Here is a 121,896-nt window from a genome sequence, read left to right as displayed (position 1 = left end):
TTGTATATAAAAATAATATCCGCATTTTACCCCATGGATGGGTCAAGATGGTGCATTTACATATAATTTTAAAATATTAAATGTCATTGTCTTTAAAAACGTTTTTCAAAAGTTAAAATTTGTATTATATATTACCAAATGTCGTAGTTGCTGAGAATAAAAAAATTATTGTTCTCATTAAAGTGGTTGCGAGACGGCCGGATGGCCGAGCGGTCAAGGTGGCAGCCTACCGCTCTGGGGGACCCGGGATCGAATCCGAACGACTCGAAAATCCCCAGGTATTTTTCGGGGGTGGTCCGTTCGGATATGTCGGGCCCCGTCCCTCACCACCCGGTCGCCCCATTGTGGGCCTGGCCGAACCCATAATGGGCCTTCTAAAAGAGGCCCTCTTAGTGCCCACAGGCGGAAAGAGTTAAAAAAAAAGTGGTTGCCATCTTATGACTTTTCAAACCTTAACGTCCTCACCCTGTCCCACCTTCCCCTATATTTCAACTCTAACTTTGATGGCATTAAAAATGAATTTAAAACCCCAATTTAAAGATTCTTAATCCAATGAAAAATGTGACACCATTGGACTTCAATAAAGTCCTAGGCCCCGTAAACCTAGATCTGCCCTGACTGTACGTAAAACTTGGAAAATGAAAAAGCACGCGACCTTAACGAAAACTCCGGTAGTCCACACTAAAAGCGCACGGTTGTACCAAGTTGGGTGTTTTTCGTATTTATCTCTCCGGCCCGAGGACACCGAGACAATCTTTTACTCGTGGCGGGTTCGGCCGTGCCCGGGCCCCACCTTCGGCAAAAACCTCCCAGTCGCTGCACAATGTAAGATTTTGGCGCATCTAGCGGGACAAAAGCCACAAAAATAACGCATAATACATTCACTTATAATCTTCTGAAAACGAAACATATACGTCAAACGAGCCATTCTCAGAACACGGCAAAGCGTGTATCGTTAGTTGCCGTTCAAAAACCAGTTTCGACTCTATTAGTCGAAGCGTTGGAGTGGCCACTGTCGCTTTCTAATCTTCGGTGATGAAAATTACATGTTTTGTACGTATTTGTTGGTATTTCCTTAAAACCTTTACGTCCGGGTGTGTAATTTAAATTTGTAAATGGTTTGTCCAACTGTCAGATATGTAACAAAATACTACTTTTCTATATTGGTAAGTTAATAAAAAATTAATTACGATTAACGATAGGTAACGGACTGCTAAAAATTTTGTACGGCTTTCTACATGGAGTTTTTCTATTCTTTATAATCTTAAAGATCTATAGACCCCGTACGATGAAAGTTCCAATGCAGTAGAATGCGTTTTTCAAAATAATGTAGCTTTTACCCGTACCGTCACCAACGCGTCCAGGCAAGAATTATACCAAGTGTCAAAAAATGATGATATTAGCGGACGATAATTTCCCTTTACGCCCGAAAATGCACCTGTAAAATACCGGTGGATTATAGTACCCCTGTATATGAACAAATGAAACAGGCAATACATATATTATTTACCCAAGGACGACTGTATATCGATAAAGGGTCATTCGAAGTTAAATTATTAGTAGAACATTCATTAGTAGATTTAACCATAAAACGACTTTACACGTACAAAATTAAGTATTACGTTGCATTTTTAATGTTATAAAACATAAGAATGGTTTTTAAAGAAGGAAGCAACGGTAGTGCCGGACAAGCAAGAAGCAAACGAAAACGAATTTGAAGATGCCTATGTTCTAACAACTTCCTTAGTATTTAACGGCCGGATGGCCGAGCGGTCAAGGTGGCAGCCTACCGCTCTAGGGGACCGGGATCGAATCCGAGCGGAATTTTTCGGGGAGTGGTCCATTCGGATATGTCGGGCCCCGTCTTTCACCACCCGGTCGCCCCATTGTGGGCCTGGTCGAACCCACAATGGGCCTACTAAAAGAGGCCCTCTTAGTGCCTACAGGGCGGAAAGAGTTAAAAAAAAACACTTCCTTAGTACCATTGCAGATACACGGTTTTAATGAAGCCAACCAAAAAACTATTTTACTGCAAACTTATGTTTTAAGACTTATTCTAATTATTATAAATAAATTTTGACTTGGATTAAATTGTTCCGTTCTTAATGTGATTTTCTCCCGCTAGATTGGCAAAATCTTACAAGATGCACCGGCCCGGATTGGATCCCGCCGACACCTTAACCGTTTTAAAAGTGGACGAGGAGGAAATCCCATGGGCGGAGGCGCAGTCTTAAAACTTACGAAAGTTTCTTTTTATTAAGAAAATAAGCGTTTAATATTCGACGACTTCTGTCTGTCGGCGGCTTAATTAAAGCCACTGGTGGTTAAAATTATGTCCCTTTACCCAATCCGGTGGAAAGTTTGCCCCAAAAATTTGGTCATTTTTCCGAAAAGACTGTCTTTTATTCTCGGTGCATTCGGTTACGCCCCGTTTACCATCCAACTTTCCGAAAATGAATTTTTGCCCGCTAAATATTTCCCGCCAAGAATTTATTAAATAGTTAATTTCAGTTTACTTAAAAACTGTCGGACCTTTCCCTTCGGTAAGCATTCGACTTAGGCGAAAATATTATTTTCGGCATAAATTAATTTTAATAAATCGAAAATTGTACTGGATTTCGACACCAATTTTAATCCCGGGGGATTATTTCGGTCCATATTACCAGAACGTTTTTCTACGGACAAGAATTTGCCGATATTCGAACCCGGCCGTGGTTGGAATCGAAACGACGACGAAATAATCGATTAATCGATTGGAATGGGCGTCGGTCCCGCCTCGATTAGTAAAGCTTATCTTCATAGTAAACCAGCTTCGGGCCGTTTTCCGCCCGAACGGCCCTAGCGGCTAGGCAGTTAACTACGGTTTCTGATCCGAAATTCTTAAGAATCGTCGACTTTCCGCCGGCGAAAATAAATTATCTCCGCCGATTAATATTCAGAAAAATAAGTAATAAATTATAATTAATTTATTTTGATATATTCGCGCCTTCGATTAGACTCGATACTTCGATACGGACGAATAACCACGATTCGAACTTCGCGTAGACAAAGTATTTTTTAAAATTAATTCTAAGGCAAAATTATTTTAAAATTACTTTTTGGCCCGGCGGATTATTTAAATAATTTTTAAAACTTTTACGCGAAAACTTTTTTTTCGTCGTAACAAAGTTTAAAACGGAAAATCCCGGCTTAACCGCGAAGAACGACGGAAGAAATTGTTAAATTGGATTTAAAAAATAAAATTTAATTCCGGGTAAACCAACGTAATACGCGGGATTATAAACTGCAAAAATGAATATATTGTTAATTAAGAAGTAAGGTTTTAAAAAAATCTAATAATAAATAATATATTTTAACGGTAAACAAAACGGAAAAGCAAAATAAAAGAAAAAATGGAGATATTGTCTTAGATTATCCGACGAAATACTTGAGATTCCGTAAATAATTGGTCAAATTTTGTTTTGTATTTTTTAATTGTAAAATAAAATAATCTCATTTTTTAGTTTTGCACGGAGAAGCGAGTTTAGAAAAAGCAAGAAGGGGAAAAAAAGAGGGGAATTTTGATTGATCGAGCGAGAAAAATGTTTTTTGTTCCCGACAAAATCGGTGCAAAGTTAAAGAGAAAAAGTCGTTTTAGACCAGTTTGAGAAACGAGAGTAGAAGACGAGAAGGAAGAAGGTTCGAGTTCTCGGTTGGAGGTCAAGTCGGACATCTTTGAATACGGTTCAAGGTAAGGAGAAGAAACGAGTGATTGGAGGAATTTGAATCTGTTACGTCTCGTGCTCTTATAAACCCAACACTTATGAGTGTCTGTTTCCCGTAAGTTATGAATGATTGATTGAATCCAGTTTATCTCGTTGTATCGCTGACAGTTTCCAGACAAAAGTCGCCCATTACCGCTCCGAATTTTCCCGTCGTTCGCCCTTAAAATACTTTTTCACTACGTTCCAATACTTAACAAAAGATATGCAATTTTCTCTCGGCTTTGCCCGTATAATAAGCCCTTTACGTCTTTAACTAATTATTATTTTAACCTGTATTTTTCGTCCTCTTCCAGATAAAGATCGACAAACCTTAATTGCTCGCTGCCTTCTTTATTTTCCATTCCCGGAGATTCTTTATTCCCCAAATATATATTTATTTCCATTTTATTGTAATTGGCCAATGGTTGGCACTGGCCTGCTGCCCGCAGCGCTTTAAATATTATATTAAAAATATTTTTTTCTCATTAAAATTCATATTTAATATTCATAAATTGCCATACGCGCTTTACGCGTGCATAAAGTTAGTTTGGCCAAAGCAAATATAAATACTCGAATAAATATTTTACCTAATTTTATTTGTTTATTTAAAAATGTGTATCGGAAGTTGTTGTATCTCCGAGTATTTGTTCTCATCCGACTGTCGTAAAATAAAAATTGTAAAATTCCTCCCCTCCCGGTTTTAATAGGTTGGCATAATGCCAAAAGATTTCATTCATAATTTGACATTCATTTTGTTTATTCGTGTCGAGTTGTTAAATTTATTAATGTTACGTTCTCAAATATCTAACGTTATCTAAAGGTTAAATTCGTTGTTGTGAAAAGATTTATTGTTCTGGATTAGATTTTATGATAGATATTTAATCAGATTGACAGAGAAAAAAGAATGATTAAATGCTGAATACATAAATATATCTTATCTTTAATTTGCTATGACTTTTTCTTTCCTCTCGACTCCCTTATGATTATTTTAAAATGATGGGATTAAATGGATATTTAATGGAAATATAAATAAAATTGACGCTAGACTCTTGCCAGTTTCTTCCACCTCTTCCAATATTCCGTAAAACAAAAATAAATATAAAGTTTTGCAAAAGAAAAATGTAAGCGGAAGTTAGATATTGCATTTTGATATAAATCTAACAAACTGCCGGTCGTTCGTTGTCTTTTCGAAATGTCATTTTTATCTTTTTGCATTTTGAAATTTCTACTATTTCGCTTCGAACGATCGTTTGTCCTTTTACCGCGGTCCGGTCCGTTTATTTTATTCTCTTTACGAATGCGTTGAAGCCGTTTAAATATAAAAACTAATTATTCGAGTAGTGTTTCCGCCTTTCGAAATTGCCGACTCGGAGAATGGGTTTGTTCCGATCGAATCCTTGATTGGTTTGAATTTGAAACCGTACGAGGCGTGCACGATGTCGTTTTACGGCCGAGAATCGAATAATGCGCATGCCGGTTTTAAACCAGTTAGGGACTTGTGTTGGAACAGACCTAATATTTGCCAGAGATATTTGCAAATTAGAACTTTAAAGTACATTTTCTGTCACTTTTAGCCTAGGGATAAGATCTGGATAAGTTTAGGTTGGGGTGTGAAGTTAAAGTATTTAACCGTTACAATAAAATACTCGCAAATATTTTTATAAATTTATTTTGTTTTATCGTAATTTCACAATTTCTACGAAAACTGGACAAATTAATAATCGATCCGGACTGTGAATTTAAAAACTGGCTTGTCCGGGTGAAGACCTGCCCGGTGGCGACGCTATATTCGAGAGATCTCGACTTATTTTGTGCTCCGCTGCGGATCTTGGCGCCGTTTGGAAGTCTTTTGTGTTAAAATAAATGCTTCGAAAAACAATTTTCTCTGTTTCGAAGAAATTTATTTTTTTGTGTTATTGGCCCTCTTGCGAGAAATGTCTTTTGTGAGTGTTTTAATTATAATGTTCTACATCCGGTCGATCGTGTTAATTTATAAATTATCTATAAATGATTTTTGTATTTGCGTTGGCTTAAATCGAGACGATAAAAATAATGTTCCCATTTTACCGAATTGTACGTTTTAGTAATATGTGCGTAGCCTGTACACCCTGTAATTCCAAATGGCGTGCAAAGGATAAATATATGTGACCGTACGTTTCGTATGCACAAGTATTAATTATACAGATAATGTGCACGAAAAAGAATTTTATTAAATAAATAGGTTTGTGTTAAAAAAATATATACAGAATATGATATGATATCAAATAACGAATTGGTTTCGTAAAATATAAAAGTAAAATTATATGAGATAATTTATTGTGTGTTTACAATCTTTGATTTAGGAAATTGTCTCCTAATATTATGGGGTATGTTGTGTAATAGATCTTGAAAATGAATAAAACTTGGCACCGTATTGAAATCTAAAAAATAATTAAACTCTGTATTTAATTTTTTGATTATATGACAGATCAGTTAAAATTTTTGCTAAAATCATACTTTGTATCAGAAACTGAATTTTTATTGACATTTTAATGTAACTGCATTAAAATGTGTGTGTGTATATATATAATTTTTTTAATATTTTACGAATAAATGTACTATTTTATTATTAATTTTTTTAATGATCAAAACATAGAAATAATTTAATAAGATTACAAATATAACAAAATATTTAATTAGATTTGAAATATATTTTGATTGAATAATAATGAAATAAATTTGGATTTTTCAGGAATTACCAACAAAATATTTGAATGTTCTTACATTTTTTTTTCCTCTCTTTGGTTTTGTTCATATTTTATAGCAGTTTTCTGATTTTTGCATTTTTCCATAGCAAATTTTTATCCTTTAATGAGATTTATGATTTCTGCTTTTAATCCTCTAATTTTTAAATACTGTGTGTTAAAGGCATTATTCTGTTGAATTAGGTATAAGAGTGAAATTAGTTAACACAACTGTATGTGCATAATTGATTATAACTAGGCTAAAGGTAAATCATAACAAGTACAGAATTATTATTTATATATTAATAAAGCAACTTTTAATCACAAAATTCCAGTAGCTAAGAAAATATATTCTCAAAATTTCATACAGTCATAATGAAAATGTATGCATCATGATTTTTATTCATATTGATTATTAATTTTAAGTAATAAACAGATTTTTATGCAAAAAGAAAATTCTAATTTTAGAGAGAGAAATATTTGTTTTTTGCAGACTAAATTAAAATATGATCTAAATTACTTAAAATTTTTAACATACAGTTGCTTTAATTTTTTCAGTTATCGTCTGTAATAAAGAAATGTTTCAGTTACTGAATATTAGTAATCATCAATTTTTGAATTTTTAGTGTTTAACTGGTTTGGTGTACTAGTCTGATTTTAGATAATATTTACCAGTTCTTGAGGGTTTAATATTTGAATATTGATTCTAGGATGTTGATAAAAGGGTTAAAATTGCATGATATAGAATATATTTGAATTAAAAAATGAGATAAAATGATAATTGTTCTCAGCCAAAATTATAAAAGCAATAAATAAATAAAACCACTGTCTTTTTGACATTATACTACTTTAATTCATAAAAATAAAATTCATAAAATAGATAAATAAATTGTAAAAACTCAACTCATTTTATATATATAATGAGTTTTCTACACCTGGAAAGTCAGGGATTTTCATTAGCGTTTGGAAAAGGTCATGGAAATTCAGGAAATTTGTCAAAGATTTTCAAAAATCAGGGAATTTGTCTGCTTGGTTACATTGCTGATTTTGTTTCTTGACAATATGGTTAAGCAAGTATAGCCATCTGCAGGCAACAAGAAGTAATATGGTGCAATACAACTTATGAGCAAGGATGCAGAATATTTTCAGGACCCAATATTATAACACACAAAATAAAATCATAACAACATAAAAGGACACTTTAAGCATATTTTTAATCTAAAATGTCATCATTGTAGAATAGCATATACAATTATAAACTTGATGTAATATATTGATTATCAGAAGTAAAGTTGAAGTCAATACCATGAATTATTATTTTTAATTTTAGCACAAGCAGTAATTAACAGACTGACATCCAAAAATACAAAATTTATTTATGACAATGACATTAGTACAAACTTTTATAATACCCCAAATTTCAGTTAAAGATAAACTTCAAGTAATGAACACCAAAAAATACTTTAAAAAGAAAAATTTCAGATTTAGCAAGAAAATTTTCATATTGAAATTACTTTCCCAGAAAATAATTCCCACTTGAAATTTTAAAACAACAAAAGCTGGACCTATGTCTTGTTAATTAATACTGGCTTCCTTATGTGCTTAGCTTGTTAATGGTTTAGTGGATAAAACACTGGTAGTTGATCACTGGTTTGCATCTCAACAATGGGTTGGTCATATGGAGTTTTCTGGGTTTTATTCACATATCTAATGCATAAATAGGAATCTAATCTGTCAAGGATGGATGCCTCATCCATCCTTGACAGATTATTCAAGTGTTGCATTGCCTTCTCCCATCAGTCTATATATCCTGAGTTGTTTAACTAATTTCCTTATCTGATATTATTCAATGATATCAGATAAGGAAAGAATATGATATCAACTGCAAACACTGAATATTTTTGCACAGTGTGTAGTGCTCAACAGTAGAAATTTTCATATACAAATATATGAGATAATTTGCATAGCAGATTTCTCAATAATGTGTGTGTGTAAATCTGCTAACATGTTGACAGGAATCCTCGAGTTTGTATAATATGTTTCTTTTTCTATAAGAAAAAGAAACATATTATACATCGAGGATTCCGAACGTATTATAACTCGAGGATTCCTGTCAACATGTAAAAAAAAGAAACATATTGTGCAAATTAAAATAAATGTTTCTTTTAGCTCCATGTCATATACATCTTTACATGATCCGGTTAATAGTCTTATGTATATTAAAGGTCTAACTCTTGGTGCAATGGGATAGAAACAAAACAATCCACAATAGATCCCTTAAATGATGATAGCAACTAAGATCCTTCATAATTATTGTCGCGCCGGCTCCAGAAAAGACGAGCGCCATGGTGCGGAGAGTGGCAAAACAACAAAGAACGATTTTAAAAAGAAAAAAGAAGGATTTGAATAAAAAGAAAAGAACGTTTCCACATGCACTGGTCTCGTTTGGAGGTGCAAGCTGTGATTTGTTTCTTATGGGCATCTGATGCAAACACATTGGCATGTTGAGTGATGGTGTCATCCTCCTCATGACAACCCAGGCCCCATACTGCCTTCAAAACTCATCAATTGCTGCAAAAGTTCAAGTGGGAAGTCTGGAGCCACCCCCCATACAGCCCAGATTTGGCATCTAATGACAATCTCCTTTTTCCAAAAATGAAGAAACACTTATCTGGAACAAGCTTCTCTTCAGTGATGTGAAAACAGCTGCCAAGAACTGGCTCAATGGGCAGGGACATGATTTCTATCAAGCTGGGTTATACAAGTTGGGTCTTGCATTCAGATAAATGCCTAAATAGATTTGGTGATTATGTGGAAAAGTGATTGGCAAATATGCCTCTTAATTCCCTTTTGTATTTTCTGTCTATTATTAATAAATAATTTTTTATTACTCTTGTAACCGTTTTTTTGGATCCACCCTTGTAAAACAGGCTATGGTTGTTGTTGATTATATGTAATATGTCTGAACACAAGTTTGGAAAAATGTATGATCACAAGCTACACTAAGATGCTAGTAGAACAAGTGCTAAACACAGACTGACATAGCATGTGCACAATCCAGGACTTCCTCTCTCCTTGTCACATGTTATGTGAAATGTTCATTAAGCAAGTCATATTTTTACAATTTGGTTTGCTCATTATGCAAATTACTCATTATGAGAGGTGCTCGTTAAGGTAGGTTCCATTGTATATTACAAGATTTTTTTCCTTTGCTTTCATCGTTATAATGTTTCTGTTGCCAGTATTGCCAGTATTCACAGGTATTGTACAGTACAGTACATTGTCTGCATTTATTGCCACACACTTTGCCCAGTCTGTTTCATGCTTAAGAAATACAGAATTAAGGCATTGAAAATGCTCTCTACCAAACACATATCAAAGAATTTTGAAGGTACTTCAAAACTTTGTTCATTTACATTTCTAGAATCATGATGGTTAGGATTTTTTTTTCAAGTCTTGATACTTGCTGCCATGCATTGCAATACTGAAAGGCCGGTCCTTCATGGAAGACAAAAGAGTTTTATAGCAATTGGTGCAAGATATGCATTGATAATATAGGTGGTATTTCAGTACATTTCTGCCTCTTGCAGCTATTTTAATGTCATTGTTGCAGCGGCCGGATGGCCGAACGGTCAAGGTGGCAGCCTACCGCTCTGGGGGACCCGGGATCGAAGCTCTTTTTGTATGTACATAAGTACAGTCCCTTCAGCTATTTTCTTTGGTGTAGCATGCTTCTCTTTGTTATTTGTATTGGCTTCAAGTTTTTCATGGGATGCAGCAACAACAAACATTATGCATTCATTTCCTAAAGCAAGGTACCTATTTAAGATACATATTGCACAAATTAAACATACCACCCAAACTACCATAATATTTTGAATATGATCAGCCTACCAACATTTTATATGAATTTGCAATTACTCTACTTACCCTTGAGAGCATTCATATGATCAAAATGCAAAACCAAAGCTAAAACAGATAACTTGTAAAATTAGTTTCTTTCATAATTTCCCAGCAAATGGATTTAATGATGAATGTACAAATTTATAAACTGTGATGTTTCAAACTACAAAATTTCAAATTGGGATGTTTAAGCATTCAATATTGTTTAAAAAATTTTTTAATTATTCTAATTTTGTATACAAAGATATATTTGAAAACATATATATATATTAATGAAAAACTGAGCACACAAAATAAAATTAATAAAAATTAAAATAACAATAGAAATAAAGTGAACAATAACAATCCAAGTTCCATTCATAGGATCAAGTAGATAAATGAATACTCTTGAGCATTCAAACTTCCACAGATTCATTCCGAGCCCTCAATTGCAACAACACCAATATAGCACTACTTAAAAGAGAGGCATTTGTTAAATCTCAGAGAGTCACTGTCTTTGGGCATCTGGATATGACAACTTGTTTTTCAATTAACCTGTTTAAAAAGTTCTGGTTTCTTCACCAGGGTTGACATATCAACACTGGGGCATATGAGTGGACAGATACCCAAAAGGCAGATTGTGCACCTAAAAGGCTTATGGTTGAGATGTATGCCTATGCTACATATACTGTTTGACTCAAATTTGGACAGGTACAGTCATGAGCAATATTAAATAAAATTATTTATCTAACCACCCAAAAGGGGGTTTTTGGACTAATAAACAAATTTGTTAAGTCCTAATCCAACTGTTTACTGGAGTTCAAGAATTACTCAGAAGCAATTTTAATTTCCAGATGTTTTATTTATATGCATTTCAGATCTAGTGTTTTTGCCGATCCCTCCTCAGTATTTCCATAGATTTTACTGAGGAGGGATCAACAAAAATGTTGGATCCAAAATACATATAAATAAAGCAGCTGGAAATTAAAATTGCTTCTGAGTAATTCTTGAACTTATATTAACTTATTGTCATATTAGGACATAACAAATTTGTTTATCAGTCCAAAAACTTCCTTTTAGGTGGTTAGGTAAATAACTGATTAAGCTGGCTAATATTGCTAAATTTATTTAAAAAATTGTTAAATTCAAACATATAAGATTTGGACCATAAAAATCACCTTATGTTGCCAAGATAATTTATTAAAACCAAACTAACATTTTTAGCCCATTCAAATTATGCCTTAGTTTACAATTTCATGTTTTATAAATATCTCGGCAACATAAGGTATATTTTGATGGTCTAATAATTATTTGCTGAGTGTGTTCTGTTAATCATATATGGTTTGTTTTACATCTGTTGTTTTAATATGTTTATTTAATCTTATCATATTTTAATTTTATATTATTTTTATTTTTACTTATTTTATTTTTAATTTTTAAAAGCATTAACTAACTAAAATAATCAATATATAGTATATGGTTAGGTAAGTCTCTCTGATTTTTCAAATGTACAATGCTTGTTCCAGCCTGTATAATGTTGGAATCTGATGATAGGAGATAATATCCCAAAAAATGTTTATTTCAGAATTAAATAATCTGTTGGAACCCTTAAAAACTTTGTTTTAGTTGTAATGAACTTCAGTTTATAACATGGAGTTGATCATCATAAAGGATTGGAGAAGGCTGTTTCTAAATTTAAAAACAACAAATGAATTTTATTATTTATTTTAAATATTTGTATCAATTGGATTTTCATATCTTATACTAAGGATAAGTAGAAAAAGGATTAATTTCAAACATTGAGTTTCTAATGTTAAATGTTATACTGTCATTGTAATCATATTTACAGGAGCAGTGTTTTTTAATGTAATTAACTAGTTTTGCATAGTCATTTCATTGTCAAACAAAACTTATAGTTAGTGCAATGAGAGATTGCATTTGGTCAATAATAACTCAGTCTATTTTAGGGGTAGTGTTGCCACCAGGCCGGTTTTCACCCAGACAAGCCAGTTTTTAAATTCGTGGTCTGGATTAATTATTAATTTGTCCAGTTTTTGTATAAATTGTGAAATTATGATAAATCAAAATATTTATAAAAATATTTGCGAGTATTTTATTTTAATGGTTAAAGCCTTTAACTTCACGTCTCCACCCAAACTTATCCCTAGGCTAAGAGTGACAGAAAGTGTACTTTAAAAATTCTAACTTGCAAATATTAAGTTTGTTTCAACACAAGTCCCTAACTGGTTTAAAACTGGCATGCGCATTGTTCTGTTCTTGGCTGTAAAATGACATTGCTCATGCCTCATATGGTTTCAAATTCAAACTAGTCAGGGACTTGTGTTGGAACAAATCTATTGTCTGGGTCAGCAATTTTGAAAAGGTGGCAACACTATTTAGGGGAGATAGGGTAACTGGATGTGGTGGTACTCTCTGTGTCAAAACTTTTCTCTTCTCAAACATAGTACAGTGAAACCTCACTTAACGAGCATAATTTGTTCCACAGTCTTACTTGTAATGTGAAATACTTGTTAAGCGAAACAATTTTTCCCATAAATATTAATGTAAAATACGATAATGCGTTCCACACCGAAAAAATATTCAAATGTTTTATGTATAATGTTTATTAAAAAAAAAATTGTACAATATACACTGTTAAGGAGCGTGGATCATCATCATCCTTTCTTCCAGTGCGGAATGAACCATCCTGGAATGAGAATTTGAGTTGCAGAAACAAGAAAAAAAAACCACAGCTAATATGTTTGATAAACACTTCAAACGATATGCCAAATTCTTGGGTTATGTAAAGGCTATAATTAAATATTAGAAATTAATTAATTTGACTAGAGGTAGGCAGTTATGTTTCCATCTCGTATTAAATTTAATAATTATAAATAGTTAATTTTTAATTCAGACATTTCTAAAATTTAATTTGGAATCGGTCGTTAAATTTAATGACCCAAGAATTTGGCATATCGTTTGGCGTGTTTATTATGTAACGGGCTATGGTTGTTGATGTTTATAAGTAATATGTGTGAACACAAGTTTGGAAAAGTATGTGATCACGAGTGACACTAAGATGCTAGCGGAACGAGTGCTAAACACAGACTGATGGAGCATGCCGCATGTGCACAATTTGGGACTTCCCCTCTCCTCATCACTTGTTATGCAAAATATCACTCGTTAAGTGAAACAAATTTTTACAATTTGTTTTGCTTGTTATGCGAAATATTCGTTGTGTGAGATGTTCATTAAGCAAGGTTCCACTGTAATGTAGTACATTAGTATCCCAATAATTTTGGCAAAAATTGTATGGCTTTAATCAATTAAAAAACAGATTATGACTTCTTGTATTAAAGTGTTATTTCAGCAACCTGTTAGTGCTGTTTTGTCAAACATATCACAATGACTTTGGTATATTATAACACACTTTTATTCTTAAGTACCTTTTAAAAAAATTGTATTTTGGACTCATTGTCCCTCTTCAGTTGCTTTAGATTATGACTCATTGTTTGTATAAATACAGTAATCACTAAAATCCATCAAAAATTCACTTTACTAGAAGAAAATGAATGTAGACAATTTTAAAATGTCAGTAACAACACACCCAACAGCCATAAGCGAACGGGTTAATAATGTCATTGTCAGGCTTACTTGGAGTTTGATTAATATAACTTGAGATAAAATACAATTCGAAAGTAAAGAACATGACATTATTGGTTGGAATCTAATGCATCATACTTGGCATAATTGCATTTGGATGGTATATAAATGTGTTGGAGAAGGTTTCTTCTCTATGGTTTTTTAAAACTTCTTTTCAGAGCTCTATTAAACTTGCTTGGATCGTGAACTTTGAATCCCAAAATAATGCAGGAAACAGTCTCCATTGAAGTAAAAATATGTATGACTGACTATTAAATTCATATCATTCCTCCTGCTTTCCTTAATTTCTCAATAATCACCCAAGCTACAGAGAGTTCACTTTTGTTTACACAATTGCTCTTTTCAAGGAAAAACAATTTATTATAACTGATAAAACTCATTCAGCATAAGTACTTGCATGTATAGCAAAATAACCACAGAACTATCCCATTCAGGTTGCCCTATCTCTCCTAAAATAGGCACAGTTAGTATTGATAAAATGCAATCTTTCATTGTGCTGACTGTACTTTTATTTCCATCATACAAATATTGCAATGGCATACAAATTATCACACTAATAAGAAAAGACTTCAAGTTAAAATATACTAGTGACAAATGAATTGTCTAATAAAAAATGTACCCTCCGTAGCCAATATCCGGCGTGAAAATTCAAAAACATAGGTTGGCAAATGCTTTTGATGCCCCTCCTGGGCTCTTCTTCTTTTTTGTCTTCTACGACCTGGTGTAGGAGAAACATATGAATTGTCTAATAAAGAAAATACATCCATTGAGTTTGAAAAGACTTCTTTAGCTAAATTATATTTATTGTAAGCTAATCATTAGATTAAATAGGAAACAAACAGTTGTACAGTAGACCTTTATATTCCAACATATTTTGTACTAGAGGGTATCAAATTACTGGATTTGTACAGTACATACATACAAAATATATTGTACAGTAAAAAATGCTCTGATTTATAGGTTAGTTTATCGTGTTAATCACAGTTTTGACTGTTTTACCATTTGCATGTGCAACAAACTAAGTGAAGTCTACATTGACAAGTGGCAACACAGATATTTCATGTGTGCCATCCTGTAAAATGTTGGATTACTGGACATGATGGACTGTAGAGGGACTTCTGTATTTTGAGAAATTCCAAAAATCATTATTGAATAAAAAAAATTGTTTATATATAGACATGGAATTAGTTTGTTGTTCATTAAAAACAGTTTTACAATATTTAATTAGTTTTCCATTAACTATTGCAATACACTTCTTATATTTATGAAAATGTATGTTGTGGCCTTGTATGTATGGGTGTAATACTTAAGTTTATAAATAAAAATATGTATATAATAGTTAATGCTTGCATTTTTCATTTTTATAACTGTACAGTATGTATAAATTTTTAGAAATATAAAAGGAATCTCTGAATAAGATTAACATCATTATATATTTAATACAGTTAAATACTAATATACAGTACAAAAATTGGTATAAATCACAATATTTTTTATTTAGGAAATGGTTTATTAGAAAATGCCTAATGGAGCAACCACTACTAAATAAATACATGATGGTATGTGAATGCTTTATTATATCTCATATTTTTTTAAATGTAAATTCTTATTAGAATATTCTTTTTTAAAATGTAAATGTAGATTAGAAATAAAATTGGCACTAGAGGTAGGCGTTAGGCAGCATCTCTTATTAAAATTAATAATTATAATATTTAAATAATCTTAGATTAAACTGGAAGAAAAGAATCGGCCTGAAGCGGGACTCAAACGTGCAATCCCACTTACCATGCAGACGTGTTGCCAGTTACGCTACCTGGACCAAAGGTCCGGGTAGCGTAACTGGCAATGCGTCCACCAGAGTCCTTGACTGAGTGCCTTGAGTGGATGTTTCTGGCCGTGGGCACAGAGGTGTCCCCAGTCAGTGCTGTAATAGCTGTCGATAGTTATGTCTTAGTCTTGTGGCCGCCAGCGCCAGAGATCCCGAATACTGCCTGGCAACACTTGCCAACGAGATGTTGGCTGGCAACTTGTAAGAAAAAGAGGCGCGAAAAGTTTGCGGGTTTTTGCCTGGATGTTGGCCGAGAATGTCGATGACAGTTCTCACCTTTTTAATAAAGTTTTTTTGTTACTGTTCGTGTTTGTCTGCTTAGTTCTAAAGATCAGTAGGATCGAATGACAAAGTGGTGACCCGAACGTGATGCGATTAACGAACTACCTGGACTTTCGACTGAATTGGATAGTGAACAACTCTGTGCCTATGAAGGAACATTTTTAACAGGACATGCAGGTATGATCAGTTTCTGAATCGTAAATTCAATAAGACGACTAAGAGTGCGTGACTCGGGCTAAGCCTAATCAAAGACTATCCTGCTTTCCTTGTACCCGCATAGTTAGGCGCCCGAAATGGCGGAACAGAACGAGTTGGAAATCGGACGTGTACAGGCAAAAATGCCTATCTTCACTAAAACCAACATCAAATTATTTTTTGTGCAGCTAGACGCAGCTTTTGCCATTAATCGGATTACAAGTGAGAACACTAAGTACAACTATTTAATCAATTCCCTGGATGCAGAGATTCTATCTAACGTCAGTGACTTAGTATTTGACCGTCCAGCCGAGGCTCCGTTTACTAAACTCAAAGATCGACTCCTCGAAATTTTTCAGAACTCCGCTGCCAAAGAGGCTAAAATTCTGCTTGAAGATCTGGCGTTAGGGGATCAGAAACCCAGCGTTTTACTCCGTAAAATGAGGGAGCTTTCAGCGGGCAAGATTACCGAAGAATTTCTTAGAAACTTGTGGCTCCAACGTCTCCCCAAAAATATTCAGACAGTTCTGGCTGTTAGCGGTGATGAACTAGACAAGCTAGCCATCCTTGCTGACAAGGTTGCTGAACTTACAGAACCAACCCAACTGGCCAGCATCAACTTAGAAGCCGACAATCCCGTAATCAAAAATCTCGAAATGCAGATTTTAGAACTCACAACGAAGGTTGCAGAACTTAATGTATCGCGTACTGCTCGTCCCCGTTATCGTAGTAGGGAGAGAAACCGACATGACCCGAATTCGAGGTATCGCATTAGTTCACGCCCTCGAGGAAGAAGCCTCAATCGTCAGGGATATTGTTACTACCATGATAAGTTTGGATCAGCCGCTAGGAAATGTCGTTCGCCGTGTTCCTTCGACCGAACTGCGGATCAGGGAAACGAGCGCAGCCAGCCGCAGTAACGGCCTGTGGGTCCAGCCTGGCTCCTAAATATAGCCGTCTGTTTGTGTATGACAACAAAACTGGCCTAAATTTCTTAATTGATTCTGGAGCAGATTTATCGATCATTCCCAATCGCACTAAGAATCAGCCTACAAAGGTTGAATTGTATGCTGCCAACGACTCTAAAATCTCGACGTATGGAACAAAGGTGCTAGAACTTGACCTGAACTTAAGACGTTCTTTCAGATGGGAATTTACCATAGCTGATGTGCAGAAGCCTATAATCGGTGCAGACTTTTTGGCCAACTTTGGACTCATTCTCGACATCAGAAACAGATTACTGGTTGACCCCCTGACTTCCCTTACTACACGAGGAAGATATTATACAGGACCACTTACTTCGGTCAAAACTATAATCAGCAATTCCCCAATGCAGGATATTCTCAAGGACTTTCCATATCTCACTCGTCCTCGACCGTTTTCAGATGAAGTCAGGCACAACACAATGCATTATATCGAGACACACGGTCCACCCGTATTTGCCAAACCCCGTAGATTGCATCCGGCTCAGCTGCAAGTAGCAAAGCAAGAATTCCAGCACATGATGGAGTTAGGTATATGCAGACCATCAAAGTCCAACTGGGCTTCTCCCCTCCATATGGTGCCGAAGGGCCGTAACGATTGGAGACCTACTGGAGACTATCGTGCCCTGAATAGGATAACTGTTCCCGATCACTATCCAGTGCCACACATCCACGATTTTGGTCAAAGTCTACACGGAGCCCGAATATTTTCCAAGATCGATTTGGTTAGAGCCTTCCATCATAGACCAGTTAACCCAGATGATGTGCCAAAGACAGCCATTACAACGCCATTTGGGCTATTTGAATTCGTTTTCCTTCCTTTTGGTCTCTGCAACGCAGCCCAATCATTCCAACGATTCATGCACGAAGTTCTGAAAGGCTTAAACTTTTGTTTTTCATACCTAGATGACATCCTCATTGCTAGCACTTCGTGGGAGGAACATAAGATGCACATGCGGCAAGTGTTTCAACGCCTTGACAAGTACGGTCTGCAAATCAATGCATCCAAGTGTACTTTTGCTGCCCCACATGTATCATTCTTAGGATACATGGTGTCTCCCCACGGCGTTATGCCACTTCCAGAACGTGTATCTGCCATAACTCAACAGAAGCGACCACAGACCCTCAAACAACTGAGAAGGTTCTTAGGCATCTTGAACTTCTATCGTAGGTTCCTACCCCATGCGGCCCATCACCAAGCTCCTTTACACGATCTACTTAAAGGAGCAAAGAAAAACGACCAGCGCGAGATTAAATGGACTGACAATTCGATTCAGGCATTTGAGTCATGTAAGTCACAATTAGCAGATGCCACCTTACTGCATCATCCTTCACCAAGTGCTACCCTTGCACTTCACGTCGATGCATCCGATTCTGCTGTGGGCGCTGCCCTTCATCAAGTTACAGCACAAGGTCTCCAGCCACTGGCGTTCTTTTCCCGCAAACTGAGTAACTCTCAGCGTCAGTATTCTGCATACGACCGAGAACTTCTGGCTGTGTATTTGGCTGTGAAACATTTCCGGTTTATGCTGGAAGCACGACAGTTCACCATTTACACAGACCATAAACCATTAACGTTTGCCTTCCAGCAATGACACGATAAGTGTACACCCCGTCAGTTGAGACATCTTGACTTTATAGGACAATTCTCAACAGACATCAGACACATAAAGGGGATCGATAACGTTCCAGCTGATGCTCTTTCCCGTATTGAATCAATTAGTAGCCCATCTATAGATTATAGCAAAATTGCAAAAGACCAACAGCAAGATCCTGAGCTCCAGTCTCTCCTGACTTCAAGTGACTCATCACTTGTACTTAAAAAGTTTAAACTTCCTGATAGTGATGTCGAAATTTACTGTGATGTATCGACAGGTCGCATTCGTCCATACATTCCGCCTAGTTATCGTCGCACTGCTTTCAACACTGTCCATAACCTGTCCCATCCAGGTGTAAGGAGCTCAACCAGATTGGTAAAAGCAAAATTTGTTTGGCCATCCATCAGTAAAGACTGCCAGACATGGTCTCGCACCTGCATTTCTTGTCAACGGTCGAAGATCCAGAGACATGTCGCTAGCCCTTTGGGAACCTTTCCTATTCCAGACGCTAGATTTTTAAATATTCATATTGACATTGTTGGTCCATTGCCACCTTCCAACGGCTCAACATATTGCCTCACAATCATCGATAGATTTTCTCGTTGGCCTGAAGCAATCCCGTTGCCAGATATAGCAGCTGAAACAGTAGCTTCAGCCCTGTACTCAGGCTGGATATCTCGCTTTGGAGTGCCTGCCCAAATAACATCTGATCAAGGATGGCAATTCGAATCTGGCTTATTTAAATCCCTCACTCAACTTCTTGGTACCCAAAGAGTTAGGACAACAGCATACCATCCAATTGCAAATGGCATTGTTGAACGCTTTCATCGTTCACTTAAAACTGCCATCAAGTGTCACTCTACTGAAAGATGGACGGAAGTGCTACCTACAGTCTTGTTAGGATTACGAACTGCGCTCCGTGAAGACACCAATACTACCGCGGCTGAGATGCTCTATGGCACCAGCCTCCGACTGCCTGGAGAGTTTTTCGTCCCAGGTTCTCAGGACGTCAATCCATGTTCTTTCGTCGAAAAACTCAGGACGATGATGGCAAACTTAAAACCAGTGCCTGTGGTGCACCACTCCTACCGCAACCCATTTATCCACAAAGAACTGCAGTCATGTTCCCACGTATTTCTTCGCAATGATGCTGTACGGAAGCCCTTGCAGCCTCCATATGATGGACCCTACGAAGTCGTGTCGCGTGGTAGCAAGACATTCACTCTATGCATAAAGGGGAAAGAAACTGTAGTTTCTATTGATCGACTGAAACCGGCTTTTATTCTCGCAGCGAGTGAGTCGGACCAGTTACCCCCAACGTCTCCAATGCCAAGACCAGCGCCAACTAAACGTACCACAGACAATCCAGCCCCAACGCGACAAACTACCACACGTTCTGGCCGACATGTAACCTTTCCCGCTCGTTTCGTGTCGCAGACACTGGTGGGGGAGTAGCTGTGGCCGCCAGCGCCAGAGATCCCGAATACTGCCTGGCAACACTTGCCAACGAGATGTTGGCTGGCAACTTGTAAGAAAAAGAGGCGCGAAAAGTTCGCGGGTTTTTGCCTGGATGTTGGCCGAGAATGTCGATGACAGTTCTCACCTTTTTAATAAAGTTTTTTGTTACTGTTCGTGTTTGTCTGCTTAGTTCTAAAGATCAGTAGGATCGAATGACAAAGTCTTATATATGCTGGAAGAGGAGATCGGACCGAAGGTTCAGGTAGCGTAACTGGCAATGTGTCTGCACGGTAAGCGGATGTTGCAGGTTCGAGTCCCGCTTCGGGCCGATTCTTTTCTTCCAGTTTAATCTAAAATTATTTAAATGTTATAATTATTAATTTTAATAAGAGATGGCACCTAACGCCTACCTCTAGTGCCAATTTTATTTCTAACCTTCAATCATATATCCAAAATTTAGCGTGATTATTTATGGCAGATGTTGGTGTATTGGCTTAGGGTATCCGGTTTGGTTTGATGTTTATATATATATATAAAATAACTGACAATTATCCAGTATTACAAACTTTTTATATATGTTGTTCTTTAAATTTAAATGTTTTTAAAATATTTTCAGAAAACTTTATGCTTCAGTTATAGTAATTGACTACTAGAAGAAAATTAGATTTAAAATTAAATGTTTTACATAATATGACATTTTGCATATTCTCTATATGAATTTCAATATTATTTTTTAACATTTCAAGTATTGTTATATTATAATAATTTTAACAAATTTAATTGTATTCTTTGTATCTTTTATTCTTTCTTTTATTCTAAAAGCAATTCATGTGCTTATTTTATTTGAATATAATACTGGAATACCTTGCTCTGTGTCATGTTATTTAGTGTAGGACTTACTGTAATGCAGTTTATAATAAACACTAGAGAAGTGCTTCTCAGTTATTTGATCCACAGACCACTTACACTGAGTCACAGATGAACCATGGACCACGATCTGTCCTATAAATGTCACCTTAGATGTGTGAGAATATTTTCTCTCTTCGGTAATTCTGATGTGAGAGATATTTGATGTATAAAAATGTTCTTTCTTCTGACCAAACAGTTGCATTTTTGAAAAATGACTGAGAACATGTGTCAGAGATCAGTCTGTGGACCACCTGGCACATGCTTGGCCTGGTGTGGATCATACTTTGAGAACCATCTGCACTAGAGGATTCAATTAGTGCACAGTGATTCCCTATAATGCAATTCCTGCCAGTTTAATATGTATAAAAAGATTTATAATTAGCTTTAAAATTAAATTTTAATAAAGCATCATACAAGTGTGATTCAGTTTTTATTGCTAACTTACTTCATTTTAAATGCACTGTTAACTTAAATTGCATATCCTATTAGATATTCCAAATTTAAGACTTCCAAATATTTAAGATTTAAATATTTGGAAACACTCAAAATTTATAAGGCCATTAAGAAATAGACCACAATTAACTTGATTCTGCAGTCACGTCACATGCTTGGAGAGCATTATTTGAAGTTTTATAATTTTGTTTTATCAACATTTTTTTATATTTATGTTTTTACTCACAATATTTGTGTATATAGCTGTATTTATTTATTTATTTATTTTGTATTTTTTCTATTAATTATTTATTTCTATTTTCTATGTTTTGTTTAATATATTTATGCTCCTGCACATGAGACACACCATGTAAAATTTGAAGTTTCAAATGTTTTTAATTTCAAATGTGCTTCCCATTCTATTTATAAATTCCATTCTATAATCTGGCCATTGTACGTAATCAAAAACATTTATTTTCTTAATAAATTTTTTAGTTTTTTTTTTATTATTAATTTTAGCATCCTTCTGTTCTATCCTCTTGTAATGTTTACGGATTAATAGAGTTGACTTGTCTTAAAATAAACACTGATAAAGCAAATGTTTGCATTAAAGCAAATTATGCCATTGCCTCAGCAAAACACCATTGTCACATTGTTAATTTTCACACCATAAAGTGAACAAAAATTTTACCAGAATTCGTTAAATCAAATTAAATTACCTTCACAACCCCAAGAAATAACCATTTCTAATAATGATTTTATTATTCATGTTAAAGTATAAAAAGCAAAATAGTATTGTAATAAATATTATATTTTGAGTAGAATAATTTTCTTCTAGTAAGCAAAGATCTGATTGTAAAGCAATTCTAATATTTGGTTTTAGTGGACCACTCTACTCAGAAAATAGAGGTTAAAGTTTAGGGACGTCCATCCATTTAAATGGTGTGATCCCATGCAAACACTTACTAGTTTGTGTATTGAGGATTGCATATGGTGATTCCAGATTCAGCCATTTTTCACCAAATTTGGCTCCTTTTTTACTTTTTCAAACAATCTTTAACATAAAAAACTTATGGATTTTCTTTAGCTTTATTTTGTTTAATCACTTTCATATACTGTTCCACATTTGTTTAAGTGAATACCATCTCCTCCTCATTCTGTTTGATTTGAAAATCATTTAGATCATTAATTTATTTTTGTAAATAAATTTTATTATATCATCTTTATTTAGTAAATTAATTCAAAATATTAATCAAACTTAAATGTTGGATGTCACACCTATCTTTTTACTAAATTCAAAAAGAAACTTTCACAAAAAGAGGTTTAAAATTTTAAATGTATTTAACGTCTTTTTGTGAAAGTATTTAACGCCTTTTTAAATTTAATTCAAAATATTATAATTTAGAGATTTCAATTGCCTATTAATCCTTAACTCCATAAATTATACAATCTTGACCATGAAAATCGTTGATGCGAATTTTTGATAAAGCAAACTAACTACTGTTTTCCTAGTGATTTGTATTAACATGAGTTGACTGTATATTATTATAATTTATTATTGCCATAACTAGTTAAGATCTAATTGTATATGAAGATACCAAATTTTCAGTGTAATATTTTCAATGAATTATTTGTTCACATTTTTCTAAGATCAATTCAGTAGTTTTTATTGCATTTTTAAAGGAGTCTGTTTCAGACCACTTGGCCGTTAGGATACAAATTGTTTCCAGCAAAGTTGAATCTTGTAGTTTCACATAAATATATTTCTGGATGATATAATAAACTTGTCAGGTATACTAAATACTTAGCTTGGATGTCACGCCAGCAGTTGTATTAACACAGTTAAAAACTTCAGATGAGGAGGCATTAAATGAAATTAAAATAAATAAAATATTTTTTAAATTTCATTTAACGCCTCCTCATCTGAAGTTTTTAATTGTGTTAATAAATTTGTCAGTCTGTATTTGAAAGACAATGTATGGTAAAAACTTTCTGCCAAGTATGAATTCACAGAGGAATTCATTTAACAGTTGAATTTGTTTTGAATAAAAACTTGTTTAGTAATTCCTCCTCCCTTCCTGATGTAGCCCAAAGTTGGCTGATTGCACAGACTTAGCCCACCTTGTATATTAAGTAATGAAATGAAGTTGGAGGTATAAGTTCAAAAGTCTATGCCTTATTATATTGGAAATACATTTCAGATTCATAGTCCCTCATCAGTCCAAACAGCAAGTGTGGATGAGCAAATTATTAATATTACAGAAAATTAAAATTATTTTTCAGTTACATAATATTTTAAATTATTTATCAGGTCTTTAAACAGAACCTGGAAGCAGAATTTCTAGTGTGTGTGTATGTATAACATGATCATCTTGCTCTCTGCTCTCAGCTGAATCATTAACCAATGATTGTACTGTACATTTACCTGTTTGATTTATATATATAATTTATATTTGCATAGATTTTAGAAAATTAACTGACAGTTATGTAATCTCTTATTTTCTGAATAACAATTTAGATCACCAGTAAAGCACAAGTAAAAAATTAATTGTATACTATTAATTTTTTCTTTAGTAGTAAAAATATAGTTGATTAAAAAGTTGAGTAAAATATTTCCTTTCTTCAGTTATTTCTCCTTAGTTGTGCACAAAGATGTATAAATAATTTAAAAATAACAACACCTTTAGGAATTTACAAGAAATATTTGTTCAGTAATCCCTCAATTAATGCTGTTCATGCATTCCACAAAAATGGCATGCTAATAAAATAATATCAAGGTCAAGGAAGTGAACTTCTAGCTGTCGTGATCAAGGCAGAGGCCATAAGAGTTAGTGTTGATTTTATGCATGAAATACAATCAAACTGGTTATAACAAGCACCAGGGGACCAATAAGATTTTCTCATTATAACCGTTACTCACTATCTCCACGAAGACAGTGACGTAACTGGGGGAGAATGAGCAGCTGCTTCGGGTAATATGCCCTATCTCAAGTTAGTCTTTTAATATACAAAGCTTAAAATTGATGATTGCTTCAAAGATTTCACTTTTATATTTCTCAGATTTTTTCTTAAAGTACTTAATGCACTGAAATTTTCATTATTTCATTTTGTTCAAAAAACCTGACTTATCCATTGCCTCTTGAGCTTCAGAAATTGTCAGTATTGGTTTTGATTCAATTTCACTTACTATTATATTATCATCACATTCATTACACAGGTCTGCAATGGAAAAACTGTTTGACTTTTTTTGTGTGATCCTTATATGCTTTTTTATGCTGAATTCAAAAATGTTATTAGTTTTTCTCTGTCATGTAAGATTTTTCTACAAAACCATTTTTATTGGATAAATAGATGTTTTCTTTGCATATTTCATGCCCATATTAGTGACATGTTTCACTAGCCATAATTTATTTAATTATGTTGTTAAAAAAGCAATGGCCACCTAGCAAACAATTACAACCTGACATAAAGAATATTGTGAGGAGCAGCTTGGTGAACTCAGAGAAAGGGCTGCTTCCACCCTGCATAGTTAAGCTGGGATTAATGAATCAGTTCATAAAGGCCTAAGGATGGAGACTGCTTTTTGTATTTATGCAAAAAGTTTCCAGTCTTGTCTGAAGCAAAATTAAAAGAAAGTGTATTTACAGGATCTGATATAAGGAAATCAATATCAGACACAGAACTTCTGCAATGAATGGGAATGTCTGGATTGCATTTAAGGCAATAGTTTCAAAGTTTCTAGGGAATAATAAAGATTCCAATTATAAAGAAATAGTAGAGAACTTATTAATTAAGTACCATGAACTGAGCTGCAATATGAGCCTAAAGGTACACTTTCTGAACTTGTGCTTGGATTACTTTCCTGAAAATCTACAGGCTGTAAGTGAAGAACAAGACAAAAGATTCCATCAGGACATTAAAGAGATGGAAAGAAGATAGCAGGGATTGTAAGATGTCAGTATGATGGCAGATTATTGTTGGATGATGCATAGGGACATTCTAGATGCAGAACATAAGAGAAGGTCCACAAAACACAGTTTTAGGGAAAACTGATAAGCACCAAAGCTAATTAGTGGCTTATGTTGTATTTTTGTACCCATACATGTTAATAATAAACTGAAATTTGTAATTTTTCTGCATTAAAATAAATTAAAGCACTATTATTTATATGTATATAATATGCTTTTATAAATTTTTGACAAAACTTTGTAAAGCCTTTGTATCAAAACATTATGTGATGGAAACATTTAAGAGATCGTTTTTAATTGTATCGATAGTTGTTAGTAAAAATTACATCTCAAAGTCCAAACAGTTTTTATTAGTTTGAAATTTGCAGACCTGTGTTATCATCGTCATCATCGTTACCATTGTCTTTATTCAGCAAAGCTTCCATGATGTCATTCTCAGTAGGAATATCACTAAGTTAATGAATTGTCATTGACTCATAAAAATTCATTGATATTATTAAAATTATTAATAATGTTGCATTGCAACCATTCAGATAAAGGTATGTTGCTTTCCTCATTTTCATCAATATCATCTGACATTGAAATTTCATTTGTATTTAATTAATTTCAATTTTTTTGAAACAATTTAATATAGTTGTTGAGATAACATTGTTTCATGCATTTGCTTAACAAATTTATGGCATCCAATATCAACTTATTAAACTTCTATTTTCTTTGATGGATTAAATGCAAAAATATAAATCTTTTATAAAATCCTTTCAAACTTTTGTTTACACCCATGTTCATCAGTTGTAAAAGTGATATGACGTTGGAAAGGAGTAACACTAGCTTCATGTTACACAAATTTTCAATCTGGGGATGTGCTGGACAGTTATCACTAACAATAAAATGTTTTCTTTTTCTTTTTGGATATTCCTTATTCCAATCATTTAGGTACTGCCAAAAAACATCAGAAGTCATTCAGGCTTTTCTCTTCACAGTATAATCCACAGGAAGATTCCTTATGTTTTTAAAACACTGTGGTTTAATTATTTTCAGATAATTAACAGTTTTTTCTTATCAGTTCCGCCATATTTTCGCATGTAAGTACTGTACGTCAACTAATTCTTTGATTTTTTCCATCAATTCATTTTTCCCTTTGAATTTAAACATGTAGTTGGGTGTCAGATTATAATAAAAAGTCCCACTTTATCAGCTTTGTAGATATCTTTGTCATTAAAATCTTTCCTCATTTCTACCCAAACACTGTCAATCCATTCATTTGCAGTTACTGATTTGTCATCAGCAGATCAATATTCTCCACTAATTTTTGAATAAATGATGTTATGTCACTTTTTGAATCAATCCAGCAAACTGTTGTTGCATACAAGGTGGGTTATATTTTTCTCTAGTGCCAATAGGTAAACATGTTTATTTTTCCATAATGTCCATACTGTCAAAGAAAACAAAGAAAACTTTCTACACACTTTGACATTATTAGCACCATGTTCTAACTCTGCTTTTTCATAAAATGAGAGACATTTTATTTTCTTTATAGATGTATTTCTTGTGGAAGGGTTTGTTTTTAACTAGGGTATATGGTAATTTTACAGTTGGTAGTGAGCAGGGCTAAGGTAAATTGGCAGAGCAGGGCTGGAAGCTAGTCAACAAAGAGAGGGACAGTCTCTAAAAATAAAGTTTTGGAGACTGTCCCTTTCTTTGACTATATTTAACAGCACAAAGCTTGTATTTAAGATTTCATGCATAAAATCAACACCAACCCGTATGGCCTCTACTTTTACCTAGAACGGGACAGCAAACAAAAAATAATATCAATTTGAATTACTCTAACCTTGAGAATTTCAAAATGTTTGTTTATTTTCAATAAAAGTTTGCAACTTTTTCCTGCTGAAATTAAATCATTTATGCTATCACTGGTTATTTGTTGTCATGAGATATGACAATCAGTGACTGGTGGCATAAATGACTTAATTTCACAATTTAGGGTTGCCAGATTCCAATGCTTTTTATTTGACGATATTAATAATTAAATAACTAAGAATCCAAATTTGCTAAAACTGTTCAAGAAGGCATATTTATTTGGGACAAAATGTTTTTGAGATGGCACTATCTTATCAGATCCAACTTGTAAATGGGATTTGAACATCACTAGAGCACTCTAAAAGTCATTTCAACATTTAAAACAATTGGAATCAAATCAAATACATTTGACACTAAAAGTAAAGTAAAACAAAAGGAAAATTGGATATAGATTAGGCAAACCAAAATTTTTAGGTGGAGATATTACAAATGTACATTGGTATAGATCAGGGATGTCCAGCCTGCGGGCTGCACTGCGGCCCACTGCACCCTAAATTTTTTAGATACCTTTTCATTTATTTTGGTCGTAATGACATAATTGATGCTAGAAAACTGTTAAGCATGTGGGATAGTACATACCATTGTGAACAATTCTTTTCGTGCATGAAAAACATCAAAACTGCTGAAAGAAATAGGTTGAGAGATTCCCATTTAACTAACATTCTTACAATTAAGACTAGTATCATAAAAGCAGATATTGATAACATTATAAAAGGAAGGCAATACCAAAAATTGCATTGAATTTATTTTTATTTTGTGTGAGTATAATTTCTTTTTTTACTGTCAATAAATAATACAGTATTTTTTGTAATTATATATATTTGTTATTTTTAAAAGTTGATATTCACATTTTGAACTTTTTAAAAAAAATATATTTATATAAGTTACCTCTGTTGCCTGCTGAATATATATAAATTTCTAATTTGGCCCATTAGCAAAAAGGTTGGACAACCCTGGTGTAGACAGTCTGGTTAACAAAGTTAATTAGGTTTTTAGTGATGATGTAGCAGGACATACAGGTTAAGGTCACTACTTTCTCTTCTCTTGTTTGGGACTGTAAAAAAGTCAAATTATTTGAAATATACAAAATTAAGTGCTGACTTAGTGCATTGAGTATAGGCAAAAATCTTGCTACATGAATTATGAATTTGTCGGAGCTACACAACATACATACATCATTTATTAATGCTAAACAATTGCCAAATTACATTAGGCTGTAATAATGCTACTAATTAATAATTAAATATCAAGTAATTTTGGCCTAGAGGTAGGTGTTAGATGCCATCCCTTAATAAATTTAATAATTAGGAAGATTCTGGAAGAAAGGATAGGATTCAAACCCAAAACTTCCACTTGTCATGTGGATGCATTGCCAATTACACTACCCAGATCTCAGTCCAATCTTTACTTTCACAACTGTTAGTTTAGATTTAATCAAACTGGCAAACTGGTTACTCATGGAGTTGACTGGGGAGAACTTCAGCACCCATGGCCTGTAATCTGACAATTACTTGGCATTAATCTAAAAATTAGATTGTTTGTTTATATATTTGTATGTGTATATATATATATATATATATATATATATATTACACTCCATGTCAGATTTAAGCAATAGATGGTTGAGTGCCTTGATGGGAGTTATAGGCCTTGGGCACTGATGTTGTTCCCAGTTGGTGCTGTGAGTAACCAGTATGGTTATAACTAAATCAATAACTGTGGAAGCAAAGATTGGATGAAGATCTAGGTAGTTTAATTGGCAACATGTCCATGGCAAATGGGAGTTGAGGGTTTGAGACATACTTTTGAGACAATTGTTTTCTTCCAGAACCTTCTAAATTAATGATTAAATATTAATTTAATTACAATTATTAAATTTATCAACAGATGACACCTAATACGTTCAAGTTAAATTACTTGACACTTAGTTGGTAATTAGAAGCATTATTATAGCCTGATGTAATCTGGCAATTATTTGGCATTAATATAAAAATTGGGTTAATGGATATTTTTATTTGTATATTTTATTTATAATAGATAAAGAAAAGAAAAGAAATAATAAATTCTTTTTATTTGAAAATATTCATAAAAGTGCTGCTAATCATTACAAAATTCTATTTTTTTATTTTTATCATTTTTAATATGATCATTAAAAATGAAACTTTTAATATTAATTATTAAAACAATATTTTCTGGGATATCAACAATGGTAATACACATAAATTTTTTTCAGGCTGTTCAGAGCTTCTATAGGGTAATTACAATTAAACTGATCCTACCCAGAGCCTTTTGAGATGGTTCTAATGGACATTTGTTGATGAAACTTAGTTATATATACCAGAATTGGCCAACAGGTTGATTATGATTGACTGGTCAATTGCAGAAAATATGACCCTTTAAAATGTGGAAAACATTTATAATTTTAATAGGAATATTAAATCTATATTTTTCACAGAGAAATCTTTTAACTATTAGCTATGGGTTAGTAACTGTCCATAAGATAACATGTAATGGATAACAAAGAAGCATTCTTTTCATTGGTGGTCACTGCTAGGTTATGTTGTTATTTTAGTAATTATTTTGTTGCTCCTTAAGCAAGTATAAAATGAGTGAGTCAAATAAGCAAAATTTATGATTTTCAGAACAGAGAGAAAGAGAAAATTATATTTTGTTATGGTAAAAAATAAATGGTGGTGTTTAATTTATGTTTTAGTATATTTACCAGACAGAAATAATCTGGAACATTAAGTACTGTGCAATAAATTAATATAATTAAATTTTGCAGCATAATTCTATTAGGGTGGATTGTTAAGCTATTACAGAACAGAGAATGTGAAGTAGACATTGGTGCTTTTAATTCATGAAAGTCAATCATACTCCACTATAAATTGGCCATGCCTGATGTACATTATTCACACTATGAGGAATTTATGGAAAACAAAACCTAGTTCAAGTTTTTGCCACTAGGCAAAAATATGGTGCTTCAAGAACAAAACTTATAAGTTGGTAAAGCAAAACATTATTTTACATCATGTTATCAATATGCAAACCACTCTGTGTTGATTATATGTTGGAAGTGTAATACAGCATGATCAGTTCTTGCACAAAACATTTTATTGGGAATCTTAGAACCATGCTGGTCTTTAACTGTGGCAGAGACTGTTATAGTGTGGACACATTGTTTTTTTACAATTATTTGCATAGCATTACAACTGTACTTGTTCTTCTGTGGTGTGACTAGCGTATATTACTAAGCTTTAATGACATATGTTCATTAGAACTAACCCTGCTGTTTCTGAATAGGATCAGTTTAACTGTAAACACCTTGTAAATATGATTCTCTCTTTGTCATTTTAATTAAGCTAATACCAAATTCTCTTTCAATGTTGCTTTTCTTCATTACATCTTTTTTTCCAAAATTGCCAATTTTTAAAAAGAAACACAACATAGAACCAGAATATCCTGCAAAAAGAATATAAGATAAAATTTTACTTTTCCATTTTTTTATTTTTTCAAATTTGCTGTGTTACTTTAAGATCACATTGGGACAATTTTGTTCCAAGTTCCAATTACATTTATAGTTTATTATTTTTCTTTTGCAAGATGATAATATGCATTTTGCTTACAGTCACTGTATAAGGATTTAAAAAAGAGTGGCATAATATATTTAATTAATTTGACAAACTTGTAAATATAGTGTATACAAATTAAAATTATTAAGTACTGACATTTTTTGTTATTTTCCTACTTTGATATAATCTGCCACCCTAAAACTAATTAGTATGAAATTCAACAAAACATTTTTAATTGGCTATAAAATCTTTCCACTTACTCTAATACCTGGTAAGAAGATATCATATACTGCTTTTTCTGAGTACAGTTTCAATTTATATGCAATTCCTGATAAATTACCTAACACAAATGCCTTATAACACTATTTCTTTGATTTGTTTTGACATCATTTTTGAATGGAATAATATGTTTGTTTGACAGACAACTTCTTACTCATTGGAAGTATTTTGAAATTCTCATTCAATTGTTGCAAAATTGGTCTTATTTTATACAACTTGTCATTAGGATCCAAATTGTTATTGCCATTGAAATAAACTCCTAATTTTATTTATTCTCACCTATAATGGCTCATAATTTCAGCTGTAGCAGAAACACAAGTTGTCTTTCCAGTACATTCTAAAGGGAGTCCATAAATAGACATGTACTGGACATACATCGTTCAAAAATGTTCAATTTCATTTTTTATCAATTTTTGATTGATTTAGAAGTATTTTTTCTTTCTTTTGTTGTGTTTATTATTAATTTCTATTTTATTTTATGATGAAGTGATGATTTAAAACCTCAGATTCATGACACATCCACTTTGTTTGGAACAATTTTCTGGGCATTTTTCTGAACTGAATGTAGATTAGTTTGATACAATGCTTTCTAGAGTGTCCTCATCCAACAACTGTCTAAAATAATTTATGGTTGAATGGAGACTTTCTGGTTTAGGAGGCAGATTTCCCTTCCATTTCTTCATTCTATGTCTAGCAATAGATTTATTGCCATCATTCTCATCTCCACACTTGTCATAATTTTCAGTAATAATAGTATTTCTATGAGTGTTACCAATTATTTCAAGATTATTCTAACTATCTTCAACTAAAAGAGAATTTTCTGATTTGTATTCACATAGAGTTTTTATTTTAGTGTTTTAGTTTTTTTCATAAAACATTTTCATTTTAATTGCTATGTCTCCACATAAAGGAAGGTCATAGTTCATCTAATTTTATTTATAACAGTTACATTTAACAATTTTATAAGGTAATTTTGCTTTAATAATAAAAAATTATTCTTACAATTGTGTTAAATATTTTTCCATTATCAAAATAACATTAAAAACATGAAAATACAACAGCAAAAACAGCTAACTACAGATAACACAATGTGATTAGAGTCTGAAATGTACAGATAGTGGTGTAAATATGATCTTATCATTGTTGCCAACACACAAAAATAGAGGAGTCATATTGGTCAAGAGAAGTATAAAATGTATATAACAGTTAAATGATGGTAGAAGTTGATTGCATCTAAGTTACATATGACAATAGAGGGTTAATTTTTTCATTTTGATTTAAACTGTTTTTAATTTTTGATTTTTAAATTAAATTTATCTGTTTTATTTTAAATAATGAAAATAAATATCATTTTATTTCTGGCTCTTTCCACTCTGTGACCACTAAGAGGGACTTTTTCCATATTTACCATGAGTTTGACCAGACCCACAATGAAGACAACCAGATGGTGAAGGATGGATAGGACCCAACATATCTGGGACTTACTGCTTGTAAAAATTCCTGGAATTGAATCCAGGCAAACCACTCAGTCCCCAGAGTGGCAAACTGATGCATTAATTGCATCAGTCTTTCAGCCAAATCTTTATCTTAATATTTACAAAAGCTGTTCCACATGTCTGTAATATATGTTGATGATTTAAATAAACATTAAAAGTAATTGTGTAGGTGCTAAGGTGGCAACATGGGTTAAGAGGAGGGTGTGGCAAAAACGGATAGCGATGTTATAGCTCAAGGAAACCAACTGGATGTACAAGTGTTTGGTTATATTAATAAAGAGTTATTTGTATTATATTATCTGGTCAGTTGAGTCATTTATAATACATGGTGGCAGCGTAGAGAACATGGATAGGGTATTTCGAACGATTTCGTACAGTGTTTGGACTCCATAGTAAAGAAGAAACTGACCAGGTAAATTCTTTCATATATTTAATGGGACAGAAAGCCGAGGAAATTTTGGCATCATTTAGTCTCCCAGAAGAGGATAAAAATGACTATTCGAAAGTTAAGGCGGCATTTGAAAAATACTTTGTCCCAACTAAAAATGTTATATACGAAAGATATAAATTCTATTCTCAGTTTCAAGAAGGAGAAACAGTGGAGAATTTTGTGACTTCCTTATATAGTCTGGTTAAAATGTGTGATTTCCCTGCTTCGTTTCAGCGAGACAGGCTGAAACAGTGAAAAAGCAGCAAGAAGCTTTTAAGAACAATTCCAGGAATAACATATGTGCATTAGGCAAAACTGCACGTAGGAAGAACATATTTTCGAAGCCGGAAGTTACCGACAATTCATTTACCGGAAACAAAACTTCAAATTCCTGTTATTGGTGTGGAAAACGTGTGAAACATACTAAATTAAATTGCCCTGCTTGTAAGGTGATCTGTAATAAGTGCAAAAAAGTAGGTCATTATGCAAAGGTCTGTAAAGCTAAAGTGAGTATAAATGAAATAGGAGAACCTAATCAAAGTTCATTTCTAGGACATGTAAAAGGGTCAAGTAATATAAACAGTAGTGTTAAGAGACAGCTTAACCAGTGGAATGCAAACATTTTTGTGGGAGACATTCCTTTAAACTTCAAGATCAACACAGGGGCAGATGTCACAGTTATACCACACGAGACATATCTAACAGAGTGCTATCTCATGTTAAATTACAAGAAATGAATAGATCTATACACGACCCTGGAAAGAAAAGACTGGATGTTGTGGGAGTGTTTACGGAGATTCCGCATCCAAGAAGACATATATGTTATAGATAAACTAGAATTCTCCTTGTTGAGTGGTAAAGCAAGTGAACAGTTAAGTCTTGTGAAAAGAGTACAGGAACTAAACTCTACTTTCGATCCATTTAAAGAATTTCCCAATCTATTTCAAGAGATTGGAAAAGTACAGAAACCCCATCACATTAAGCTTAAACCGGAAGCAAAGCCTTACGCCCTGGCAGTTCTTTGAAAGGTACCATTACCCTTGAGAGATAAGCTTAAGAAAACTTTGGACGATATGGTAGATAAGGGAATAATCAAGGCAGTAGATGAACCTGCAGAATGGTGTGTTCCAATGGTTTTAGTTTTGAAGAAATCAGGCGAAATAAGAATTTGTGTCGATCTATCTAAATTGAATGAGAACATTGAGAGAGAATACTTTCAAATGGCATCAGTCAACTATACACTCAGCCAATTTCATAACGCAAAAATCTTTAGTATTATTTATGTTAATGCAGGGTTTTGGCAGATTGCGTTGGATTCAGAATCATCTTACTTGACAACATTTATAACACCCTTTGGGAGGTTCAGATTTAAACGGTTGCCATTTGGAATTAAGTCGGTGCCTGAAATGTTTCAGAAAAAAATACGTTAAACAATACCAGAGGGCCCTGGAATTGTAGGACTAATGGATGAATTCGTGATATTTGGGGCCATAGAAGAAGAACATGATAAACGTCTGCATGAAGTTCTTTGTAACTTCAAAATGCAGGATGGACTCTAAATGCTGAAAAATGTCAGTTCCAAACAAAAGAAGTCAAGTTTCTTGGATGTGTAAACTTGTATGAAGGTATAAATCCTTCATGCAAGAAAACAGAAGCAATAGCAAACCTCATAAGACCTAGTTCTGTCACAGAGCTGAAAAGATTTTTGGGCATGAGTGGATTCCTAAACAAATTCATACCAAGGATGGCTCATGTTACAAACTCTCTGTATGAGCTGTTAAAGAGCAATGTAGAATGGATATGGGGGCCAGCACAGGAAACATCGTTCCAAGACATCAAGAATGAGCTATGTCAAACTCCAGGTTTATCAATGTACGATCCAAGAAAGAAACATATATTTCCTGTGATGCATCATCTATGGTCTGTGTTGTATCAGAGTAAAAGTGGTCACATGACTCCAATTTGCTACACATCTAGGACATTGTTGGATACTGAGAAACAGTACGCACAAATTGAGAAGGAAGCTCTGGCAATTGTTTGGGCTTGCGAGAGGTACCATGACTACATAATGAGCAAAGTCATGAATATTGAAATAGACCACAAACCACTGATATGAATTTTCATGTCAAAGGCTTTGGACAGTCTTACTCCAAGACTGCAGCAAATGAAGAGGAAGAGATCCAATTATATCATCATATACAAACCGGGAAAGCAACTTATAATTGCAGATGCGTTATCCCGTAACCCCATACCTGAACAGGGAAATGAAGAATTGACCGAGGAGATTGAGGCTTACGTTCAAAATATTATCGACACCTTTCCTGCATCTGATAAACAGTTAGCGGAAATTGTGTATTTACAAGACAGAGATCCAATTTGCAAAATGTTGATGAGATACTGCAAAGAGGATTGGCCAAAGAAAAACAAAATACTTGAGAAAATACGAAGTTATTGAGAGCATAAAAATTCATTACTCTCCAAAATAAGATTTTATTTAAAGATGCCAGGATTATCATTGCAGAAAAGCTTCAAAGAGAAATATTGAACAGATTACATGAAGGCCATCTTGGAATAACAAAGTGTCGAGCCCAAGCTTTAGAGTCTGTTTGGTGACCAGGCTTATCGGCAAACATTGAGAAATTGATTTCAAACTGCCCAATGTGCATCCAATATCAAAAGTATCATAAAGAGCCTCTTATCCCAAGCGAATTCCCTGAGAGACCTTGGCAAATTGTAGGGATAGATCTAAAACTAAAAAGCCATTGGTATCTCATAATGGCTGATTACTTTTCCAGATATTTTGAAGTTGCCAGATTGGAGAAATTGTCATTGTTGTCCACATTTCATCAGTTTTTGCAAGATGTGGAGTTCCAGAAGTTGTACGAAGTGACAATGGCACCCAATTTTTCCAGGTTGTTGACTCAGAATACTGTAAATTTGCAGAAAAGTATAAATTTTCAAGTATAACATCTAGTCCAAGATACCTCCAAAGCAATGGATTCATTGAATCAATGGTCAAAAATTTTAAAAGTCATTACTTGACATCTGAGTCACAGGATCATTATTTGATGCTGCTAGCGATGAGATCAACACCATTAGTAAATGGCTATAGTCTGGCAGAACTGTTAATGAGCCAAAGAATGAGAACACCCCTGCCATCAAGCAATCAACAATTGATACTGCGTTTGATTGATTTCGCTTCTGTAACAAAAAAGGAAAAGGGGAAAGTAGATAAACATCAGGACGAAAAATGGGACAGGATTTGGAATATGGAACTTTATGAACCAACCCCAGAAATCGTTGAAAACTCCTCACTGGGTGAAGACCTTCCCAAAACCCATAGTGGCAGACCGGTACGAATCCCAAGATGGTATCTGGATTACCAGCAGCAAAAGAAAAGGGGGAGATGTAATATATGTTGTTGATTTACACAATTACATTTAATGTTTATTTATGTGCTGAGGTGGCAACACGGGTTGAGAGAGGGTGTGGCAAAACAGATAGCGATGTTGTAGCTCGAGGGAACCAGCTGGATGTACAAGTCAGTGGCATAGCGTAGTGGGGGCGGCAGGGGCGACCCGCCCCGGGCGGCACTTATAGGGGGCGGCAAAATTTCACAATAAATAATAATATCTTGTAAAAATACCTAAATAAGAGGGTGGCGAAATTTTTCTCCGCCCCGGGCGGCTGACACCCACGCTACGCCACTGGTACAAGTGTTTAGTTATATTAATAAAGAGTTATTCGTATTATATAATTTAGTCAGTTGAGTTGTTTATAATACAATGTCCTTCCATTTCCATACATGATTGGCATCATCTTACTTGTAAACTCTCAAAAATTTCAAGCTTTTGTTGGATTTGTGGCAGCCTATTGGTTTAAGTTGATCATGTGATGGATACAGCCAGTCACCTCTGATTTCTGAACTTTTTGTGACGTCATTGCACACAACTCTCAAACCGTGTATTTTTCCTTCTTGATGCAAGGCAAGTAAGATGTACATGTTCTTGCTCCTGTGTATTTGTTCTTATGTCTAACAATAAAACTTCGTTACTGTTCATATCTTGTGTTAATTCCTTAGACAACGTTGTTAGTGGTCTTGGATACACATATTGCTGCAGATTATTTATCACAAAAATGATTGCATTTTCAACTTACATTAACTAAGGTTTTTTTACTTAGTGTAGTAGTGTGTTCTATTTACCATATTGCTTTTTTTTAACACCTTGTATATTGATGAATGGATGCAAATGCAGTAAAGGTATCAGTTTGTCTCTCTGGAGGATTTAAATTGGATTAAGTATGCATGGGAGTTTATTACTCTTCCAAAGGAGTCTTCAAATACAACAAGACATTGCTTAACATTGTTTCATTATGATATCATTAAGGAAAGATAAAAGTACTGTACAGTGCATTTGTAATCATTTACAATTATTATTATTGAATTTTCTATATAAACAATATTAATTCTATGAGGTGGGAAATAAATACTGGAGGGTGCAAACATGTTTCAATTAGAATAATGTTATATCTTGTTTATATCAATTAGCCTATGGTAAAATTGGTTTCATCATATATCATTTTGCTTAATGTCAGTTTCCATGTATCTATAAACAACATTGAATGAGGACTTGCTGTAGTCTTCTTATGTTTTCTGTTTTATGTAGTTATTCACATATTCATTTTTCATTATTATTCTCAGGTATATATTTTAGTTCAATTTTTTTATTTTAGATACTTTGGACTCTGAACCTTAATATGTAGCTGCATCTGTTTGTTTGTTGGTCTGGTCAAATTCACGATAGTAATGAAGAAAAGCACTCTTAGTGTCTACAGACTAGAGAGAGTTATAAACAATGTTTCTATTAATTCAGTTTTTGTTCCAGATTTTCTTAACAATTAAGTAATTCTCTATTGTGTTCAATAGAGAAACAGTTACTCACCAAATTCTTCTAAAGAAGATCTGAGAAATGATATCATAGTGTTCATAGTTTGTGTAATATATGTGATACAATGCCTGTACAAGAAAGGACTACTAGTACAATATCTTCCCTATCTGTTCTTCATGGACACTTTATTTCATGGGTGAATTCAGAGTATTTACCAATTTTTCCAGTGTATTTTGTATGTTGAATGTTTGATACAGCCATGTTTATAATGTTTGGGATTTTGTTTGTCAATGAATGTGATGTCTAGTCTGTTGTGATGGATTTTTGTCTGAGATTAAAACAGCTGTAGTATAAATTGTGTATGCTGTTTTCTATGACTATCTGCAACTGTGTACTTATGTAGTTACACATTTATTACAAACCTAGATGTGTAATAGTTTACACTTGTGCACACATTTTTGAACTTTTAAAATAGCAAATGTAATACAAGTTTAGAAAAAAAACTAAAATATTAAGTCTTTTCATAATTTGTCTTTTTTCACACCATGAGATCAGGTGAAATAGTTTGAAGAGGGTCATATTGGAGTCATCCTTTATTTGAGGCTCTTGTCTGCCTCAAAATATTCATAGTAGACCTATAATTCATTGTCCTGGTTTCATATTTTTATCAATATATAATATAACCTTGTAATTATATTGTCACCAAGAGGAATGTTTAATTTCTTTTGCATACTGGGGCAGTGAGAACCTCAAAATAAAAGCTGATTCTGCTATAGCTTTTTTCTGATTATTTTTAAAATAAATATTTTACTTTTTAATTGTTTGGCTTGCCACCAACAAATTTTTAGACTGTTTTGTACATTTTCGCAGAAGTGTAGCCTCTAATAAAGGTCATCTCTGCAATGGAAGACTTGTTCCTGGTGATTGGACATGGTGAAAGTGTAGACATTTAAGTCTTTCTGTATATGTTATTTGTTCAGATTATTTTATGAAATCTTGAGGTATGAAAAAGGATGAATTATGAAGATACTTTTATATTTTTTTAGAATCTAAACTTGTAAAATTTTTATTATATTAAGTATTTATTGTGTTAGTTTTTTTAATTTCCTATTTGGTTTTGTCATTGTAAGTCTAATCCAGCAAGTTAGTTAAAAAGTTAGTCTAATCCATTGTAAGTTAGTTAAAAAGGTTTGCAATCTGATGTGTTATGCTGCATAGTTTTGTGCATGATGTGACATTTCCTACAAGTGTCATCTGCAATGTTATCTTCAGATTTGCTTTCCATAGTTTTTTTGTGTCTATGACCTGGTCTTGTATGGCAGTCTCTCCAAAAAGACATCCTAGAGTTAGCCAGCAGTTTGACATAGTTCTATCAATATGATCCTGACAATTTGTAAAATCAAAATCATTAAAATAAAATAAAAATAAGAAAATCAAAATAACAATACAAATAAAGTGAACAATAACCACCAAATATGCCTAAGCCTTTTCGTATGTATTTAATTTGTATTTAATTGCCAAGTATATTTGGGGTTATTGTTCACTTTATTTGTATTATTATTATTATTTTATGTGTTTGGTTTTTCATTAATATATAAAATACATTTTTAAATATATCTCTCTGTATACAAAATTACAATAATTTAAAAAGGTTAATGTTCTTAATTTTAAAAATTTTATAAATAATGTCATCAAATGTTTGAAACATTTCAATTTGGAATTTTAGAATTTTGTAGTTTGAAACCTGAGGCAGGTTTATAAAATAAACCAAAAATGTTTGTATATTTGTTTATTCATCAAACCCATTTGCTGAAAAAGTCTGAATGGTTTTGATTTTACAAATTATCTGTTCCAGCTTTGTTTTATTAAATTTTAGATTACTTATTACTTATAGTACTTATAGGTGAGTACTTATTAGAGTACCTACTATGGAACTCCTTCCAAGCCCAAGACTGTCTGATTCTATCTGTACATTTTGTGTATTATGCTAGATTTAGGTCAATGTTGTGTAGATTTAATGGTGTATTGTTTTTGTATGTCAGAGTTACAGCTTTGTTTAATTGTGATGTTTCTTGTTTTTTTTTGTAGAAAAACACTCAGTTTCTATACCTGTATTTTTCTATTGAGGTTCTGTGAGGCCTCCTCACCCTCTTTATGAGGAAGAGTCTACCTTTCTATGGTGAACTTGCATGTGGTATTATTACTTTCCCAGCTCTGTTATATATATATCAGAGGGAAAATATGGCAATCAGTGAAAAAATGACCCCCATAGTTTTACATTTCTGGACTTGGGAACCTTGAAACATCAAGAAATGCAAAAATAATTTGGGAGTTTTTCTGTATGTTTGGATGTTTGTGTGGCATGATGTTCACCCTGTCTGAAGCTTAATAACTCCTCTGCTTTTTGTTGAAAATTTCTGAAATTTTGCAGAGAGGTTTGTGTATTAGGAGGATTGATGCTATTAAATTTTGGTGGTTAAAGGTAGACAGGGTGGAGAGAGAAAGGAGGGTCATGTGTTGTATCTTGAGCAGTTAGTCTGTTTGATTTGTGCATGTTTTGTGAGTTTGGCCTGTTGTAATCATAAATATTTATAGACTGCCCTCATCTGTAAATTCAGCAATTTCTCTAATCCTAAGTTCTTCAAGACCTTTTTTTTAATATGAAGTGCTTTAGATTTGTCTGGGGCAAATTCTGTTTGAATGTCAGTGTAGTAGATGTGTGTAACTTTAATAGGTGATTTATAGTGCATTTGTGAATGCATAGTTTTATATTGTTCATGTATATTGTGAGGTTAACCGAGGGTAGGAGATGGAGGATGATTTTTATCTTCTCTACCTCTTAACGGCACAAGACCTTGAGGTCCGACCTCGGTTGTCGAAAGGATGATTAAGGCTCGAGCGGTCAATGATTAGTTATGGATTTGGGATCGTAAGATCCCGTTTACGTCAGGAACTGACACCAATCTATCAACTTTTCGCGGATAGATACGCGTTTTTCGGAAGCATAAGATGCCGATGATGAGGGTAATCGAGGAAGAAACGCACACTCTTCTAATATTAAACAAAATACCCGTTTATTTTGTGATTAATAGGGAATACATCAATTAACGTATTGGGAAGTATTTATATCATCGAATCGAATTATTAAACCGCGTCTCGAGTGATTGGAGAGAGAGAGTTTACAAAACATCGCGAGCAGGATAAATACCTTAGTGATCCTGAGATTTGCACAAAGTCCGAGGAACGAGAGTTCGCTTGAAAATAAGAGTCAATGAACTGTAGATAGATGGGATGGACGGCTTCAACGGCGGGAGATGATAATCCACGGCACACACACACACTTGACAGTTGTCGAAACTCTTTTTTCTCTCAAGTGTGAGGTTCGTTTTTCCTTTTATTTCGGGATCTTGGGTTCGAGATTTTGTGAAGTACGTCAAGGGTGGAAGTCCCTTTTGACCAATGGTGAATTACATGATATAATTATTTTTCAACAGTTAACTCATCTTCTACAAGGAAGTATTACTGTGGGAACGATAGTTTATGATTAATTTTTACGAGAAAATTTGTCGGTGTTTTTCCGTTTTTTTGTTTCTGTGTTTGATTTAACCCTAACTGTCGAAAATCGGTTGGCAAATAAAATAAAATTTTAATCGAATCTCGTTATTCTTATATTCGAACCTTCACATCACCGCGGACTTTCTAAAATCAAGCTTACTCCTGACGAGCAAGCTGGATTTTTATGAAACGGATGAGTTAACGAAGTTGTTCCGGCTCTCTCTCTCTCTTTTTATATATATTGTACCGCGTTACAGTATTATTTCCCGTTGTGTCGGAAGTTATTGACACGTCGCGATAACATTGTTGACAATTCGTTGTTAATTACTCTCTCTCTCTCTCTCTCTTTTTCTCTTTATTTAATAACTCTTTATTTAATTTCTTTATTTAATTTAACACATTTAATGTCTCTTTTTTTTTTAATAACACGTTTTTGACATGTTTAGTGACGCGCTTAGCGTGATATTTGTTTGTAAGAAATTACGATTTAAAGCGGTAAAATATAGTTTATTATTATGCAAAATTTTCAAAATTAAACAAGGTTATTGGGTAAAGTTAAATTTATTGAGTTCATTATTGCGTTCCCTCTTCGGTTTCTTGGGATCCTCTTTTTGTGATTTTGGGAAGTTGGCCATTATTTCCTTCTTTAATTGGGCTGGCCTTTCGTTTAGGAATTCGACTTCGTTTAGGGAGTGGGAGGACCCAAGGTCGATCCTCTACTGGGCCTCGACTCCTCAAGGCGTAAGATGTAGTTGGTTGTTCCTCGATAGAGGGTGTAATCTCTGTTTCTTGTTCTTCCTCAGATTCGGATTCAGATGAAGACTCGAGTTGAGATTGTGCCATTTCTGCAAAGATAAATTCGTCCCATGGATCAATGGTGGAAGGGGGTTCTTCCGAAAGGGAAGGTTGTTGGATAGTCGTGGTAGTCGAAGGTTGGTTTACAAGTTCTTTCTGGTCGAATTCTTGTCGAGCAATAACATGTTTGAGACGATTGGCGTGCACTTGAATTTGTTTCTTTGTATCTATATTTTCGATGATAAAATTGACGGGACTCAATTCAGTTACAATTCGAAATGGTCCTGACCACCTAGGTGCTAATTTACGTTTTAATCCAATAGGTATGGTAACCTCGTCGAGAAATACTCGGTCGCCTACATGATATGTGGGTATTTTGTGAGTTTGTCGATGGTGTATTTGTCTTTCTTGAGCAGCTTGCTCGGCATGTTTCTGTGCTACCTGATGAGCTTCAGCCATTCGGCATCTAAGTTCTGATGCGTAGTTGTCGGTGACGTCATATTTCGTTCGAGTGGGGCTGGTTACAAGGTCAAAGGGATAGGTTGGATCTCTCCCATATAATAAAAAGAAAGGACTGTCGTTGGTAGATGCATGAATGGTTGTGTTATAGGCAAAAAGGGCATAGGGGATCCATTCATCCCAGTTTCGCTGATCCTTAGCGACGTAATGGGCGAGGATGTCGATTAAGGTTTTATTGAATCTTTCTACTACTCCATTGCATGCAGGGTGATATGCTGTAGTGAGAAGTCGTTTGATTTGTAACAATTCGCACACCTCTTTAAACATTTTAGATATCAAATTAGGTGCTCGATCAGTAAGTAGTTGAACGGGAGTTGAGTGTCTTAAGACGATATGAGTAACGAAAGCCTTGGCTATAGTCTGGCTTCGGGTATCTGCTAAAGGTATAGCTTCGGCATAACGGCTAAAATGGTCTATAAAGACGAGTATATATTTGTTCCCTTTGGTAGTAATAGGTAAAGGACCTATGATATCCATAGCAGTTCGTTCAAATAATCGTGTTAAAGGAGGAAATAATTGTAATTCCGCCTCTTGTCGCTTGTCCTTTCTTTTTTGTATAGCGCAACGTTGACAGCTTTGACAATAAATTTTGATATCTTGTTTCATAGTAGGCCAGTAAAACAATGACTGGAGTTTTTGTTGCATCTTCTGAGATCCTAAATGACCTCCTATAGGTGTATCGTGATGGATACGTAGAATGTAAGGGATCAGTATAGATGGGATGACTAATTGATTTACGAATCTTCCTTGTGGGGAAGGAAATTCATGATATAACACTCCTTCTTCGTCGAGGAAATAGCGTTGTATGTCTTTTGCGTCATCTCCGTCTTCTAGACGTTGAATAATAAGTTTCCATTTCTCCTCTCGTCTTTGGAATTCCCCGATTTGTGATTTTGAATAAATGGGGTCAACATCGTTGACTGTAGAAATATGTCGGACAGGGATTCTGCTTAACGCGTCTGCGTTTTTATGACAACTTCCTGCCTTATGTTTAATATCGAAATTAAATTCTTGTAAGAAAATGATCCATCGGGCTATTCGCGAGTTTGTTGAAGAGTCCTTGTTGCTAATTAACCATCTCAATGGTCGATGATCTGTAATTATTGTGAACTTTCTCCCATATAGGTATGGTTTGAAGTATTTTGTAGCCCAAACTACAGCTAAGCACTCTTTCTCAGTTGTGCTGTAATTCTTTTCGGGTTTTCGAAGTATCCTACTAATATAGGCTATAGGTTTTTCTCCATTTTCATCGTCCTGAGATAAAACTGCTCCTATCGCTTCGTTCGAAGCATCTGTCCAAAGTATAAATGGAGTCGCAAAATCAGGAGATTTTAAAAGCGGAGCTGAAGTGACTATTTCCTTTAGCCTTTCGAAACTACGTTCCTGTTCTTCTCCCCATTGAAACTTGGTATCCTTCTTCAGTAGATCAGTCAGTGGTTTTGCTATTTTAGCGTATGAATCGATATGTCGTCTATAATATCCCGTTAATCCTAGGAAAGACTTAATGTCGTGTACATTTGTTGGCCGGGGAAACTGTAAAACGCATTTGATTTTATCTGGATCTGGTCTGATCCCTTCCTCCGAGACGTCGTGTCCGAGGAATTTTATCTGTCGCTGAAGGAAGTGACATTTTTTTGGTTTTAGTTTTAGTCCTGCATCTGCGAGTCTTTGGAAAATCTGTTCTAGACGAATCAAGTGAGTTTGGAAGTCTGGACTGAAGGTCAGTATGTCATCCATATAGACCAGACAAATTTTTCCTTTCAGACCGTGTAGTATAAAATCGGCAGCCCGTTGCCAAGACGCGGGGGCTCCGGAAAGTCCCATTGCCATACGATTCCATTGGTAATGACCGTCCGGTGTTGAGAATGCGGATTTTTCCTTGTCTCGTAACCCCAACTGCCAGAAACCAGACAGGGTATCCATGGTAGAAAAGTATTTCGCTTGCCCGATTAGGCTAAGTGCTTCTTGCACGAGTGGTAAGGGATAAGGATCTGTCTTGGTTATTTTATTTAATTTCCTATAGTCTACAACGAGACGCCATGTTTGATCACGTTTTTTCACTAGGAGAGCGGGAGCAGACCAAGGTGATTTCGAATGTTCAATGATACCTTGGTCTAAAAGTCCGTCGATGATTTTATTCATTTGTTCCCGTTGAGCATAAGGGATTCGATAAGGTGGCTGATATATGGGTGTAGCGTCTCCGGTGCGTATTTCGTGTTCCACGATCGGGCAGTATCCCAAATCATAGTCGTTGACGGCAAATACATGTTTATATTTATATAATAAGTCTAATAAAGGTTTCTTTTTGTCCTTTCCTATGTTGGACCAATCAAATAACTGTCCAAATTCTTGCTTGTTTAGAATTGTGGTTGAGGGTTGGGCGTCAGTGATCGGGTTGATGTTCGGAGGTTCTGTTTCTTCTACTGCCTCATGGAAAGTTCCAATGCAGTCCCCTTTTGATAATTTTTTTGGTTGAGTAGATAAGTTCGCTATTCGAACTGGGACTTGACCGTCCCTTGTCGTTTTAACTACAGAATCGACTCCCACTACATCTTCTCGATTGTTTATTTCTGTTTCTATAATTCCTATTTCACCCTTCCGTTTTATTCCGGAGATCCTTGCTGTGACAAAAATCTCTGATCTGGGAGGAATATTACAATCTGTCAATAATAATACTTGCCGGATTAGTTCCTCTTTGATGGGGTTCGTTGAAACGAGAGGTGTTGTTTTCTCCTTTTGTGTGGGTGATGTAGAAACAACTTGGATTGGTTTACCTCTGCGATTTCGTTTTTCGCGTTTCCGGTTTGGTGTTATCCTTTCTACTCCTGCCTTCCGGAAATCAATTTCCTCTCCTCCTCGAAATAATAATTTTTTCCGTGCCAAATCTATAGTGAGGCCTTGAGCCTTGATTATGTCTCGTCCCAACAGGCCATCGAACGGATAAGGTATTTGATCTTCTACCACGTAACATAAATACGAAAAATGCAAGGGTCCTATTAAGAAGCGGAATTCCATGGCTCCATATGTTCTGATTCCGTGTCCTGTGACGCTTTGGAATAATACCTTTCTTTCCCTCTGTTCGAATTTGTGTTTAGTCGCTCGTTGAGCGAAGGATCGAGACAAAAGGGTTACCGTGGAACCTGTATCTATGGCCAGTCGAGCCGGGTAGTCATTGATAGAACAACATAAGCTAGGTTCAAAGTTTTTGGCCACTATTCCTACTCCTACTCGAGGTTTACATTCTCTGTGCCTACCGTTGCTGTTTGTAGTTTGTGAATTCGTCCGGGAGGAGAATGAGGAACCTTGTCCAACATTCCTGCAGTTTCCGCCATTTCTTCGCCAGCTCATTTTGTTAATTCTCCCTTGCGGTAGGGGTCGAGATTGAGATGGAGTCTGTCGTGACTGAAACTGGGTTGTTTGTTCGCTTGAGCTATTGTGGTCTTCCCGTCGGGTTTGTTGCCTGCCGCCTCGTGTACCTCCACCATAAAAATTGGGTCGAACGTAACCGCGTCCTTCTGATGGGGATGAGTAATATTGTCTCCCTCTATTCGCCGATTGTATTCCTCTCCGCCGCCGATTTTCCTCCTTGTATTTTAGTTCATTCAATTGTTTTTGTAAATGCACTATCGTTGCGGTTAGATTGCTATTTGTGTGTTCCGGGTTATTAATCGTTCTAATTATTCCTCGAGGGGTTTCTGTTAATTGGAGCACCGTCTCTTCCCAAATGGCCGCTTTAACTGCATTTTGAAATGTTTCAGGATTTTTGGACATTACGGTACGTTTTATTTTGTCATTAAGACCGTTTACAAATTGGACGAGTAGTCTCTCGTCTCGTTCTTTAGCCTGACATCGCTTGATTATTTCCGTTTCCCGCGCGTCGGCCCCTGTCTGTTCGAGTATCGTTTCTGAAACTAGGCTTTGCAGCCGAACCGCGTATGTTTGTACATCCTCATCGCGTTTTTGTATACATGCATAGAATTTTTGCAGTCTAAGTGCATATGGCTCCTTTTCAAATCTCCGCGTCATCTGCTGTTTGAACTCATCATACGTGTCGATCGCTCGCATTCGCTCATCTTTCCACGCGAAATCTCTTGCTATGCCTGTCAGTTTTAGCTTCGCAACTCCGAGACATTGCGCTTTTGTCCATCCTGTCAGTTTTGCTATTTCATCTAGCGAGTCAAAGAAGTCCCTTATACGCAACCCTGATGTGTCTCCTGAAAATGTGGGAGTTAGGGGAATCATTCCCGACATTCCGGAGAATGCGCTTCCTCCTGGATTACCGTCTCCAGTTGTCTCCATTCTCGATTCTTAGAATCGCCGGAAAAGATGTATGGGGGTGAGATGTCGGAACGAATCGAAACAGATCCCACTTCTGACCAACCAGTGTGAGGTTAACCGAGGGTAGGAGATGGAGGATGATTTTTATCTTTTTTACCTCTTAACGGCACAAGACCTTGAGGTCCGACCTCAGTTGTCGAAAGGATGATTAAGGCTCGAGCGGACTCGAGGAACGAGAGTTCGCTTGAAAATAAGAGTCAATGAACTGTAGATAGATGGGATGGACGGCTTCAACGGCGGGAGATGATAATCCACGGCACACACACACTTGACAGTTGTCGAAACTCTTTTTTCTCTCAAGTGTGAGGTTCGTTTTTCCTTTTATTTCGGGATCTTGGGTTCGAGATTTTGTGAAGTACGTCAAGGGTGGAAGTCCCTTTTGACCAATGGTGAATTACATGATATAATTATTTTTCAACAGTTAACTCATCTTCTACAAGGAAGTATTACCGTGGGAACGATAGTTTATGATTAATTTTTACGAGAAAATTTGTCGGTGTTTTTCCGTTTTTTTGTTTCTGTGTTTGATTTAACTCTAACTGTCGAAAATCGGTTGGCAAATAAAATAAAATTTTAATTGAATCTCGTTATTCTTATATTCGAACCTTCACATCATGTTACCGGCAAAGTTTGAAATCCGGCATTCTATAGAATGCCTAGGCATTGTATATAATGCCTAAAATTACCTGGCAATCTATGAAATGATTCATATTTTACAAATTTCCTAGGCATTCTATAGAATGCCAAATGAGAAACCAGCAAAGTATGAAATACATCTCAGATTTGTTTTGAATATCATATGGCAAGGCACGTGGCTTTTAATGTGCACCTCAGGCTTAGAATTTGTCAGTTGCACTTAGCGGTTTGCTTGGGAGTGTCAAAATATGCAATTTTACTTAAATTTGTTCAACAAAAAATTAAATTTTTACTGTGCTCCATGAAAATGGAGGAGCAAGCTGTAGTGTTGGAGAAGGTGTCATGGTCTATAGACATGAAGCAATAATTCGATGATGAACTGTCCAAAATTTGAGTTAATGCTGCAAAAAACAGTATTTTCTTAACCGAAACTACTTACCAGAAGTTAATAAATGATGTACGAAAAGCCAAAATTACTACTAAGAAGGAACCCAGGGACTATTGGTTGCTGAATCGCTATGATGTGATGATTGTAGAAAACAAAAGTAAACTCATTTATCCTGTTAAAGAAGGTGTCAGTACTATACAGTATTATGTCACAGACTGAGAGTTATTTCATGTACTTCATGAAGCTCATTTGGCTATTGGACACGGAGGACGTGATAGAATGTTGAAAGAACTTTCAACCAAATACAAAAACATTACACATCATGATATTGAACTGTACATACATCCACCTTTGTGAACCTTGCCAGAAAAAACAGAAAGGTATTAAAAAGGGCATTGTTGTGAAACCTATAATTTTTTCCAAATTTAATTCCCATTGTCAGCTAGATCTTATTGACTTTCAGTCTCAGCCAGATAGAGAATACAAATTTATTATGGTGTACTAAGATCATCTCACAAAATTTATGATTCTTAAGTCTCTAATGTCAAAAAGAGCTGAAGAAGTAGCCTACAACCTAGTGGACATATTCTCATTGCTTGGAGCGCCATCTATATTACAATCTGACAATGGTAGGGAATTTGCCAATAATGTGGTGACCAGCTTGAAGGAGTTTTGGCCAGCACTGAAGATCGTCCATGGGAAGCCTTGCCATTCACAAAGCCAGGGTAGTGTTGAAAGAGCTAATCAAGATATTGAAAATATGTTCTGTATTTGGATGCAGGACAACAAATCTGACCACTGGAGTGAAGGACTGCATTTTGTCCAATTTATGAGAAATAGAGCTTATCATTCTGGGATCAAAAGAACACCATACAAAGCTCTTTTTGGCTGCAAACCTAAAGTAGGGCTTACAATATCTTTTCTACCAGAAGATGTTTTAAAATACAGAGGAGCAGCTAGAAAAAGTAATAGAAAGCATCAAAACAATGGAAAAAGGTGAAACTAATCAGATTATGCAAGAAAAAGAGCTTGTTTTAAAAAACATGGATTACATTATGGTCATTAGTGGATTAAACCAACATGATGAAGACATGCTTACCGAAGAGATTTCCGTTTCTGAAACCTGTTGTGTGTGTTTAAAGGAAACGAGTGATGCACTTCCATGCAAAAAATGTCGTCAAAAAGTCCATACCTTCTGTGGCCATGCTAGTAAAGATGATGATATGGATATTTTGTGCACCCTTTGTTTCAAAACTGAAAATGCTATTGAAGGTAAAATAAATTCTAAAATCAACCTGGAAATACAAGCCAAAAAAAAAATGAAAATGAATTCGGAAAAAAAATTTTCCACTGCTTCTTTGGGAAGTACTGTGCAAGTTCCTATTCCTGACGTCGACAAGGGGCGAGGTGATTTGCGCAATATATTGGCAGTTGTAATGAGTGTGACAGAGGATGGTTTCTATTGACTTGGAACTTCCGAAGGAATTTTAAAACAAGTATATGCGAGATCACAATTCACTTTATGCCCTAAGAACTTGCTTAGAATTGAAGATATTCCTGACCATGAAATTCCTCTCCAGTCAGTTGCAATTGCTCAGTCCAGTGGAAGTGGCCAAGGATTTGTCAAATGTATGTGTAAAACAAAGTGCCAAAATATGAAATGTCTTTGTGTGAAAAATGTAATGAAATGTAATTCAAAATGTCATTCAAGCCTACCATGTTGCAACAAGTTGGTTAATTTTAATTTCTTATTTTTTATATGAAAATTTTGTTTCCCTTAATAAGAAAGGCATAAATTTTGTTTTGTACAACTTTCATTTTTCTTTATGTATTTTGAATAAAATTTTTTAATGGCGCACTCACTATTTTTTCAGAATAACATTTGTATTTTTTGAGGAATGCACATCATTTATATAATAGCCTTATCAGGACCTTTTTTTCATACTTTGCCTAAATAGCATTTGTCATTCTATAGAATGCCTAGGTATTATATACAATGCCTAGGGAAAGTATATAATAATTGTCATATTTCATACATTGCCTAAAAACGCTGGGCATTATATACAATGCCTAGGTATTCTATAGAATGCCGGCTTTTCATACTTTGCTGGTAACATATATACAAGATGTGATAATATGCATTGTGTTGTTCTGTTATGTTTAATATATCTGTATTTAGTGTTGTTTAACCTATTGGACACTACTGTTATGCAAATAGGGAGTTTTCAAGCAAAACATTTTGACCTAAAAGGTTCATTGTTTACCGTAGAAATCTAATCTCTTTAGAGAAAGGCAGCAGATTTTTAAAGGAAATCTGAAAGATGTCTTCTGAGCTCAAAATAGAACAACCCAGATGAACAAGTCTGCCTGAGCATAATTCTGCATACTCACAAATAAAATGCAGAGAAGTTTTCTCAGCAGATTTGCAAAAGCAGTAAATGGCTGAGGAGGAAAGCTTCAGTTTGCACAAATGGATATGAATGATCAAACCCAGCCACAATACTGACAAAAAGTGAATATAATTTTTGTTAAAAGCTAAGAAGTTTTTAGTTTACTTAGAGTAGGCTAGGTAAAAATGTCTTGTTCTGCTCTGAACCAGGAGTTAACCTCCACTGCTTAGCATGATTGAAGTTAGTCCTGTCTTTGACAGTTGTAGAAAAAGTATTAAAAGACATACAAAGAACTGGTTCTGGCCCTACAAAGAGATATGAAGCTTCTTGATTGGCATTGAATCATTACTTATCTTGTATGATACTCTCTCATGTCCTGACACACACAAGAAACTCTGTTGTGGGTATCCAGCCTATTGAGATGCAAACAACACTCCAAAGCAAGTACTGAAGTAAGCTGTCAGCTTACTTCAGTACTTAAGGCACTCAACTCTTGCCTTTAAGGCAATCTGCCTGTCAGAAACAATGTAGATAGCCCTATTAAATGACCTCTACATAAAATAGTGCAAACACTTTAAATAATAATTAGCAGCTCTGCTTGAAATGCACTATGGAATTTTCTAAGTGGGACAAAATCTGTGCGTGACTATCCCCCAGAAATGCCAGTATCCATGCTGCTATTAATTTTGGATCCATCTGTAAACCAGACTATGTCTTCTGGATAAAAGATCATCTTAAACATATGCTAGTTAAGGCAAGTAGGAAAGGAGATCAGATAATGTCTATGAAACATAAACCAAGGTAACATTTTGTCAGAATTCATCAAAAAGATGTCTTCCTTTATCATGTTTTTCAGTAAAACAAAATGACCAAAAGTACTTGGTCTAAGAATAAGTTGGCCATTATATTTGAACCTATAGAAGGCCCTTTTTGCCTCACTCTATATAAACAGGTAGAGGAGGAAGGCCAATAGATCCTCAAGAGGACCTAGCTGCAGTCATAAACATGGCCTCAATAATAACAAGACATGCAATACACTGCAAAGTCTGTGACTTTATCTGATAGTCCTTACAAAACACCTTATGCTAACAAATTAAAGCAGTATTAAGACTGTTTTGGACCAAACCACCATAGTAAAAATCCAAAGAGGACATATGGTTGTAGACCATAAAATTTGCCAATAGATCCTCTAAATAACTGGAAGATAAGCCTGGCTTTATCTAGTACCATCTCAATGTACAAAATCCTTAATAGACTAATAAAATAATAATATCCCAAGGTACTTGACCAAAGAGAGAAATTGCATTCTTTGACTACAGAGAAAGGGGCTTAGGAAACCCCTCAAAGCTCTCTTGCAATGAAAGGAACATTAACAGTTTTATCAAGACTGATGCTTACATTCTCTGCATTTCTGTCTGTTGTTGGACAGTGGTTTTGAGGCAAGACAGAATCTGAGTGGACTTAAGAAAATTGCCCTGGAAAATGCTTTACATCATCATACATTAATTTCATTTGTTTTGATATGTGTTGTTTGTCGATCTTTAATGGACTGTATAAATATGAAAGAAAACACTTGCGGTTTGATAAAAGTTTAATGCGGTTTGCGGGTCGTTACACAAGAACAAGAAAAAAAAACAATATGGCTGACGCCCTTGGCCGTTACTTGGCCGTTACAAAAAACTCTCGTCTCCAAACGTTTTTTAATTATCATTTTTTCTTCTCACAAAAAATACGGTGGCGCTCGAGGCGGCAACATCCCGGCCCGCATTGAAGTAATACTTCAATAAACAATGTTAAACATTAAATTTAAATTTAACAATTACAACAGAAATGACGCGTGTAGGTCACCAAGGAGAATCACATTTTCTTTCTAGATGGATGGTAACAGGCACAATTTTGTTATGCTTCTCTTAAAAACACCTTGAGGGGTTTTCACCAGAACAACTCTCACCTTCCCGTCGGGTCCTTTGATAACTTCCTGTACACGGCCCAGCGACCAACTTCCGGGTGGGAGGTTTTCATCTTTTAAGACGACCATTGAGTCTGGTGTTATATTGTCCTTCTCAAATTGCCACTTATGTCGGGCCTGTAGATTGTTTAGGTAGTCCAATTTCCATTTACGCCATATAACTTGAACAAATTTAGTTAACATTTGCCATTGAGACAAATAGTTATCTGGTTTACTGGTGAGATCTGACTCCGGTAGTCTAGTCAGAGGTCTTCCGATAAGAAAGTGTCCTGGAGTTAGAACTTGGAAGTCGCTTGGATCAGAGGACATAGGAGTGAGCGGTCGGCTATTCAAAATTCCTTCTATCTGCGTGGTGATAGTTATAAACTGCTCTATAGTTAGATGCGAGTTACCTACGGTTCTTTTTAGGTGATGTTTAAAGGACTTCACTCCTGCTTCCCAAAGGCCACCGAAATTTGGTGATCTGGGCGGTATGAACTTCCAAGTGACCTCCTCGCTGGCGAGATAATCAGCTAAACTGTCAGGAGGTGTTTTTACGTAGTTATGTAGGCGTTTCAACTCCGCACTGGCACCCACAAAATTTGTGGCATTATCTGTCCAAATTGACGCACTTTTACCCCTTCTGCTAAAAAATCTTTTCAAGGTTGCTATCATTGCCTCGGTTGTTAGGTCGGTAACTACTTCAAGGTGAATTGCCCTAGTCACAAGGCAAACGAAGATTGCGACGTAGCACTTCTGATAGGTGCCCTTTCTTTGTCCCTTATATTTAATAAGAAAGGGACCACAAAAATCAATCCCTACATGTTTAAAGGGGGGACTTGGAGTCATTCGCTCCGAAGGAAGATTTCCTAGGATTTGTTCCATGACTTTGGGTTTATTTCTAAAGCAAACGAGGCACTCATGTACCACCCTTCTGGCCAGGTTTCTTCCACTTAAAGGCCAGAATTCTTGTCTGACGAGGTAAAGTAAAGTCTGTGCACCAACATGCAAATTTTTCAGATGATAATATCTCATAATCAAGTGAGTTAACTTGTGATTTTTAGGTAGCAGAATTGGAAACTTTTTATCAAATGATAAATTTGAATTGCTCAATCTACCGCCGACTCTCATTAGACCCTGTTTATCTAGAAAGGGATGTAATCTGCTTAATTGACCCTTCGTTAGATTCCTTCCCATTTGCAATGTTTTTATTTCCTCAGCAAAGGCCATTCCTTGTACTTTGCCGATCAAATAAATTTTGGACTCTTGGAGTTCTTTCCTTGATAAAGGGCCAAATCGACGAGTTACGTGTTTTATGTTATGTAGAAACCGGAAAATATAACTAAGTATGCGAATTAATTTGATGTAATTATTACTAAGTTCAAACAGGGTATTGTCAAGGTCAGAGCTTGACACTGACACCAAATTAACATGCGATTGTTTTTTAAGCTCAGATAGATATTTTTCATCGGAGGAAGTGTCGATGGCATATTCATCCTGACGTTGAACGGTTGGTGCTACTTGAGACTGCACTCCACTCCACCATAATTCCATGGATAGTAGATCTTGCGGATTTAAACCCCGAGAAACTACATCTGCAGGATTGGAGTGGGAAGTTATATGTTTCCAGTGGCAGCCTTCAGTAATAGATTGGATCTTTTCCACACGATTCGCAATAAAGGTCTTCAGGCGATATGCGGGAGTGTTGATCCAAGCGATGGCAATAGTTGAATCTGTGTGTAGGATCACTTCAGCTATATCCATTTGCAGACATGAGCGTACTTTTTTGACAAGTTGAGACAGTACTAGACAAGCTGATAGCTCTAATCGAGGGATTGTCATAACCTTAAGAGGAGCGACACGAGATTTACTAGCAATAAGTCGTGTCTTGCCAGTTCCATCTTCCTTTATGCAATGCATGTAAACTACTGCTCCATAAGCTGACTCCGAGGCATCTGCATATCCTAGCAAGACAGCCCTTTGAAGTGGATCTGTTAAAATATATCTAGTGATCTTAAGATCGTCCAGGGCTTTCAAGGACGACACAAAGTTCACCCAATCATAGTTAAGGTTTTCTGGTAGAGTATCCTCCCAGTCGAGCTTACTGAGCCACAGCTTTTGTAGAAAGATCTTTGCTCGAGTTATAACTGGTCCCAGAAGACCCAAGGGGTCATAAAGTCTGGCGATGACACTCAATACTTCTCGTTTTGTATAAAGCAATTTTTCTGGAATCGATACCCTGAATATGAACTGATCTTCAACCGGCTTCCAAATAATGCCTAAGGTTTTTACTGTTGGTTCCGCACTTGAGGAAAAGCAATGTTCCTTATTTTCTGGTGAACTACTGTTCATCAATTTCATTGAATTAGAGTTCCATTTGTGTAGTGTCATTCCACATGTGCTCAACATGTTGCACAACTGAGATTGTAGTTCGAGGGCAGCATCGAAATCTTGCTCACCTGACACAATGTCATCCATGTAGACATCTCGTAATATGGTTTTAGAGGCCAGAGGATATCTTGCTGCTTCATCGTAAGCCAACTGCTTAAGGGTTCTCACTGCCAGAAAGGGAGCACTGGCGGTTCCATAAGTCACAGTTTTCAGTCTGTAGGTGACTGGCATCTCTTCTTCCTCGTTCTTCCAAACAATTCTTAAGAGATCTCGTTGCGAGGGCTCAATTAGAATTTGACGAAACATTTTCTGGATATCTGCTGTAAAAGCGTACTTGTATTTTCGAAATCTTGTCATGATCTCGAAAACATCTTCCTTTACTTCACCTTTCAAGAGATGATCATTTAGACTCAGCCCAGAAGTTGTGGGAGCAGATGCGTTGAAGACTACCCTTAACCTTGTAGTGGTTTTGTCTGGTCTAAACACACCGTGATGCGGAAGGTAGTAACATATATTGTATGCTGTCTGATCAGCGGGAGGTTCCTGCACCCTTTCCATGTGGCCCAAGTCCAAATACTCCTTCATGAAGTTCTGATATAACTCCTTTAATTGTTTGTCCCTTGATAGTCTCTTCCACAATTGATTCAATCTCTTCAATGCTAACTTCCTTGACTCTCCCAAGTTTTGTATTTCCTTGGTTGCCATCTGCACAATGTATCTCCCATCTTCATTACGTCTGTGAGTTCTTTGATAATGATCTTCGCAATACTCTTCTTCTTTACTCATCAAACTTGGAGCCTCTGTAAGAGTTTCTATTTGCCAGAACCTTTGTAAACATTTATCGATTGATTCAGACTCTGATATTAGTCCACAATATTTATCTTGATCATTAGAGTCTGTGGACCCAGTAGCGATGTATCCAAAAACTGTGTTGCGAAATGTTAGGTTATTGTTGCACGATAGACGAATTTGATCGTTCTTGACTATTTCAAAAAATGCTTCAGCTCCAATAAGCATGTCAATCTTGCCTGGTGTAGCAAATCTTGGATCAGCTAACTGACGGGGTATTTCTGTTTTGCTGACGTGTAGAGAGGAAACCGGAAGTAAATCCGTGATCCTTGGCACCACTAAGAACTCTAGCGTCTTAGAAAAGGATCCATTACCGTTTATTATTGTAGCAGGCAGCTTAAACTTGACCGAGGTTTTATTTCCGCTTATACTAGAGACTGTGAGGTCGATTCTTTCTTGCGGTGTGCCCAGACGACTTGCGAAATCTCTAGTTACGATATTTGACATACTGCCCGAGTCCAATACTGCGCGCGCTTGAATGCTGGCTCCGGTAGTATGATTTAAAACCCAAACCATGGCTGTCGAGAGAATTACTGTCTTATTTCCCTTGTCAATACATGATAGTGAGTGAGGTATACTCTCACGAAACTCTATTGCGTCGGGATTAAGATCCTGCTTGGTTGAAATCGGTTTGCTGTCGATCACTGGTGCATTTGAACCAATTATAGCTTGTTTCTCTTGGTGCAGTAATGTATTATGTCGCTTTCGGCATATCTTACAGCAGCTTTTGGAGTTACAATGTGATAACTTATGCCGATCACTTAAGCAATTGAAGCAGAGGTTGTTTTTGGCCACAACATCGTTTCTTTGGGAGACTTCCAACTGTAGAAAAGAATCACAATTGTAAACAGGATGATTCTGCTTACATAAAATGCAACGAGACATAGAATTGTTACATTTCACAAATAAGTTTCTCGGTTTAACTCTATCTTGATTACACCTTGGCTTCACGAACGTGGCCTTATTAATATTTTCTAAAATCTGAGAACGCTTTTCCAAAAATGAAATCAAATTATCTAGCTTAGGAACGTCATTCGAACTAATACTGAACTCGTACTGTTTTAGTGTCTCCTTATCCAGTTTCTGAAGTACAATGTTTAGAATTAAGATATCGGAGAGCTCATTCCTTTCATATCCCAGGACCTTTAGAGCTCGCATATTCCGATTCACAAGATCAATTAAGTTCCTCAAACCCTTTGCTGACTCATAAGCTAGTTTTACAGAGTCCAGAATCGCATTAACATGGGTTTCTACTATTAATTTCTTGTTTTCGTACCTCTCTTGTAACGCTTGAAACAATGAAGCAAATGAATCATTTAACGTTTCTAAACTCTTAGCTTCCCCTATGAGAGCAGCTTTCAAATAATGTAGTTTCTGTTCAGCCGATAGTTGCTCGCTTGACGAAATGATATTATCAAATTGCATTTTAAAGTTACTCCATTCTTCATATCTTCCAGAGAATTTCGGTAGAGGAATCTCTGGTAATTTAATATTAGCGGAGTTATTTCGACCTACGGGGGCCTGACTCACCATAACGACGGACGAATCTGCTTCTAATCGTTTAATACGAGACTGGATCTTAAATTTACAACTTATAATTTTGTCCTCATATTCTTCACTATTGACTATCTCAGTGTCATAGTCAGTTGGGCTAGTAATGAGGCCCTCAATCTCCCCGTTTAACGTTCTCAACGACTCTTCCTTTCGACTAAACTGATCCAATATTTCTAGAAAGGTTTCTGTCTCTCTATCGTCGCTTTCAACTAGACTATCGACTTTACTAATTAATCTCGTCACACTAGCTCTTATCGAAGCGCGTTTTTTCCTTAATTTCTCGAGCTGATCCATTTTAAACTCTCTACCACGTGTAACGGACAAATAAATTCTTCCTACCTTGGATAGGCGACTTAATGAAGTTTGAACTCAATCTTATTTGCTTGCGAAATTGTCTCTTTTCTTCTCATCCGCCTCGACGGACCAGATGTTTGTCGATCTTTAATGGACTGTATAAATATGAAAGAAAACACTTGCGGTTTGATAAAAGTTTAATGCGGTTTGCGGGTCGTTACACAAGAACAAGAAAAAAAACAATATGGCTGACGCCCTTGGCCGTTACTTGGCCGTTACAAAAAACTCTCGTCTCCAAACGTTTTTTAATTATCATTTTTTCTTCTCACAAAAAATACGGTGGCGCTCGAGGCGGCAACATGTGTTTTATGAAGTCTAAGGTGTAGTGTTATTCTCCAGTGTGCAATTGTGTTTTCTACAAAATGAGTGTTGGATGTAATTTAGTATAATGTAATGTATACAATAACTGAGTATGGTATGTTGTCAAATACCTTCTGTAATCTATGTATCTACTTGTAGGTTTTTGTGTTATTTGTTTGCTTGTCATAGAATGACTGAATCCATGAATAATTATTTTTTGTATCCTACATGATTTCTAAGACAACCATTTTGTTCTGCGAGAATGTTGTAATATTCTATGTTGACACTGATATTACTTGTTCCATGTGATGGTATATATTGTTCGTTGTGCATGAAGTGATTATTTTGTAGTGTAGAAAGGTATATAATAGGTCCATATTGTGTAGGGTCTCTGGTATTGTTTTTTGGTTTTATATATGTGATGCCCTATATAAGAAATTTTGGCATGTCTTATGGATTGTTGATTATGTATGTAAAATGTTTGGCTAGTTCTGGGGTGGAAAGGTAAATTTTTTGTAACTGTAAATCGTAAATGTTGTCAGCCTCAGGTGTCTTCCAACTGTATGTTTTTTGTGTTGTCTGTTGAACATTATATACAGGTATCCTTTTCTTAATGCAGGATTTAAGCAGCTGGATAGTCCAAAATAAACAAATAAACTAAACCTTGATAAATACAGCTACAAATTTATTGAAATAAAGACGTTTTCAAACAGATTTTACTGACTTTCCATTTACAAGCTTTTCGAATTCTTTAGAATGTATAATTACAAATTCAAAATAACAAAGTCGCAAATACAGAAATTTTAAGAATTAATAATTAAAAAGTAATAATTGATAAACACAGAAAATTAAACCTTGTAAAATAAATTAAATTAATAAATATCAAACATTTTAAAATTCGTAAGATGTAATTTTTAATAAAATGCTCATAAATTACATTTCGTAAATTTCCCGCCAGGCATTTGGTAGGTTGTCTGCATCTTGATGATTGACACAGTGTCACCTTTTCTGTGCTTTATATATTTTTAATTTTTCTAGAAACCTGTTGTTGTGTAAGTTAGAAATGGACCTAATGACTTTAAATTGAACCCATTGAACACGCAAGTCATTATTCTGTGAATAAGCCACCAGTGCCGTGTTATCAAAATTTTTTCTAGCTATATATTAATGTTCCTTGACCCACTGCTGTAGGCTACGTAGTGTGGCTCCTATGTAGACTAGCCTCGAATTGAAACAATGGTCGTCAACTGGCATGGAGTAAATCCCGGTGGCTAAGTCCCATTCGTGCGGTTTTTTATCATTCTGTAGAGTATCCTAAAAATTGTCAGGTTACGTCGATATACCAAATATACGTTGCCATTATGTGCCGCTTTCTTCTGGATGTTGAGGAAAGTGGGGTTATAATTTAAGACTATCCTTTGCCTCCAGTTCATTGCATCATTACCATTTTCTTGAATAAAGCAATTGATAGACACTTTCCTTACACCGAAAACGGTAACAATGGCAATAAACTGGAGGCAAAGGATAGTCTTAAATTATAACCCCACTTTCCTCAACATCCAGAAGAAAGCGGCACATAATGGCAACGTATATTTGGTATATCGACGTAACCTGACAATTTTTAGGATACTCTACAGAATGATAAAAAACCGCACGAATGGGACTTAGCCACCGAGATTTACTCCATGCCAGTTGACGACCATTGTTTCAATTCGAGGCTAGTCTACATAGGAGCCACACTACGTAGCTTACAGCAGTGGGTCAAGGAACATTAATATATAGCTAGAAAAAATTTTGATAACACGGCACTGGTGGCTTATTCACAGAATAATGACTTGCGTGTTCAATGGGTTCAATTTAAAGTCATTAGGTCCATTTCTAACTTACACAACAACAGGTTTCTAGAAAAATTAAAAATATATAAAGCACAGAAAAGGTGACACTGTGTCAATCATCGAGATGCAGACAACCTACCAAATGCCTGGTGGGAAATTTACGAAATGTAATTTATGAGCATTTTATTAAAAATTACATCTTACGAATTTTAAAATGTTTGATATTTATTAATTTAATTTATTTTACAAGGTTTAATTTTCTGTGTTTATCAATTATTACTTTTTAATTATTAATTCTTAAAATTTCTGTATTTGCGACTTTGTTATTTTGAATTTGTAATTATACATTCTAAAGAATTCGAAAAGCTTGTAAATGGAAAGTCAGTAAAATCTGTTTGAAAACGTCTTTATTTCAATAAATTTGTAGCTGTATTTATTAAGGTTTAGTTTTTGTTTATTAATGCAAAATTTGATTAATGCATGAAATTAATTGTGGCAATCCCTTTATATATATGGCAGAAGTTTTCATTTATGTGGCTATACCATCTGTCTTTACTTAACATAGATACAGTGTTCTGATTAACACAGTTTTGATATACATGGTAGGATTTGAGGGATTAATTAATCACATTAGTCAAGGGATACCTGTGTGTTTATTTCAACATGGCATGCTTAGTATCTCATATATGCTTTGTTGTCTCATTTTGCTTCATCTTCATGTGATTATTTTACAAGATATTACCCAGAATCTTAACCACCAAATTATTTATTCATTCTAATGATTTTGGCTATTGTGAACATCTTCAGGATCACAGAAAATGGAATATTGGAAATATAAAACGTTATTTTTTCCATCAAAGACATAATCACGTTTATAAATTGCAACGTACTGAAAATATACATATGAATACATATTCAGTTTAAAGAATATTTTATTTATTCCATTTTTGTGATTCTGAAGATGGCTGCAAATGACAGCTGAAAACATTAGAATGAATAAGTAATATCTGGTTAAGGTTCTGTGTTATATTTTGTATTTACACAATAACTTATACCATTCACAAAGAGATGCTATTAGATTAGATCAATTTTCCATTTTTCAGATGTTGAACCCTTTTTAAGAAAAATTTTTCTCTTCAATCCCCTTACCTACATACATACACATTATTTTTTGATAAATTTTATTAATGTATTTGGAAAGTTTTTAAAAATGATAGTGAAAATACTTCAAGAATTTTTAATGATTAACCAAATAATCTGCCAGATTTTTATTGGGTTGCTTAAGTCTGATCAATAATCCAAAACAAAATAATTTTGCTAGAGGTAGACAGTTAGGCTGCCATCTTGTCATAAATTTAATAATTATAAACTAAATTAATTTTAATTTAATTTAATTTAGAATACTCTGGAAGAAAAGAATCATCCTGAAGCAGGACTCAAATCACAACTGCTTACAATGCAGTTGTGTTGTCAGTTACAATATCCAGACCACAATCCCATCCAATCTTTGCTTCCAGAGCCATCATTTTATATGATTGTATTTACTAAATAATTAAATAATGATAAAATATTGTATACTGTATACATATACAATATGTATGTAAATTTGTTCATCAACTCCCTTTCAAACTTTCATTAGCCTTGAAGGAGTTAAACCCACTGGGAAGCCCCAGATTTAGACTCTAGCAGACAAATAGTCTGTGAGTTGTTTCTCTGTTGGCATGCTATTATGCTGTGTTTGTTTGGTAGTCATGGTATATAGTTGTCTGCAGGAAAATTTTTCATTGTTTGAGAAGTTAACTTTGTCATTTTTCATACTGCACAAGTTTTGTGTTGTTTTAGTCTTTTGAGTTGGCTGCAAGTTTTTGTTTGAGATTGTCAATGTATTTCTGTTGTATGTATTGTGTTGTTCATGTTATGTATGTTTTATTTTTTCCTGAATATTTTTCTAATCTCTTTAATATTTGGTGTTATGTTTTTATTGTATTTTGACAGGCTGTCTAATTGTTGCCTAATATTATGTATTTGTGTTTCTAGTCTTAGACAAATCATAAGCCTGTTTGGAAATGTTTTAAACTTGTCTGCAATTATAGTTTTAAGCCATGGTATATAACTACAGTTAATTGCACCAGAATAGAATAATGTATGTCTTAAAATGTTCATTCTGATTGAAGATATTTTGGTAGTATATGTGTATTTAGATAGTGTAAGAATTTTTTTTGCTTTGATGTGTGTGTTTTGAGTATTTGTGTGTGGGGGATTTAAATCTATATACTCACAAATTTATTCCAAGAAACACTTGCTGAGTGTTTTAATTAATTCTGTTCTATGGCCTCACTGGTTGTAATTGTTGTTTGTTTTTATTGATGCATGTTGTATACATTTTCATGAGTGACTGTTGCTGATGTATTGTTAGTGGATGAGTGATATTTTTCCATGTGATGTTGTATTTGTGTGTTGATGTATCTGCTTTGATACTTGTTTAATATGATCAAGTATTGTTTGTAGGATAAGATTGTTGTATATAATTGTCCTTTTCTGGTCAACAATCCTCTGCTCTGTTAATGTCAGCAGGGTTTCTTTCAGGAGAAGATTGAAAAAATAACCCTTCATATAACTTATATAAAACATATTTTGTAAAAACACACAAAAGATTATTGTTTCTATGTATATATGTACAATGTAAATTGTCATTAATCAATTGCATTTGTTACCTCTTCAGATAAGAAAAAATACCCATGGAGAATGTTTTCTGAAAAAAACACTGACTGAGAAATGTGGGTATCATGTTTATTTCTTGTTCGGGTAGTATAGTAGGTATGGATGATGAATTCATTCATGATTGAGTCAACCTCATCCATTAGTATGATTTTTTTGCCTTACTAATCAGTGGCTAGATTGCCACTAAATCATTTTGGCTGGATTGATATGTTGTCCGATGTGTATAAGATGATGAATGTTAAGATGCAGTAGCCATACTTAGGCTAGTGCTATGGCCCAAGTAGGGCTACTGCATCTTAACATGATGGCCAAGGGAGACTGTCACAGATTTTCAAAATATGAGTTTCTGCCTAACTCACAAATGCAGGTGACCCTTGTTAACCCAGATGTCCAAAGTTGTGGATGTGTAACAACTATTTCTTACCTCTACAGAAGTGTGCTTAAATATCCATAGCTAGATGTTTATAACTTGGCTGCTCCTAACGTAGAGAACAGATGCTGTTTAGTAGCCACCTACTTTGGATCAGACTCTGTTTATAGGTCACTCTGCTTCATTTCTCCCTATAGACCCTATTGGCATGGGTGTTACTAGAAGCTTGTGCATCTATCAACTTTGCTCTGTGGTTCATCATAACTTTTAAGCTTGCTCACCTTGACAAGTTTGTGACTAGTGAGAGATTATTATACATTATATTTAATATTTGATAAATAAAATAGAAATGTATGATGATGATAAATATTTTTTCATTTGATAAGCATTCATATTTTCACATATGAAATATAGGATATAGGATATGCTAATCTAATGTGTGGCATTTCCTCCTCATTAGAGAAATAAATTTTGCTGAAAATTTCATTTTTTGTTCCTTATTTTAAAAGTACATTTACAATGAAGCATAACTTAGTAGGGAAAAAATGTTTCAATGTTTGAGATGTCTGGTGTATTTTGTATTACATACCACTAACAAGGATATCTACACCTATGTCCCCCATCAATTTTGATGAATTTTGGCATAAATATAGTGTATGATATGATAATGCAGCTATCCAAACCATGTTATTCTATGGGCCATAATAAGTGAATTATGACTAATTAAATGTGGAAGTATTACTTGTGGCAGACAAGGTTTGGTTTATTTGATTATGGCAATGCAGCAAATGGGCAATATGCCGAGGGGAAAACACCTCTGAATAGGTCTTTTATGAGAAACTGGCCCCAACATAGGTGTTACTAATGTGAAGAAAGCTCATCATACTTCATGTGGCCAGTCTGTTTGCAAGGCATGAATCCATGACCAATTACCAGTGTTCAGTGGTTTTATCCACTCAGCCACTAGTGGGTAACTCATGGTGTATAAGTAATATGGTAGTTTGATCTGAGAAGAGAGGAGCAGCAAGAGAGGGTCAATGGCATGTTTGTTATCCATGCCATGATATTGTATTATTCCAACACCAACCAACACAAATACCAACACAATAGTTATTTGGAGAGAGAGAATAGTTTAAATCAAGTAAATTTTATTTGGGGTTATATCATTTTAAATGGTGTTTATGTAAACATCAATATCACAAACACCCATTTAGCATTATTTTTTTAAATGACATTTAATGACAAATGCTGTTGATATAAAAACAAAATATCAGTTGCAATTTTATTATACAGTACTACATTTCATAAAAAATTGCTTATTAAAATTCGTGTAATTTATATTTTTCAATAAAAATTATAAATACAGTAATTGAAAATTTAATAAATAAATATTGAACATATAATAGAACATCAAAACTTATAAAATTACAGGGTAAAAGTTCTCTAAAAAGCAAAATAAAGTTACTACTGTGTAAAAATTTTAGAACTTTCCATTCAAAAAATAAAGTAATCTTTTCCTTACACATTTTGCACTGAGTTTGAAATTTCACACCCTTATGTGAATTGGCCATATTGTCAATTGACCTAAAAGTGTAGAATTTTGAATTCACAGAAACTTGTAAATGTGGAGAAGGTATTTAAAACCAATAAATAAACAACTTTTAATATCAAAAGGAAACATAAATGATAATTGATCTGTCCACCTGGTTTGCTTACTTAGATCTTGATTAATTTATTGTTTCACCCACAATGGTAGTTTCAACAACAATGGTAGGAATAAAATACCACATTTCGTTGAAAAAATAAATTCAATAGCAATTGATACTTTAAAATTTGGGGATAAAAAAAGCGTGATATATCTGAATCCATGATATAATGAGGCACGATATAACAAGGGGCTACTGTATTTCCATTTAACTTCAATTTGTAAGAAGGGAGATATTTCTCCTTTAGTACAATTAGCAAGGGGGGATGTTCAGTGATGTCAAAAAAGATTCATAAGATTATCAAATTGTTACACCTGGCACATTAAATATTAATACTGTAAGCATACCTGGTTTGGGTGCTGTTCTACGACAGTTGTTCTGACATCCTCCCACTTCGAAAGATGTTTAATAGCAGATGTTGGCATTGGTTCTCTTTTCCAGAAGAAAACTCATCTCTCTGAGTTTCTTGGTGTTCTTTTGTCATAAGATCATTTTCATGTTCCATTATGAGCTCTTCAATATCATCTTCATTTACCTCCAATTCCAGATCTCTAGCAATTTTCAAAATTTTATCCATAATTTCTGGGACATCATTGCTGTCTTTCTGAATGCAGAATGGTCACAGCTATTGCCAAGCTGAATTCAACTGTTGTTGAGTGACTTCTGACCATGCCTTTCAAATGAGCTGGATAGCTTCAAGAATATCAAATTTTTCTTTCCAAAATGTTTTTAATGTCATCATTGAGGAGAACTGGCATGTTTCAAAACACTGACAAAACAGCACACAAATGTACAATTTCTTGAAACCTGCAATAACCTACTGATCCATTAGCTGAATCAACAAAGTGATATTTGAAGACAGAAACAGAACTGTCAACCAGAGAAAGTCTTCTAACAAAATATCTTCAAGGTCTTTTGGGTGTCCTGGTGCATTGTTCAATAGCAACACTGCTTTCAATGGCAATTCATTGGTCTGAAGCCTTGATGCTTGGGGCACAAACTTTAAACCACTATTCTTTGAAAAGAACCTGCATGATCCATGCCCTTTCATTTGATCACATCACTGGCAGTCTTTCTTTAATTATGGAATTCTTCATGAATGCTCTACAGTTCTTAAAGTGATAGACAAGAAGCAGGTTAAGCTTCATATCACCACTAGTGTTAGCTCCCAAAAGTAACATCAATAGGTCTTTCATGGGTTTATGCCCACGAATATTTTTCTCATCTTTTGTGTCATAGGTACAGTTTGGTATTCTCTTCCAAAATAACCAGTTTCATAACAATTGAAAATTTGTTGTGGACAATATATATATAAATAAACAACACAAAACACCGGAATGTATTAAATAACATACTCCAAGAATCTATATCTGGTGTGTTTGTTTTCTTTTTCTTTTGTTTTTTTCACCACACTGGATATAGGCAGTGGTGATATTCAGTGGGTTCGCACAGGTTCGGCCGAACCCGTTGTTAAAATTTTCAGTTTTTCCGAACCTTGTTAAACACACAGAACATTTCTCAGTGGATTTGTTTTTTTAAAAAAAATATATTAAAATATACGTATTATACTCTGTAATACTACTAAACTAGAGCCTTATACCCCGTTCGCACCGAGCATTTCAATCTAGATTGTGAGCAAGGTCGGGGACTATGCCTTGGTGCGATTTCTCTCGACCGAAACGAGGTTTAATCGCGATCGATTCAAGAAAGTTCTTGAAACTAGATCCAGTCATAAGAGAGATCCCACAATCTCATGAGCGCGAGATAATACAAGATGGCTGTGGAACACGTGCGGGCTATGGACAGCGAAATAAAAAGGATATTATATTTCGAGAGATGATGACATCTGTGTATTATCAGCAGTGCCATTCGGGGTGAAAAATTTCTCTGCCTAAAAAAAAAAAAAAAAAAAAAAAAAAAACAGTGTACAGTAGAGCGTCGTTAATCGGAACGTCGGTAATCGAAATGGCCAGAAATCGGAACGATTTTCAGTCAGACTGTGTCATGCTGAATTGAACGTTTTTGATACTAGATTTATTTCTAAAGTATAATTTTCATGTTTTTATATTCTTCGATATATTTATTTTGTTTGTACAAAATGCAGAAATAATTTTTAACAATACGATAGCCTCGATTATTATTATAAAAATTTTCGTTAGGCTTAAAATCAATGAAAATTCAACACGAAGCGACACGCAACGGAGAAAAATTCAACACGAAGCGACACGCAATGGAGAAAAATTTGAACATCGGACAGGTTAATATATTTTTTCGTACAAAGTCGGAAATCGGAACAAATGACTAATTGGAACAACCCCAGTCCCCAATTGACTCCAATTTTCGACGCTCTACTGTATTTATTTCTAGCCAAAACTTCCATTTCGTTTGTCGGTGATTGTCAGGGAAAAATTTTCTGCTAGCGGTGGTTCACCACTGGATATAGGTTCTCGGAGTATGTTATATATATATATATATTTTAATGAGTTCTTGAAATTTGAGACAGAACTTCTTAGCTTCTTTATCTGCACTAGCAGACAGACCACATGTTTAATGCCAGATCTCCTTCTAAACTTTGCAAACTATCCAATGGTAACCTTGAATTCTGTCTCCTCGTGAAGAATGTGGAGTTTGTTTCTTCACTTCATCGAAAAATTTCTTTAGCCTTCTCTTGAATGATAATCATACTAGTTACATCTCTTTTCATTTTTCTTTCTTTTATCAAAACTAAAAGCAATTTCTCCATTTTTTCATGGATGGCACATCTTTGTTTCTCAGATTTGATTTTCGTTATTCCTTTAGCTGCTTGAGCCTTCTTGATTATATCATTCTTAGCTAAGATTGTGCTTACTGTAGACATATTCAAGCCATATTACTATTACCTAGCAACAACAGACACCTTCTGTCCATTTTCTACCTTGGCTATTATCTCTTGCTTGGTTTTTATGGTGAGCACAGTTTGTGACACTCCATACTTTTTAGGCCTCAAAATATTATCAGTTTTTTTTTTAAAATAAAAAGTGTAGAAAAGCACTTAAAAAATTTAGAGAACAGAAATCAACTAGCACACAAAAAGGTTATGTATACAACTGTCAAAGTCTCATTCCAGAAATCGTTTGTAGATGGCAGTAAAATACAGTTACCAAGACCATTTTAATTTATCCAGTAGAATAACTGAAAAAATACACATTCTACAAAAAAATCATTAAACCAAAAATGTTACACTTAAAGGGTGCCACAAGATGGAACTATCAGTTTCATCATAGGTGGATGGTGCTACAAATCTGCAAAATTGGGTCAACTTTGTTTTATTCAGTAGGAACCCTGAAACATCTTTCAAAAAGATGTTTCAGATAAAAGTTTGTTTATTTTTGAGTTAAGATTAGAATATGCAATAAAAGTTAGGGGTTCCCATTGAATAAAACAAAGTTGACCCATTTTTGCAGACTTGTAGCACCATCCATCTATGATGAAACTGTGATAGATTTTAAGAGGAGCTACAAGATGGAACTAACATTTTTAGTTTAATAGTTTTTTGTTGAATGCATATTTTTGAAGTTATTCCATTGAATCAATTAAAACGGTCTACCCCGTATACATTGTATTTACACACATCTAGAGTATTAATGTTTGACATGTTGTAAATTTAGCTGTGGTACAGGTTGAGATGAACATTATTTTATGATGCAATCTTGGTGTTAGAAACAAAAATTGTTTAAATTTTCTGCAAGTCATAGATCTGTCATGTCTGTGTGATAGACAACCAGCATCATGCCTTTAGAATTATTTCTCTGTCTTATTGTGTATGTTTTAGGATAATGAGTACTAGAATACAGTAAATGAAACTTTATTTGATATTTTTCTGCATATTTACAATAAATGTCTGAAGTGGCAACTGCCAGCTTCATTACATAGAATACAATGGCAAACCACACTTTGTTGTACTCTTCTGATAGTATTAAATTCTGAAATTATACAGATGGACAGTTCTTTTCTTTCCATTGGTGTTTCATACATATTTCCAGAGGAAGAAATTGGGAGGTGGTGATTTCAAATTTTCTGCAGGCTTGTAGCTTGTAATGCCATGGTTACCAATTAGTGGTACACGTACCCCTGGGGGTACGCGAAATTATATGAAGAGGTACAGTACATGCAGCATTCTAAAATCAGTTGATTTAAAATTTAAATGCATGAGATGAAACAATCAAAAAAATAATGGGTGGACCATCAAAAATTTGGCAATTTACAACATGATGTTGAATGCACAAATTCACTTATTTATAACTAAAAATATTCTTGAAATTTTATCAAAAAAATGCATTTGTGACAATACCTAAATGAAATTCTTATGCAAGAAACAAAAGTTGCACAATTAACACAATTTGTGTTCGCAAAATTACCGACTTCAACTCAAAGATGACCTGAGACTGACCAAAAAGCAACCAGATTTTACAAAGTTGTGCAAAGAAAATCGTGCACATTTGTCACATTAAAATTAAATAACCTTATGTTATTTTCATTATTATTAGAATTTTTATATATGTATATGCAACATGTATGTAGAATATGTATAAGCAAAGTCCTGACACTTTTTGGTAATTTTATCAATATTTTTTTAAATTACTAATAATAAAATTATAGAATTCATTACTGGCAATGCTATAACACAAAATAAACTTCTTCTAACTGTTAACACTGGAGTGAGTATAAACAGTCGCAAACAAAACCTTTTTACCAGTGTTGTACTTGACACAAAAATCTACTAACGTTTTCGGCCTCCACTGGCAATGCTAGTTGTTAAATCTAAAAGTAAACATTCTCCTGAGTGCAAGAAAACAATTTGTTAGTCATTTGATCCACTACTGACAGAGAAGAGTTTAGAAAACAAAGTAATAAAACGATTAGCAGTTTGTTGGCTTTCATAGTGGGGCAGGCAGAGTCTATTACTTTTGCGGGAGACAATAAACAAAGCTTTACTACCCTGAAGTTGAATGATAACACAATCCTGTAAAATTTAACAAATCTGATGTCAATAAGTAAAAGTTGAAATGATTTATAGTGAGTTGAAATTTGATAAGTTTAGTTTTTGCATTTACAAAGCAAATTACAGAAAATATAAATAAATAACCTCATTTTTTTTAAATCCACAAGTATTTTATACTGTTAGATAGTAGAGAAAGTGTAGAAATTATATATGCTTGACTACAATTATATTTGTATCTGTAAAAATATGAAAATGGCATTAATTTGCATTATGTATCCCATGGATTCACATTCCCCAAGTGACATTACAATATTCTATGCACCTAAAGGGGAGTTAATAACATTTATGTTACATCTATTTCATTTTATGTAAAATCCAAGTGCTATGATTTAATTGGTGCATTTGGAATACTTTAATGTACTTTGTTAAATATTGTAATTCAAATAGCATACGTTCAAACCCAAAGATGACATTTTGAAGTGTTGAAGTACTCATTTTTAATTAAATAACTTGAAAATACAAAACACCAACAGACAGTTTGCTATATTCATAAAATTTAAATTTCATTTAATTATTAAATTTTTAATTTAAATTTAAAATATTCTGGAAGAAAAGATCAACTCAGAATGGGACTTGATCCCACAACTCCTGATGACCATGCAGGCATGTTGCCCATTACATTACCTGGGCCCTATCCAATTTTTGCTTCCAGAGCTATTGATTACTTAACAAATTTTAGATATAACCATATTGGTCACTCACAGTATCAACTGGGGATGACTTCAGTGCCATGGCCCTCTATGACTCTCAGCCAACTTGCCATGCTGGAATAAAAGCATATCTGATCATTAGATGGCCTACCTGTTGTCAAATTGCACTATATCTAATCATTAAATTAGCTTTGTTATAGCTCAGTTTATAACCTAGCAGTTTATTTGGCATTACAGTTGAATCAAGTTGATGTTTATGTTATCATATTTGAATTTAACTTTAAATAAACTTGATAAATAAATAATCTGTAATTGTTACAAAACCAGAAGTTTTGTCTACTTTCTGATGTCATGTTCCTTTATAAATTAATTCATTTTTAGTATAAGATTAGTTCAGAAAAAGTCTAGCAGTTTTTACTTTTTATTTTTCTTTACCCAATTAATATTTTAGGATAATAATCTACAAAGTATTTTTGTTTTATCTAGTCAGTAAAATAAAACTTTAAATTTAACTTTTTCTTACAATTAAAAATAACTACTTAGTATGATTACTATGTTATTGTTTTAGAATTATATAAACTTTATAGGAAAACCAACATATTGTGTCAAAACATTTGAAGAATGCAAATAAGTGATGGAGTCATCAATTTAAGCAAGACAAAACATTTTGACATTTGTACATTTCAGTATCAGATTTAAGTTTTTAAAATCAAACATTTATTTGCATCAGCATTCTAAACCATTTGAATCTCAAGTATTGATTAAAATGTTTCAAATTCACACTTAAAACTCACAAATGGCCAGAGAATACTGGGGCAAATATACATTCAATTTAAAAACTATTAAATGAGCTTGGATACTGAATGTACCAATCTCAAAATGTTTTGTCTTGTTTAAATTGATGATTTCTAAACGTATTTAGCATTCTTTATTGTGTAATAATTTTTTGGAGTTAGTGAATGTGAAGGACAGTATTTGAAGAACCTCCTTTGAAGTTTTTCAAATTTTTATGCAAAAAATGTAATATTCAAGCTCAGAACTATTTAAATGTTTATATTATACAATATATTTTTGAAAACACATGATACACATACCATAGCAAGTTTGATTTAATCAATAGACTTCTTCATCTAGACTCCTAGAGAGGCTGATTTAATTCAAAATGCATTAGAATTTGTCAAATTGTAAAATATTAAATTGCAGTAATTTTTTAATAAGTTTACTTTTATATATTTTAAAGAGTAAATATTTATTATAAATATAGGGTTCCTATGCACCTGGAAAGTCAGAGAAAATCAGGGATTTTCATTAGTATTTGGAAAAAGTCATGGAAAGCCAGGGAATTTGTTTCCTTGGTTATCTTGTTGATTTGGTTTGCTGACAGTATGGCTGACCAAGTGTAGCTGTCTTCAGGCAGCAAGAAGTATTGTGACCAAAAACAAGAAAGTTATGATATTTACGATTTCTTGCCTTTCACAATGCATTCTATGCCATTTTAAAGTTTTTCACTAGGTGGTGCTGTTTGTAGTTTAGTGTATGTTTCCTTTTTTTTCTTTTGTTTAAGAACTACCGTGAATCAATAATTAGCGACGTTAAACACTGGGCGACCTGCCGGCGGCTCTTCCAGAAGGAGTCCATTGGGAGCGTGAATAGTCAAACACCACCTAGTGGAAAACTCTAAAATGGTATAGAATGCATTGTGAAAGGCAAGAAATCATAAATATGATAACTTTCTTATTTTTTGTCTCTGGTCCAAAATTAGAGTAGTCTTGGTCCCCTGAGTTCAGATATATATTCAAAGTCCCAAAATTCCATAGGGAGTAATCTATAGTACAGCCAAATCTAATACTCTTAATAATCTAACATTGATAAAAATTTTTGAAATATTTTAACTCTCTCTCACAAGTTACATTTTTAATTTGAGAGCAGGTGTTAATGAACTGATGGGAAAAAAGATAACAAAGAACCAAAATTGATAAATAACTTAATATTAATTCATATGATGGTATTTATCACTTTCCATTTTAATAATTTTGATTGCATAATAAAACAACTTCTGATTTTTGAAACTTTTTTCCCAGTTTATTAATATTTTATAAGGTTTGGAAAATTTATTAAGGGACAAATTTAATAAATTTATACTTTTGTACATGGATTATACAGAATGTTTTTAATAATAATTAATGGCTGTTTTTTTTTAAAGCCATGAAGTTTTACAGTTATGAGTTAATAACAGGATAAATTATTTTTATTTAATAAAACATTTTATTTTTATATAGAGAAGACATGCCATAATTCTGTCTTTTTAATTTTTATTTTAATTTTACTAATTCATCAATTATAAAAAAATATAACTGTTAATTAGAAAAAAATAACCAGTTAAAAAGTTGGAAAAGCAATAGTGTATGTTGTGTAGTAAGTCAAGTGATGTTTTATTTTGTTAAGGTGCTGCACATATCATAAGGGACATGTCAGGGAAAGTCATGGAATTTAAAACAAAAATTTGAGTAGGAACCTGTAAATATAATCTAGAAGTTGCTTATAAATATGCTAATAGCAGCCAAAAAAATATGTACAGAAGAAAAAAGTTTTATCTATTGGATAATTTAATATATATAATATTTTTTTAATTTCAGATGACTTCTGCTTTTCCTATGAGTGCTGAAAGAATACAAAATATCTTTTGCAACAGTCTATTAATTATTTCAAAAAATGTGAAGCAATCAAAGCTTCTATGAATGGTAACAAAAAAGATAATAAGTTTGATTTTAATAGTGCTAGTACTTCACAGAATTCATCTATAGTATCTGAAAATTCACAAAATTCATCCAAAGTAGTAGAAAATGAAAAAGAAAAAACAGAAAGCAAAGAAATTTCACCCAACACAGACAATGATGCTAAAGAGAAAAAATCAAATCCAGTAAAAATAGAAAATAATAATGATAAAGAAGAACACATGGTGGTTGAAGTTATGCCAGAAGCTTGTGTTTTATCTGAAGAAGTTCCAAAAAATGAAAGACCAACATCAAGTAAAATGCTAAAAACTTCTGAGGGGAGTTTATTTGTTGGATCTTCTTTTCCTACTGTAGGTCTTGATTTAAGGAAAACTGTATCTAGAGAAGAATATGCATTATTTTTTAAAAATCAGTTGGCTTCTTTATATGGCTATATTAATCCAATGGAAAATAATCAAGCAAAAGCTTTACCAACAATTACAAAGACTGTTCGTAAGTAAATGTTATAAAAGTTATTGAATTTTTATTAAATATGTTTCAAAATAATTTATTTATTTATAGAACAAGTTAAATGTATGTGCTATAAATGTAAAATGCAATTTGTAAGTGTTGAAGATTTGGCCAAACATTGTCAAGTTCATAGAGTGGAGGGTGACAGAATGTTAAACAGATGTCACATGTGTCCGTACGGAACTAATCGTACCTACGATTTTAGAAGGCATTTGAAAACACATCTTCGTCAAAAAGGTCACAGATGTTTGCGATGTGGTGGTGTTTTTAAAACCAAAAAAGAAGCAAATGATCATCCATGTATTCAGACAGGTAAATAGATTTTTTTTATCCCAAAATATTAATAAAATTGTAAATTAATAAATTGTTGAGAGTGCATTTTGTTTGTTTTTAATATTATCAAACTTACTTTCAAAACAAATTTAAAATTAAAGAAAACTTTAGGCATTTTAGTAATGAAGTAACAAGTACACTGTTTCCCCATGTTCATGAATAATTGGGATTGAGTAATCCTTTGTGAACATTGAATTTTCGAACTTTTAGTTCAATCTTCAATGTTAAATGTGTAATTCATTCCAAGACTATATATTACTGCTGTTTTAAAAAATTTTTTGAAGAATAAATAGTTTTATTAAATAAATATACTGTACAATGGTTTATAATGCTACAAAAGACATTTTATTTAAGCCAAAAGAAAAAACTAAACAAAACAATAACTTATGACAGACACCATACAAATGAGTGAGTGCAGTGATCTTTTAGCTTTGTGCCTGCTTGAACATCCAGTTCACATAGGCACCAATTCCAGTTTACAGTAGTAGGTAATCTCTCATTTATGGAAGATGAAATTTTAGTGCATAATTTGATCATTAGTGATCAAATCACTAATGATCAAATTTCCCAAACACTGCATCCACAAACATCAAGGGTGTAGTGTATATCAAAATGTCAAAATGAGTATCTATTCATTATTTGAAGTTTTTTAAAATTAATTATGTTCAAAGATTTAGTTTTATATATAAAAAAAGCAACATTTATTAATGGAAGTTGTAGAATTCAAATTACAATACTCTTAGCAGGTATGAAAATGTGAAAAACGTGGGAAAATTGAAGCAGATATTTAAATTAGATTGAATATTGAAATATAGACTGTGTAATATGTTACGTTATGATACTTATTACAGTTGTCCCTTGATAGTCCGACGTTTTGTAATCCGACATGCTCAGTAGTCTGACACACCTCCCGTCAAGGTTACCGTAGTTCCTGTCCTTGTTATGTGTCTGCTTGCACAGAAGCATGTTGCAACATGAATCTCCCCACCCAATTCTTACACGATGACACACATTTCATGTGTTTTCCGTGAGCAGTTCTGTTTGAACAGTTGGAGTAGAGTTTTTGTGTAAAGGGTTTTAGTGCCAAACTTTTATTTAATTTGTTTAGAAAGTTCAGTTCAATGACGAGCACAAGTTCAAAATGAAAGCATAAAACGCTGACTCTAAAAGATAAATGGGACATTATTAAAAGGTGTGAGTGTAGTGAAACTCCAATTGCAATAGCTAGATTCTATGATAATGACAAGCTACAGTCTATGACATTATGAAAAACAAAGACAAAATCGAAAAATTTATGAAATCTGTAGAGGATGATTCTAGGGACAGAAAAACCCTTAAAATGAGTGAATTCCCTGAAGTTGAAGAAGCTCTGCACATCTGGTTTAAGCAACAACAAGGCAGACATGCTCCTATTTCAGGTGACATTTTAAAAATTAAAGCTCAATTTTTTTATCAGGAATTGACAAAGAAAACTGATTTTCGTGCTAGTCACGGCTGGTTCAAAAACTTCAAAAAACGGTATGAAATACAATTTTTGCAGATGAGTGGAGAGAAGTTGAGTGCAGATAAGTCTGAGGTATCTGAATTTATTCAGAATTTAAGCAAGAAGATCACTGAATTAGACCTAACTCCTGAACAACTTTATAACGCTGATGAAACTGGTCTAAACTGGTGGCAACTTCCAACAAAGACATTTGTCACTCTAGAAGAAAAAAGAGTTTTTGGTAGAAAACTTCAGAAAGAACATATCACTCTCATGGTATGCGTGAATGCATCAGGAACCCACAAGTTAAAACTGCTAGTTGTGGGTACGTCCAAAAAACTTTGTGCCCTCAAAAGTGTTAAAATATTGATGCTACCAGTTACATACATGTGCCAAAGCTGTGCCTGGGTGACAAAAGAAGTTTTTCTGGATTGGTACAAGAACAGCTTTGTCCCACAAGTTAAAGATGAGCTAAGAAAAAAGAAACTGTCAGTGAAAGTCCTCCTCTTGTTAGACAATGCTCCAGGACATCCTGATAAGAACCAATTAAAAATCAAAACTTCCGATAGATATATTGAGGCAATGTACTTACCGAAAAATACTGCGGCATTGATTCAGCCTATGGATCAAAACATTATCAAAACTCTCAAGGCACACTACAAGAAGCGACTCCTTACAGATATTGTCAGTCAACCTAATGCTGACATCATATCAATTTTGAAAAAGTTTAACATCAAAGATGTGATTATCAATGCTGCATTTGCCTGGTAGCAAGTCAAACCTACTACATTGATTAAATCATGGAAAAATATTTGGCCCGGTAACCCACTCCTTCCAATAGAAGTTGACAAAGAATCCAATGACCAATCTCTGCAAGTTGTACTAGATGCTGCCCTTCAAATTTGCAATGAAGTGACTAATTTATCAGAATCAAGTGAAACTTCACAAAGGTGGATTTTAGATGACAATCTCAATGTTGACTTAACAGATGAAGAAATAATTAAGGAAATGACAGAATCTGATGAAGACGTGACCCAGGAAGCACAGGAGGAAAAATCTTTCACCGTCAACCGTAATGATGCTGTGTTGGTTGCAAACACTTTGATGTGTTGGTGCGAGGAGAGAGCATATGACTTTGAGAAAATTTTGATGTTAAAGCAGATACAAGAACAAGCAATGACAGATTGTCTAAACAAGAAAAAGCAAAAGACAATCAAAGATTTCTTCAAAGTGTGAGCACAGTATGTACAGTACATATTTACATAATTAATCTACCTACGTTGTGGCATTTAGTTATAATGTTTATAAATTACTGTACATACTGTATTATTTGTGTCTATACATACTGTATGTACAGTACATTTATTGGCTTCCATATTACTTTTTATAAACATGTTTTAGTTAACCGAAATGGGTGTTTCATTTCCATATTAACCTAGGCAGCATTTTACTCATAAGATGTAGGAATATTTTAGGCTACTGCTAACAAAACAATGCCAAATATGTAATCACTTTCGGTAATCCGACACCCCTTTGGTCCCATACCTGTTGGATTATCAAGGGACAACTGTATTTGTAATTCTACGTTATAAAAATATTATCCTTATTCCATTGTATTATAGATCATAAAACATGATTGTTGCATGGTGCTACAGATTGTGCAGTACTTTAGTGTGTTGTATTTTTTCTGAAATATATCAGTCAGTAGCTACAGGGCACATAGTGTTGGCTTATTGCAAATTTGACAGCTTGTGGTAATTATCAGTGTTGATAGGTGAGTTTAACGACATATTTTACTATTCTTGTTAAATAATTACTCAATAGAAAATGGAAAAAATAATTAATACAAAATAAAAGTAAACAAAAGTAAAGTAAAACGTTAAAATATGTCATTTCTATATATATACAAGACTTATTTTGAAGAATTAAATATATTATTTAAGAGATTTGATTAAAAAAATCTAGTCTTTATAAAAAATTAAAAAATAGAATATTTACTAATAAAGCTGATATAAATAAAAATAATATCTTAGAAGCTGCAAAAATAATTTATCCTTGCACTTGTGAAAATACACATTACTATACAGAAGAAACTAAACGGAAATTAAAAGTACAATTAAAGGAACACATATCAGATTTAAAATGTAAAAGGTGAAATTTCATTTTTCATGAACATTGTTTATTCAATAAATGTAATATAGATTTAAAAAAAAACACTACAGTTTTACATAAAGAAGTAAATACATATACAGTAGAGCATCAATTATCCAAATACTGATCAACCGAAACATCGGTTAACCGAAGGTGTTCCAGTAGGACTGTGTCAGGACGTGTCATGCTGAATCAAATGTTTTTGATACTAGATTAACTTCTAAAGTGTAATTTTTTTGTTTTTATATTTTTCAATATATTTATTTTGTTTGTACAAAATAAAGAAATAATTTTTTAACAATACAATAGCCACGATTATTATTATAAAAATTTTCCTTAGGCTTAACATCAACAAAAATTCAACATGAAGCGACATGCAACGGAGAAACATTTCAACATGGGATATACTAATATACTATATTAATAATGTTTTTTTTTTTTTTTTTTTTTTTTTTGTACATAATCAGTCATCTGAAAAATAGATTTTCCAAAGAACCCCAGTCTCCAATTAATTCAGATAATTGATGCTCTACTGTAATAGGAAATTTAAAGAAAGTATAGAAATATTAAAAACTAAAAATAAAATTAACAAAAATTTAAGTGTGAAAATAAATGATAACTGGATTAAATTATTATAAATTAAGAAAAGAAATAATAATGTAATATATGTAAAATATGCAAAAAAATTAATATATGATTTAAAAAATATATATATATATATATTATATATATTTTATAATTTTATGTTACCAATAAAGCTCGAAAGCCATTAATGTGTACATTACCTAGCTAATCTCCAGATTAACTAGGTTGATCTGTTAACCTGCGGAATCAAGAGTTTTCTGCATTTTACCTAGGTAATCTGCACATTATCGGCTTCCGTATCATTAAAGTTCAAAAGTTTGTTTCTCTCATTTCCTTTCCCTACTACTTCCCGAAGAAGACAGAGCAAAAACTGATGCACGCTCAATTTTAGCTGTGGTTCTTAGTAGAACAGAGGATGGTTTTTTAAACTTGGTACTAAAACAGGTATTTTAAAAGAATTGTATGCAAAATCTAAATTCAGTGTTTGTAAAGAGAGATTTTTAACGAAAGACGTCAGTGGTGTAGCGTAGTGGGGGTGGCAGGGTGGTCCACCCCAGGCGGCATTTAGGGGCGGCAAAATTTCACAATAAATAATAATAATATCTTGTAGAAATTTGAACCTGTACAGTACACAATAATGATGATTGTTCTTGCTGAAAAGTTCTTTAGAATTATTGTATATTTTAGTCTTTTAAATTGAGATACCTAAATAAGGGGCGGCAAAATTTTTTTCTGCCCCAGGCGGCTGACAGCCACACTACGCCACTGCCCTGCTGTAGAAATATCTTTACGTCAAACAGCAATAAAACAATACCCTGATACTGGGCAGGATTTCAGAAAATGTGACTGCAAATCTAAATGTACTGTACCACAAATAAGTGTGCTTGTTGCAAAAACCAATTGCTATGTAACTCAAAGTGTCACCAATCTTTAGATTGCAATAATAAGTAAGCACAATTTTATCATATATTTTGCAAATTCATTTCCCTAATTGTAATAATATTTTAAACCGTTTGATATTTTGTATTACAGTTTTTTATTGATTGATAATTGATTCTATCAACTAATTTGTTGATTGATTGATTGTATTAACTTGATTCTTTAGATATTGAAAATTAAATAAATAACATTATGTTAATTTAAGCGTACAGAAATGTTGCTGTTGTTCCAGCAAAGATCTTATATTCACTTTACGGAGTGCCTAGTAGGTAATGTGCAGATGATCTAGATAATCTGCACATTACCTAGGTAATTTGAGAAATTGAACAATTTTCGAAACTTTAATGGATCACCTTAGTTAATCTGGAGATTAGCTAGGTAATGTACACATTAACAGCTTTTGAGCTTTAGCGGTAACATATATATGTTACCAGCAAAACCCGATTTTACGCCAAACTATCAATAGTTCTGCCTAGCCAAACTAGTTTGGCGTAAGCGTGTCAGGTCAAACTAGTTTAGAATTATTATTTAAGTATATTAATGGTTAAAATAAAATTAAAAGGCAATCAATTAGATGAATAATATTTATTCAAACATAGTCTACTTAATTATAAAAAACAGGGTTAATGTTATCCTAAGTATCGAAGGTGGCAGCTTGTCTCTGATTCCAGCAATCAGAAGACAGGGAACAGTGGGGACACACGTTCTAACATAACCTAACCTAATTCTAATAATTTGGTTGCTAATAATTATGGTAATTTATTAGAATAGGTTAGGTTAGGTTAGGTTAGAACATGTGTCCCCACTGTTCCCTGTCTTCTGATTGCTGGAATCGGAGACAAGCTGCCACCTTCGATACTTAGGATAACATTAACCCCATTTTTTATAATTAAGTAGACTATGTTTGAATAAATATTACAGTAGAGCATCGATTATCCGACTCAATTGGGGACTGGGGTTGGTCAGATAACTGAAAAGTATGAAAAAATACATTATCAGTATAGTATATTAGAATATCCCATGTAATTAGTATATTAGTATATCGCTATTAACCTACTTCACATTGAATTTTCATCAATGTTAAACCTAACAAAAGTTTTTTTTTAAATAATAATCGTTGCTATTGTATTGTTAAAAATTATTTCTTTAGTTTGCACAAAATAAATACAGTACTGTACTGTTTATTGAAAAATACAGTATAAAATATATATATATAATATATATATATGTCGCACACATTTTAAAAACAGCAATTGGATAGCGTTGTTAAATAAAATTAAGCCTCGTTTAAATGCTGGCCTCCCTTTCATGGTTGAGGCAGTGTTGCCAGCTAAAACACACAAAAATAATATTAAAGTAGCCAAGACAAGCCAAATATTGTAGCACCACATCACTAGCAGACATTTGAATTTGCCGACTAGAATGCGGTCGGTTAACCGATGTGTCAGTTGATCGGGGGTTGGATAATCGATGCTCTACTGTATTCATCTAATTGATTGCCTTTTAATTTTATTTTAACCATTAATATATTTAACCATTAGTATACTTGGATAATAATTCTAAACTAGTTTGGCGTAAAATTGGGTTTTGCTGGTAACATAGTAAATTATATGATAAAATATGGAGTTAATGTAAAAGCTAAGATGTATATATCAAAAATGAATGATGGGAGTTTTCAGTGTAGAAGTGTTGATTCAATGTAATGTAATTGGGTTTATTAAAATTTACTAAACTGCTTATACAGATATAAAACAAAATTCTAATGTTAAATGTAAAAACTGTTGTAAAAATAGTTAACTAATTTATAGGAAATTGTACAGATGAAAATTAATGTGATTTTAAAAAGGAGGAAAGAACATCAAGGTGTCATAAAATTTTAAAAGCATTTTAATAATACAGTATTGTAATATTTACAATTGTATATTTTTAGCCAACAGAAGAGGGGTTTCTACCCAAAATGCATCTTAGCAATAAATATAATATTTAAATAAAGTGGATGTATTGATAGTCTATTGCCTTATTATATCACTTCATTGTGTGTAAGAGAAAGTAACATATTTTACTGTTGTTTGTTAAATTATTAGTCAGAAAATACATAATTTAATATTTTATTAAATGTAAGCTAAGTATTTTATTAATGTTGTTATTAATTTAAAAATATTGTATGCTCTCCCATAATATTCAAGGAATTTAACTCTTCCTGTTGGATTAGTACAAAGTCATGTGTTACAAGGGTTTGCAGTATTTCTTTGCATATTTACTGCTTAGTTCTAAAATAGAAATCTGTTTCAATAAATTAAAAATAACTAAATTAGTTATCAACTAAGACAGGTGAAATATCAGTTACAAGTAAGAAAAATTGGAATAAAGAAACCATTCACCCTTGTATGAACAGTGTCAACAGTACCCCAGGTCAGGATACTCTGACACCACACTGGTTACACTGGCAAATCAAAATTGACACTGAAATGCATGCGTGTGGTCATGTATGGGGACTCAAGAGTAAGCAAACAGAGGAGGAAGTTGAGAGACAATGACCCAGAAGTAATTCACTCTGCTACCAGTTTAACATTAAAATAACAAAGATTTATTTAACCTTACCTAACTAACATCAAACACACGTAATAATATAATATCTAACATATTTATCGAAAAAATGCTTGACACAAGTCTATTGTCTATCTACTAAGTAATGCTATCTATCTATCTAGAGAGTTTACATTGTTCTTGTTAAAAGTAAACTTTGTGATTGTACTGAATTTTGAAGCAGACCAAAGATTCAAAACAGCAGACTTGATACAATCACAAAGTTTATTTTTAATAAGAAAATGAAGAACATTATGAAAGAAATGACAGACCTATATAAAGACTCTAAAATAATTTTCAAAAGAGCACCAAATATAGTAGTCCCTCATTATATTACACTTGTCGGGAGACAAAGAAAAAGCATGATATAATGGAGTACTAAAACTTCTTGGTTTATACTAAACAGACTATACATGCTATGGAATCTCTATCCTCTGTTCTTTCATCAGCGTTTGATATAAAATAAGCATAGTTTTGCAATACTTAATTTTATTTGTGGTTATATCATAATAAATGATGATTATGTAAACATCAATACCATGAATGCCCATTTAGCATTATTGTTTTTTTAACAATGACATTTAAAGACAAATACTGTGGATATAAAAACAAAATATCAGTTGCAATTTTATTATACAGTACTATATTTAATTAAAAAAAATTGCTTATTAAAAATTTGTGTAATTTATGTTTTCCAATAAAAATGATAAATACAGTAATTGAAAATATAATAGAACATCAAAACTTATAAAATTAGAGTAAAAGTTCTCTAAAAAGCAAAATAAAGTTACCATTATGTAAAAATTTTAGAACTATATTTTCAGAAATAAAGTAATCTTATCAAAAGGAAACTTTAATTAATTATCATTTCTTTCCTTTTGATAAGATTACTAAAGGTCTAAATACAAGGTCTAAATAAGCAAAATAGGTGGACAGATCTATCCACCTATTTTGCTTATTTAGACCTTGACAAATTTATTGTTTTCCCTGCAATGGTAGTTTCAAGGACAATGGCAGGAATAAAATACCATATTTTGTTGCAAAAAGAAATTCAATGGCATTGATATTTTAAAATTTATTGACTCTGAATTGCTTTTTAGTGCTTTTAAAATTTGGGGGATAAAAAAAAAGCGCAATATATCCGAATCTGCAATATAATGAGGTGCAATATAACAAGGGGCTACTGTATTTATGATATATTGAGGAATGATAGATAAGTTAGAGGAGAAAGCTGCTGTGTACGGGATACTTTATGAAAATATGCAATTAGGCATAAAGAAGAATTATATTTGAGTCACCAAAAGAAACTTGGAGTCAGACTTAAAGAATAGGGGAGGATGGGGTAACTTTGGCATACGGGGCAAGTTTGTCAATTAAATTTTCTTTGAAATAAAATAAAAGGAGAATCTCTTTAGAGGGTAGACAATTGAGTTGTAATGACAGCTTGTTGAGTGTGGTGTCTCTGTTGTTTTCCAACAAGTGTAGTTGAAATATCAAATAAGTTGTCTGTTTCATTCAATTTCTTATAATATTTTACTTCCATTTATATAAAATTGGCATGTTTTGTTATAATTCCATAATAACTAAAGTTATTTTTCCTGTTAGAAGGATAAAACATTAACTTATTCACGTGGCCAGATTGTGGTTTGGTATCCAATTCTCAGGGTTCCATTTAATGTTTCTAGAGCATGACTATTGGGGCATCTTTGGCAGATTGGCTGATCTTGTTCCTGATTGTGTTTTGCTATGGTTTGATTTGGCAGCAAACAACAACAAGCAGAAGAAATAACTGGATCCCCACACAACACACTAGAAGCCAAGGCTAAAGTTAAAAATTCAGGAACTTCCAGAAGGGCAATGGATTTGGAGAAATCGGATTTGAAGTTCTCTAAAGGAAAGGGACAGAAAAGTCCTAAAGAACCAGAAAATGACGATGAAAATACTTATTGCATATATTGCAATGAACAATATAGAACTACTCGGGAAAAGTGGATTATGTGCTGCAAGTGTGAACTGTGGGCTCGTGCCTGTACTGATGTGGAAAATGAGTTGGTTTAATTTATTTGCGATATGTGTAGGGCATAAACAATTTGCTGTTAAGCATATTCCATTTCTACTGTTTGTTTGAGTTCACTAATTCATTTACTGTCAGGCCCGCTGTAAGTGGGCGTGCAAGGCGTGCACCGCACACGGGTGGCACATCCAGGGGCAGCAAATTGGTATTGCTGGCAAGCTCAGTGTAGGTAGTCTTAGTTAAATGGGCGACATAATTGGTATTGCACACAGGTGCTCAAACAGCTAGCAGTGCTGCTGTTTACTGTATATTGCTTTTAACTTGCATTAGGATGTTTTCATTTATTATCTGTTTGATTTTTTTTGTTTACGTTTTCTTTACTTAAATATGCCTTTGAACTTTGTATTTCATTGTTGTAATATTGAATAGGTTTTTGGACTTTTATTTCTTTGTTTTAATAGTGAATTCCAACTTATACATTGTTAATAACAATAACACAAATTTATATACTTGCCTGTCTTGCCCCGTTACTGTTGTCAAGGTTGCCCCAGGTATGGAGGCAACTTTGGCAATTGCTCTCTTTTTATAAAGTTATTATTATTATGATTATTTTTATTTCCAAACTGATTTTAATCAGTTCTATGGCAAGGTTACATTCTGGTAGACAATAAACAATGCTTTTTTTTCAGTTTACAGCAGTATTTATTACATAAAATTTAACTTATTCTTAACGTTTCAAAGTTGTTCCGTCCTTCCCTATATATATATATTCTTCATCTTATAATATTATCATCATCAACCCATTTTGATTATAAGTGCAGAGCCCAAATGGTTAGAAGTTGGAAGTTGAAATTTGGTACACTAAGAAGGGATTTTGGAAATTTCCCTGTGGAAGAGAGGGATAGTGTTAAGGATTACCCTGAAGAATTCTATTTTTACTGTACTATTTTAGATGTGGGTTTATGCTGGAAATTGAACATATTTATAGACCCACCTAAAAATTCTCTAATTAGCCTTGGAAGAGGGGGGACCTAATTCTTGCATCCAGTGAAAATGGGTAAGATCAGCTGTGTAAGATAACCTTTGTAATTATATAAACCAAATTCTATAATATAATACAATAGAAGTGTTAGAACACCAAGTTAGCTAATTTTAATGTTTGTTCATATTTTGCCTGGGCATTGCCAGGCTTACCTGCTTGTGTGTGTGTTGTAAAAAGGGGGCCTTTCCAATACAGTACTGTGCTGAATGCTGAAAAAATTGAAATACATAAGAGCAGGTTGGAGGATAAAAGTATTAATGCAAGAGATGCAGACAGTTTACCATCAGCATTGAAGTTTATTGTAAAAAAGAAGCTTATTTTGTAGAAACTCCTAGTTACTGTATTTACTAAGATATATTTTCATATTTAAAATTTACAATTCTAGTTCTAATTTTTATATTATATGTTATTTTTTGTGTTCTTTACATTCAAATATTCAAAAGTTGATGTTCCAAATATCAATCTTGTGAGGATGGACTATGCATTAGGCTAAAAATATTAATGTATTAGCAAATAAATGTTTCTCAGCAGTCAAAGGTGTTCAGTGGTGAATTGAACAGGAAAACAAAATAGAAATCTTTTCAACAGAATGGTTTGAGTATTTTCTTCTACACAAACAAGGTGGTTTTTTTCCCATAGTTACAATGGCAAAAATCCACTTGTGTGTGTGTGTGTAATAATTATGTATGTATATAATAATATATACACCAAAGAGCCATTACATTATGACCACCTCCCATCTAGAGTAGTGAGATCACCTGGAGACAAAACAACATTTTGCTTGCATGGCTCATACTGCCATATATAAATAGCCAGTTAATTAACTGTGTTTCTGAATGTAGAGTTTTCGGCTGTGTCATGGGAAAAGCAGCAGATTTATCAGACTTCAATAAAGAACAAATCATTATGGCCAGGCCCCTGGGAACATTGATCTCAGAAACAGCACAACTGGTGGGCTGTTCACAGGCAGTTGTTGTTAGTACTTACCAAAAGTGGTGTACGGATGGAGAAATGAGAAGTCGACAGCCAGCTATATGCCGTCCATTGCACACTGATTCCAGAGTGGAGCGGAGACTATTACGCATTGTTCATCGCGACCAAAAGGCTACAGCAGCCCAAATCACCAGCAGATACAACAGTGATGACCAAGACAATGTGTCTCAGCACACAGTGCAGTGTACCCTTCTGTGTATGGGCAGCTATGCAGGCCCATACACAGCCGAGTTCCCACACTTACAGCAGGTCATCAACAACAGTGTCTGCAATGAGCCAGAGGAATGGAAGAAAGTCATCTGGTCTGAAGAGTCACATTTTCTGGTCCATCACATTGACAGTCAAGCGTGGATATGCTGATTTCCAAAGTAGACCATGGCAGCCAGTGGAGGCAGTATTATGGTGTGGGCGATTGTTTTCATGGGACACATTAGGACTCATCATCCCCATCAAACAATCCCTGACAGCTGTGCACTATGTGAACATCATTGCAGATCAAGTTCACCCCTTCAACGTTCCTGGTGGATGATAGCCTGTATCATCAGGATAATGCACCATGTCATAAGGCCCAAATCGTCATAGAGTGGTTTGAGGAACATTCCAGTGAATTTCATCATGTGTTTGCCCCTGAATTCACCTGATATCAATCCAATTGAAAATTTGTTGTTCCACCTGGAAAATCTAATTCGTGCTGCCACACGACCACCTTGCAATGTTTGGGAACTGGAGGACCAGCTGGTGAGCGCCTGGTACCAGATACCTCAGACTGCCTACCAACACCTTGTCGAGTCAATGCCACGCCACATGTTGACAGTTTTGCAGGCGAAAGGTGGTTTTACGTCGTATTAAACAGGTGGTCATAATGTAATGGCTCTTCGGTGTATATATTATTATTGACTTCATTTCATGTTTGTCTTGTCTAATTCATTTCATATAAAGGAGATGCAAAACTAATTGATTTTAAGTGGACTGAATAAGTAAATTTTTAAAAGGGGAAGAAAAACTAATTGTAGTATTTTTTTTATTTTGTGCAATATTTTATGTAAATTATGATTCATATTGTGATTAAATATTTTAAAAGAAATATGACATATGGAATTTTTTAAGATGACTTAGATAAGTTGGCATTACAAGCAAGGTGGTAATTCTTCCCATAATAAAACTTCAATAATTGTAATGTTCACAAAAATAAATTCATTGCTGGCATTTTTTCTGACAACTTGAAGTCAGATTTGTAATTTGGTAAGAGACAGAACAGATAACAGACAATGCAAATTCTTGCTAACCTACCAAAACAGTCCTGCATTTATCAAAACTAACACAACATTTTAGACCTACTCCAAAGGTCATCATCAGGAATTTAGAATATTGGAATGTTCTTTTAATTTTCATTTCAAATCAAATGAATTTTTTAATTTTTGCTGTCAGAAATTATTAAGGACACATTATCCTTATTATGTGTATTATATAATTATTGTGTGTCATTAATAATTTCTCTTGTAATGTGGTATCAAAGCATTTTTCTGTGCTTTCAAGATCACTTTTTCTTCTTTGTTATTAATGCAGCTTCCTTTCCTGTTTGCCTTAAAAATTTCAAGTGCTTCCATATCATAAGAGATATGGAGGCACTTGAAATTTTCATGGTAAACATGCTTTGACATCACATTATAAGCTCATATTGAGGATTTCCATAATATGCATGACAGCAAAAATTAAAAAATTCATTTGATTTGAAACAAAAACTAAAAGAACATTCCAGTATTCTAAATTTCTGATGATGACCTTTGGAGTAGGTCTAAAATGTTAGATGTTAGTTTTGACAAATGCTGGACTGTTTTGACAGGACTGTAGTGAGAATTTGTGTAGAAGTCATCCAATTTTGAGTAGAGAGTAACTGTTAATATAACAGACGTTTTAACAAACCACTTGATATTTATTGCAAATAATATGGTGAGAATAAAGAAAAATATGATTTAGAAGTAAGAGAAAAAGATTTAGATGAATACTTAGCTTGGATGTCACGCCAACAGTTGTATTAATACAATTAAAAACTTCAGATAAGGAGGCATTAAAGAAATTAGAAGAGGCCATCCACACAGCGGTGCACATGGCCCCTACCCTCGAATTACCCGAAGTTTGGACTAATTTATACAAATGGTTAAAAAATCAACAATAACTCTACTTTCATTTCCTGCACCTCCATTGTAGAGTAAGATGCATGTGCATTGGCCTTTTAAATGTATCTTAATATACGTTACATGTATTTTACATGTGTTTTCAAATTATGTTACATATTTTTATATTTATATTTTAACATAACATGCATTTATGGTTCTCTTTCAATTGGTTTTTACCTTTATATATGTTAAGGTGCATGCGAGTCAGTTTTACGAGTTTACAAAAAATGTTTAATTATAAAATTTATACTTGTTCTTAAAACGTTATGTTCCAAAACTGCTAATGTTAAGTTTTTAAAATTTTAAATATTTTGTTTGAATTTTCTTTGTTATTCAAACTGCCTGAGGACGGCGTAAATTACATTGAAAGCGCTTGCACAAATAAAATATTTCTTTTAATTTCTTTAACACCTCCTTATCTGAAGTTTTTAATTGATTTAGATAAAATAAAATTTAAAAATATAGCAGATAGACTATTGTGAATTCAAAAGACATCATTCTAATAATTATATCATTCTGAGATCTCACATAAAGATACTATTTAATATACAAAAAACACAAACCTAAGATGGGTCAAGCATATGGTAAGATTGAGGGATGAAAAATGAACAAAGCTGATAACAGAGTTTTGGGTACACACCAAATTACTTAAGCAGTGCAATAATTGAAGAGAGTTATTTATATGGGAGAACCTCTATATGTCTGCAGTAACACCATGCAATACACCGACCTAGAAATCCCGCAACTGTAGGTAACCTTACTCAAATGATTTAATTTGTAATTTTGTATTCATATGTGTACCACAACCATATATGGCTTATTAATTGCTTTTAAAAGTTTTTGGAAAATATAACATCAATTACTACGCACTTCTATAATTTTTCAAAAATATTTCAATTTAATTTCAATTTGTTTTGTATTCCATTCACGTGCTTTGGATAATTTGGAAAAGTCTGTTCGAAACCTGAATGTTTGAAAATTAATTGTATTTGATTTCTTTTTCATCTGTGATGGCTGATAGCTATTGAAAGTACTAGTGAGTACATCTTAATTACGCTAATAAATCGGGTTTGTAACGCCGCAACACTGTTGTGTTAATCATTTTAATTAATTTAGATGACTGACCTTGTGATAATAAAAGAAGTGGAGCTCAATTAACAGACAGAAAGATGAAATTATTGGGATAGCTGGAATAAAATGGATGAGAAAATCAAATAAAGATGGTGAAATTTCTAGGAAGATTTTTGTTCAAAAGTGGAGGAAAAATCTCAATGTGTAATTGGTTCTTTCATAGAAGCTAAAGAAAACCACTGAGGAGGGAAATAATATAATTTCCAAAATGCATCTGGGTGAAATAAAGTTGTTGATTGGCTCGTATTTTTGGAGTTTGTGGATGTGATAATTTCTAGAAAATAACAGTGTTTGAACTGATTACATATTGAGATTTAAAAAAAAAATAGAAGCAAAAAGGATGAATCATGGAGGAGAAATGGTTGAAGAAGAAGAATGAAAGAGACATATTATACAATAATTTAATTATGAGAATTTATATGATTTTTTAGAGATGTTACCATCTGTTCCATTTGTGTCTAAATAACTTCGTGAAATAATAGACTGAAATTGAATTATTTACAATACTACTGCTAATATAACTAATCACTGTATCACTGTATAATATCAGCATATATCATATTTTCATAATAAGATTATTGTGTATATATAATTTTGTAAATGGGGGAAACAATTGAATCAAATCATTAAATTTTAAATTTACATATTATCTATTTTCAGTCTATTTAATTAACTTTCTTAAATGTGCAAAATCTTTAATATTTCATATATCAATATTTTGAAAAATTTTTACAAAATTTAAATTAAGAATATGAATTTCAGTATAATTTCTATTTACAAATTTTCTCATTCCAGTGACTAATACTCAGCCACAGAACAATACAATGCAAGAACTTTTTAATAAGGTAAAAATTGCATTGATTGATTTTTACAGATTTTATAATTTACTTCTTATTTTTTATGGAAAAATGATGTATAATTCAGTCCTCGGCATTAAAATTTAAATTATAAAATTATATAGATTGATTTTAATAAATATATATATATTGAATTTAATAAATAAATAATTTAGTAAACAAATATATACATATATTTATTTTTTTTTATTACCAAACTCATATTTTATGTCCTTCATGTGGTATCATCATCAAATCAATCTGATGCTTTAAGAATAAATTTCAATCAGTTTTACAGTTAGTTACCTGATCATTATCTTTTTAGTGAAGTACTGTGTATATAGTAGATAGGTAATTTATATATACAGTAAAACCTCTTCAAATGGGGCACTTGTGGTGCAAAGAAAATGTGTCCCAATTAGTGAGGTGACCTCACTAGAGGATTAATTCACATATTTAATAAGTTCAGTCATATATTACTGCAGAAAAAAACTATTGATTGAAACAGAGGTATTGTAACACAACAAGTTTTACATTTTTGAGTTCAATTTGAAAAAATTGCAGACCTATAAATTCCCATGGTCATCTGTCCATTTGTCTGTCCTTAACCTATCCCATGTTGAAATTTTTGTCCGTTGCATGTCGTGCCATGTTGAATTTTTGCTGATGTTAAGCCTAACAAAAATTACACATTTTTGAAAAAATAATTGTATTGTTCAAAATTTTTTTTTATTTTACACAAACAAAATAATATATTAATAAATGTAAAAACAAAAAAAATTATATTTCGGAAGTTAGTTTCAATAGAAAAATTATAACGACTAGCAACATCTAGTTTCAAAAACATTCCGATACTGAAACAAGATATCTCAGGTCAAGGTCATTAGGTCGCAACCGAGACGTGTTGGGAATACCAGGGAGTAGGTTAATCTCTAGAACAGAGTTAGATAGATGAAATCTGAGACCAGATACGGAAACCATAGGGTCAGGAGACCCCGACTAACTATATACGAACTCTCTTGTACACACCCGATTAACTAAATACAAACTTCCGATGCTAACTGGAAGTCACATTATTTCAATTCAAAACTTTTTCTCCTGAAAGCAGTTAATAGATGGTCGGCATGACTCCATTGCTAACAGGAAAAGTATGATGTGCAGAGACAAACCACTACTATTTGATGTGGAGAGCATATATTTTATATTAAATAAATTACATATATGATTAAAAGTTGCAGCGTGGCATTATGACGATGTCACAATAAATAATTGTTCATTACATTATATTTTATTACACATCAAGTTGGTGACTAGTCACTGGAAAAAGTTGGTGACTAGGGATTGCTTTAGACCTTTTACTGTACATTCAGTTATATTTTTTTTCAACACATGATTTCATATAGAACACCTCCACCATTTGAGCGTCTTTGTGTGCAAATGCATACCTTTTTAAATGGATGATGTACTGCAGTGCATCTTGGTGGTTTGGTGGTGCTGATTAAATTTCTTCTTTCATTTCGTCTTTTTCACCATCTTCTGATGAATCTTCAATATTCATGTTGATGTTCAGAATATTGCTTAAGATGATTTCAAGATCTCCACTGCTATCATCTTGAACTTCTAGCATATTATCAAATGATGATAGTGTTGTAGGATCTGTGACTACTGTTGATGCCAAAACATCTGGCAGAGCTTTCACCTCCTCAATTTCTTGTTCCAGTGAACTTGTTTCTTTTATTTCTTGGTCAAGTGTGGGTCTGAATCCTATATGCACAAAACATTTTTTAATTGAATTAAAAATTTCAATTATAAAACATAAGACTAGGAAACCTTGTGTCTTTTTCTTCATAGGAAAACAAGTTAAATGATTATTATGTCAGAAGCCTGAGGAGGGATTAAGTAAAATTTAATCCAAAATTCATTGCTGTTTATAAAGAAAAATAATAAAATAACTGTGTTTTTAAAAAAATCTTGGTCTCTGATTTAATATGGATATTGGAAGAAAAAGATGTGAGGTTTCATTAGTCTTATGTTTTAGAACTGAATTTTTAAATTAAATTTTATAAAATTCCATTCCATTCCATTAAAAATCTTGTTTTAACTGGTTTTATCAGTTTTTTAAAAAAGCCTTTTTTAAATAAACAATTTTCTAATTGTCTCAGTAGGAATAGCTTGCCAGGCAATTTATATCCAATGGATTCCATCAAGGACAGTTATGGCTTTCACAGATTCAGCAGCTATCTTGCACTGCTTTGTTACATTAAAAAGTTTCTGAATCGATTGCTTCCTGTACTGTAATTTGACCATTTGAATAATGGCTGCACTTCACTTTTTAAATTAAGTGGTAAGAATTGGAGACAGACATGTGACAACTTAATGTCAGCATGGCTGGTGGCACTATCAATAAACAACAAGATCTTCCAATTAGCTTGTTTCATGTTGAGATTAAGTTCTTGGACCAACTCAGCAAACGGTGGCATTGGTTATGCATCCACATCATAGGTAGATTCACTTTTATGTTGTTATTCCTGAAGGCATGGGGGTATGCAACATTTCCAATCACACAAGACTTCAGTTTCTCTCCCTCAGCACTGCACCCAACAATACACTAACATGTTCCTTTGATTTTATACCTGCCTTGCATGTGTCACCTTTTTCCACCAGTGATTTTGTTGGAAGCTCTGACAGAAGAAGCCTGTTTTGTCAGCATTAAAAATATTCTTTGATTCATATCTCTCAGTTATGATAGGGAGCTTCTTCCGTCAGTCCTCTGCAGAAACTTTGTCAGCATCTGCAGAGTTCCCACAAAGATTTTTAAATGTAATGTTATGTTGCTCTTTAAAACGTTGCAACCAACTGGTGATTGCTTTGAATTCTTCCAATTTAAGATGTTCTGCAATCTTCCCTTCATCTCCTGCAGCATGGTTACACTTATGGGGATGTTTCTTGCTCAGCAGACTGAAAAAATTCTATAACTTTCTCATCCAGACTATCATTCTTGCAACAAGTAACCCGTGTTCAGTTTGGATTGCAATTGTCCTCCCATGCATGCATTATTGTTTTCTTATTCTTACTGATGCGTGATACACTTGACTTGAAATGTGATACAATGCTGCAATGTTCCTGCATGATTCTCTTTTGGCTAGCCTATGGCATCCTTCTTTTTTTTTACTGTGAACTCATGTCTTGGTTTAGCAGCCATTTCTAATGTACTGTACTGTATACCTATTTGGTCAGAATTTCCAGATAGACACAGAACTATAAATCTCCAGAAATTTAAAAATTTTTAAATTTGATTTTAAAAAATGATATTTTTTTACTAATACTGTATAGTATTTTGTCCCGTTTTCTCCAGTATTTTGTGAGTTGTGTCCCACTTAGTATGATCTGGAGCTGTCCCAGATGCCGAATAGAGAGATGTCCCATATACAGAGGAAGGGATGTGTTATAAATGATTGGGCTTCGTCCAGTGCAAAGGAAACATGTCTCACTTAAAGAGGTGTCCCATATGAGAGGTTTTACTGCATATACAGTAGAGCATCGATAACTGGAACCAATTGGGGACTGGGGTCGTTCCAAGTAGTGATTTGTTCCAATTTCCGATTATGTACGAAAAAATATATTAACCTGTCCGATGTTCAAATTTTTTTCCGTTGCGTGTCGCTTCGCGTTGAATTTTCGTCGATTTTAAGCCTAACGAAAATTTTTATAATAATCATCGAGGCTATCGTATCGTTAAAAATTATTTATTCATTTTGTACAAACAAAATAAATATATTAAAGAATATAAAAAACATGAAAATTATACTTTAGAAGTAAATTTAGTATCAAAAACATTCGATTCAGCACGACACAGTCCGACTGAAAATCGTTCCACTTTCCGGCCATTTCAATTACCGACGTTCCAATTAACGACGCTCTACTGTATATATATATATTACTTTAAACAGTTTTATAATTTGCTGATATATATTTAAAATTGGTATTAGTTTTTAACATAAGAAAAATAACATAAACATGAATTTCATAAATTTGTTTAAATAAATCATTTTCTTCATGGGTACTTTTAATAATATCACTCAGGCATTTACGAGTATTGCAAATGCCTGAGTACATGTCTGGCAATACAACTAAATATTCTATGAATTATATAATATTAAGTTGTATAGTATAATAAAACTATATATTACTTCACATAATTTGTACATGTTTTTAGAAACTTAGATAATACTTTCAATTGAAATATTGTGTTCTTTTCTTGTAAGGAGTTAAGCAGACAATTTTACTTTTCTGGCTCTCTTATATATAACAGAGGGAAAGTATGTTGATCAGTCAAAAAATTACTCCACTCAAGATTTTTACATTTTTGGACTTGGGACCTTGAAACATCAAGAAATAAAAGAACGGAGTTTTCTGTATGTATGGATGTTTGTTTGTGTATGGGGCAGGATTTTGTTCACTCTATTTCAAACTTTAACTCGTGCTTTTTGTGAAAATTTTGTGAAATCTTGCAAGGAGGTTTGTGTATTAAGGGATTGATGCTATTAAATCTTGGTAGTTAAATGTCTAGGGGTGGGGAGATAAAGGGGAATTATATGTCATATCCCAAGTAGGGTCAAACTTGATGATTTTACTCATTATTAGCATTTACAATTTTTTTTATAAAACCCATCTCTATTCTCAAAATTAAACATTTTGTCATTTATAATAAGTAAAAATATAAAAAGTTTTTTAATAAAATATCATAACAGATGGCATCACCAAAATTTTAAATGTTGACAGGAAAGTTAAGCAACTGATTACTGGATCTTTTTTATTTTGGAATTGAACATTTTTTAGGATACCATCGCCCATCATTTGATTCCACCATTACAGATTGGAACAAGAAATTCTAGACCAGCTTTTTTTTAGTTATTTATTTTTTTAATAGTTTTTGTTTTAATATAAGTAAAATTTGTTTTACTGTTAATGAACTTTATGATGATCAACTTCATATTATAAAATGAAGAATATTCCATTCTTCTATTGTAAATGCCTGAGAATGATAATATCAATGATATTGAAAGTACCATATGATTCATTTTAACAAATTTATATTATTTTTCTTCTTATGTTTAGACCAAAAGACAATTTTGGAATACTTACAGTTAATAATTTGGTGTGTGTTGTTGTTCTCTAGTTTCATAATTTACTATTAACTTTGTCCAAACAAATAAGATTAGGAAGCAATAAAATGTTGGTACATACAATTTTTATTTAATTGTAAAGTAACCTTTAAATTCAAGTATTGAAAATGTTATAAGAATAAAATAAAATTCCATTATATTTCTGGAATTTAAAATTTATCATTTTACATTATTTAAACTGCTTTGCTGGAGACACATTATGTTTATATTTTAACTTGGGATAAATTTATTTAATTTTATTTAAGAACATTTGAATCATTAAAGTAACCTGCTACTGTATGAAATCAGAATTCATTCTTAGAACAAGAATCTTTTGAACACAAAATTTTTTTAAACCTTTCTGTGTTCAAATTCCATTTTACTGTAAACAGACAAACTCATTTGCACTCTGTTCATAAAAAAATGTTTTCTCTTTTTCTATTATATGTTTTTTCAGTACATCTTATTCACACTAATTATTTAATATACATTTTTTCATACTATTATAACTAAATTCCCTTTTTCTAATAGTAATTTCTGTTAAAAAAGTAATAAATTTTTAATTGGTATTTTAATTTTATATAAGATATTTTATTGATAATCTAATTACTAACAACATGGCTACATTTATTTTGACCATTACTCTTTTTACAAAATGAATGTAACTAGAATAAAATATTTATTTAATTTCACACATTTCCTATAGATAAAATAAAAATTGGCTTCTAAAATAATGGTACACTAATATTCTTACTATGTATAATTTGCAATATTGTATCATTAGTTGTTTTAACTAAATTTCAAAAGTTTGTGAGAAAAGTTTAATCATGCCTCAAAAAGGAATATATAGGGTTGAACTGAAAGTTTGTTCAGCTTTTAGAGAGAGAGAAAATACAGGTATCCCTCGTATAATGTGGTAGTTACGTTCCAAAAAAGTGCCATGCTATACGAAACAAAGGACTATGATTTGTATAGCATGGCACTTTTTTCGTGCTATACGTAACCTTATGTTTTACATAGTAATGCAAAACATAGGGTTACATTCCAGAAGTTAGCAAAAGTACACTATTTTTTTTTTGTTACTAAGAGAAATATGTTTATTAAAGCAATCAATAATTTATTTCCAATTAATAATTAACGAATGATTACAATTAAAAGTACTGTATGATGCATTAATATTAATTTTAGTTAAACAAGGGTATTTACAAAGTATTGTCACTATCTCAGTTTTTTTGTTGATCTTGATCAGAAGTATCAGCAACATTTTCATATTTTTTATTTTTATTATAAAAATTTTTTATGGATGACAAAATAAAAATATGTTATTAATTAAAAATTTGTTTTTGTGGGTCGTGTTTGTTAAGTCGAGTATCAAGCAGCTTTTTTCCAGAATTTGTGTTGGAATACCGAATTGCTTGAGTACTGAGATACTGCTGTACTTTGTTCATTATTTTTAAAGTAATCATTTATAGGTAAGTAATACCTATAGTTTAAAAAGTTTAATAACACATACCTAAAAGTGTTTAATCTTTGTGTTTAGTAAAGTTTATTTAATCTATAAAAAGAAAACTACAGTGACAGTCTTAAGGGCTAAAGTCTGAAAGCAATAAGAATGACATCTGGTTGATAGGAAAGTTAGAGCAATTTTTTCTTCCTTATTCTATCAGCTTTCATTAAAGTAAACCTGACCAAAGAAAAAAAAACAAACTTTGAAAATTTCAATACTCTAAAATATATGGGCAAATTTGAGATGACATGCATGCTTACTTGAATAACAAAAATACGAAATAACGAAGTTTACACTTAAAAATTATAAAATTTTGTATGGAGGATTTCCAAAATCATGTTAGAGCAAAACTGGAATTGTTTTATGGGGGATATTCCCAATTTTCCAACCATGTTAGAGTGAAACAGTGTTGTAGAAGTGTCATATGTTGTATGAGGGATACCTGTACACTATTTTAGAAGAAATAAAATTTTTTAATCCCCAATATATTCACCCTTTTGTTCAATAACTTTATGCCATCTGATACGTAATTTCATTCTATCTGTATAAAATTGGGTGGGTTTGTGATTGAAGAAATTGTCAATGTTATTTTTGATATCTTCTAAAGATTGAAATTGCCATACCATATTTGATACCATTTAAATTATTTTGCAATGAATGAAAAAGATGATGATTAAGGGAGCAATATCCAGAGAGTACGTAGTGTGACTCAAAACTCAAAACATCTTAGTCAAAGTCTAGAAGTTTTTAGTGCATGTTCAGTGATATGTGTGGCCTTGCATTATCATGATACAAATCAATGGGGAATGGTGTTCCAAGTTCTGGACATTTTTCAAGCACTGCAGCTTTTACTTCATCCAGACAATATTTGAAATGTGCAATGCCATGATGTTATTGGGTGTATAAATATGACTCTGCCCTTTTTTAATAGATGTGTTGTACTGCTTGCATGCAACTGATTCTGGCAACACTTTTATTTGAAAAGTTTTACAGCATTCTTCAAAAATAAATCCCAGACATCTGTTTAAAATGTAAACAATAATTATTTTTATTTGGTTAAAAATGTTGAGTTTTGTGCCAGGAAAACAGCATTTGCAGAAAGTCTTGCTTCGTTATTTTATTTCAAAAAAAACTGCAGCAGAAACATATCATTTCCTGTTGGAAATTTACGGCGAACATGCTCCATCCAATACAACATGCAAAAAGTGGTTTCGACAGTTTAAAAATAATGATTTCGATACACATGGATATATGACAAAGAGCATGGAAAACCACCAAAAAAATTCCAAGATGAAGAATTGGAAGCATTACTTGACAACAATCCTTGCCAAACACAATCAGAACTGGTTGCTGCTTTAAATGTTTCTCAACCATGTATTTCCCAACGTCTACATGCAATGGGAATGATTCAAAAGCATAGAAATTGGGTCCTGTATAAACTGAAAGAAAAAGACATTGAATGTCAAAAAACCATATGTGAATTATTGCTCCAAAGACAAAAAAAAAGTTTTTTGCACCAAATTGTTACTGGAGACAAAAAATGGATACACTTCGACTATCCTAAATGACCAAAGGCATGGGTGCATCCAGGTGACCCAGGTTCATCAATGCTGAAACAGAATATTCATGGAAATAAAGTTATGTTGTGTATCTGGTGGGACCAAAAGGGTATTGTGTACTATGAACTGTTGCAACCGAGTCAGACAATCAATGCTGAACATTACAAACAACAATTAATCAAATTGAACGAAGTATTGAAGCAAAAATGTCCAGAATATGCTAAAAGACATGACAAGGTTGTCTTCCAACATGACAATGTTCACCCACACGTTGCAAGATCAGTCAAGGAAACTCTAGAAGAACTTCACTGGGATGTATTGCCCCACCCGCCATATTCTCCAGATGTTGCTCCTTCAGATTACTATTTGTTTTGATCCATGCAGAGCGACCTTTCAGGAGAGCAGTTCAGATCTTATGAGGATATTCAAAATTGGGTTGATAACTGAATTGCTTCAAAACAACCAGACTTCTTCCTTCATGGAATCCATTTGTTGCCTGACAGATGGGTGAATGTTGTAACTTCTGATGGAAAATACTTTGATTAAATTTTTCTTTCATTTTAAAAACAAACAAATGTCATATTTCCCGAAAAAAGAGCAGAGTCATATTTATACACCCAATATATATGCCAAAGAACAAACTTTTCAGGAGAGGTAAAACATTTTTTTCTAGTGAATAAATTTATTTCAATTTTACAATAAATGGTAAAAACTCACTTTGTTATAAATTCTTTGAAATGTCAAAATGATGTGAATGTAAGCCATAATGTTTCAAGCTCAAAGTCATATGACTTGCCCTTTGGCACTTTAACCATTATGGCTTCATATAAATTCAACTTCAAAATACAGCCACTTACAGCATCGCTATTGTCACAATAGCAGAAAACATTGTAGTTAGAATTCAATTCTTCAATAAAATGTGTTAAGAGAAAAATGGTATTTACAATGTTATGGCATTGCACATTTTATTTATCGAAATAAATTGTTTGATTGTTAGGTAAAATCTTGTAATAAACAACCCTCTTCCAATCCCTCCAAATTGAAATTATTACTTTTCTGGGATGGAAACAAGCTTTAGATTGTGGCACTGACAGACCACCTGACTTACTCCAAGATCTCTTGCCATTTTTCATTGCCTGTTATTAATTGCTTTAAAAATGGATCATCATCATTGTGTTTTAAAAGTGAATCACAAACAGAAACACACTCAATAAGATTTCATCTCTTAACTTATGGGAACCCAAACATCATAATGGGGAGTGTATCCAAGGCTAGCCAATGATATTTTTAAGGTGTTGGCTAACTCTCGTGTTGTTTTATGCTGATCATTTCGGATTAAAGTCACCGTGGACTCGTCTTCTATGGTTGAGGGCCGTCCTGATCAAGGTGCATCTGGAAGAGAAAAATTGCCTGTCCTAAATTAATACTTTCACACTTATTAGGTTTATCTTTGGGACTTCAATTTTTAAATAAGCAGAGAAAAATCAGAAGGATGGGCAACATTTTAAGCATGAACCATAATTTTAATTTTGAATTTTAACTGTTTTCTAGTTAATACAATTTATTTTGTTTGAGAATTTTTTGTTAATTATTTTAAAATTTTGTAATTTGTTTGAATTCTGTTTTATATTCCTTATATTAGATTTAAAATAGAAAAAAATTTCCTAGTGTAAACATATAAAGATTTTTTATGTGAACATATTATATTCAAAAAATAATACTCTTTTTAAATGTAGTAAATTGTGATATATTTTCTTTCCAAAACAAAAATTTCTGTATTAGAATTCATTTATTGTAGGCAAATTAAAGATACTGTTATCAGCCAGCTGATGCAATCATAATTTTCACATCACAAAATATACACGTTAAAATATAGTTATTAAAACTTTACTTATTGTAATTACAACCCCTGGCAAAAAGTATTTGAACATGATATAAGAAAATAAAATCACTTTGAGCTCATTTTGCAAGAAAATAAAAATTTAATGTTTGAAACAAAAATATACATTTTATTCATAGGATTATTGAGTGTTACTCATTTGAAATTAATTAAATGAATAAATCAAACGATTTCCCAGAAAACAGTTTTATGTAAAGGAGTATTGGAAAAAGTTTTTGAACACATAAGATGGAAAAGTATTCAAACACAGGTTCTAAATGTACAGATTTGAGCATTCTAATTTCAATCGAAGAAACCATTAGCTGCAAAAGATATGTTTGCATCATTTTCTAAGTAAACAGTGATATTTTACCCTGTCTTTGCTTAAACAATGGCCGCAATCAACAAATTTGGTAATGATGTGAGAAAACAAATTATAAAGCTACAAGATTGAAAAACCAAAGAGTAGTTGCAATGCATGTTGGTATGATGCTAGGATGTAAACTACACTTGAAAAAAGTTTAAAGGCAATAGGAGACCAAAAAGGTCATGAAGGAAGTGACTTTCCTAAAAATCAGTAGGCTCAAGATCACCTATTGAAAAAATATGTTTAAAAATTTGAAAAATATCTTCCAAACAAATGGATACAGGATGGAAGAAAAATAAAATAAATGTTTGTGATAGAACAATAAGAAATAGACTGAATGACATGAAATTTTTAATTGAAAGCCAAAATAAAACCCTTTTTTGACCAAGAAGCAAAGAACAATTGTTTAAAATGGTCAAGACAGCATAAAAATTATACCATAAAAGACTAGGAAAAGGTTATTTTTTTCAGATGAGAGTTATTTATTCATTGGACATGGTGATGATGAAGGAAAATTCATTTGGAGATGCCCAGATGAGAAATTTAAGGAAGACTGCCTAAATAGGAACATTGAGTTTCCAACAAGTTTAATGATTTGGATCTGGAAATATATATATTCTTAATCAGGCTATAACAGCAGAAGTGTATGAGGGAATTTTAGAATTGTTTCTGATTCCAACAATCAAAGATTACTTTGGTGATGCTGCTGGTGTTTTTCAGGATGATAATGCCACTTTCCATCAAGCTGAATGAAATAAAGAATTTCTAAAGCTTAATAACCCAGCAACTATGCAAATAACCCAGATTTAAACTCTATTGAAAATTTATGGGCAAAGTTAAAAATGCTAGTTGATGAAAGGGCACCAATTAATAAAAATGAACTTAAAGAAGCCATTAAAAATAGCTGAAGTAAGATAACTTCAGAAACTTTCAAAGAATTAATTTTGAAAGTGCCAAGATACATAAAAGATGTAATAAGATTAAGTGGAGGGCCAACAAAATATTAATTTCTATTATTTTGCATGTGATCCTTTTATTATTATTGTTGTTGTGTGAAAACTTTTTCCAATACTCCTTTAAGTAAAAATTTCTAAAAATTGTTTCTCTTGTGGAACAATTTCATGCAATCTTAAACTACCAAAATAATAAATTTTCAGTTTAGTTTTACATGCTTTTCATTTATAAATATATATATTTCTATATGAGACACAAAAATTTTCTCTTGGATAACAACATTAAGAACTTTCATCATTCATCGAAAACAAAAATATTTAATTACTTTATTTCATGTAATGTTGAAAAATTTATTTTGTTAATTTAAAATTATTTCAATTATTGTACTCATTCAATTTACAAAAGACAGAGTTTTAATATTTTAATTCTTGTTTTAATAGAAACCAGTTGTATCAGCAGAGCAACAGAATCTTGATCTCAGTGAACAAATGTTAAGTCTATTTAGTAATGCCAATAATTTACAGCAATATTTGTTGAAACTTTCAGAGATTAAAGAACAGAATTCAGGTAAATATTTTCTCTCATTATATTAATGTTATATTTTAGAAATAGTTTATTGTTTAATAATAGTTGTAATAATTTGTGAATTTTTTAATGAATAATGATTAATTAAAACAAGAAACTACTCATTACTGAAATACATTTCATTACTTATATATAGTATAGTAATTCTCTGAAATAGTTTTTAATTATCACACACAATAGATGGTAATTAAAGTACTTTTATTCAATATTGTGTAGAGAGAGATGTCACAGTCTAAATTCAAGCAAATCTGGAATGGGGATGTTTTAGTATATGCAGAAGTCATTTTTGTAAAAAAAAAAAAAATTAATATTGAAAGTTTCTATAATGGCAGTTTTTGTACTGCAAGCAAAAAACCACACTTTAAATGTTCTCGTAACCAAAAATTACATGGATTAAGATCTGGTGAATGAGGTAGCCAGGCAGTAGAAAACAATGACTAACAAATAACTATTACTAGTGAAATGTTGCTGCCAAAGCAGCTATGTACTGTACAGTACCATCTTGTATGAAAGTAACTGATTTAAGGCATTGTTGTAGTTGAAGTGTGACAAATGTTGAGCATCTGTATGTCTGGATCATTACAGAGCATGTCATGGGCCTCTTTGAAACTAGCTTCTTTGAATAAAAACAGTCCAAGAATAAATGTGACTGTGAATCCACACCAGATTGACTTCAGGCTAACCTAGTGAAATCTGCTGAATAAGATGATGGTTTTCTGTAGCCTAAATGTGAAAATTATGGTTGTTCACTGATGACAAAATATGGTCGTTTGTCAAGATGAAAGTTTGCTTTGTTGCTCCACAGCATCTTTGTACCATGGCACGTCCACTTCCATTCTGGTAAGCAGTGTTGCCACCTTTTCAAAATTGCTGACCCAAACATTTTAAAACTAGGATGTTATACTGAGGCATGCACATTGTAGGAAACCATATGAGGCATGCACAATATCATTTTACAGCCAAGAACTAAACAATGTGCATGCCAGTTTTAAACCAGTTAGGGAGTTGTGTTGGAACAAACGTAATATTTGCAAAATACAGTAACAGCGGTTAACCAAAAGCTTTCCACTCGGACCGTGTCGTGCTGAATCGAACGTTTTTGATACTAGATTAACTTCTAAAGTATAATTTTTTTTGTTTTTATATTTTTCAATATATTTATTTTGTTTGTACAAAATAAAGAAATAATTTTTAATGGTACAGTAGCCACGATTATTATTATAAAAAACTACTGAACCAATTGTTACCAAATTTTAACTGTAGCATCTTTATGATTCCCAGAATGTTTACCACTAATCAAACCGTCAGATTTTTTATTAATTAAATAAAACTGCAATGGATTTTTGTCTGTCTATTTGTCTCTCTCTTCACTAGATGGCGACACATGAATTAGTACTTTCTGTCTATAAGAAAAGTCTATTATTGAAGTTTACTATTACATTTGTCACATTGAAGCTGTTGATTGATCTTTACAAGATCTTAGATCAAATGATAAACTAATGGGTGGTATAACCTTTGTTTTTGCCGGAGATTTTAGGCAGACTTTACTTATGATTCTAGAAGGTACGCGAGCTGATACAATAAAAGCATGCTTAAAGTCTTCATGTATTTGGAACAGTATCGAAAAACTATTTGCATACGAACATGAGAGCTCATCTTGTGGGAGGTGACCCTTCATTTCCGAAACAGTTACTGAAAATTGGTGATGGAACAGTCAGTGATTTGATTTCTGAAATTTATCCCGATATTTCAGATTTATTGAATAAACCATATCTTTGGTTGAGTGAAAGGGCCATAATTTCACCTAGAAATATAATGGCAGAAGAAATAAATAACATTATTCTTGAAAAACTCAATGATAACAGCCGAGATTATCTATTAATTGATACAGTTTTAAGCAGTCCATTATCCACAAGAGTTTCTTAATGGTCTTAGCCCATCTGCATTCCCACCACATAAATTAAATTAAATTTAAAAATTGGTTCTCCAGTTATGTTGTTACATAATGTTTAACCTTCCAATCTCTGTAATGGTACCAGGTTACAAATTACAGCTATGCATGACAATATCATTGAAGCTATAATTTTCACTGGACCAGTGACTGGGGAAATTGCATTTATTCTTAGAATCCCAATGATTCCTACCAAACTGTGAGGGTAGCCGATTGGGTGGAAAAATGTCACAACAATCGAGCGGTCAATACTGAGAGTGGAAAATCTCACTGAGGCAGGTTTTCCATCTTAAAACCATTTAATATTACAAAAGTTTCTTACAGTGTTTTGCCAAGTTTCGATGTAACCCAGCTCGAGGACTCCCATTGCCAATTGTATGTAAGGCTTTCCAGAACTGGAAATCATAACAATCAAATAATTTTGATACCAACAGGTGACAAAACTTGAAATATAATTTATTCAGAAGTTTTATGATTTTATTTTCTTATATTTTGCAATATTCTTCTGCAATACTACACATTGATCATCCAAAAATAATTAATGAACAATTAATTCAAATTTTTGAAGTTCTATATGTATATAAAAGCAGGCAAGGTTGCGACGGGGGATGCTAGTCTTTTTATAAATTTGTTTCATCATAATTTCACAATTTCTATGAAAACCAGACAAATTAATAATTAATCTGGACCATGAATTTAAAAACTGGCTTGTCTGGGTGCAAACTGGCCTGGTGGCAACACTACTGGTAAGAAAGGTCAATGCAAAATTCAACCATGTTTTCCTGTTGGTAGCAAGCAACTGCTGGTTATGGCCGATCTTATACCAATAACAATTCATTAACTTTCTTGGTACCTTTCACATTGGGCCATAAGATCACTTGACTGTTTCACTTTCAGTACTGGAGCTTGTAACATTATTCATTGACTGTTCAGCATCTGTGGTGACATCTTCAATGACTTGTGAAGTGATAACTTTGAGCTCTTGACTGAGTTGAGTTTCTTTGGATTGAGTGATCATTCTTCTGAGAGCTTGTAGAGTCCTTGGCATACATTCTTATGATGATGAAATTTCTGAAGAAAGAATGACATTCAACAGTTGATCTTTGCTAAAATATGTATTTAAGCAAACTGCTTTTTCATTGCTTACAATATCAAAAGTACAAAAGTAGTGAGCTATGAACTAATATCTTTTTATGGAAATGCCTTCTGCATGTCCCAAAATGACACTATAACAAATTTGGTTGCATTTGGACTACTAAATACCTGTAGACAGTATTGAATAGGGTACTTTAATTATAATCACTAGATATAGAATAAAGATGTTTTTAAATGGAAATAATTTTTTAATTATATTTTATGAACATAAAAGTTGTGTAGTAATCATTAGACAGTAAAAATTAATGAAAAAAAAGGCAATTTTAAAATTAATATTAGCTTGATTTCAGCAATTTATGTTAAGTTAAATGGTTTTATATCAAACTAAAGATTTTTTTAACACCATTCAAAAATAAATAAAACAAAATTATTTCATAAATTAATAGGAGAAAAAAATCAACTAAATAAAAACACAAATTGTCTTAATATTTAAAATTTTGTAAGATAATTATTGATAAAAATATATTTAAAACAATGATATAAATAAGAGTATATTAATGTAGAGAGTTGCAAAAAACTGATGATTCAACAATTAAGTATTTTGAATGTAGAAAAGTTTCTCAATGAATATTGTCCAGATAAGAGTTGATCTATATTTATTGCTAGACTATTAAATTTTCAAAATATAATAGCACGAGGTTAAAATTATTATTACAGTCGAAAAGCTTTTATCTGTAGAAATTTTGCTATCTTCTCACCCTCCTCCTTCCTTTTCCCTCTCCATCCTCTATTTAACAAAAGACAATGGCCATACACAAAGTGTTTAGCAGGCAGAAGACTGCTAAACACTTTGTATATTGCCATTACCTTACATTAAATAAATAAATATCTGTAGAAATTGCTTGATACATTTATTTGATATATTTTGCACATGATCAAATGTTTTGTATCTAAATGTATTTCTTCTGCAGTCAAAATATTTAATGTTTTTACAATATTTACCATTTAACTAGTTTATTAAACACAAGTAACTTACTGAATTCTCTGTAATATTCTCTATTACTAATTGTATTATAATATAAGAATTTCTAAAAACGTAATAGAAAAATTATGTAATTATGTATATGTAAATAATTGTTTGATTTTAAATATTTTTGATAATTGCAATGTTTATATAATTTAAATTGTCCTTAGGAAAATATAAATTCACTTAGACAATTTAATGTAATAATTAGTCTGAGGATTATGATTAAATTGTGATTTCATTATTATACAATAGACTTTGCTTTATGATTACCTGTTCAAGAAACTTTATTATACCATGAAAATATAAAAATGAAATAAAATACATTATTTTCTGAGATCTTGAAACAAATCATCAAAAGTTGAAATGTTCATTATAGAAGTAAGCAATATTTTCCAAAAGACGATTTTTGTAATGGAAATATTAATATCATATAATATACAAATTAGATATTAAAATGTGATAACTTTTTCCTTATTTTTTTTCTTAAAGGTGACTGTTTATCTTTTTTTTAATCATTTTAAACATTTTGATAAATGTAAGTTAACCAAATGATTTTGTTTTCATCACTAGTTGGTTGATTTGTCATGCTCATCTAAGTGATTCAACTGATAGCAGTTTCATCTCATTGTAAAGTAAATATACAATACACTTACTTTATTTTATTACAATGGCCATATACAAAATGTTTAGCAGTCTTCTGCCTGCTAAACACTTTGTGTATGGCCATTGTCTTTTGTTAAATAGAGGATGGAGAGAGAAGAGGAGAAAGGAAGGAGGAAGATTGTCATGTAGTCATTTGATCATATGCTGAACAAAATGTAAAGCAAAGGTCCATTGTATAAATTGTCACTAAATATTTATTTACTTTAGGTATATATTTTGTACATGTGTAAAATATTGACAACAATAAAAAATATTTACATTCCTAGGAATATTGCAATTCAAATCAAGTTTTGTTTAACTTTAGAATACCAGTTTCAGAAATAATACTATGATTTTGAAATGTTTATAGTCATTGCTATATTTTAGAAATCATACATTTCTAAAATATATAATGCAAAAGAATTTTGTTTTCTGGGAAATTTTTTTATTTTATACCTTTTTTTAGCTTTCTGAAACAAATAAATTACACACAATATGAATATAATTTATTCTTGCAAATATGAAACCTCTAAAAATCTTAAAAGAAATCCAGCTAAAGTCCTCTAACCTATATTTAACTAAAAAGAGAGTTAGTTAATTCCAATTGTTAAATAGTTGATTAGTATTCTAAGGTTGAAATGCACTTGATTCAGTAACTATTATTTTTAGTACAGTAGATTATAAATATAATATAATGCATTGCAAGATAATTTAATCAATTATTTTTGTAAGTTTAGACTTTCAAAATTAAAGTTAATTCGTATTATTTACATAATAATAATTTTTAATTTTGAAGTAGAATTTTGTTAATTCAAATTATATGTAGGCTGTTTTTTTCAAGCTCCGATGGTCCATAAAACAAAGACAAGTGTAAATGACGGAATGAATTTATTACCAAAAGTAAGGTCCAAAAGTAACCATGTTTGTACCTAACGTTTGGTAATGAACTCACTTTGTTATTTACACTTGTCTTTGTTTTATGGAGCATCGGAATTTGAAAAAACCGCCCTCGTGTGGGAAATACCCATCTATCAAATGTAAATCAAAATTTCCAAATTAAATATTGCAAAATATAGCTGTTCAGTGACTATTGAACTGCAGATTTTTCAACAGTCTTCCCAGTATTCTGATAACCAGACCAAATTTAATTTGGTAGACGATCTTGGATTATTTATTCTAAATCGTAAGCATAATGCTTACCAAGCTATCTACCAGATACAACAAAATTTAAAGCTAACATTATATTAAGATTACTATTAGTTGTATATATTTAAAGTTTGTGTATTTGTTTTTTTTTTTTTTCCCCAAAAGATATAAATCAGTATTAAATATACAGTTCTCAAATAAATGTCTGCTAAATATTTCGTAATCTAAAATTATGAAAAATTTTGTAAAATTATCTTGCAATACACTTATATTTTCTGATTTTGTTAATTGATTACAGCATGATTTTTAAGTCTTCCTGAATCTATATTTGAAATATTTAAAAAATGAAATGCTGAAATTCAGACACTATTGATTTCATTTTTGATCAGCCGTAAAAGCATAAAATGAAGAAAGTTTTATTTTAGCAGAGAAAACATATTCTTGTGACAAATGTGATCGAGTATTTACGACTCCGTCTGCCCTAACTCATCACAGCCGCAATCACTGGAACGAAACAAAGGAAAAGAAGTATAAATGCCATTTTTGTTCCTACGTCACTACCAGTTCAAGTAATCTAAGTAGTCACATGGAAACTCATATCGAAGAGAAACCACAAACCTGTTTACTATGTGGAAAAATATTTACTAATTCTGCCACATTGAAGCATCACATGGAGTTTCACAGTACAGATTGCCCTCATACATGCGGTATCTGTGGGAAAAATTTCAAAGATCCGAACAGTTTAAACGCTCACATACTCCAGCAGCACGTTAAAGACAATTTTGTGTGTCCGCAATGCGGTAAATCGTTTGCAAATATCAGGGAGCTTTATAAACACGAAGAAGTTCACAATAGTCAAAAAGTTTATAAATGTCCTTATTGTGAACTCTCTTTTTCGGAGAGTGGAAGTTTCCAAAACCACGTGGTTAATACTCACACTCAGGATTTAAATCACAAACATAAGATTTGTGATAAACCTATTCTTTTTCCGACCAACTTGCAAGATCAGCTTCGTATTTTGCAAAAAGAAAAAAAATGATACGGGTATCTTATTTGCTTTCTACATTGGTTTAGATTGTTATTTCATAAAAGCTAAAATTTTTAATTTCATGCTATATAATTTTAATGCTGTTTTTAATAGCTATATAGTAATATTTTATTGGTAAGTAAATCTGATTGAATATTTTTCAATTGCGATTGTAACTTTTTGTAATATTTACAAAAAGTTAATCAATATAATATCTGATTGCAGCAATTAAAAACTGTTTCTATGCAGAAGAATTGAGAAACGGCCCAAAGAAATAGAACCGCATCCTATCTTTTAAATGCCGATGTATGCAGTAACTTCTTGCTATTTCTGTCCATGTTTCCATAAATGACGCTAATTATACGGAATTATAGATAAAAAGGAAAAAATAGCTGTGTCGTATATTTAGCCTTAAATACTACTATATTGTTGTTGTCTGCCGACGACGTAGGTCAGAGGCAGCTCTAGTTGTATGAACGACATACTTCTGACATGCCTGAGTATTTAATGGTGCAATTGATCACATTATAAATCTACTCTGGCCAATAGAATCTCCTATAAACTGCCAGAAGCAGTTGCTATCACTGTTAATGTGAATTGTTATATGCTACATAACTTCTGGTGCTTGTTGGATTAATTTTTTTTATAAACATTATATAAATAAATAAAAATATAAATAAATATATATAAATAAATAAATGAATATAAATAAAATAAATAAATAAATATATATATATATATATATTACAGTATATATATCTGTTGTGATCATATGTAACTTCTGTATAATTGTTTTGATCTGTGAAACATTTCTGTCCATTAGTGATAAGAAAACAAAATTGCTATAGAGTAGAGTGACAGTAGGCAGTAGTTGATGTGGGGCTGATGGTGAATTAAATAGAATTGTTTCTAGTGATTGTAACTTCAGTAGAATAGATCATAGAATGAAATTGTTTTGTAAGCTTTTTATTTTAAAACGAAATATTTACTATATTTTCCAGGTTGAAATATGATTACTTTATTTTAACATTATATATAATTATTAATTAATATCGATATTAAGTATATTTTATTGGAAATTTATTGATCAAGAGGTAATATTAGTTCCTAGTGTAATTAAAGGACAGCATTCAATTTATTGTACTTGTTTTGTTGCAAAAAATTCCACATCATTTTGATAAACAAATATGCCAAAATGAAAACATTTTAGAAAAGTATACAGACAAAAAAGAAGGTTATTATATTGTCTGCGTAGTTTTCTAGTGCGATGTGGTTTTATAATAGTATTTTTGTTTTGTAAAAGTGTTTTATTCAGGAATTTTAAAACTCATTCTGCACATTTGTCAAAATACTCTGGCGTCCTACAACAATGTGATATTATTTACAATGACTGTACAATTATCAAATTCAGGTAACTACAACTGTTCAGAAGTATTGAAATATTTTAAAGTACAACATTATATTGTTCGAGAAATATATATATTAGTTCAATTGTGGTTTGTACTAGCAATTGATTTAATTGTATAACAGTAGATATATGTATCAAAAACAAAGGAAATAAAACATGTGCATTTTGGTGAAGAAGGAATTATTTTGACTAATTTTACACATATTTATAATTTTCTTTAATCAAATTAGAACGTTGATTAACTTGGCTTTCTTTTTATGAAATAAAGTAAAATTATCTGATCAGTTCATCTGCATATGCCGAAAACCTACAGCCGGAATAGATCGTTCTAGCAAACATGTATAATTAAAGGAATTAGCATAATTTTATGAAATAAGATTGTTTCTCTATACTATAGTAATTGAAAAATTAGAAATAATTGTTGTTAATATACAGAAAAAATAAGAAATTGAATTAAGCTTGATAAGCATTGGAACTATAATATTTGTCAATAATGTTAATTTATTTCGCATACTATTTCTCATTCATACGATAAGTGACGTGCCAGATGATTTCTCCTTACGCGTCCCTTTTGGGTACCATCCACACCATGCGAGTTCGTCCTTCGCGACATTAGTTTTATTTTTAATGTGTAACGTAGTTATTTTATTATTATACCGTATTATTAGCATTATTATTTCTATTCTTAATCTTTGCGTTTAAAGCTTATAAAACGATATTAAAAACGTGACGTCTTTCCTGTTTAAGGAAAACGAAGTTTTTATAGATTTAACTTAACTCCTTTATGTCGTTAAACAAAACTTTTAATCCTTCATATTTACTTTCAGATATGGTTTTATTTAAAATGTGACAAACATGAGCGCACGGGGGAATTGTCCATAACATTAACAATTAAAAGAAAAACGCTGCAACTATGCTATCCTATTTTCATATCAGGGACTTGTCTTTTTCATCCTTGCGCAGTAACGTCCGAAGCTTACTCGCTTGTGTTGACAGAGTATGTAACCACGGGAGAAAATATCTGAAAATAAATATGAAGAAATAAAAATTTTATTTAACGACACACAAGAGACTTCGCTTTCGCTAAACAGGAAACTACGTCATAATTTTTAATCTCGTTTTATAAGCTTTAAACGCTAGGAATAAGCATAGTAATAATAATAATAACAACACGTTAAAAAATAACTATGTTACACATTAAAAAACAAGTAGCGAAGGACGAACCCACATGGTGTAGTTAGGAGTGTTCTGCTAAATTATGAGAGCGGCGAACTAGCTGAAATTGGACACACTTTAGCGTAAAATCGCAATTTACAACGCAGACGAGACGCAACTTTGATTTTGCAGTAAACTTCACTTTGTTACCCTGCAAAGACAAACTCATATACAGGCAATCAGTGGCGTGCCGTCATTGGAAGCGATGGAAGCGCCGATTCCACCTTCCAATGACCTTCCCTTGTATTTTATAAAATATAAATTTTCATATTTTAACGTACTGTACGTACTGTACTTTGTATTAATTAAAATTAATATTTTATTATAACTGCATTATGTAACTTTTACAAATTTCTATACTACATGTGAAAAAAAAACGATAAGATTGCTATTGTATATTCGAATAATTCGGTGGCGGAAGGAGTGTCGAAACCGGGTCAGTTTCTAATCAGCCAGATTATATAGGCATTAGCACATGCGGTTTACAGTGCACCAACCTCACCCGGTTTAGCCGGTAAAAGCAACACACGCATAAAGCATCTAATTTTATATCCCGGACCGGTTCTGAGCTGTTAGCCGCCTGCCTGCTAGATATTCGGCCGCCCTCGCCCGATTATGTGAATCGTGAGTAGACTAGATCAATGGCGGGCAACCCCCGGCCCGCGGGCCAGCTATGGCTCGCGAAAAGTTTTTATCCGGCCCGCGAGATCTTTAATAGATTGTTAAATTGGAAAAATAACTAATTAATAGTTATCGTTTTCGAAAATTACAAAGAATTGGAAAAATAAGAGAAATAAATGTAGTAATTAAGTTTTTATTTATTTATTTCATATTTGCAGACTAAAAAAATTACAAATCACAAGAAGGCGTCAATTGACTACTACGGCCCGCGGAAAAAACGTAAAATTTATTCTGGCCCGAGTTATAAAAAAGGTTGCCCACCCTAGACTAGATTTATAACTTAGCTCAACCGATATGAATTTACAGGCATGTTTTTATGATAGTTCTGTATAGTTGACGGGAGTTTTAAAAAATCCATTAAAATATTTGATATATTTATTCCGCGTTTATTCCGCTCTCCCATCTTATATTACTTACGGATTTCGATGTTAAACCGGTGATATTACGATTTTGTATGTCCCATCTGTAAGGAGATGCAGAAAAAACGTGCACAATTCTAGTAGTGTTAAAAAATTAACTGTTACTTTGGCAGCATCATTTACAACCAAATTTAATGAATGAGACGTCAAGGTACAATAAAAGCTCTAGAATTTATTTTCCTTAAATTTACGATTTATGTATCGGTTGTCATAAAAATTTCTTTCCACTTCTTTCCCAAGACTACAGATATATTCGAATACAAAGTAACCGGTTTCGACTTATTTCTACTTAAGTACAGTAGAGCGTCGATAAGTGGAACCAATTGGGGACTGGGGTCTTTCCAGTTAATGATTTGTTCCAGTTTCCGACTCTGTACGAAAAAATACATTAACCTGTCCGATGTTCAAATTTTTCTCCGTTGCGTATCGCTTCCTGTTGCATTTTTCTCCGTTGCGTGTCGCTTCGTGTTGAATTTTCGTCGGTTTTAAGCCTAACGAAAATTTTTATAATAATCATCGAGGCTATCGTATCGTTAAAAATTATTTCTGCATTTTGTACAAACAAAATAAATATATTAAAGAATATAAAAAACATGAAAATTATACTTTAGAAGTGAATTTAGTATCAAAAACATTCGATTCAGCACGACACAGTCCGACTGAAAAACGTTCCACTTTCCGGCCATTCCACTTATCGACGCTCTACTGTAGTTGTTAAATAATTAAGCGATTAGGGAATTAGAAACATAAATAAAACCCTGATGAAAGAGCCGAAGTTTTACTTAAACAAAAGCTTAACCGAACCAATCTCTTGCCGAGTACACTGGGGTCTGATCTCTTCGTAATATTAGTTGTAATAAAGACAGAAATTTTTCCAGTTCAATGAGAGTGACCGAAAAACTGTAAATTTGGAAATTTCCGCGAACACTCGGTCCTAAAACGAATTAGTTAGAAAACGAACGACGGACAATCTGTTAAGTTTAACGTATTTAGATTTTTACAGCTATGGTTAGAAACGTTCAAAATCTACAACAACCCTGTCGCATCCTTTGAGATATACTAGTGATGCGACAAAAGAGGCATTTGACATTGATTTCATTCATCAGCCACTCGTAGGGAGCTATTTCACTAACTGTAAGTGGATTGTTTTAAGATTTAAAAAGTAAAGAATATTTTGTTATTTTTATGTACGTTTCTTCACAAAGTTATGTTTAATTATAAGTTACTTTAAAAGTATATTCGTACAATTGAAGAATTTTTTGTACTAGGCATGTATATTCGTCACACATTTTGTTTTACCAAGTAAGTTTTTCTGATAATTTTAATTTTAGCCCTTATATCGTGGCTAGTGATTCAAAAATTTATTTTAAAAAAGTTTTGGCTCGAGACCATATAATGAAAAAGAAAACATTATTAAAAGAGAAAGACCGATGCCTAAATTAAATATAAATACGTCGACAAAAGAATTTCGACATTTTGACGATAAAATTTATGACGAATGACGATTCCTTCGTAAAATTGAAGCAATTTGGAAATCAAAGAGGAATAGAATTTAACATTGGTAGACAATATAAAATAAATATTGAAAATTATAACAAGATTATTACGATTAATAGATATATCTAAATTAATAGATGTTATATGTTTTTCTCACAGCGAGAATTGGCATTTAGAGGGCGTAGGGAATTTATTGAATCTAATAACGGAGGTAATTATATTTAACTTTCTTATTTATTAAGTTCATCGGATAATCTATTAAAAATACATTTAAAGAAGTATACGGTTTTTACTGGCTTATCGAACAAACGAATACGAACGGGTCCTGACGCGCAATTAATCGATTGCCCTTGTAAGTCGGCTTCTTACAGAAACATAGCTTCCCTATCATCGAATGTCACGGCACGCCACTGGCTAAGAATCAAAAAGAATGCAACCACGTTTCTTAACAAACGGCGCGTACGTTTTGACAATAAATAACCGGTGTCGGTCCATCTTTGTGTGATTTCTCGCGATAAGTCGTCCCTTGAGCCAAAAGTTGTTCGATGGTGGTAATGTGCAGACAAGCGCACCACCCATCTCATCGATTCCGATGTACCACGCGAATATTTTTCTACATATAAAGTAATAATTGTCGTTATTACCGAGGTTGAGGCCAATTATAAACCGAAAACGTTCGTCGGACGCTCAGTCCAATTTCTGTCCTTGTTGTCCGATTGTAAACAATAACCCAAGTAGCTTACCTTCTTGGCAACTACTTGCCCGACAATACTAATAAAACCCGCGCGATTCTTAACTAACTTAAACCTAAAAGGATAGAAAAGTATAAAAGTAGGAAGTGAGAAGAATTGATAGGATAGTGGGGTACCCTTGTTCTCGCTGAACTCCGATGCCGGCTGGTGGTTTATTCTGCGTGTCTCTGGGTTCGTCAACGTTGTAAAAAATATCTTTTAGGATAATTTCTTGTCAGTGTCTTTGACTCTACGGTCCGGATCCTCACCTCACGGCTCTCTATTCGGCCCTCGTGGAATTCCCTCTCACGAGCTCGCTGTTCTCGTCCGTGCTTCCTCGTGTCCGGCCGGAGAAAAAGTGACTCTTCGTGACCCAGATTTTACTCGTCCTCCACTCGAATTCTTTGTTCCACACGACCCCCTGGTGGGTGGGGAGTGGGAAGCCCGCGTTCCCAGAAGCCAGAACAATGGACAAAGGAAATTTAGAAAGAAGGGTTAAGGAGAGAAAATTATTAAAACTAATTAAATCTAAAATTCATATGTACAAAAATATGGCGTACAGCCACAGTGGTAATGTGCAGACAAGCGCACCACCCATCTCATCGATTCCGATGTACCACGCGAATATTTTTCTACATATAAAGTAATAATTGTCGTTATTACCGAGGTTGAGGCCGAAGTTTTAAACGCGAAAACGTGTACGTCGGACGTTCAACGTCGCTTTCCTGTAAGCCTAGAAGTTTGACGATGGTGTTTGGAAAGTCAGTGGAATCATGCTCGACATTCCAAACGCCATTGTCAAACTTCTAGGCTTACAGGAAAGCGACGCTGAACGTCCGACGTACACGTTTTCGCGTTTAAAACTTCGGTCTCAACCTCTCTATTATTGCAAAATTACAATATTACGTAATAAAGAAGACCGCGTCGTCTTTAAACATGGGAAAGTTTTCCTCTGTCGGACTGCTACAGTTTTCGGTTAAAGTGCCGGCCTCCCCGATTTTTGACAAACACGTACAGTCAAACCTGTTTTTATGCGGTGGATAGGGACCGCATAAAAAACGCATAAAAAAATCGCACGAAACTTCACGAGTGGCTATAAAAAATAGTTTTCGCAACACAATTAAAAAATATTTTTTTATGCGGTGAATAGGGACCGCATAAAAAAAGTCTCACATAGAAAATAACTAAAAACCGTACGAAATAGAATTTATTGACAATAGATGTCAGCACTTGACTGCATCGTCTCGTCTATCGTCTGTTTTACATATTTTTGTCCAGGTGGTGTTTTGTTGACTTAAAAAATAAATTATTTCATTTTTCGCATATTCGTGCAATAATATTACTATAATAAGTTCATTTATGCTATAATAAGTTTATTTAGCTATAATAAGTCAACGTGAGACATGACAAATCGCACGAGACTAGTCGCCAACTATACCGCACAAAAAAAGACCGCATAAAAACAGGTTTGACTGCATAAAAGATTTTATGGATGCCAACTTTTTTCGCTTAAATATTAAAAATTCGCCGATATCCGGAGTGGAATTACGCAGTCTTACTACGGTGCGTACGTGGGCGATAAACCCCATAACGGGGACCGAGGTTATTCCAGTCAGCGGGTGTTTTCTCCGACCAGAAGGGCAGTTCCGGGCCGAATTTGGCCACGGCCCCGAGTAACTTACCGAATACGGTAATATAACGGGGATGTGGGTTATAATTTCGTTATAATGGCTTTATCGTCGAGAAACGTTAAATTACCGGGAGATTTTTTTACTTAAAATTGAAAAAATGACCGAAAGTTTTTCCAGAAATTTGTCAGAATTATCGGGTATTGTCGGAAATAGTAATTATCACACGTATTTACGTTTGTCGTTTTACGTGTAATTAAGGTTAGTTTTTCGTAGCGCCGTTTACTTTTACGCTTCGATACGACGTAATCCTAAGATTAGACTAGTTAAGTTTTCCGCTTTACTTTCACCCGACCGGTTGTTTCCGTTAGTGGCCCGGTCGGAAGACGGACAGCGATGTAGATAATTTACGGTCGGGCGCAGTTATTCTCTGGCCAAGGTTTCGGACGCGATATGACGTAAATGAGTAATCGGGGTCGAGGCGAAGAGGAGGGTGGAGTCGTCCTTCTAATACACATCGACTTTCGTTTTCCTTCGGCGGTGGCCAAGATCGAGGTCGTTTGGCCGGTGCGCGCCGGAATCCCCGGACCTTTCGTTTACGCGCAATCGAGTTTCGTTACATTTTATTATATATATTAAAAAAAAAGTTCGCGCGGATGCGTCACTTCGGCTTTTCCTTCCGCGGCTTAAATCTAGAAAGCTCTACTTGGGCCAAAAATCTTTATTATAAACTTGGCCTTGGCCGGGTCGGCCGCGGAGTGGTTTGCGTTTTGTTTGGTGGCGGGCGGGTCCGGTGTCGCTCTGTCCGGTTCTTAGTTAAAAGGAAAATTAGTTTTAAAAAATGGTCAAAGCGGAGGACGACGGTAAATAAATTATTCTACTCGTCTTATCTTCCACAAAAAGCTTTATGGCCCTCCGCTTAATACGGACTCTGCGGATATTTCCTTTGACAAAGGGCGAAAATCGCGAAATTCTCCTTATTTTTAAAATAGTTTATCGTCGTCCGGATATATTAAAATATCAATATACGGCCGAGCACCGAAGAACGCAAGATATTTTATATAGAAATCGTTGTAAGCGGCCGTCGGACTAATTGTAAAATCGTATTATTTTCTTTAATAACGGCCTTGGTAGGTAATAAATAAGTGCATTTACTTTCTTCATTTTCACTGTACAAATATAAATTTTAAGAAGAGATTTCGGTTTGTATTAAAGCCTTTGTCTACGTAATTTTTAATATTTTCGTCATTTAACTGCAGTTTTAGATATTTGGGGAATGGATCTTTGGCGATGGAATCGCTTTTTCGTCCCCGAGAATGGGGGAAGGACCGAAGAAAATCGCCACTCCTTCCCCCATAAAGTTTAGTGGACGTCTCGGGCCCCGAATCCGACTCCGTTTACGGTCGGTCGAGGACGGGAAGGGAAAGGATTCGGATCCCCTCCGCCGGGAATTAACCGCGAAAACCAAACGTCCGAGGTTAGTTACGTAACGTCATTTGCAAATCGCAAATGCAAAGGCGTTCCTCGATAGAAATTGTCATTTTCCACCCAAACCGCGACGGGAAGAATCGGGACGGAGCCAAATAAACAATCTCCGGACCGATCGGAAAATAATGGGCAAAAATGGCCGGCGTTTGCTAAATACCGGAAGGAAAGGAGCAAGTAAATCCCGTCCCAGTGCATTAATTGTCCGGTGAATTGCGGGGGACTCGTTTCGGAAGAAAGTCGATATTCCACCCGGTCGGGCCGCCGTCCGGTTTATTTTCTTGCAATAATAGTTTTTAAAAAACCGGTCTAGTCTCCTCCCACGGCCAATTTCTAAAAATTCTTTTTTCGCGGCTTTTTCCCAGCCGTAAGTTCGATTTTATTTTACAGGGTGGCATCCCGCCTTCTCCAGATTCTGCATATTTCCGGTAAAAATTCAGTTACCCTTTTAAAGTTTCCGACACAGGTTATTCGATAATTACGTATTGTAAAGAAATGCCACCGGTCGCCTCCGTACGCGCAATTCGGTAGCGTTCTCCCAACTTCTAATAATTTGTCTTTATTTTCCGGCCGGGTACTTTTGAAAAGCAAACCACGCGTTTAAAATAACTTGCGCCATTTTATTAATATAAATTTAACGTTTTCCTCTTTCCTGTAGGGTTTTCTAAACGTATTTACTTATTTACCGTTCCTTAAATAGAAAAAATTGTACAATTTTAAATGAGCGGCCTTCACTCCGGTTACTCGTATCTAATCGCCACTCCGGCCGGTCCGTCGACTAATTCTAAGCAAACGGCACTTTTGGCAGATGGAAATGTTTCGGGAGCCTTAAAATCCAGAACCACGCGCTGCCGTGATCGAACGGATACGATTTCGGGTGTAAATCCGGGACGAAACCGTGGGCGACCAGACGCCCGGCAGAGTTCGCCTTTCGATACGCGCTAACGTGACGTAATTGCTTTGTTGGGGCACACCCCTTTCCACACTTCCGACGCGGTTAGCGTGGCGGGTGACGATCCCCCAGTACTTTAAGCCTTACCGAGATCTTTCGACGTAACGAAATTAGAATCTCCAGAACCAAACCGGAAATTTGCGCTGGATTCCGTATTAATCGCTCTCACTCGAAATTAAAAATAAGCTCGGAAGAAAAACAAAAAAAGCGCATTTATTATTTTTTTAAACTCATTTGGTACAAAATTGGTCGACCAACTTACTATACATTATGTTACGGCCGTTAATTCGAGGTCGCTCTCGGCGGCAAACCCATTATCCGATTGTTTTATTGTTCCAAGAAAAGGTTTATGCCCGGCGGCCTCGTTTATTAAATAATTAAAAGCCTTAAAAGCTCGGACGGATACCTTTACGGCAGCTAAAAGTTTAAAACCGAGAGATTACTGCGGAATTCGAATCTAGGCGCCTCCCGGCCCGGATGGGAATTCCGTTTTTGACGGTAAAGCCCGTGCCCGGTGTTACGACGCTCCAAAACGCTCTTTAAATATGCGAAAACGGTAAAAAGGCCGTCGGCGGGTGCCCGGCCGAGCCTAGGTGAAACGACGCTCGTCCGATACTTCTTCGGTCGAATCGAAATCCGACGGGTCTCCGGCTCCGTTTCCGTGGTAACGATATTTGGAAGGTCTTTTCCCTTTGAGGGAACTGCTCTTTTTGAGGGTAGAGGCGGATTCCTCGTCCGCCAGGGCGCTTCTCTGTCGGTGACTTATCCCCGGTATGTATAAAAACACCGTTTTGTGTCGGTGGGTGGATTCCGCCTCTGATCCGGAACCGGAACCAGTATTCCGCGCTCTCTGGCGGTGGTTAAAGGCGGCGGCCAGTCCTCCCCGCGGACCTCGACCGTCCACCTCTTCCCCGTTGACGGTAATCCTGACGTTCTGGATGGTGGGAGGGTCGTCCGTCTTTCGGTTCCGGCGCCCGGAGTTTCCCGGAGCGGAATATTCTCGGCGATAATCGGAAGAATCCGATTTATTAAAAGGCGACGATTCCCTGGAAGAGATCTTTCCCGCCCTCCGACTTTCTCGCTCCGACTTCTGCCGGGCGCACTCTCTTCTACTTCTGTTTTCGGCGTTTCCGTAACAGCGGTCTCTGGAGCACCCGCTTTTATTTATTTGACGTTTATCTTTGTCCGGTAGAGGGACGTCGCCGTAAGCCCATGCCGTTCCGTTTTTGGGACGGGTGACTTTATAATTATCCGAACTTTTCGCGGCCGTGTTACGTCGCGCCGCTCCGTCTCCGCGCCACCGACGAGCGCTGTCGGACTCCACCTCTTTGGCGGAGGATTGGGCGTAGGTGACGCTCCGAGTGACGTTTTCCCAAATCCGATCTCTCTCTTGCACCGTTCTGCTCCACCGTCCTTTATCCGACTGCTCCACCGACTTTTCGTTTCGCCTGGCGTCCAATATTAAGCCGTCGCCACTTTCCCATTTTCTAACGTCGACCGCTTTTGCCTCTTCCCCCGCCCGTCTCAGATTTCCTTCGTAGTCTTCCGGAATTCTGCCGATTCTGTTATTTCTCAGTTCGTGCTGGTCAGACAGGAGGCGGTCGTAACTTTGGTTCAGGAACAAATTCTCCAAATTTCTGTCTCGGACCGATGGACTTTTCTTATTTCTGAGGGAGGACGAATTGAAGAGCGCTTTCACGCCGTTTAAAATGTAATTTTTTTTCTGCTTGGTCAGCGTGTCGTCTTCTTCCCGGTGGGCGGCTTCTCGGTTAAACTTCTCCACCATGCTTCGAACGTTGTTCCTTTTTTCCGGCTCCTCCGCCCGATTTACGGTGGAAAATTCGTCGATGGTTTTCAATTTATCGTCCGAACGATATTTGTCGTCTCCCGAATACTCTTGCCATAAATCCGGGTCGACGTCTTTGTACACTTTGAACCAAAATCTCCTTCCCCCTCCTACGTCTTTGTCCCCCTCCTCCGACCTGGTGTACTTCTTGACCCTTACCGCTTTGTTGAAACTGACTTTCTTCTTCGAGTCGTTGCTGTAAGTGGATACGTCGGAACGAGTGGAATCCTGTCTCTTTACTTTGCGATTTACACTCAGAAGGCTTCCTGGCATTTTGAAGGCCGATTTAGCTGTTATTTATTTCCCTGGGGCAGCTTTCGTCGTCCTTTTCCGTCCGGAAGCTCGAAAACTGCCAAATGTGGTTGACCTGGATCCACCGCTCTGCCGAAGAGTAAGAATCATTTATTAAAATGCGCAATTATAAATAAATAAGTATTTTTCTAGTTTTTAAAGCTATTATCTAAATGAACGATTTGGCTTTTATCTAATTAAATCGTTGTAGGGAAGGGTAAGAACGGCCGTATTCGCCTAACCGACCCGCTCCCTTGGGGCGCCGCGTTAATTTAAGAGGCAAATTAGCCGACATTTTGGTTAGTGGAGGCCCGTCCGCCGTGGTTAAAGGGACAGATCTCTCTCGGGTCGTCATACAAGCGCCGCAAGGTGACATTTCTCTAACAGATGTTTAGATACGACGCACCCACGTGGTAGACGTCCCACGCCGTGATGTCCGATGACGACTTTTCTTTTCTCGACTCTTACACCCTACTTACTGGATAAATTCCAAATTCTTTTACATTTCCTAGTAAATAATGCAATTTATCGACTTTCGGAAGATAGATTTTTTTTTCTTCCATTTTCTAGCGCCACTCGACTTCCGAAACAACATCGGTGGAGACTCTTCCCGTCCCTAACGAGTCGGGCCCACATCTCTAACCCCCACTCGTTGCTCCGACCAAAAATCGAAATATTTAATCGTCACGTGATAAAACAGGAAGGACGATCGGGAAGAAAGATTCCAGACGACTTCTATTAAAAAATAACCGAGAGAATGGCAGAATATCCGAGGCTAAAAATGAATAAAACAT

The 121,896-nt window shown here is 33.7% G+C and overlaps 4 protein-coding genes and 1 long non-coding RNA gene across 8 annotated transcripts in view; 2 read left to right on the top strand and 3 right to left on the bottom strand.

Annotated features, from left to right (window-relative positions):
- The first annotated feature begins 3,457 nt into the window (after positions 1–3,457).
- LOC136987593 (gastrula zinc finger protein XlCGF26.1-like) lies at positions 3,458–110,533 on the top strand. 4 transcript variants are annotated; one of them, XM_067285354.1, is made up of 7 exons: positions 3,458–3,730; positions 15,513–15,570; positions 73,167–73,757; positions 73,827–74,087; positions 90,005–90,054; positions 101,917–102,043; positions 108,351–110,533. In XM_067285354.1, the coding sequence occupies exons 3-7, from the start codon at positions 73,265–73,267 to the stop codon at positions 108,959–108,961; spliced, it is 1,542 nt and encodes a 513-aa protein (XP_067141455.1). In that variant the 5' UTR covers positions 3,458–3,730; positions 15,513–15,570; positions 73,167–73,264; the 3' UTR covers positions 108,962–110,533. The 4 variants fall into 4 exon arrangements, with proteins under 4 accessions (XP_067141455.1, XP_067141454.1, XP_067141458.1 ...); XM_067285353.1 differs by having other exon boundaries at positions 3,461–3,730; positions 108,348–110,533; XM_067285357.1 differs by having other exon boundaries at positions 3,466–3,730; positions 108,321–108,449.
- LOC136987542 (uncharacterized) lies at positions 52,682–55,996 on the bottom strand. Its single transcript, XM_067285286.1, has one exon. It carries the CDS (start codon positions 55,934–55,936, stop codon positions 52,682–52,684), a length of 3,255 nt encoding a protein of 1,084 aa, XP_067141387.1. The 5' UTR covers positions 55,937–55,996.
- Positions 56,001–57,847, bottom strand: LOC136987541 (uncharacterized). The gene is made up of 2 exons (XM_067285285.1): positions 56,055–57,847; positions 56,001–56,007 (listed from the first exon to the last, which is right to left on the bottom strand). Exons 1-2 carry the CDS (start codon positions 57,845–57,847, stop codon positions 56,001–56,003), a joined length of 1,800 nt encoding a protein of 599 aa, XP_067141386.1.
- LOC136987562 (uncharacterized) lies at positions 74,957–77,133 on the top strand. The gene is made up of 2 exons (XR_010882625.1): positions 74,957–75,167; positions 77,056–77,133. It is a non-coding gene; the product is annotated as an uncharacterized lncRNA (long non-coding RNA).
- An 8,626-nt stretch (positions 110,534–119,159) lies between the features above and the next one.
- Positions 119,160–121,896, bottom strand: part of LOC136987612 (uncharacterized) — a 3,641-nt gene continuing 904 nt past the window's right edge. Inside the window, exon 2 of the mRNA XM_067285375.1 lies at positions 119,160–121,192. Within this exon, the coding sequence (XP_067141476.1) occupies positions 119,555–121,084 (1,530 nt within the window). The 5' untranslated portion in view covers positions 121,085–121,192 and the 3' untranslated portion in view covers positions 119,160–119,554. The remainder of the gene's footprint in view (positions 121,193–121,896) is intronic.

This window comes from Centruroides vittatus, unplaced genomic scaffold (genome assembly GCF_030686945.1).
Source record: "Centruroides vittatus isolate TY-2023 unplaced genomic scaffold, ASM3068694v2 scaffold_2520, whole genome shotgun sequence".
Classification (NCBI taxonomy): Eukaryota; Metazoa; Arthropoda; class Arachnida; order Scorpiones; family Buthidae; genus Centruroides; species Centruroides vittatus.
The sequence above is the reverse complement of the archived record's forward strand: the minus strand, read 5'-3'. Positions and strand labels throughout refer to the sequence as shown.

Coding starts and splice junctions, on each gene's coding strand:
- LOC136987542 (XM_067285286.1), bottom strand. CDS start 55,936: ATGAGTAAAGAAGAAGAGTATTGCGAAGATCATTATCAAAGAACTCAC.
- LOC136987541 (XM_067285285.1), bottom strand. CDS start 57,847: ATGGATCAGCTCGAGAAATTAAGGAAAAAACGCGCTTCGATAAGAGCT.
- LOC136987593 (XM_067285353.1), top strand. CDS start 73,265: ATGAATGGTAACAAAAAAGATAATAAGTTTGATTTTAATAGTGCTAGT. Junction 90,055..101,916: donor TGCAAGAACTTTTTAATAAG/GTAAAAATTGCA, acceptor TTGTTTTAATAG/AAACCAGTTGTATCAGCAGA. Junction 102,044..108,347: donor GATTAAAGAACAGAATTCAG/GTAAATATTTTC, acceptor GTTTTATTTTAG/CAGAGAAAACATATTCTTGT.